This window comes from Dryobates pubescens, chromosome 22, assembly GCF_014839835.1.
Source record: "Dryobates pubescens isolate bDryPub1 chromosome 22, bDryPub1.pri, whole genome shotgun sequence".
Lineage (NCBI taxonomy): Eukaryota > Metazoa > Chordata > Aves > Piciformes > Picidae > Dryobates > Dryobates pubescens.
In genome coordinates this window covers 14,761,520-14,870,314 of record NC_071633.1, presented here as the reverse complement: position 1 = coordinate 14,870,314, position 108,795 = coordinate 14,761,520, and the positions used below count along the sequence as shown (strand labels likewise).

The window sequence follows — 108,795 nt, the reverse complement described above, 5'->3', positions numbered from 1 at the left end:
GAGGTTGGAGCCAGGTGGGGGTTGGTCTCTACTCCCAGGCAAGCAGCCCCAGAACAAGGGGACACAGTCTCAAGCTGTGCCAGGGGAGGTTCATGCTGGATGTTAGGAAGAAGTTCTTCCCAGCAAGAGAGACTGGCCTTTGGGATGTGCTGCCCAGGGAGGTGGTGGAGTCTCCATCCCTGGAGGTGTTTAGGAAGAGGCTGGATGAGGCCCTTGGTGCCATGGTTTAGTTGATTAGATGGTGCTGGGTGATAGGTTGGGCTTGGTGATCTCAAAGGTCTTTTCCAACCTGGTCCATTCCATTCCATTCCATTCCATTCCATTCCATTCCATTCCATTCCATTCCATTCCATTCCACCCTACCCTACCCTACCCTACCCTACCCTACCCTACCCTACCCTATTGTAGTGGTCCTGGAGGAGTTAGGTAGAAGGTTTGGACTCAATAACCTCAGAGGCTTTCTCCAGCCTTAGTGATTCTGTGACACCTTTGAGGTCTTTGGTGCTGTGGTTGGTGAGGTTCCACATCTCTGTCCAGAGGGGGGTGTCTGTGGGTCTGACACTGTGAGATCCAATGCCCAGTGTCTGATCTGTTTGTCTATGTTAAAGGTGTTGCCAACACCTGCCTGATCTCTTCAGTCCTCCATAATGCCTGCAGGAGCAGGAACCTCCTCATGAAACCTCCTCAAGGTCTTCTGCTGGACCAACTCTTTCCACAGAGGGAGAGAGCTTCAGGAATTAAGAGCCAATAAATAATGGTCAATAAATTGTTTCTCAAGATGTTTGGGTTTGGTTTCCTCAACCAGGAGGCTCCAAATCCTGTGCTAATGTCAGACACAGCATCCCAGCATGGAGGGGCTTGGAAGGGAGCTCTGGAGCTCAGCCAGCCCCAGCCCCCTGCCCCAGCAGGGCACCCCCAGCAGCTTGCCCAGCAGCACAGTGCCCAGGGGGGGTTGCCAGCTCTCCACACCAGGACACTCCACAACCTCTCTGGGCAGCCTGCTCCAGGCCTCCAGCACCCTCACCCCAAACAACTTTCTCCTCAGCTTCAGAGGCAACCTCCTGCCTGCCACTTTGTGTCCTCTGCCCCTTGGCCTGGCCCTGGGCACCACTCAGCAGAGTCTGGCCCCAGCCTCTTGCCCCCCCCAGCTCCTTTAGCTCTTGCTGAGCATTGCTCAGCTGCCCTCTGGGGCTGCTCTTCTGCAGGCTCCACAGCCCAGGGCTCTCAGAGCTGCTCCAGGTCCCTCAGCATCTCCAGAGCTTCCCCTGGACCCTCTCCAGCAGTTCCCAGGCTCTCTGGAGCTGGGGGAGCCCAGCACTGTTGGTGTTTTAACAATGCTCCCAGCAGTTTGACTTCTCAAAAGCCATCCCAAGTCCACCCAGCTCTGTGCAAGGAAGGAGAAGTTCCACCCAGCCTGTAGCATGGCTTAGTTAGTCCGGAGGTGTTGGCTGACAGGTTGGACTTGATGATCTCTGAGGCCTTTTCCAGCCTTACTGGTTCTGTGATTCTATGTTATTGGCTGGTGAGGGTCTTGCCCCTGGCTCTGGGGTGGGTGCAAGAATGGTGGTGGTGGAGCAGGAGCTGTTCAGTCAGGTGATGTGATGCTAATTGCAATGAGGTCTTCCCTTAGCCTCCTCTTCTCCAGGCTCAACAGGACTCATGGACTGGGGTGAGGAGGCATCTCCTCTGAAGGCTCTTCCTAGGAAGGATGGAAACCCAAGATCTAAAGGGATGAAGGTTTAGGTTTTAATGCAGTTGAGGGGAGGGCTGGGGGGGCATTGTGCATGAACCAGGTGAACAAAATCTCAGGGCTGTCTTTGGAACCAGGCTGCTTGGTTAAACTGCAGGCTTAGGTTGAACCTTCTCACTTCTTCCTTGTTTTTTCAGACAGCCCCACGCTTTGGTCCTTCCATTTCTCACCCTCCCTCTCCCAGTCCCTGCCTTTGAGGCAAAACTCCTCTCAGGAGTCCTTTAATTGATGCCCAGGGTGGTTTGTTAAGAGCAAAGCCAAGGGTGGCATCAGTGGAGTTTGCAGCTGGAGATTTGCACTTGGAGGCAGTGGGGGGAGGAGGGGGGGAAAGAATTGAAACCAAACAGGCAACAACACTGAAACAATCCCCCAAATGAAGAGTAATAAAGACACATCCCCCCAAAATAAAGAGTAGAGTAGAGTAGAATAGGATAGGATAGGATAGGATAGGATAGGATAGGATAAACCAGGTTGGAAGAGACCTTCAAGAACTCTTCATTTCTCATGCACCAAGGAGCTCTTGCCAGAAATTGAAGCTCTTCCCTGCTCTGGGGAGATCTTTGTGGTTGATGTGAGAACATGATGACACCAGGACAATGCAAATCACAATGGTCCCCTCCCCACCCCCCCAAAGGAAACCCCAAACTGCTCAATCTCTTGAGCACTTCATCCCTGTAAGGCCAGAGCTGTCCCCAGTCACCACAACAAGCTCCTCTGGGAGGGGATTTGGTGATGCTCAGCTGGGATGAGGTTCAGGTGGGTCCTGGAGGAAGGTTTTCCACTGCAGCTGAGCTGTGCTGGGGTTCACAGCAACATCTACCTTGGTTTGAAGCTAAAAGGAGGAGATTCAGACTGGAGAGAAGGAAGAAATCCTTGACCCTGGCCAGGTTGCCCAGGGAGAAGCCCCAGCCCTGGCACCACTGCAGCTCAGGTTGGTTGGGGCTCTGAGCAACCTGCTCTAGCTGACTGCAGGGGGTTTGACCTAGATGAGCTGTCAAGGTCCCTTCCCACCCAAACCAGTCTGGGATCACAAACCCCACAGAACCCTTTCAGCTGGAAAAGCTCTTCAGGATCATCAAGTCCAACCATCAGCTGGCTCTCCACGAAGCTGCTGGCTGTCTGCAGTCAGGAGGAGTGGGGCTGAGGCTCAGTTAATTGTGAAATCCAGGTCAATTCTCCAGTGTCCACATCCAGCCAGGCGGCTGCTGCCTGCAGGGGGGGAACTCAGCCACGCCGCTCGATTTTCATTACATCCAGCGGCGCTGCCAGCACCTCGTTGACACCTCAGATGCTGTTTTGCCTCCGGAGGTGGAGAACAAAAACCCAGCTCCAAATCCCCTTTAATAACACCGGGAGAGCAGACAGGCTGCTGATGGGACAGCTGAAATGAGACGTCTGGAGCTGGGGGTTGAGCCTCCCCCCCTTCAAAGAGGGTCGTCGAGCCGCAGTGGCTCTGCAGTGGGGGATCTGTGACTCTGTCAAGCCATGATTAATGTCACCCAGGAACAGAACAAAATCAATGGCTGCTTTGGCTCTCTGGAGTGGAGCATGATTTCAGGAGCTGCTGCCTTCTCCGTGCTGAGCAGAGGAACCAAGCCTCAGCTGACCTTTCGGCTCCACATCCGCCGGCAGGGCGAAATCGAAGCGAGGTGAGACAGATCCTGGCTCTTATTGCCCTGCATGAGGGAGAGCTGTGTGCAAGGAAACCACGTTTCTCCAATGCTTTCACCCAGAGAAGGTCTCCCTGGGGCACAGGGAAGAGAGATTTGTTCCTCACACTGGGCTGGGAGCACTCAAAAGATGAGGAATTCTTCCATCTCCCCAGCGTTTGCCTGTGACAGTCAGGGGCTTGGGTGGGGGAAGGGCTTGAGAGGAGCTATGAGGAAGGCCTGAAGTTTGTCTGGGCATGGTTTGGGATTGTTCTGCTTCCTTGCCTGGAGATAGGCACCTAAGGGTGCTGCTGCTGACTGCATCCCTTTAGTTAAGGCTGAATGAGGAGATTGGCCTTGGGAAGCTGAGGTCTTCCAAAGAGAATAGAACAGAGTAGAATAGAATAGAATAGAGTAGAACAGAGTAGAATAGAACAGAGTGGAATAGAATAGAGTAGAATAGAATAGAGTAGAGTAGAGTAGAATAGAATAGAATAGAATAGAATAGAATAGAATAGAATAGAATAGAATAGAATAGAATAGAACATAGTGGAATAGAATGGAATGGAATGGAATGGAATGGAATGGAATTCAGCAGGTTGGAAAAGACCTAGAAGTTAGCTTCTATTGACTTCAAGTGGTGCTGGGTGACTGAAAAGGGGCATCCTTGACAGATTTGGGTCTATTTAAGCATTTCCATGTGAAAGAATCATAGAATGGCTTGAGCTGGAAGGCACCTTGGAGATCACCTAGATCCAAGCCCTTTGCCAAGGGCAGGGACATCTCCCACTAGCCCAGGCTGCTCGGAGCCTCACCCAGCCTGGCCTTGAACACCTCTCTGGGCAAGCCATTCCAAGAAAGACCTAAAGCAGGTGAGCTGCTTCTGCCTTCAGCATGGCTGATGATAATGGCACCTCTGATTTTGTCCTCCTGGGCTTCCCAGCCCGGGAGGACCTGCAGGGGGCATGCTTCGTCCTGTTCCTTGCCATCTACGTGGTGACTCTGGCAGGAAATCTGGGGGTGCTCCTCCTGATCCGGATCGACCCGTGCCTGCACACCCCCATGTACTTCTTCCTGAGCCACCTGTCTCTGCTGGACCTCTGCTACTCCTCCACCGTCATCCCTCGGGCCCTGCTGAACTCTCTGGTGGAGCAGAAGGTGGTTTCTTTCGCCGGCTGTGCCGCCCAGCTCTTCTTCTTCGCCGCCTGCGCCACCAGCGAGTGCTACCTGCTGGCCGCCATGGCTTACGATCGCTACGTGGCCGTTTGCCACCCCCTGGCTTACTCCCTGATCATGTCCCAGAAGCTCTGTGTTGGGCTGCTGGTTGGTGCCTACTCAGCCGGTGCGATCAGCTCCACCATCCACACGCTGTGCATAGCCCGCCTCCCCTTCTGCCGGCCCAGGAGGATCGACCACTTCTTCTGCGACGGGCCGCCGCTGCTAGCCCTCTCCTGCTCTGACACTCACCTCGCTGAGGTGACCATCGCTGCTGTGGTGGGCTTCAACGTGCTGAGCACCGCAGCCTTCATCTTGGCCTCCTACTCCTCGGTCCTCTCCGCTGTCCTGAGGACGCGCTCCGCGCCCGGGCGGCGCAAAGCCTTCTCCACCTGCGCTTCCCACTTGCTCTCCGTCGCTCTCTACTACGGCAGCTCCCTCGTCACGTACCTGCACCTCAGCCCCAGCCACTCCTTGGAGCAGGATAAGGTGCTCTCCCTGCTGTACTCTGTTGCAATCCCCATGCTGAACCCCTTCATCTACAGCCTGAGGAACGCAGACATGAGGAACTCCATGAGGAAAGCAAAAGACAGAGTCCTCTCCTCCGTGCTCACCCCTGGTTCCTGGTCAGCTGGAAGGAGAAGGCTACCCTGGTGTGGGGAGGAGGGTTAGGTACTGCACCTTCAGGAAGGAGGGTTAGATATGGCATCTTGAAGGATGGCTAAACATCACAGCTTGAAGGAGGAGGGTTGGGATGCTGCAGCTCGAGGAGGGAGGGTGGGATGCTGCACCTCGAGGAGGGAGGGTTGGGATGCTGCACCTCGAGGAGGGAGGGTTGGGATGCTGAACCTCGAGGAGGGAAGGTTGGGATGCTGCACCTCGAGGAGGGAGGGTTGGGATGCTGCACCTCGAGGAGGGAGGGTTGGGATGCTGCACCTCGAGGAGGGAGGGGTGGGATGCTGCACCTCGAGGAGGGAGGGTTGGGATGCTGCACCTCGAAGAGGGAAGGTGGGATGCTGCACCTCGAGGAGGGAGGGTGGGATGCTGCACCTCGAGGAGGGAGGGTTGGGATGCTGCACCTCGAGGAGGGAGGGTGGGATGCTGCACCTCGAGGAGGGAGGGTGGGATGCTGCACCTCGAGGAGGGAGGGTTGGGATGCTGCACCTCGAGGAGGGAGGGGTGGGATGCTGCACCACGAGGAGGGAGGGTTGGGATGCTGCACCTCGAGGAGGGAGGGCTGGATCTCACACCTGTAAAGCATGTTTCTCCTTGAAGCAAGGCTCCGTGGTGCCCTAGGAGGGATGAGACTTTCTCCAGCTGTTGGTGGCTTCCTCAGGGCAAGACTGAAACAGAGATGTTGATAGTTGGATAAATAAAAGCCAGCTGCCCTGGGCTTGTCTGTCATAGAGAATGGTGGGGGGCTGGAAGGGAGCTCTGGAGCTCAGCCAGCCCCAGCCCCCTGCCCCAGCAGGGCACCCCCAGCAGCTTGCCTAGCAGCACAGTGCCCAGGGGGGGTTGCCAGCTCTCCTCACCAGGACACTCCACAACCTCTCTGGGCAGCCTGCTCCAGGCCTCCAGCACCCTCCCCCCAAACAACTTTCTCCTCAGCTTCAGAGGCAACCTCCTGCCTGCCACTTTGTGCCCTCTGCCCCTTGGCCTGGCCCTGGGCACCACTCAGCAGAGTCTGGCCCCAGCCTCTTGCCCCCCCCCAGCTCCTTTAGCTCTTGCTGAGCATTGCTCAGCTGCCCTCTGGGGCTGCTCTTCTGCAGGCTCCACAGCCCCAGGGCTCTCAGCCTTTGCTCCTCCTCTTGTCCTTTCTCTTTTCCTTCCTTTCATTTCCTTTCTAAAGGCCAGCTGGTGGTGTGGACAGCCTGGAGAGGTCTCCATGGGAGAAATGCTCTTGGTGCAGCCAGAAAGGTTTGGGGTTAGGGATCAAAAGGGGACTCTGTTGAGCCGGTGAAAATGATCATCATGATCATTGCCACAATGACTTGAGAAGGCCAAAACAATGATCAGCTGGAGGAGGGTCCTGAGGGAGAGCAGAGTGCACAAACAGCTGAGGTCACACTTGATCACAGATAAAACCTCTGTGCCAAGCAGCCTGCCTGATCTTCTGGGCAGCTTCTGCTGGGGCTTCAATCCCTCAGATGGGCTTCTCAAGGAGCTGCAGGCACCACTTCTACCAACATCTCCTTGTAGAGCAGGTAAAGAAGGGGTTGGTTTTTGCAGCTGGTGGCTCTCCTGCATCCTTGAAAGAGGTTTTAGTACAAGTGGAGTGAGAAGACTGAGCCCAGTGCTCTGCTGGGCTCTGCCATCCCTCACCCCCTAGCACACTTCAGAACGCTTTGTTCCCACTGGGGTTTGATTGCTTTACCTCTTTGCTTCTTTGTGTGCTTCAAATCATCAAATTCCAGCACGGAGGGGGTTGGAATGGAGCTCTGGAGCTCAGCCAGCCCCAGCCCCCTGCCCCAGCAGGGCACCCCCAGCAGCTTGCCCAGCAGCACAGTGCCCAGGGAGGGTTGCAAGCTCTCCACACAAGGACACTCCACAACCTCTCTGGGCAGCCTGCTCCAGGCCTCCAGCACCCTCACCCCAAACAACTTTCTCCTCAGCTTCAGAGGCAACCTCCTGCCTGCCACTTTGTGCCCTCTGCCCCTTGGCCTGGCCCTGGGCACCACTCAGCAGAGTCTGGCCCCAGCCTCTTGCCCCCCACAGCTCCTTTAGCTCTTGCTGAGCATTGCTCAGCTGCCCTCTGGGGCTGCTCTTCTGCAGGCTCCACAGCCCCAGGGCTCTCAGCCTTTGCTCCTCACGGAGCTGCTTGAAGCCCCTCAGCATCTTCAGAGCCTGCCCTGGGCTCTGTCCAGCAGTTCCCAGGCTCTCTTGAGCTTGGGAGCTCAGAACTGGACTCGGGACTCCAGCTGTGGCCTGAGTGGGACAGAGTAGATGGGCAGGATAGCTTCCTCAACCTGCTGGTCACACTACTCTTCATGCTGTCCAGGAGACCATTGACCTTCTTGGCCATGAGGGCATGTTGCCTGCCTCAGGGCTCCAGAATCCTCACAGCACAGAAGTCTCTCCTCATGGCCAGGTGGTCTTCTCCAACCCAAATGATTCTGTGATTCATGCTTCTGGTTTGTTCCTGAGGCTGAAGCCTCCTACGTCCCTGCTGAGCTGAGAAGACAACTCAGAACAGAAGCTTCTGCTCTGGGAAGGCTGTGGTCAGGGGTGGCTCTGCCTGTGCTTGGCAAGGGTGCAAATGCTTCTCTTGTGATAATCATTCATTTCCTAATATTGAGCCTGTTCTCAACCTTGAAGCTAAGGTGTGATGGGCTCATGGAGCTCTTCAAGATACAGAATCAACCAGGCTGGAAAAGACCTCAGAGATCATCAAGTCCAACCTAACACCCAACACCTCCTGACAACTAAACCATGGCTCCAAGGGTCACATGCAATCCTTTCCTGAACATCTCCTGGGCAGCACATTCCCATGGCCAATCTCTCTTGCTGGGAAGAACTTTCTCCTCACCTCCAGGCTAAACCTCCCCTGGCACAGCTTGAGACTTTGTCCTCTTGTTCTGGTGCTGGGTGCCTGGGAGAAAAGCCCAACCCCCACCTGGCTACAGCTTCCCTTCAGGGAGTTGTAGAGAGCAAGAAGGTCTCCCCTGAGCCTCCTCTGCTCCAGTCTAAGCAACCTCAGCTCCCTCAGCCTCTCCTCAGAGGACTTGTGCTGCAGACCCATCCCCAGCCCTGTGCTCCAGACCCCTCCCCAGCTTTGTTGCCCTTCTCTGGACACCTTCCAGCATCTCAACATCTTTCTTCAACTGAGGAGCCCAGAACTGGACACAGGACTCAAGGTGTGGCCTAACCAGTGCTGAGCACAGGGGCAGGATGACTTCCCTGCTCCTGCTGGCCACACTATTCCTGATGCAGGCCAGGATGGCTTCTTGGCCACCTGGGCACACTGCTGGCTCATGTTCAGCTGCTGTCAACCACTACCCCCAGGTGCCTCTCTGCCTGGCTGCTCTCCAACCACTCTGTCCCCAGCCTGTAGCACTGCCTGGGGTTGCTGTGGCCAATGTGTAGAACCCAGCCCTTAGCTGTGTCAAATCTGATGCCCTTGCCCTCTGCCCATCTCTCCAGCCTGGCAGGGTCCCTCTGCAGAGCCCTCCTACCTTCTAACAGATGCACACCTGGCCCCAGCTTGGTGTCATCTGCAAGCTTGCTGATGATGGACTTTGCCTTGGAGGTGTTTAAGATGTGATTGCCCTTGAAGCTGTTTAAGATGTGATGGTCCTTGGAGGTGTTTAGGATGTGATGGTCCTTGAAGCTGTTTAAGATGTGATTGCCCTTGAAGCTGTTTAAATGTGATGGTCCTTGGAGGTGTTTAGGATGTGATGGTCCTTGGAGGTGTTTAGGATGTGATGGTCCTTGGAGGTGTTTAGGATGTGACAGCCCTTGGAGGTGTACAGTGCAGTGTAGATAAACCACAGCAGGATTATTGCCTGTGAACACCTGGGGGTGTTTTGAACCCCTTCACCTTGCTGACTCCCAACCTTGGGCTAAAAGCAGGAATGTTGTATAATTTCCTCCCTCTCCCCCCCAGATTCCACCCCTGAGGGGTGAACCCTTGATGTTTCCACTGGGTTTCTCTCCCAGGGCTTTACCTCACTGCTCTGTTGCTCTTCCACGCCGCTTCGCCTCGGAGAATGGCCCCAGAGGCTGGAGGGAACCTGACTCTTTCGCCTGGCTTTATCCTCCTGGGTTTCTCTGAAGTCCCAGAGCTCCAACCCACCATCTTCACCCTTTTCTTCTCTCTCTATGCTTTCGTGGTGCTGGGCAACCTGAGCATGCTGCTGCTGATCAAGGCTGACCCCCAGCTCCACTCCCCCATGTACTTCTTCTTGACCCACTTAGCTCTCATCGACATCTGCCTTTCCTCTGCCATCAGCCCCAAAGCTCTGGAGACCTTCCTGCTGGGGAGAAGCCACATCTCTTTCTTGGGTTGCTTTGCCCAGATGTATTTGCACCTTGCTCTGATCATCTCAGAGTGCCTCCTCCTGGGGGTGATGGCTTACGACCGCTACGTGGCCGTGTGCCAGCCGCTGCTGTACGCCGCCACCGTGTCCAAGGCACGCTGCTGCAGCCTGATGGTGCTGGTGTACACCCTGGGCTTCCTCAGCTCCCTGCTGCACTGTGCCCTGGCAGGGAGGTTGTCCTTCTGCCGAGCCAGGAGCATCAACCACTTCTTCTGCGAGCTGCCCACCCTCCTGCGGCTCTCCTGCTCCGACAGCCGCCCGAACGAGACCTTCCAGGCTGTCCAGGCTGGGCTTTACATCATGAGCTCCCTCCTGATGATCCTCTTTTCCTACACCTCCATCCTCCACGCCATCCTGCAGATCCCTGGGGCCAGGGGGAGGCTTAAAGCCTTCTCCACCTGCACTTCCCACCTGATTGCTGTCGCCGGCTTCTACGCCCCGGGGGTGATTGCCTACCTTCAGCCTGGCCAGGGGCGCCGGTGGCAGGGGACAAAGCTGGTTTCAGCCTGGTACACCATCCTGACTCCCAGCCTCAACCCCCTCATCTACAGCCTGAGGAACGAGGAGGTGAAGGGGGCCCTGAGGAGGATGTGGGTGAGGAAGCTGGGGCCACATCTAGCCAGGTTTGGAAAAGGTATTTCAGCACCCTGGAGGGAATGAAGGGATGGGCTCGGTGCTCAGTCACTGCTGGCCTTCAAGACAAGGAGATCACACACCGAGCACAGGGTGTGGAGGACTCAGGGAGGTGGTGGAAGCCTCCTGCCTGGAGGTGTTTGCAGCCAGGCTGGAGGTGGCTGTGAGCAACCTGCTGCAGTGTGAGGTGTCCCTGGCCACGGCAGGGAGGGGTTGGAACCAGCTGAGCCTTGAGGTCCCTTCCAACCCTGACAGGTCTGCGATGCTGTGACTCATGAATAGTTCTCCTCAAACTGCTTTGAGCACAGTGGATTGTCCACTTCAAACAGCTTCAGTTCATTTCCAACCTTGTGGGAGCCTTCAACAGTGAATCAGAATAATTAAGACCCACCCCCATCTGCTGTGCCCACTCAAGAGGAGCCTTAGAGAAGTTTGGACGTGGGTCCTGTCCCCCTCAGGTAAGCACAGGAGCCTCATGGACCTTGCTTTGCTCCAGTGGTGGTGTGGAGTGGGAGGGAAACCTCCATCTGGGCTGAGCTGCAGGTGGGAGAAGCTGCAGGAGGGGCTGGTGGGCTGCGGGGGCTTGGGGTTTATTCTGCTGGCTGGGCAAATGTAGAGCTTCTCCAGAAGGTTTGAGGTGGTTTATGTCTGAGGGCTGTGGCCATAAGTCAATTTTTCTCCCTGTGTAAGAGAGTTTTCTTTATGGCTCAGACTTGGAAGTGATATCAAACATCTTCAGTTCTTTAATTCTTGGGGAGCATCCATTCTGGAGCCTCTGCTACAGAAAGGATCTGGAAGGTGTGCAGAGGAAGGGCCACAAGGATGAGCAGAGGGCTGGAGCTGCTCTGCTGTGAGGACAGACTGAGGGAGTTGGGGCTGTTCAGTCTGGAGAAGGCTTCAAGGAGACCTAATTGTGGCCTTCAAGGATCTGCAAGGGGCTACAGGAAAGCTGGGGAGGGACTTCTGAGGGTGTCAGGGAGGGATAGGACTGGGGGGGATGGAGCAAAACTAGACGTGGGGAGATTGAGATTGGCTGTGAGGAAGAAGTTCCCCAGGAGGGTGGTGAGAGCCTGGCACAGGCTGCCCAGGGAGGTGGTGGAAGCCTCCTGCCTGGAGGTGTTTGCAGCCAGGCTGGAGGTGGCTGTGAGCAACCTGCCGCAGTGTGAGGTGTCCCTGGCCATGGCAGGGGGGTTTGAGCTGGCTGAGCCTTGAGGTCCCTTCCAGCCCTGACAATTCTATGGCTCTGTGAGGCCATGACACAATGGCAGGCAGCAAGCATCAGCCTTGTACCTGCAGGTAAATGAAAGGAGCCTACAAGACAGACAGGAGGGGAATTCTGCAGAGGTCTTCTGGAGAGCTCCCAACCCCCCCTGGGCATTGTGCTGCTGGGCAAGCTGCTGTGGGTGCCCAGCTTTCACTGGGGGCTTGGGCTGGATGATCTCCAGAGGTCCCTTCCAGCCCCCACCATGCTGGGATTGTGTGACTCTAAAGCAAGCCAGGAGAGCCAAGCTTGCAAACAAACCTGGGCCTGAAAGCCTCTGAGGAAGGCTTTAGTCTGGGCTCCACTCCTGCATTAGAAGACAAACCAGGTCCAGTTTGCAGCCACTCTGCTGCCAGCCTGAAGCCTTTGTGGGGTTGCTGTGAGCCAAGTGCAGGACCCAGCACTTGGCCTTGGTGCACCTAAGAATGTTCCAGAGGTGGCTTTAAAATCAGCATTATTTTAGTGCTGGTAATGGACCTCCCCTGTGAAACTAGCCCAGCTTCTTATGATAGCTTCCCAGGGCTGACCCTCTCTGATCTTTGATGTCCTGGGTTGGACTTGATGCTCTCTGAGGTCTTTTCCAACCTGGCTGGTTCTGTCCACAAAGCCTCTACACCCCTCAAGCTTCTTGTGCTCAGGCCCACGCTTGATTTGTTGGCTGGTGTCAGTCAAGCTTCCTTCTAAAACCAGGATTTACTGTTTCCCCTGTGGAGCCTTCCAAGCAGCAAGGTTTCAACCACCTTCTCCCAGAGAATGAGGGGACCATCACCTTGGTTTAGAGGCTTTTATTCCCAACCACAACAATATGGCTTTGACCAGGCAAAAACTATACAAAACAAAGAATAAAACAGGGGGAGGGGGGAAAAAAACACCCAAAGGGGGTGGTGGTCCTTAGCCTAGGACCTGTCTCTGTGTCAACATTGTCAACAATGTCAACATTGAAGGATGCCTCAGGGAGTGTAGAGGCCTCCATTCAACACTTGCTGACCTTTTGCCTTTTGAAACAGAATTTAGAGGGGGGGGAGGGAAGGAAATCTGAGGCTTGGAGAGTTGCAGTTCTGAGCTCAGCTGGTGCTGGGTTTAACCAGTTCAAGAGTAAGGCAGAACTTGGCTGGAGTTGGGGGTTCAGAGCAAAGAAAGGGAAGGAAGAGCCCACAGCAAATCCTTGTTAAAGGGAAGAGTTTACCTCAAGCCTACTTCCTGCCTCCAGCTTGCCTTCCACCCACCCCTCCCTGACTCCCCTCTCTGCTGCTTGTGCTACCTCTTTGTGGAGGGATGAGGCAAAAATCACCTGGGCCCCATTTCTAATGCTCTCCCCCACCCCATCTGTATCCACTTTGCTCCCCAGCCATTCACCTTCTCTCTTTGATCAGAGGTTGCTTGTGAGCTGCTCCCTTTAACTCACAGCCTGGATGCTGCCTCGGGTTGCTGGTGGCCTCCTTCCTGGCCTGAAACTGACGAGAGCAGCCGCTGAGCTCTCCCCTGCTCCTCACCCCTCTAACCTGCCACTCACTCTCGTCTCTCCCAGCCTCACACATCACTACTGCTGCGCAGGGTCTCCTACGGATTGCCTAACCTAGCCTTGTAGGAAGCTCTTTAGCAGCATCCTTCTGAGCACTAACACACAGGGAAGGAAGGAAAGGACCTTTTATTAGCCTAGAATTCCTGTTTGAGCACAGAACCCAAGCACAGAGGGGAGGAGGAGGCAGGGGGGGCGCTGGGGTTGCTCAGTCTACTTCCCCTTCTTGGCCTTGGCGGCCGCGGCGCTGCTGGTCTTGGCTTTCTTCTTTGCCGAGCCCTTGGTCTCCGGCTCCTTGCGCTTGGCTGAGGTGATGGAGCCTGTCACCTTGAAGAAGTCATCCAGCCTGCCCTGAGTGCTGCCCTGCCTGCTCTTGAGCAGCCTCTTGGCCCCGTTGCGGACCCGCTCCTCGCTGAACTGCTTCTCCCCGCACATGAACCGGACGAGCTGCTCCTCGTCGGGCTCGCCCCACTTCAGCTCCACGGCCTCGGGGTCGACCACGTCGGGCTCCAGAAAGAGCTTCTGGGCCTCCCTGTGCAGCCAGTTCTCAGGCAGGGGGTACTTCTTGGTGTCTATCTGCTGGACGATCCTCTCGATGGTCTTGTGCTCCCTGATGAGCTCCACGGCGCGCTTGGGCCCGATGCCGCGGATGCTCTCGCAGTAGTCGCAGCCCAGCAGGATGCAGAGGTCCACAAACTGCTCCCAGGTCAGGCCCAGGTCCTGCAGGACGCGGTTGAGGTGGAACTCCTGGATGGGCAGCTTCTTGGTCTCGCTGGCCGTCAGGTGCCTCATCAGGACGGGGCTGCCGAAGGTCAGGCAATCCATGTCCTCCGTGGCGGCGGCGTAGACCTTCCCGGCCTTCACCAGGGCGGCGCAGCTGGCCTCGGCCTCCCCCGGCGCCTCCACGTAGGGGATGCCCATCAGGCTCAGCAGCTTCTTGCACTCGTCGGTGTGCTGCTTGGTCACCTTGACCAGCCTCTTGCTGTACTTCTCGATGCCTTCCTCCTCCCCGGCCTCCTGGGCTTCCTGCAGGTGCTTCTCGGCCTCGGCCCGCCGCTCCGTCCTCTTGGCCAGCTCCCCGGACTTGAGCTGCGGGGGTTTGCCGTCGAAGACGTAGACGGGCTTGATGCCGCTCTCCACCATGCGGATGGTCCTGTAGAACATGCCCACCAGGTGGCTGGTGGTCTCCCCCTCCTCGTTCTGCAGCGCCTCGGCCCCCTGCCGCACGGCGATCAGGAACTGGTAGATGCTCATGGAGGCGTCGACGGCGACCTTGCGGCCGAAGTAGGCCTTGATGTCGTTCTCCCGGATGGCGCCGGGGGCCACGTCGGCGATCAGCTTGGCCAGGCCGTGGATCCCCATCCTGGGGGAAGGAGGCACAAGGGGAGGCTGGGATGGGCCCCCGCCCGCGGCGCCGGGGGGCTCGCAGCCGGGCTCCAGGGACGGGGGAAGCAGGGAAAGGGGGGAGCAAAGGGAGCTGCCTGCACATCCCCACCCCCCTCACGCTCCTGTGGCATGGCATGGAATGGAATAAACCAGGTTGAAAGAGACCTTTGAGATCACCAAGTCCAACCTATCACCCAACACCATCCAATCAACTAAACCATGGCACCAAGCACCCCATCCAGTCTCCTCCTAAACACCTCCAGGGATGGTGACTCCACCACCGCCCCGGGCAGCACCAACCTCTCTTTCTGGGAAGGATTATCTCTCCCCTTGAGCCCGTGCCAGCTTCCCCCAGCGACCGTTATCCCTCCATAGCTCTCTTCAGCCTCTCCAGACGCCGTCATCCCCACTCCGAGCCCCCCTCAGTCTCCCCCAGCCATCATATCCTCCCCCATGGCTCTCCCCAGCCTCTCTAGCTGCCATTATCCCTCTCCAGGCCCGCTTCAGCCTCCCCCAGCTGCCACTGTCCTCCTCCCGGGCCCGACTCGGCCTCCCCTCGCCGCTATTTCCCCCTTTCCAAGCCCTCTCCAGCCCCTCCGTCCGCCAATTGCCCCCCTCCAGGCCCTCCCCGGCCCCCAGCGGTCCCCATTACCCTGCAGCTCGCTCCCGCCACCGCACAGCGCGCCGGGAGTCGGCTGAGCCAATAGCGAGCGGCTCCCGCTGTCCCCGCCCACTCTCCCGGCATGCTCCGCCCCGGGGGCGTCACTTCCGCTTCCGGGAAGGGCGGGTGGCAGGGGCGACGTGTCGGAGCGGAGCGGGAACCGGCGCCTGGGCGACATGGTGAGGGCTGGGAGCAGGCACTGGGGACCGGGAACTGGCTGTCGGAGTAGGGCAGCCCGGGCCGGGGAGCTGCGGCCAGGCTCTGGCAGCCAGGACTGGGAACCGGGAAGCCGCAGTTAGAAACCGAGGTGCTAGCGGCTGGGAGCCCAGAATGGGAACTGCGAAGCAGTGGTTAGGGAGCGGGCAGCCCCTGCAAAGCCGCTGTCAGGGGCCGGCGAGCCACAGCTCGGGGCCAAGGAGTCGCTGTTAGAAGCTGGGGGGTCAGGACTCGGGGCTGAGAAGTTGCGATCAGGGATCGGGAGCCGGATCTGGGGATCGGAAAGCCGCGGTCAGGGTCTGGGGCCAGAAGCCGGGACTGGGGGAAGCCGCAGTTTAAGGAGCCAGGACCTGGGAAGCTGTGGTCAGGAGTCGGATGCCGAGACTCGGGGCCAGGAAGCAGCTGAGAAGCCCTGATGAGAGGCCGGGAAGCCGCAGTCGGGGGCGGGAGCTGGGCCAAGGGGCTGCGAGCCGGTCCCAAGCCCGTCCCGTAGCCCGGCGGCGCCGCTCACCTGCGCGCTGGCCCCGCAGGAGCTGGAGGCGATGAGCAGATACACCAGCCCGGTGAACCCGGCCGTGTTCCCTCACCTCACCGTGGTGCTCTTGGCCATCGGCATGTTCTTCACCGCCTGGTTCTTCGTGTATCCCCGGCCTGGAGGCGGGAGGGGGCGACAGGGAGGCGGGAAGGGAGAGTGGGGGGGAGGTGGGAGGTTCCCTCCCCTTCCTCTGCCTCTGTTATCACCTTGACCCCTGGGCTGCAGCTACGAGGTGACTTCGACCAAGTACACAAGAGACATCTACAAGGAGCTGCTGATCTCGTTGGTGGCCTCACTCTTCATGGGCTTTGGTGTCCTTTTCCTGCTGCTGTGGGTTGGTATCTACGTCTGAAGCACCACTACCACCTCCTCAATCCCAGTGGCTGGAAGCTCCTGGAGTTCTTCACACTCTGCAAGGGGTCAGGGGTGGGGGTGGGGGCTGTCCTGTGACTTCAGTAGCAGCAGAGCTTTGCCCTGGGGAATGCTCTCACTGAGCTCCTCCATCTCTAGGCCAGTTCTAGATGGGAGGCCTCACACAGAAGCTCTTTTTTCTATTCCTTTTATACTTCAACCCCAAAGCCCTTCCCAGGTGTGGGCTGTGCTCAGCCAAGGGACTTCTGCCAGCACCAAACCCTGAATAAAAGTGGCTCTGTCCCCTGCCTGCCTTTGAATTCATGCTTTGGCTTCCACCTGCACCTTCTCCCACCTGGCATTTCCACATCACCTGAATACTGGCAGCAGATCCCTGTGCCTTGGGCTGGAGCTGGTGGTCAGCAGGGATCTCCTCAGCTCTCTGGCCTCTCTGGCAGGATGTGGCCCTTCCTGTGTCTGAAAGGGGCTGCAAGAAAGCTGGGGAGGGACTTTTGAGGGTGTCAGGGAGTGATGGGGCTGGGGGGTGGAATGGAGGAAAAGAAGTGGGGAGGTTGAGATTGGCTGTGAGGAAGAAGTTGTTCCCCAGGAGGGTGGTGAGAGCCTGGCACAGGCTGCCCAGGGAGGTGGTGGAAGCCTCCTGCCTGGAGGTGTTTGCAGCCAGGCTGGAGGTGGCTGTGAGCAACCTGCTGTGGTGTGAGGTGTCCCTGGCCATGGCAGGGGGTTGGAGCTGGCTGAGCCTTGAGCTCCCTTCCAACCCTGACCTGATGTGGCACTTTGGGACATGGTCTGCTGGTTGTGGAGGTGTTGGGTAGAAGGTTGGACTTGCTCTTGGAGGTCTCTTCCAACCCCCATGACGTAGCCAAGAGGCAGCAGCAGGCTGGGACTTTGCTGACCTTGCCCTGGACGGGAGTTCATGCCCCAGGGCAGGGCTTTTCCTGCTTCCTTTTGGAGGCCTCTTTGGAGCTCCTGAACCAACCCCCCTGGATCTTTAGGGAGGAACACACCAGGAGCCATCCTTGGATACAAAGCAGTATTCATGTATTTATTTAGGAGGGGCTAATGGGGAGGGGGAGGGAGGGCAGGGGAGGGGAGAGGGAAGGGAAGAAGGGAAGGAGGAAAGGGAGGAAGGGAAGGAGGAAAGGGAGGGAGGGAAGGGAAATCTTTTACCTCCAGCAGAAAACAAAAGTCTAAAATAAGCCAAACAAAACTCAGCCAACCATAAAAAATGAAACCAACAAACAGGGAGGGGGGAAAAAAAAAACCACCAAAGACATCCAGCAAAATATAAATAGAAAGGAAGAAAAGAGGGAGGGGGGGAAGGGAAGGGAGAACTACTTTGTACCCCCCTCCCTCCCCCAGAAAATAAACAACGACCAATCATGAGGGAATGCCTAAGGGCACAACTCCACACAAGGGCTCGCTGGCAATGTACAGTGATTAAAGCTGTGACAGCAACACTTCCAACCAAACCAATTAGTGCTTTACTTGTTTCTGGGGTTCTTTAGGTGTCTCTCTCAGCCTCCTCCCTCTGCTCTGCTTCCCCCCCCCCCCCCAGGAGCTCTGCTTTTTAGTTGGCAGCCTTCTTGTGGTTGCAAAACCCCCAGCTGCAAAGCAGCCAGACTTTGGCTTCCTTTGCCAGGCTCTGTCCTGCCACCTGTGTGTGAAACAAACCCCCCAAAGAGATGAAACATCTCATTGCCAGCCCCCAAAAAATAAGGAGAGGGGGGTTGGGGCTTTCTTTTCCCTGCCCTCACCCCCTCCCCTCCCAGCTCCCTCTGATTGTGAACACTCCTGTGGGTGATTGGGGATGGAGACACCACCCCCACACTACCCTCCCCCTCTAAGGACCTTGTTTTGGGGGTGCAGACAGCTGTTGGGGTGGGTTCTGAAGCCATCCTGTGAGCCTCTCATCGTGGCAAACCCCTCTGTGAGCTCCCCTGCCTTGCTGGTGGATCTGCCCTCTGCTCCCTGGGGCTCTGAGCTACCTGATCCAGGTGGGGATCTCCCTGCTGGCTGCAGGGGGTGGGTTGGGCTAGGTGGCCCTGAAAGGTCCCTTCAGCCCAAAGCAGGGGGAGATGCTTCAGTCAGCAGGTAAATATGGCTGGCTGGCAAGTTCTCTCGCTCCACAGACTGGAGACCTCAGCACTCAGGAGCTGCCCTGGAGCAGGGACCTCTCCCAAGGTTACTCCTCGAGGTTGAGAGAGTCCTTGCCATGAAATGGTTTAGACTGGAAGAGACCTTACAGCTCATGGGAGTCCTGCTCTTCACCCAGCACTGCCAAACCCTGGCCCTCAGCACCACAGCTCCAGGGCTTGGAAACCCCTCCAGGGATGGGGACTCCACCACTGCCCTGGGCCAGGCCTTGACAACCCTCAAGGGCAACAAATTGTTCCTCATGGCCAACCTAAAGCTCCCCTGGGGCACCTTGAGGCCATTTCCTCTCCTCCCATTGATGGGGCTCTGAGCAGCCTGATCTGGGGGGGGGAGGTCTCTGCTCTCTGCAGGGCTGGCCTGGGCAAGATGAGCTTGGGAGGTCCATTCCAACCCACTGCCTTCTCTAATCCCATGCTCTGGGACACACTTGGGGATAGCCTTTGGGACTGAGCAGCCTCAAAAGTGCACCCTGGAGCCCTCTTCTCTTGCCACCAGTAGGCTCTTTGCACTTCAGGTGTTGCCTCCCCTCAGCTCTGAAGCTACCTGGCCCCCAGTTTGAGGCAGTCAACGTTTTTAATGCATGGGTGGGGGGAAACCACCCTTCCCTCTTAGCAATAATAACAACAAAAGGCACTGGAGAGGTTCCTGCAGCCCTTAGGCACTTGGCTTGCCCAGAGTCCTCCTCCAAGACCCCATGGCTGAGCATGGGGGGGGGGGGGGGCACCTGAGAGCCTCCAGCTCCCCCTGGGCCACCTCTGCTCAGGCATTTTCTAGTGATTGATTGATTCCTCCCCTCCAGGAGTGGGGTGAGAAGGACTCCTGGCTCTCAGTGGATCCCACTCAGGACCACCAGTGAGGTTTGAAGGGGGGATGGTGGTGGTGCTTGCAGGCAGTGGTGGTCAGCTCTGGCCCTCACACCACCACCTGGTGTCTCTTTGGGGTCTAAGTGTGTGGACATTTAGCCCAGCTGGCCAGCCAAAGGGAAAAGAGCAGGTCCAAGAAGCCTACACCTCAGCTGAGCAGACATGGAAGGGCTGGTGGCATCACTCCCCTCAGCAGGGACACACCAGGCTGGGCCCCTGCTTGCCAAGGGGAGGACAGAAGCTGCCCAGAAAGTAACTTCCCAGTTGAAGGCCAAGCAGGAAAGCTTGGGGGCAGGCAGAGGGAAGAGCATGGAGCAACCTCTCCAGGGCTCTAGCTGAGGGTTTCCTGCCCCCATCAATGGGGAGAGTCCTGCTGAGCCTGGAGCTGCCCTGCTTCTGCTTGCTGCTCCCAAGCCTTGGGACCTCTGGGCTTCTTTCAGGGTAGTTCCCTTGCTTCCCTTCCTTCTGCACTCCCTGCTTCCCTTCTGCACTCCCTGCTTCCCTTCTGCACTCCCTGCTCACACCTCCTGCCCCCTGCTTGTCCCAGCTTCAGCACACTGCTGGAGAGAGCTGAAGCCACCCTACAGAGGAAGAACCTTCGGTGGCTGAGGTGCCAGCTCGTGGGGGATGCCTCAAGGAGGCTGTGGCTGCTCATGGGGGTGCCTCAAGGACTCACAGGGCTGTGGCTGCTCATGGGGATGCCTCAAGGAGGCTGTGGCTGCTCATGGGGGATGCCTCAAGGAGGCTGTGGCTGCTCATGGGGGTGCCTCAAGGACTCACAGGGCTGTGGCTGCTCATGGGGATGCCTCAAGGAGGCTGTGGCTGCTCATGGGGAATGCCTCAAGGAGGCTGTGGCTGCTCATGGGGGTGCCTCAAGGACTCACAGGGCTGTGGCTGCTCATGGGAGTGCCTCAAGGACTCACAGTGCTGTGGCTGCTCATGGGGATGCCTCAAGGACTCCCAGGGCTGTGGCTGCCCTGCTGGGACAAGCTTTGAAACAGGTGGCAGGAGATCAAACTGCTCCTTGGGCAAGAGAGAGAAGGTGGTGAAGGGTCCCACGAGAGCTCCACAGGAAGCCTCTCTCCACCTGGCTTCAAAAAAGAGGTCTTGGCCCACACCTTGGTGCTGGTGCCACCACCCCCCCTGCAGCTGGCAAAGGGAGGGACTGGGGCAGCTGTCCCCACTGAAAGCAACAAACCACAGCAGCCAGAGCCTGGAAACAAAGCAGTTTGGGTCCAGTTGCCTACATCCAGCCCTGGGACTGCAGTGGCCAAGGCCTGCTCTTCCCTACAGCCATCTCCAGGGCTGGGGCTGGGGGCTGTTTCCATCTCCCCACCCACCTCCCAAGCTAACAGAAGCCCCTGGAGGTGCTTTGGCCTCCAGCAAATGTCACCTCCTTCGTTTTCTCTCTTTGCAAGAGGTGCTGGGGCAGGGCAGGGAGGAGGCCCCAGGGTGCTGAGCTCTGCCTGCTGTGTCCCACCAGCTTTGTAGCAGTCAGCTGAAGTGGTGACCACCCCCCTACCCCTCTCCACCCCTCCCCCCAGCTTTGGTTTCCTGCATGAGCCCCCAGTGAGCTCAAGAGGGACAGGCTGAAAAGAGCCTTTTGGGGGACAGCTTAACAATAACAGCAAGAAACAGCAGAAATAAAAGAGAGAGAGGAAGGATTCAGTAGTTTAGCAAGTTAAGAACTTGTAACAGTAAACCACCCCCAAGGCACTCCAGGGAACTGCTTTCTGGGGGGCCTCCCAGGCTGCTGCTGAGCCCCCCCAGCCCCCCCACCCCTTTGAGGGACCAAGAGCCTGGCAGGGAGCTGTGGGGTTGGGGGGGTGAAAGCCATGCCACGTGTCCCCAGCGAGCTGGCCTTGCTCTGCAGGGCACAGCAGGCTTTGCCAGGGGCTGCTTCTCTTCTCCAGGCAGAGGTGGCTTGGCTTGAGGTCAGGGCCCTGCAAAAAGCCACAGGCTGCTGCCAGAGGAGGAGGAGGAGGAGGAGGAAACAGGTCCCACCACGCTCCATGCAGGTGGCTCGGGGTGGGGGGCAGGGGATGGTGGCAAGTGTCCCCACCCAAAGCCTGGCCTGGGCACAGCCTCAGCAGCATCTCTGGTGGGGTTCTGGTGTCCATCCATCCATCCATCCATCCATCCATCCATCAGCTGCTGAGCCAGGCCTGGAGAGGGGGAAGAGTCCAGCGAGGGGGGAGGTGGGGGGAAGCTGCACCTTCTCTTCTTGTCCACAGAGGACAATTCGTTGGTGGGGTCTCCAGGGAGGGGGAGGTTGGGTCCTGTGGAGTGGGGAGCTGTGGGGTCAGCTAGAAGGAACAGCAACTCCAGTGTAGGACTTCCAGTATGTCCAGGCACAGCCTTCCTTTCCAGGCCCAAGTCCAGCGTTCTGCTCGTGGAAAGGGCTCCAGTGCTGAGCAATTCCAGTGTTGTGAAGAACTGATGTGGTCCATCTGGGACCACCGAGCCCAGGAGGGCATGGAGCTGCCCCCTGGCGTGTGGCAGAGCTGCCCACAATGCAGTCCAGTGTAAGGCCTCCAAATCCAGTGTGGCAAGAGGGAGGAGAAGTGATGGAGGACGCCCAAGGTCCCCTGAAAGGATGGAGAGAGATGCTGGGGGGTGGGGGGGGGGTGGTGGGAGGAGTGGGGTGGTGGAAGGTGGTTCAGGGTGAGCCCAGGAGATCCCACAGAGCTGGTTGTGTTCCTGTGGCTTGGGTCCTGCCTTCTGCAGGTGCTTCTCTTCAGTGTCTGCATCACCAGCCAACCAGCTCCACGTAGCAGGTGGGGGTGAGGTGGGGCTGGGGGAGGAGGGTGGTACAGGAGTCTCCCCAGGGTCACCAGTCCCCCTCCTCTCTCCAACCAGAGGGCCACTGGTGCTGCCAGGACTCACTCACAGAGCCAGTAGAACTGGAAATAATAGTCAGTGAAAAGCTGTCCCAGCTGCTGGGGGCTGCTGCTGCAGTTGGCTTGGCCCTGGGAGAGAGCAAGAGAAGGAGCTTGCAGGGAGGGGTGGGAGATGACCTCCAAGGGGGAAACCCTGCCTGAACTACCTGAAGAATCATGGAATCACAGAATGGGTTTGCTGGGAGCCCAGCCCTTCCCCCAGAGCTGCCAGGGCACCGCTGAACCATGGCCCTCAGCACCACGGCTCTGAAAGCCCTGCAGGGATGGGGTCTCCAGCACCGCCCTGGGCAGCCTGGGCCAGGCTTTGGCAACCCTCAAGGGCAAGAAGTTGTTCCTCATGGCCAACTTAAACCTCCCCTGGGGCATCTTGAGGCCATCTCCTCTTGTCCTGTCACTTCCTCTTTGGGAGCAGAGCCCAGCCCCCAGCTGGCTGCAGCCTCCCTGCAGGGAGCTGCGGAGAGCCAGAAGCTCTCCCCTCAGCCTCCTTTGCTCCAGGCTCAGACACCTCAGGTCCTTTGGAAGTTCCTCCTTGGGCTTCACTGCCCTTCTCTGGACCCAATCCAGCCCCTCCATGTCCTCCTTGGCTAGAAAGGCCCAAACCTGACCCCGAGATTCCAGCTGTGGCCTCAGGGAGGACAATCCCTGTCCCGGAAGGCACCAACCGCCCCGGAGAGGGCTGCGGGAGGCTCTTGGTGCAAAGGGAGACCACTGACCCCCCTCCCCCCAGGCTCCTCCTGCTCTCTCTAGGAGGAGAAGGGGGACAGGAGGGAAGACAGAGCAGCTTCTGCTGTCACTCACTGGCTGTGCCACTCGGAAGTGGTAGGTGAACTCCTGGAAGGACATCATCACGAGAGGCCAGCGGTGAGCTGTTTCCTGGGCAAGAAACCACAACAGCCTGGGCTGAGAGCAGGGACCGAGCACCAAGGGCCAGGCTGCTTGCAGAGCCTCCTGGAGGGTGCTGGGTGTGCTTTGTGGCACCCCACACCCCAGGCCACAGCTGGGCTCTGGGAGGTGTCCCCTTCCCCTTCCTCCTTACCCGCGCGGCGGCGGCGGCGGCAGCGGCGCTCAGCTGCGCGGCGTCCTGGCAGGGGGCACCGGAGGCGAGGCCACAGAGGGAGATGGAGACAGCTGAGGAGGAGCTGAGGAGGGACAGGACACGGTGAGAGCACGGCAAAGGAGCAGCCATCCGTCCCCCAGCTCAGGCAGCAGCCGGCAGCCGGCCGGCGCCGGGGGTACCGCAGCGCCTCGGCGCCGAGCCCCGGGCCACTCACTTCATCTCCAGGGTCAGGTTGGTGCCCACTGCTGTCAGCTGGCTGACAGGGATGCGGTAGCTGAAGTTCCCAGGCCTGGGGACAGCAAAAGGCAACATCAGACCTCCCCCCCAGCCTTGCAGGGGGCTGCGAGGTGACCAGCTCAGGACCCCAAAGGCTCTCTCTCTGCCTCTCCTCAAGGAGGAGGAATGCCCAGGCTAGTTCCCAAGGACCAGCTCCTCACCAAACACAGCCCTCCGGCTCCTCCCTGCACAAGGGGCAGTGCCAGCTGCCTGGGGGGGATAGAATGGACTAGAGTGGACTAGAATGGACTAGAATAGCATAGCATAGCATAGAATTATCCAGGTTGGAAAAGACCTTTGAGATCACCAAGTCCAACCTGTCCCAAGGATGAGCTCATCAAACACAGCCTTCCAGCTCCTCCCTGCACAAGGGGCAGTGCCAGCTGCTTGGGGGGGATAGAATGGACTAGAATGGACTAGAATAGCATAGCATAGCATAGCATAGCATAACCAGGTTGGAAAAGACCTTTGAGATCACCAAGTCCAACCTGTCCCAACGATGAGCTCATCAAACACAGCCTTCCAGATCCTCCCTGCACAAGGGGCAGCACCAGCTGCCTGGGGGGGATAGGATAGGATAGGATAGGATAGGATAGGATAGGATAGGATAGGATAGGATAGGATAGGATAGGATAGGATAGGATAGGATAGGATAGAATAGCATAGACCAGGATAGACTAGACTAGACCAGACTAGACCAGACTAGACTAGAATAGAATAGAATTAACCAGGATAGAAAAGACCTTTGAGATCACCCAGTCCAACCTGTCACCCAACACCATCTGATCAACTCAACCATGGCACCAAGCACCCCATCCAGGCTCTTCCTAAACACCTCCAGGGATGGGGACTCCACCACCTCCCTGGGCAGCACATCCCAAGGGCCAATCTCTCTTGCTGGGAAGAATTTCTTCCTCACCTCCAGCCTAAACCTCCCCTGGCACAGCTTGAGACTGTGGCCTCTTGTTCTGGTGCTGGGTGCCTGGGAGAAGAGACCAACCCCCAGCTGGCTACAACCTCCCTTCAGGGAGTTGTAGAGAGCAAGAAGGTCTCCCCTGAGCCTCCTCTTCTGCAGGCTAAGCAACCCCAGCTCCCTCAGCCTCTCCTCCCAGGGCTGTGCTCCAGACCCCTCCCCAGCTTCGTTGCCCTTCTCTGGACACCCTCCAGCAAACACACCAACCAGCCCAAGGCTCCAGGAGCTGCTTCTCCTGGACCTTCCAGAGTGTTGCTTCCACCAAGGTGCTGCCAGCTGGCCCTGCCTTGCTCACCTGCAGGCCTCAGGAGCTGCACAGTGCTGGGCCTGGATGGCCATGTTGATCTCCACGATCCGGATGGAGCGCAGCGCTGGGCTTGGCCCTGCAGGGGGGGAGAAGAGGCTGCTTAGGAACGGGAAAGGGGCTGCCTGCTGGAATACCCTGGGTGAGAGGAGCTACAAGGGCCACCTGACACTGAGGCCAGCTTTCTTCATCACCCAGTCACCAGAGAGAGGGCCAGATTGCTGCAAGACAGTGAGCCCCTCACTCCCAGAAGGACATTGAGGAGCTGGAGCAGGGCCAGAGCAGGGCAACCAAGCTGGGGAAGGGGCTGGAGAAGAGGGCTGGGGAGGAGCAGCTGAGGGAGCTGGGGGTGTTGAGCCTGGAGCAAAGGAGGCTGAGGGGAGAGCTTCTGGCTCTCTGCACCTCCCTGCAAGGAGGCTGTAGCCAGGTGGGGGTTGGGCTCTTCTCCTAAGGAACAAGTGACAGGACAAGAGGAAACAGCCTCATGCTGCCCCAGGGGAGGTTTAGGTTGGACATGAGGAACAATTTCTTGCCCTTGAGGATTGTCCAAGCCTGACCCAAGCTGCCCAGGGCAGTGGTGGAGTCCTCATCCCTGGAGGGGTTTCAAAGCCCTGGAGATGTGGTGCTGAGGGCCATGGTTTAGGGGTCCCCTGGCAGTGCTGGGTTAAGGGTTGGATTTGATGACCTTAAAGGTCTTCTCCAACCTCAACAATTCCATGATTCCAAGACTGGAGAACCAGCAGAAGAGGTGCCCCAGACTATGCCACAGGGTGGTCATCAACTCTCCTTCCCCTGTGCTGCCAGCATGACTGAGCCTGGGCACTTCTTGCTCTGGATCTGATTTAGAAAGGACTGAAGCAGCTGAGATGGGCTCAGAGCAGAGAGTCCAACCCAAACCATCCTATGACTCCATAGCATCCTCAAAAGGGGAACTAGGAGCTGGCAAACAGGGGCAGATCCTGGGCTGCAACAAGAGAAGCACAGCCAGCAGGGCCAGGGAGGGGATTCTGCCCCTCTGCTCTGCTCTGCTGAGACCACAGCTGGAGCTCTGGGGCCAGTTCTGGAGCCTCTGTGCCAGGAAGGACCTGGAGGTGCTGGAAGGTGTCCAGAGAAGGGCCAGGAGGATGAGCAGAGGGCTGGAGCTGCTCTGCTGTGAGGGCAGGCTGAGGGAGTTGGGGTTGTGCAGGCTGGAGAGGAGAAGGCTCCAAGGAGACCTAATTGTGGCCTTCCAGGATCTGCAGGGGGCTACAGGAAAGCTGGGGAGGGACTTCTGAGGGTGTCAGGGAGGGATAGGACTGGGGGGATGGAGCACAACTAGAAGTGGGGAGATTGAGATTGGATGTTAGATGGAGGCTGGGATGGAAGGCTGGAAATGGAGGGCTGGAGAGATGGAGGGCTGGAGAGATGGAGAGATGGAGATGGAGAGATGGAAGGCTGGAGATGGAGAGATGGAGAGATGAAGAGATGGAGAGATGGAGAGAAGGGGAGCTGCAGAGAGGGCAGGGGAGCTGCAGGGAGGGCAGGGGAGCTGCAGGAAGGGCAGGGGAGCTGCAGGGAGGGCAGAGGTGCTGCAGAGAGGTCAGTGGTGCTGCAGGGAGGGCAGGGGAGCTGCAGGGAGGGCAGGGGAGCTGCAGGGAGGGCAGGGGTGCTGCAGGGAGGTCAGGGGAGCTGCAGAGAGGTCAGGGGAGCTGCAGGGAGGGCAGAGGTGCTGCAGGGAGGGCAGAGGTGCTGCAGAGAGGTCAGTGGTGCTGCAGGGAGGGCAGGGGTGCTGCAGGGAGGGCAGGGGTGCTGCAGGAAGGGCAGGGGAGCTGCAGGAAGGGCAGGGGTGCTGCAGAGAGGTCAGTGGTGCTGCAGGGAGGGCAGGGGTGCTGCAGGGAGGGCAGGGGAGCTGCAGGGAGGGCAGGGGTGCTGCAGGGAGGGCAGGGGAGCTGCAGGGAGGGCAGGGGTGCTGCAGAGAGGTCAGTGGTGCTGCAGGGAGGGCAGGGGAGCTGCAGGGAGGGCAGGGGAGCTGCAGAGAGGTCAGTGGTGCTGCAGGGAGGGCAGGGGTGCTGCAGGGAGGGCAGGGGAGCTGCAGGGAGGGCAGGGGAGCTGCAGGGAGGGCAGGGGTGCTGCAGAGAGGTCAGTGGTGCTGCAGGGAGGGCAGGGGAGCTGCAGGGAGGGCAGAGGTGCTGCAGGGAGGGCAGAGGTGCTGCAGAGAGGTCAGTGGTGCTGCAGGGAGGGCAGGGGTGCTGCAGGGAGGGCAGGGGAGCTGCAGGAAGGGCAGGGGAGCTGCAGGAAGGGCAGGGGTGCTGCAGAGAGGTCAGTGGTGCTGCAGGGAGGGCAGGGGTGCTGCAGGGAGGGCAGGGGAGCTGCAGGGAGGGCAGGGGTGCTGCAGGGAGGGCAGGGGAGCTGCAGGGAGGGCAGGGGAGCTGCAGAGAGGTCAGTGGTGCTGCAGGGAGGGCAGGGGAGCTGCAGGGAGGGCAGGGGTGCTGCAGAGAGGTCAGTGGTGCTGCAGGGAGGGCAGGGGAGCTGCAGGGAGGGCAGGGGTGCTGCAGGGAGGGCAGGGGTGCTGCAGGGAGGTCAGTGGTGCTGCAGGGAGGGCAGGGGAGCTGCATGGAGGGCAGGGGAGCTGCAGGGAGGTCAGTGGTGCTGCAGGGAGGGCAGGGGAGCTGCAGGGAGGGCAGGGGAGCTGCAGGGAGGGCAGGGGAGCTGCAGGGAGGGCAGGGGTGCTGCAGGGAGGGCAGGGGAGCTGCAGGGAGGGCAGGGGAGCTGCAGGAAGGTCAGTGGTGCTGCAGGGAGGGCAGGGGAGCTGCAGGGAGGGCAGGGGAGCTGCAGAGAGGTCAGTGGTGCTGCAGGGAGGGCAGGGGTGCTGCAGGGAGGGCAGGGGAGCTGCAGGGAGGGCAGGGGTGCTGCAGGGAGGGCAGGGGTGCTGCAGAGAGGTCAGTGGTGCTGCAGGGAGGGCAGGGGTGCTGCAGGGAGGGCAGGGGAGCTGCAGGGAGGGCAGAGGAGCTGCAGGGAGGGCAGGGGAGCTGCAGGGAGGGCAGGAGAGCTGCAGGGAGGTCAGGGGAGCTGCAGGAAGGTCAGTGGTGCTGCAGGGAGGGCAGGGGTGCTGCAGGGAGGGCAGGGGAGCTGCAGGGAGGTCAGTGGTGCTGCAGGGAGGGCAGGGGAGCAGGGGACCACCTACCAGCCGTGGCAGGGCGATCGCTGCGGGGCCGCTGGCTCTCCGGCTGCCTGGCGCTGCGCTGCCGCCGGCTCAGCCCCAGCGCCGAGCTGCTGCGGGAGAGCGAGAGGGTGGAGATGGACTTGGATTTGGCCTGGATTTGGTGGGTGAAGGGGGAAGAGGGGCTGGCATTGGGGCTGCTGAAGCTCTGAGACCTGTCAGGAGTCTTTGGCCACTTGGGGTAGGAGCTGCCTTTCCCGCTGACGCCCCTGGATTTGCCTTTGATGTTTGTCGCCGGCAGGAGCGAGGTGTGGCTTTGGTCTGGGGAAAGCAAAGGGGAGAGGAAGGTTGGGCTGAGAGGTGAGGGGAGGAGAGGTTCTGAGCTCCAGAGGGAAGAGCTACCAGCTCTGGGTTCATCTTGTCCCTCCCTCCCCTTCTCCAGTGTCACCCACTCTGAGGCTTCCCAGTGCTTGGAGGGACCGGTGGGATCTGGGCAGGAATGGGAAGCTGGAGAAGGCTGTGGGGGGACAAAGTGGGGACACAAAGCCATGCTCAGGTAGGGCATGGTGTCCAAGGCAAGGTTAAGACATGGCTCCAGGGGTGTTACAGCTCTGCTGTGACTGCCTGAGGTGCAGCAGTGATGATGATGATGGTGATGATGGAGCAAGTGACCTTGCAGAAGCCCTGCTTTGGGCAGCCAAGAGGCAGCAGCTCCTGGCTGGTCAGAACCCTGCTCAAAGCAAACAGAGGAATGAGGTCAGGCTGCTGGGGCCAGCCCAGTGTAGCCTCTCATTATTTTCTGCTGGCAAAGCAGACAGCTCCAAAGTCCTTCCACAGCCCCCAGCTACTCCTCAGCACAGAATCCCAGGCTGGGCTGGGTGGGAAGGGACCTTTGAAGCCCATCCAGTCCAACCCCCTGCAGTCAGCAGGGACACAGCAGGCTGCTCAGAGCCCCCCAACCAACCTGAGCTGCAGTGGTGCCAGGGCTGGGGCAGCTCCCAGCTCTCTCTGAGCACCCTGGGACAGGCTCTCACCACCCTCAGGGGCAGAACTCTCTCCCTTCTCTCCAGGCTGAATCTCTCTCTGTTAGTTCCAAGCCATCAGCCCTTGTGCTGGCACAGCAGGCTCTGCTCTGAAGTCTGTCCCTCAGCCTGAAGCACTGAATGGCCACCAGAAGGTCTCCCTGGAGCCTTCTCTTCTCCAGGCTGCCCAAGCCCCAGCTCTCCCAGCCTGGCCTCCCAGCAGAGGGCTTCCAGCCCTCCCACCACTGCTGTGACCTCCTCTGGCCCTGCTCCAACAGCTCCCTGCCTGTGCTGATGATTCCAGAGCTGCCCCTGCTGCCCACCCTGCTGGGGATCAGCCCAGGCCATGGCTGGCTTCTGAGCCAGCTCACCTCCAGCTTTTCACCCCCCAGCACCCCCAAGGCCTTCTCCACAGGGCTGCTCTCCAGCCCTTCACCCCCAGCCTGGCCTGATCCCAGGCTTTGTGCTCACCCAGGTGCACTTGGCCTGGGTGAACCTCATGAGCTTGACCAGTGAAGACCTGGTTGGCCCTGCAGTTGCCTGCTGGAGGAGATCTCAACCCCTGGCAGCAGGCAGGGAGGAAACCAGGCACACTTTGATGGTAGGGGTGAGAGGAGGCTGGGGGCTGTGAGGGGATGCAAGAGTGAGCCAGGGCCTTGGTGCTGTCCCTGCACCTCCTGGCTGCTTGGGCTGGTACTCACCTGTCCGGTTAGTGGCATGAGTGGGGCTGGTCTCAGCCAGGGCAACAGAGGAGGCATTGGTGGGAGCAGCAGAGCAGCAGATAGAGAAACAGGGTGGGCTGAAGCAGGCTAGAAGGCTGTGACCAGGTGAGCTGAAGACTACCCCATGAGTGTCTTCTGTGGCTGCAGGACAAAGAGCAGGGACATGCAGAGTAAGCCAGGGGGAGAGGCAGCTCAGAGGGGCACCACCAAGGGCCCCCAGCAGCCCTTACAGCTGCTGCATCAATAAGGTTGGAGAAGACCTCCAAGATCATAGAATCATTGAATGGTCCAGGCCCAAGGGACCTCCAAAGCTCATCCAGTCCACTCACAGCCACCTGCAGCCTGGCTGCAAACACCTCCAGGCAGGAGGCTTCCACCACCTCCCTGGGCAGCCTGTGCCAGGCTCTCACCACCCTCATGGGGAACAACTTCTTCCTCACAGCCAATCTGGATCTCCCCATTTCTACTTTTGCTCCATTCCCCCCAGTCCTATCCCTCCCTGACACCCTCAGAAGTCCCTCCCCAGCTTTCCTGTACCCCCTGCAGATCCTGGAAGGCCACAATGAGGTCTCCTGGGAGCCTTCTCCTCTCCAGACTGCACAACCCCAACTCCCTCAGCCTGCCCTCACAGCAGAGCAGCTCCAGCCCTCTGCTCATCCTCCTGACACCTTCCAGCCCCTCCAGATCCTTCCTGGCACAGAGGCTCCAGACCTGGCCCCAGAGCTCCAGCTGTGGGCTCAGCAGAGCAGAGCAGAGGGGCAGAATCCCCTCCCTGGCCCTGCTGGCCACACTTCTCTTGCTGCAGCCCAGGCTCTGCTTGGCTCTCTGGGCTGCAAGAGCTCCCTGCTGGCTCCTGTTGAGCTTCTCCTCCCCCAGCACCCTGGGGGGCAGTCCCTGGGGTGCCCCAGGCAGACCCCCTGCCACCCCCTGACCTACCCTGGTGCGGGGGGGTGCTGCTGGCCCCGGCGGAGGCGGCGGTGGATCTCAGCAGCTGGGTTTTGTCCAGGCTTTGGCTTGACCTGCAAAAAGCAGCAGAAGGTGGTGACAGCCTCTGTCAGGGGGGGGAGGGGACACACACAGTGGTGTCACACATGGAGAAGTGGCTGGAGCAGCCAGTGGGGTTGAGGGGAGCGAGTCTGTGGGGCAGGAGAGGAGGAGGCTGAGGAGGAGCAGGAGCTGCGAGGAGCTGGGCAAGGGAAGGCAGGAGGGGGACACTCAAGCTGTGGAGACAGCAAGGAGAATGTCACAGCTGGCAGGGAAGAGTCCCAGCTGGGCCAGAGAGGGACACCAGCAATGCTCCCTTGGTGCTCACAGGGTGTGCCTGGCTGGATTGCCAGCACTCATCTCCAGGGTGGATTTCTGTGCCCTGGTCCTCAGATGCTGAGCCATAAACAGGCTCCAAGTCCTCAGCATTCCTTAAGGTGCTCCTTATCTCAGAGACATTGTTCCTGGCCTTCCTGTCCAGAAACACACAGGGTCCACCCAGCTCCATCCCAGCTGGTTCACTGAAGCTACCCAGACCTGAGCTTAGGACACCACAAGTAGCTCCTGAGGGTAAGGTAGATATGAAAGGGGAGGAGCTGAGGCCACAGCTGGTGTCCTGAGTCCAGTTCTGGGCTCCCCAGTTCCAGAGAGCCTGGGAACTGCTGGAGAGAGCCCAGGGCAGGCTCTGAAGATGCTGAGGGGCCTGGAGCAGCTCTGTGAGCAGCAAAGGCTGAGAGCCCTGGGGCTGTGGAGCCTGCAGAAGAGCAGCCCCAGAGGGCAGCTGAGCAATGCTCAGCAAGAGCTAAAGCAGCTGTGGGGGGCAAGAGGCTGGGGCCAGACTCTGCTGAGTGGTGCCCAGGGCCAGGCCAAGGGGCAGAGGGCACAAAGTGGCAGGCAGGAGGTTGCCTCTGAAGCTGAGGAGAAAGTTGTTTGGGGTGAGGGTGCTGGAGGCCTGGAGCAGGCTGCCCAGAGAGGTTGTGGAGTGTCCTTGTGTGGAGAGCTGGCAACCCCCCCTGGGCACTGTGCTGCTGGGCAAGCTGCTGGGGGTGCCCTGCTGGGGCAGGGGGCTGGGGCTGGCTGAGCTCCAGAGCTCCCTTCCAAGCTCCACCACCCTGGGATTCTGGGATTCATCCCTCCACTCCTTTCAACCTGTCTCCTCCTGCTCTACCTCTAGCACTCAGCTCCTCCTGTGCTCACCTGGCTCCTCAGCCTCCTAACCCTCATTCCCCCTTCCTGCTGGCCTCCATCACCCTTCTCCCTCCTGGCTCCCACCTGCTGCTGGCCCACTGACATCCCTTTGCTTGTCAGCGCTCCTGGAGATTTCTTGGCCTTCTGGGGTGCAGGTGGGAGGAAGAAGAGGAGCTGGAGAGAAGGTGGAGGAACCAAAGAGGGGCAGAAGGAGAGGTCACGTACCGTGGACACAGAGCAACCGGCACCCCAGGGCCCCTGTGCCGGAATAGGGCCAGGAGACAGGCAGTGGGCACAGCAAAGGAGCTGCAGGGGGGTGAGGAGAGGTGGGCAGGAAGGGTGAGATGGTATAGAGCATGAGGAAGACATGGGGGGGAGGAGGGGAGATGAAGGAGGATGAGGAAGACAGTGGGTATGGACAAAGGAGAAAGGCAGCAGTGAAAGGCCAGGTGGGAAGAGGAATGAGTTGATGGATGAGTGGTGGAGCCAGGCCAGGATGGAAGGGAAGAGGACAGGGAAGGAGAGAGAGAAAAAGAGACTCATCATCTGGTGACATGAGCTCCTGGAGGAGTGAAGGGAAGTGTTTAAGAGCAGGCTGGATGAGGCCTCGAGCAACCTGAGCTAGCAGGAGGTGTCCCTGCCCATGGCAGGGGTTGGAACTGGATGGCCTTTAAGGTTCCTTCCAACCCAAGCCATTCCACCTGCAGGCTGGCCAGGCTAGGACCATCCCCTCCCCCCTTTCTGCACACTAGGCACCCTGCCTGCAGAGCCAAACCCTTGCCTAGACCAGCCTGAGCCAGTCCCACTGCACCCAGAGGGATGCTGCTGGGTTAGTGCAGCTGCAGAGGCACCCAAGGGTCATTCCAACCAGCCAGACCAACACCTCCCTTCCTGTGCCTTCTCTGCTCCTCACTTCCTGCTCCAGGATAGCTGACCTGACCTCAGGGCTGGCCCTGGGGATGGGCTGGGTTTGCAGCTTTACTGGCACCATGTTCAGCAACCTCACAGCAGCTGGGGGTGGGTTTTTTGAGCTCCAGGCTCCCCAGGGCACCACATCCCTCCCCCAGAGCCCAGGGGGCCTCACCCATCGATGTCCACCAGGTCCTCTTCGCTGCGCAAGCTCAGCACGTAGAGCGTGGACATGGACACCACACTGCAGGGGAGCAGAGAGGGGCAGCCTGAGGATGGGCAAGGGGCACACTGGGGGGCATGGAGAAGAGTGTGGCCAGCAGGTTGAGGAAGGCTCTCCTCTTCCTCTACTCTGCCCCACTCAGGCCACAGCTGGAGTCCTGCATCCAGTTCTGGGCTCCCCAGCTCAAGAGAGCCTGGGAGCTGCTGGGGAGAGCCCAGGGCAGGCTCTGAAGGTGCTGAGGGGCCTGGAGCAGCTCTGTGAGCAGCAAAGGCTGAGAGCCCTGGGGCTGTGGAGCCTGCAGAAGAGCAGCCCCAGAGGGCAGCTGAGCAATGCTCAGCAAGAGCTAAAGGAGCTGTGGGGGGCAAGAGGCTGGGGCCAGACTCTGCTGAGTGGTGCCCAGGGCCAGGCCAAGGGGCAGAGGGCACAAAGTGGCAGGCAGGAGGTTGCCTCTGAAGCTGAGGAGAAAGTTGTTTGGGGTGAGGGTGCTGGAGGCCTGGAGCAGGCTGCCCAGAGAGGTTGTGGAGTGTCCTTGTGTGGAGAGCTGGCAACCCCCCCTGGGCACTGTGCTGCTGGGCAAGCTGCTGGGGGTGCCCTGCTGGGGCAGGGGGCTGGGGCTGGCTGCTCTCCAGAGCTCCCTTCCAACCCCCTCCATGCTGGGATTCTGGGGGGTTGGAGGGGGTACTGGATGCCTCCTGGGGTCCATGCCATGGAGGGCAGCCAAGCTGATAAGAGGATTGGATGATCTCCAGAGCTCCCTCCCAGCCTCCCCACGCTGGGCTCTGGCATTTGGTGCCACGTCAGGGTTCTGAGCGGCTCCCAAGGGATTTCAGCCCATGGAAGAAGCTGTAGGCCCACAGCCCCTCAGCACACAGCCCAGGGATGGAGAGAGGCAGTGGAGAAGCAGCAGTGCTGGTCTGTGGTCTCACCTGAAGGCCATGATGATGACCAGGGCAATGATGGTGCCCTGCAGGAAGCGCTGGCTGATGCAGGCCTGTTCCGGGACCACCGAGGGGGACTGCAAGAGAAGGAAGCCAAGATTTGGGGTTCTCCTCAGCTCAGAGCTCCACTGCTCTCTGCTCCTTGCACAGATCCCACCCAGCCCATCCCAAGCAAGCCCTGAAGCCCTTCAGAGCAGAAGGCAGCTTAACACCTTCGCTGGGGATGGAGAAGGAGGACGGAGAGGTGATGGACGTGGGAGCAAGGCTGTGTATGGGAGCAAGGCACGTGCTCTCTAGCACATGAGGGCCGTGGAGGTGACCATCCTTGGACAGATCACCTCCTGCCAGGCACCATTGCCCCTCTGGATGTGGTTCTTTACCTTGCTGGCTACTTTGTGGGGCCTCTTTTTGTGGGGCACGCTTCCTGCCCGGCTGAACTGGCTTCCTGTTTGGCTGCGAGGAGGAAGCAGGAACAAGGTTGAGCAAGGCCAGCACCCACAAGCCATTCCCAAGCCAAGCAAAGATGATCCCATGGTCAGGACAGTCACAGCCCCCTGGTCCCTTCATCTGCTTGGAGGCAGCTGCAGTGCTGCACTGGCAGGGGGGGGTTGGACTCGATGGTCTTCAGGGGTCCCTTCCAAGCCCTAACATCCTGTGAGCCTCTGCCTGTTGCCCAAAGAGCCTGGGTCCTGCCCCAGGAGGTGCCTGAGGTGAGCAGGGTCAAGAAGAGGATGTTGGAAGGAGGAGCTAACTCTTTGCCCTTGAGGAAGCCCAATGTGGAGACCTGCTCATAGCAAGCTGGTTCTGGGGGGGGAGCCTCTTGGCATGGGAATGGCCACGGTGCGGTTGGGTTGAGGGGTGGGTTTGATGGTCTCAGAGCTCTTTCCCAACCCACCCCACGTGTCCAGCAGCCTTCTCCCACCCACCTCAGCTCCTTGGGAGGCACCCCCAGGCCACACAACCCCCCAGCAGTCCTCCCCCACCTCCCCTTTCCCCAGCTCACAGAGGGAGATGCCCCTTGTGCCCTGGAGTACCTGAAGGCCCCCGAGCTGACGGTGGACTTCATGCTGTCCAGCCTCTTGAGCTTGGCCAGCTTGTGGCTCCACCTCTCCAGCTCATCAATTCTGGTCTCCAGGTTGTCTGTCAGCTTGCAGAGCTCCTTCACAGCCCCAACGTTCTCCATGAAGATCCTCTCCTGCCAGGGAACAGCAGGGTGGGTGGCCTGCCACAGGGGGGGGACACACACTCCTGCTCCCACCCTGCCTGCTCCTCCATGCCCTGCCCCCACGGTGGGAAGAAGCTCCACAACACCCAGAGCTGGGGGGAGGGAATCATATTGAGGCCAGTTTGGGGCTCCCCAGTTCAGGAGGGTCAGGGATCTGGGCTGGAGAGAGGCCAAGGGAGGGCTGTGAGGATGCTGAAGGGACTGCAGCACTGCCCTGTGAGGAGAGGCTGAGAGCCCTGTGGCTGTTCAGTCTGCAGAGGAGAAGGCTGAGAGGGATCTGATCAATGCCTATCAATAGCTGAGGGCTGGGGGTCAGGAGGGAGGGGACAGGCTCTGCTCAGCTGGGATAGGACAAGGGGCAATGGGTACAGCACAGGAGGTTCCACCTCAAGGCAGTGCTGGAGCCCCCATCCCTGGAGGGGTTTCAGAGCTGTGGTGCTGAGGGCCATGGTTTGGTGGTGCCCTGGCAGTGGTGGAGTCCCCATCCCTGGAGGGGTTTCAGAGCTGTGGTGCTGAGGGCCATGGTTTGGTGGTGCCCTGGCAGTGCTGGGCTGAGGGTTGGAGACTCCCTGACCTTAAAGGCCTTTTCCAACCTAAGCCATTGTGTGACTCTGTGACAGGGTGACAGAGGGGAGAGCTGGCAGCTGTGGGAGGCTCTCCCCTCAAGGTGTGCTGAGGAAGCTGTCCCCTGAAAGCCCAGAACAGCACAGGTTGACCTGGGTCCCAGGGAGGCCAGGGAGCCAAGTGCTCTGGCTTGTCTTGACATGAGCACCTTGCCTTGTCTAGGAGGGAGAGAGGATGATGAAGAGCCTCCCTGCAGGAGGCTGCCCACAGGGAGCCCTTCCTGAGGGAGGTGCTGCCAACTTTCACCAGCCTCCCAGTGCCTCCCTGCTGCTGGCTGCTGGCCACCCAGGGCTGCTCCTGACATCTGCAAGTCTGAGATGCACTCATAGGGGTGCTGTTGGCCTGGAAGCATCCCCCAGGCCTCACAGTTTCCCCTCTCCCATTTCCAGCTCCACCACTCCCTTGAGCCAGGTTCAACAGCATCCTTGCCCTCCCCTTCCTGGCTGCCACCAACCTTGTTCACCACCAGGAAGTTCTCAAGGGTCTTCCCATTGGCAAAGACCAGGTCCCCAGTGTCCTTCACAGCTTCAGGGAGGATCTCCTTGACCTCCTGAGCAATGACACCTGTGTGGAAACAGCAGAGTGGGGCAGGGTGGGCTGGTGCTTGGAGGAACCTGACTGCAGAAGCTCTTGGGGGAGGTGTCACCTCCTCTGCTGCTCTCTCACGAGGGAAGGGTGAAGGAGTTGGTCTCTTCTCCCAAGGAACAAGCAACAGGACAAGAGGAAATGGCCTCAAGTTTTGCCAGGGAGGGTTTAGGTTGGCCATGAGGAACCAGTGGTTGGCCATGAGGAACCAGCTCTTGCCCTTGAGGGTTGCCAAGGCCTGGCCCAGGCTGCCCAGGGCAGTGGTGGAGTCCCCATCCCTGCAGAGCTGTGGTGCTGAGGGCCATGGTTTGGTGGTGCCCTGGCAGTGCTGGGGGAAGGCTTGGAGACTTCAAGGTCTCTTCCAACCCCAGCAATTCCATGATCCCCTGAATTTCCTTGGATGCCTCAGCTCCAGGTGGTGAGAAGCAGCTCCTCTCCTACCCCACCCCTGAGGGTCTGCCCCACACGAGCTGGGGGGCACAGCTACCCCCACAGGCAGGACACTGCCACCCACCCCCTGCCCTGCTGGGAGGTTGCAGCTCATGAGGTGCAGTGCTGCAGCTGCCCCTGGGGTGGGTCCCAGGCACCTCACCTGTCTCAGAGGTGTTGTCCATGCCCACTGTGGCTGCAAACTCAGGCTTGTAGTTGTAGTGCACCAGCCTCATCCTGGAGATCCTCTTCAGCTGCTCTGTGGTGTCCACCTGGGGCCAAGCAGACACAGGGCAAGCCCTAAGCAAGCTGCTGACTCTAGGTCTCCATGGCTGTGACCCTGGAGCAGCAGAAGCTGCTGTGGTTCATGGTCACACCTCCACTAGGCAGCCCTCAGCCCTGCTCAGCCCAGCCCTGGGGACAATGGTTGCAGTGGGGAAGGTCCTTGGGTTGAGAAGCCAGGGGAAGATCAAGTCCTGCTGCACCAGCAGGCACAGGGCAGGCCTCACAGAGATGAGACTTGGTTGCACCCAGCTTGGCTGGGCAGGCAGGTCCAGCTGAGAGGGCTCCAGGGCAGAGCTGAGCCTCTCACCCAGGCTCTGGCAAGCCCAAGTGATGCCTTCACCTCTCCCCAGGTTTCTAACTTCTGTTTCTGCTGCTTCAGGCCAAGATGTGGTGGGCAGGCTGTGTTTGGGACAGACAGGGGCAGGCAGACTTCTGAGGCACGTCCTGGCTTGGATCAGCAGGAGTGTGGTCATGAATGGAGTGATCCCCCTGGGCTGGGCACTGCTGAGGCCACAGCTGGAATCCTGGGCTCAGTTTTGGGCCTCTCATTCCAAGCAGGACATTGAGGAGCTGGAGCAGGGCCAGAGAAGGGCAACCAAGCTGGGGAAGGGTCTGGAGGACAGGGCTGGGGAGGAGCAGCTGAGGGAGCTGGGGGTGATGAGGCTGGAGCAAAGGAGGCTGAGGGGAGAGCTGCTGGCTCTCTGCAGCTCCCTGCAAGGAGCCTGCAGCCAGCTGGGGGTTGGGCTCTTGTGCCAAGCAACAAGTGCCAGGACAAGAGGCAATGGCCTCAAGCTGCCCCAGGGGAGGTTTAGGTTGGCCATGAGGAACAATTTCTTCTCTGCAAGGCTTGCCCAAGCCTGGCCCAGGGCAGCGCTGCAGTCTCCACCCCTAGAGAGGGGTTTCAAAGCTGTGGTGCTGAGGGCCATGGCTGGGTGGCACCCAGGCACTGCTGGCTGAAGGCTTGGGCTCCACCACCTGCCAGGTCTCTTCCAAGCCAAGCCATTCCCTGGTCCTGTGACTCTCATCTCGCTCAGGCTGCCCCCGCGGCCAAGGCTGGGGCAGGCTCGGGAGGACGCTTCCCAACCTCCCCCCACCAAGGCTCCCCTGGCTCTGACCTCCTGGATGTCCTCCTTGACTCGGAGGTCTGAAGGGTGCATCAGTGAGCCCATGACCTTCACGTTGCCATGGACCACCAGGGCCTCGTCAGGCCGGTCGGTGTTGATGCCCACCCGGCCGTGGTGGAAGACGGTGTCGGGCAGCTGCGCCCGCTGCCACAGCACGTCGCTGTCGCTCTCGAACTGCCCGGGGTTGGAGGCCTGGGGAGAGCAGGGGAAGCAGGGTGAAAAGCAGCAGCAGGCAGAGAAGCCTGGGGGTGGTGCTGGGCAGAAGCAGCCCTGAGGTGAAGACGGAAGGAGGATGGCAGGAGAGGCCTCCAAGCCCGTCCCTGCGCGGAGCGGGGGGACTCGGCAGCAGGAGAAGGCATGGGCAGGGGGCTGGGGCTGCTCTGCTGGGAGGGCAGGCTGAGGCAGCTGGGGCTGATCAGCCTGCAGAGGAGAAGGCTCCCAGGAGACCTCATTGTGGCCTTCCAGGATCTGCAGGGGGCTCCAGGAAAGCTGGGGAGGGACTTTTGAGGGTGTCAAGGAGGGATAGGACTCGGGGGGGATGGAGCACAACTAGAAATGGGGAGATGGAGATTGGATGTGAGGAAGAAGTTGTTCCCCAGGAGGGTGGTGAGAGCCTGGCACAGGCTGCCCAGGGAGGTGGTGGAAGCCTCCTGCCTGGAGGTGTTTGCAGCCAGGCTGGAGGTGGCTGTGAGCAACCTGCTGCAGTGTGAGGTGTCCCTGGCCATGGCAGGGGGGTTGGAGCTGGCTGAGCCTTGAGGTCCCTTCCAACCCTGACAATTCTATGGTTCTATGGAACAGAATGACAGCAGTGAGCTCCCAGGCTGCTGGGTGGTGCTGGCCCCGTTAGGGAGGTGGGAAACAGCCACCAGAGAAAGCCTGGCACAAGCAGAAGTGCCCTGATGGCATCTTGCTCCTCAGAAGGGAAATGGGCACAAGGAAGATCTCAGATGGAACTGGGACATGTTCAGCCAGGCAGGAAGCAGGATGGAGCTTTGGGGATGAAGAGCCCAGGTCATGAGATCCTGGCATAGGTGCCCTTGAAGGCCAACCCCCTGCAGTCAGCAGGGACAGCTCCAACCACAGCAGGCTGCTCAGAGCCCCAACCACCCTGAGCTGCAGTGGTGCCAGGGCTGGGGCAGCTCCCAGTTCTCTCTGGGCAGCCTGGGACAGGCTCTCACCACCCTCAGGGGCAAACATTTCTCCCTCCTCTCCTGCCTGAAGCTCCCTCTGTTAGTTCCAAACCATCCTCCCTCATCCTGGCACAACAGACCCTGCTCAAAATCTGTCCCCAGCCTTCTTCTCAGCCTCTTGAAGCACTCAAAGGCCACCAGAAGGTCTCCCTGGAGTCTTCCTGCCCCTGGAGACCTTGTCCCTGCTGCACAGTCCCCAGACCAGTGTTCCCTCACTCCCAGCAGCTCTACCCTGGACACTGGTCCAACCCTTGAAAGAGTTTGACGCCTTCCTTGTCCTCCAAGAGGTTCTTCCATGCTCTGAGGCTGCTCTGAGCAGATGTGGAAAGGCAGGAGCAGACCCCAGGGCACGGGGGGAGGCAGTGACAGCCAAGGGGGTGATGCTCTGGAGAGGGTGGGAAGGGGCTGGGGGAGGGGAAAGCACCGAGGAGCAGAGTGTGGTGGGCTGAAACTGGCACAGGGAGGAGGGTAGGGAAGGTAGGTGCAGGGGGGTGCAGCTGTGGGGGGCGCTGGGGGAGGCTGAGGGAGCAGCAGGACTCACCCTGACGATGATGCGCTCGGAGATGTGGGCTGCCAGCGTGTAGCTCTGGTTCTGGGCATGGGCCTGCAGGGCCACCACCAGCATGAAGTACCTGCCAGGGGGGCACAGAGGGCTGCCTGTCACCCTGCACTGCCCAGGGCCCGCTGCCCACTGCCCAGGAACCTGCCCTTCTGCGGGCCAAGCACCAACCCAGCAGCCTGGGCTGGGCATCTCCCCTCTGCTTGAGATGTGGAGCACAGACCCCAGGCTGACAGATCCCAGGCTGACAGATCCCAGGTTGACAGGATCCCAGATCCCAGGATCCCAGGCTCACAGATCCCAGGCCAACAGGATCCCAGATCCCAGGCTGACAGGATCCCAGATCCCAGGCTGACAGGATCCCAGGCTCACAGATCCCAGGCCAACAGGATCCCAGGATCCCAGATCCCAGGCTCATAGGATCCCAGGCTCACAGGATCCCAGGCTCACAGATCCCAGGCTCACAGATCCCAGATCCCAGGATCCCAGGCTCACAGGATCTCAGATCCCAGGCTCACAGATCCCAGATCCCAGGATCCCAGGCTCACAGGATCTCAGATCCCAGGCTCCCAGGATCCCATATCCCAGATCATAGGCTCCCAGATCCCAGGCTCCCAGAATGTCAGGGGTTGGAAGGGACCTCTGGAGATCATCCAGTCCAACCCCCCTGCCAGAGCAGGAGCAGAGAAGCCAGCACAGGGCACACAGGAACACATCCAGATGGGGCTGGGAAGGCTCCAGAGCAGGAGACTCCACAACCTCTCTGGGCAGCCTGCTCCAGGGCCCTGGGAGCCTCCCAGGGAAGCAGTTCCTCCTCAGACACTGTCTCCAGCCCCTCCTGGAGCTGGGCAGAGCCTTCCAGTGGCCACAGCAGACATCTCCTTCCCTTTGCACAAAGATGACCAACTTAGGAGCTGTCCCAACCGTCCCTCTCCTTCCAGCCCTGCTCCCCAGCCTGGGCACTGGCACACCTGCAGCCCCTGGGTGTCCAGACTGGCCTGGAGAAGGCAGCTCTGCCCCTCACCTCTGGTCTGGGTTGGGTTTGCCTTTCTTCCTCATGTTGTTGGCTGTGGTCTCACTGAAGTGCAGCCTCCCCACGGTGACCTTGGTGACCTGCTCTGGAGGCAGGTTGACCCTGAGGAAGGCAAACCAGAGGGGGGAGTCAGGACAGCCCTGGAAAGGAGGCTCTGTGGGGGGATGGCCAGCTCCTGGCCTCCTCCACCGAGGTAGGGCTGGGCACAGAGCAGAGTGGGGAGTGCAGGGAGAGCAAAACTTGGCTGTAGGAAACAGGGAAGGTGGAAGAAGACCTCCAGCTCAGCCCCTTTCCCACCCCCCTCCTGCTCTTTCTCATTCCCCAGTGGCCTCTTGAATCACAGAACCCCAGACTGGTTTGGGTGGGGAAAGGACCTCTGGGGCTCCTGGGAAAGGATCTTTGGGGCTCCTGGGAAAGGACCTTGGGGGCTCCTGGGAAAGGACCTTTGGGGCTCCTAGGAAAGGACCTTGGGGGCTCCTGGGAAAGGACCTTGGGGGCTCCTGGGAAAGGACCTTTGGGGCTCCTGGGAAAGGACCTTGGGGGCTCCTGGGAAAGGACCTTTGGGGCTCCAGGGAAAGGACCTTTGGGGCTCCTGGGAAAGGACCTTTGGGGCTCCTAGGAAAGGACCTTGGGGGCTCCTGGGAAAGGACCTTGGGGGCTCCTGGGAAAGGACCTTTGGGGCTCCTGGGAAAGGACCTTGGGGGCTCCTGGAAAAGGACCTTTGGGGCTCCTGGAAAAGGACCTCTGGGGCTCCTGGGGAAGGAGCTTTGGGGCTCCTGGAAAAGGACCTTTGGGGCTCCTGGGAAAGGACCTTTGGGGCTCCTGGGAAAGGACCTCTGGGGCTCCTGGAAAAGGACCTCTGGGGCTCCTGGAAAAGGACCTTGGGGGCTCCTAGGAAAGGACCTTTGGGGCTCCTGGAAAAGGACCTTTGGGGCTCCTGGGAAAGGACCTTTGGGGCTCCAGGGAAAGGACCTTTGAGGCTCCTGGGAAAGGACCTCTGGGGCTCCTGGGAAAGGACCTCTGGGGCTCCTGGGAAAGGACCTTTGGGGCTCCTGGAAAAGGACCTCTGGGGCTCCAGGGAAAGGACCTTTGGGGCTCCTGGAAAAGGACCTCTGGGGCTCCAGGAAAAGGACCTCTGGGGCTCCTGGGAAAGGACCTTTGGGGCTCCTGGGAAAGGACCTCTGGGGCTCCTGGGAAAGGACCTCTGGGGCTCCTGGGGAAAGGACCTCTGGGGATCCTGGGAAAGGACCTTTGGGGCTCCTGGGGAAGGAGCTTTGGGGCTCCTGGGGAAGGAGCTTTGGGGCTCATCCAGTCCAACCCTGATGCAGTCAGCAGGGGCAGCCCCAACCCGAGCAGGTTGCTCAGAGCCCCCAACCAAGCTGACCTGCAGTGGGGCCAGGGCTGGGGCATCTCCCAGCTCTCTGGGCAGCCTGGGCCAGCATCCCAGGCCCCCCAGGCAGCAGTGGCAGTGCCACCACTTGCCCAGCATGGCCAGACTCACGTGACAGGGTTGAAGGGCCGCTTGCTGCGGTCAGACTGGGACTGCTCGATGTTGATGGACTGGTTCAAGGCCTCTAGCTGGAGAAACAAGAGAGTTGGATGTGTGACAGAGAGTAGGCAGCTGAGACCTTCCCCCTTCCCCCCTCCTTGACCCCAGCCCTCCTGTGCCTCAGTGGAGCTGCCCCTGCAGCCTCCCAGCTGTGGTCCCTGTCCCAGCCCGGCTGCCTCCCTTGGTGGGAGGTGGGTGAGGGTGAAAGGATCTTCTCAAAGTGCCTCTGGAATCAGAGATGGACAAGAGGCAGCCCTGGAGACACCCAGGCAGCATCTCCTGATTCAGGATCTGTCTTGTTCTGGCCTTCAGCTCTCTCCTGAATGCTCCTCTATGATGCACCACATGAATATCATACAATGACCAGGTTGGAAAAGACCTCAGAGATCATCAAGTCCAACTTAGTACCCAGCACCCAACACCTCCTGACAGCTAAACCATGGCTCCAAGGGCCACAGCCAAGCCTTCCCTGAACACTGGAGCAGGCTCCCCAGAGAGGTTGTGGAGTCTCCTTCTCTGGAGGCTTCCCAGCCCCATCTGAATGTGTTCCTGTGTGCCCTGTGCTGGCTTCTATGCTCCTGCTCTGGCAGGGGGGTTGGACTCAGTGATCTTCAGAGGTCCCTTCCAACCCCTTAACTCCACCACCTCCCTGGGCAGCACATTCCCATGGCCAATCTCTCTTGCTGGGAAGAACTTTCTCCTCACCCCCTGCCTAAGCCTTCCCTGGCACAGCTTGAGACTGTGTCCTGTTGTTCTGGTGCTGGGTGCCTGGGAGAAGAGACCAACCCCCCCCTGGCTACAACCTCCCTTCAGGGAGTTGTAGAGAGCAAGAAGGTCTCCCCTGAGCCTCCTCTTCTGCAGGCTAAGCAACCCCAGCTCCCTCAGCCTCTCCTCACAGGGCTGTGCTGCAGAGCCCTCCCCAGCCTGGTGCTGCAGACCCCTCCCCAGCCTGGTGCTGCAGACCCCCCCAGCCTGGTGCTGCAGACCCCTCCCCAGCCTGGTGCTGCAGACCCCTCCCCAGCCTGGTGCTGCAGACCTCTCCCCAGCCTGGTGCTGCAGACCTCTCCCCAGCCTGGTGCTGCAGAGCCCTCCCCAGCCTGGTGCTGCAGACCCCTCCCCAGCCTGGTGCTGCAGACCTCTCCCCAGCCTGGTGCTGCAGACCCCTCCCCAGCCTGGTGCTGCAGACCTCTCCCCAGCCTGGTGCTGCAGAGCCCTCCCCAGCCTGGTGCTGCAGAGCCCTCCCCAGCCTGGTGCTGCAGACCCCCCCAGCCTGGTGCTGCAGACCCCCCCAGCCTGGTGCTGCAGACCCCTCCCCAGCCTCACTGCCCTCCTCTGGACCCCCTCCAGCGCCTCAGTGCCCCACAGCTGTGGCGCTGCCCGGCCCCATCCCCACCTCTCCCCGCCGGCCCCTCAGCTCCTGCTTGCCTTCACTCCGTGCAGCTTCAGGTAGAAGCACTCTAAGGGTTTCAGGCCCTCTGGGGTCTTCACATACTTGGGGTCCCCCAGCATGCCAATGTAGACAGTGACCTGGAAGTGGTTCTTCTTCTGGCAGACGAAGGCGTCGTCGCCCACCGAGAAGTTGAAGCCCTTGTCGGCGTCGACGCGGTAGGTCAGCATGGGGCTGGGGGGGAAGGCAGCAGGGGTGAGAAGGCAGCCCCCTGCACACACTGGGCAGGTCACCCCCTCTCTGGCACTGCTGGCTGAAGGCTTGGGCTCCACCACCTGCCAGGTCTCTTCCAAGCCAAGCCATTCCCTGGTCCTGTGACTCTCATCTCGCTCAGGCTGCCCCCGCGGCCAAGGCTGGGGCAGGCTCGGGAGGACGCTTCCCAACCTCCCCCCCCCAAGGCTCCCCTGGCTCTGACCTCCTGGATGTCCTCCTTGACTAGGAGGTCTGAAGGGTGCATCAGTGAGCCCATGACCTTCCTGTTGCCATGAGCCACCAGGGCTTCCTCAGGCTGCTCTGTGTTGATGCCCCCCCGGCCGCAGTGCAACGCAGCCTTCCCCATCACCAGCCAGCCACACACAGCAGGGGGGAGGGATCCTCACCACCCAGCACTTACAGTCACAGAACTGTCAGGGACCTCAAGGCTCAGCCAGCTCCAACCCCCTGCCATGGCCAGGGACACCTCACACCACAGCAGGTTGCCCACAGCCACCTCCAGCCTGGCTGCAAACACCTCCAGGCAGGAGGCTTCCACCACCTCCCTGGGCAGCCTGTGCCAGGCTCTCACCACCCTCATGGGCAACAACTTCTTCCTCACAGCCAATCTCCATCTCCCCACTTCTAGTTTTGCTCCATCCCCCCCAGTCCTATCCCTCCCTGACACCCTCAAAAGTCCCTCCCCAGCTTTCCTGTAGCCCCCTGCAGATCCTGGAAGGCCACAATGAGGTCTCCTGGGAGCCTTCTCCTCTCCAGACTGAGCAGCCCCAACTGCCTCAGTCTGAAAGGGTCCCAGAACACTCTGCTCCTGTGGGAAGGGCTGTTCCCCACGTGGGGGAATTTGTGGATGGAAGCAGTTTGGATCCTTCCCTCAAAACCCATGCTGCTCCCCCGCTTCACATGTCCACCTGGGGGCAGTTTTGGGGGCCCTCCCTCCAAGAAGGACATTGAGGGGCTGGAGCAGGTCTAGAGAAGGACAATGAAGCTGGGGAAGGGCCTGGAGAACAAGAAGGAGGAGGAGGAGGAGAGGAAGGGTAAGGAGAACAAGGGAAAGGGTCTGGAGTATAATGAAGAAAAGAAGAAGTGGGATGGAGAAGGAGAATGAGGAGAAGGTGGTTGTGGAGTACAAGAAAGAAGAGGACAAGAAGAGGGAGGAGAAGGAAAAGGAGAATAAGAGAAAGAGAAGGGTTTGAAGAACTTCTGAGGAGTGCTTGAGGGCCCTGGAGTTGTTCAGCCTGGAGAAAAGGACACTGAAGGGAGACCTTCTGTCTCCCCACAGCTCCCTGCAAGGAGGCTGGAGCCAGCTCTTGGTCTCTTGTGCCAAGGAACAAGTGACCAGGACAAGAGGAAACAGCCTCAGGTTGCCCCAGGGGAGGTTTAGGTTGGCCATGAGGAACAATTTCTTGCCCTTGAGGGTAGTCAAGGCCTGAGCCAGGCTGTCCAGGGTGGAGTCTCCATCTCTGGAGGGGTTTCAGTGGAGCTGTGGTGCTGAGGGCCATGGCTTGGTGGTGCCTTGGCAGTGCTGGGGGAAGGCTTGGGCTCCATCACCTTCAAGGGGTTTTGCAGCTTCAGCAGTGCTCTGCTTCTCAGCTCCCATCCTGCCCAAAGCCTGGGGCAGAGCCCTGAATGCTGCTCACTGGGAGGATGAGCTCAGGCTGACACTGCAGGGGGCTAGGGGGGGGATTGTCCCACACCTCCTCTTCACCCATCCCATCCCTCCACTGGTCCTGCTCCAGCTGGGGCCACCTTCATGGCAGATTCCTGCTGAAATCACAACCACCTGCTTCCCAGGGCAGCTCCAGAGGGGGAGCAGGAGGGGAAGGAGGGGGAGAAGGAGGAGGAGGAGGAGAAGGAGAATGAGGAGGAGGAGAAGGAGGAGTAGGGGGCCCTTGCAGCCCGATGAACACACACCAGCTGGGAAGGTTTAATCTACATCTCCTTAATGGGCTGGTTACCATGGCAACAAGGCAACTATGTGGCCTTTGCATCAAGCCTCCTTTCTCTCACCATCCAAACCCCCTGAGCTGGGCTGGTGGGCCCCCAGGGTGTTGCCTACCCTCTGGGGAGGGGGGTGAGGAGGGAAGGAGATGCTTCTCATCACACCTTCCCACCCAGCACTTGTAGCAGATCATCTGAAGCTCAGTGTCTGTGATGAAAGACCTCTGGCTGAGGTGAAGGGGAGCTCAGCCTCCCCTTGGACATCAGCCTTCAGCCTTCCACCAAAGCAAAGCTTTTGGGGACTTTGGACTTCCATCTTAATAAAGATGGATGGGTGGATGGGTGGATGGATGGATGGATGGATGGATGGATGGATGGATGGATACAGCCCAGAGCAATGGAAAAGGAGGTGGACAGACTTGACAGGGATGGATGAGGCTGACCTCAGCAGACTCTGACAAGCAGGAGACATGGAAGACCTGCAGGAGAGCAGCCCCAGAGGGCAGCTGAGCAATGCTCAGCAAGAGCTAAAGGAGCTGTGGGGGGGCAAGAGGCTGGGGCCAGACTCTGCTGAGTGGTGCCCAGGGCCAGGCCAAGGGGCAGAGGGCACAAAGTGGCAGGCAGGAGGTTGCCTCTGAAGCTGAGGAGAAAGTTGTTTGGGGTGAGGGTGCTGGAGGCCTGGAGCAGGCTGCCCAGAGAGGTTGTGGAGTGTCCTTGTGTGGAGAGCTGGCAACCCCCCCTGGGCACTGTGCTGCTGGGCAAGCTGCTGGGGGTGCCCTGCTGGGGCAGGGGGCTTGGGCTGGGTGGTCTCCAGAGCTCCCTTACAACCCCTCCATGCTGGGGTTGTGTGTGAGTCTGTGGTGTCCTCTCCTTTCTTCTGTGGACAAAGCCATTCTCCTCCCCCACACACTTGAGGCAGACTAACCCCAGTGGGCATTTCCAGGCAGCCATGAACAGTCTGGGGTGGCCAGGAGCACCTCCTCCTGTCTTGCACCCAAGGGACTGGAGCTGCCATGCCATGGCCCAAACACAAACCAGACAGTGGGAGCAGAGCACTACCTTAGCCCAGAGGCATGAGAGGAATTCCCCTCCTCACTCACCCTCCTCCTAACCTCAGCTCTGACCTCCAGCTGAAGCTCTCCTGATGGAAAGCTGTGGCTTGGGCTGGGGCCTGAGCACCCTCCACACTCCCCCCCCCAGGGGTGCTGGAGCCTCACAACTGCTTCCAGAGCCACCTCTGCCTCTGGTCTACTCAGGACCCCCCAAGTCCTCAGCAGTCCCCCCACTGCTTGTTGCCAGGGAAGGCTGAGGAGAGGGAGGGTCTGGCTGAGCTTCCAAACTACAGACACTTCCCAACTGTGCTCTGGTTAATGTCACTCAGAGTGATGGCTGCTAAATGCCTGTGTTGAGAGAGCAGAGACAGCTCCTCCTCCTCCTCCTCTGTCTTCTAGAAATGCCTGGCCCCTCCAGAGTTCTTTTCTCAGAGGTTCCTCTTCTCTGAGTTCTCCTGGTGGCTGTTGTTTGGGCATCCCTCAAAGTGGGATCCCTGAGCTGGGGTAGATGCTGCTCTCTGGGTACCAGAGAGGTCCTGGATCTCCCCTGCCCTCTGCCTGCAGCTCATCACCTCTGTCCAAGCCAAGGAGCTGCTCTCAGAGGACAGAACAGAACAGAATAGAATAAAATAGAATAGAATAGAATAGAACAGAACAGAACAGAATAGAACAGAATAGAACAGAACAGAACAGAACAGAATAGAATAGAATAGAACAGAATAGACTAGACTAGACTAGACTAGAATAGAATTAACCAGGTTGGAGGAGTCCTCAGAGATCACCAAGCCCAACCTATCACCCAACACCACCTAACCAACTAAACCATGGCACCCAGCACCCCATCCAGGCTGGTTTTAAACACCTCCAGGGATGGGGACTCCACCACCTCCCTGGGCAGCACATTCCCATGGCCAATCTCCTTTGCTGGGAAGAATTTCTTCCTCACCTCCAGCCTAAACCTCCCCTGGCACAGCTTGAGACTGTGGCCTCTTGTTCTGGTGCTGCTTGCCTGGGAGAAGAGCCCAACCCCCCCCGGCTACAACCTCCCTTCAGGTAGTTGTAGAGAGCAAGAAGGTCTCCCCTGAGCCTCCTCTTCTGCAGGCTAAGCAACCCCAGCTCCCTCAGCCTCTCCTCCCAGGGCTGTGCTCCAGACCCCTCCCCAGCTTTGTTGCCCTTCTCTGGCCACCTTCCAGCACCTCCACATCTTTCCTACACTGAGCCTACAACCAGAGACTGCTTTGTGTTGAAGGCACTATTCAGGGGCTCCTAGTCCCTTGGGCTGCTCAGAGCCCCCAGACAAGCTGACCTGGCATGGCTGCAGGACTCAGGGGGCTGGGATCAGAGGAGGGTTGGTTTCTCCTCATCCAGAGGTCAGAATCAGTATTCCCCACAGCCACATCTGGCATCTTCATGTGGAGGGGCTGGAGGGAAGGTGTCTCTGCTGCCAGGGAACTAGAGGGGGAGCAGTGGCAAGAGCAGGGCTGTCAGTGGCATCCTCATGCTCCTCAGGTGTTTCTTCTCTGGAAGGAAAATCTGCCCCCCCCCCCCCCCCCCCCTTTTGCCTTCTCCTGCCTTCCAGGTTCCCCAATGTCTCAACCATTCCAAAGACAAACTGTCTGGAGACCTTCTGCTTCAAAGGCTCACTCACCAATCCCATGCAGCCCTCTGCTTGCTTGCTCTTCCAGGACACAACAAGACCAGGAGGGAGGAACCTGCAGGATGCTGCCTGGTCCACAGCAGACTGACACAGCCCCAGCAGTGCTTCCACAGCTCAGCACCGTGGCTGGTCCCCTTCAGCTGCCTGGCACACACTCACAGCATGACAGAGGGAGACCTCAGGGAGCCATCCCCATGGGGCTCAGCCAGCCTGGCCAGCAGGCTGCCTCACTGTGTCACATAACCCAGAGCACACCCAGCAAGGTGTCAGGCTGGTGTGCATCACCCTGGTGAGGTCTGGGATCTGCAGCAAGGTCAGCTTGGGGCAGGACACTGGCAGCTGGGGTTGGCTGGGTGAGAAGAGGAGGGTGACAAAAATGAGCAGAGGCTGGAAGCCCTCTGCTGTGAGGCCAGGCTGAGAGCTGGGGTTGTTCAGCCTGGAGGAGAGAAGGCTCCAGGGAGACCTTCTGGTGGCCTTTGAGGGCTTCAAGGAGCTGAGAAGAAGGCTGGGGACAGAGTTTGGAGCAGAGCCCTTTGTGCCAGGACTAGGGCTGATGGTTTGGAACTAACAGAGGGAGCTTCAGACTCACCCTGAGGGTGGTGAGAGCCTGTCCCAGGCTGCCCAGAGAGAGCTGGGAGCTGCCCCAGCCCTGGCACCACTGCAGCTCAGGTTGGTTGGGGGGCTCTGAGCAGCCTGCTGGGGTTGGAGCTGTCCCTGCAGGGGGGTCTGGCTAGATGGGCTTCAAAGGTCCCTTCCACCCAAAGCCAATCTAGGAGTCTCTAATTGTTTGACACTTCTTGCACCCAGGCTGTGCAGGGCTGAAAGCTTTGGTCCATCCCACAGCCCTCAGCTCCAGAGGAGACCACGTGGAGAGCTTGCTGGGAGGAGAATGGCACCAGCCCAGTTCCTGGGGGTCAGAGCAGAGCAGCTCTGGCCTCATGGCCAGCTCCAGGGAGAGGTTCCCATTGAGGGCTGCTCTGCCCTTCTCCAGCTGCCTTCCCTCAAGCTGTGAGCAGACAGGGAGTGGGAGGAGGCAGCCTGCTGGCATGTGTCAGAAGATGCTGTCAGGAGGAGGAATGGCTCCTGCTGTCAGGAGGAGACCAGGGAACTGCCTGGTTCCAGCCCTCCTTGGCAGCACTGCTGGAAACCAGCAAACACTTCTGAGGCTTCAGTGAACCACAAACCAAGTGCAAGAGGCCAAAAGGAATCTCAGAATGGCTTGAGTTGGAAGCTGGGGGTGGGGGGGGACACCCTAAAGATCATCTAGTTCCATGGGCAGGGAAACCTCTTGCTGGGCTGCTCAAAGCTTCACCCAGCCTGCTCTGAAACACTTCCAGAGATGAGGAGTCTGCAGCTTCTCTGGGCAGTCCACTCCAGTGCCTCACCACACTCATCACCAAGAGCTTCTTCCCAATGTCCAACCCAACTCTGCCCTGCCCTGGTTTCAAACCATCTCCCCTTCTCCTGCCCCCACAGGCCCTGGTAAAAAGCCCCTCTCCAGCTTTCCTATCATCAGTACAACTGATCCATAGGGTCTGGGCTTCCTGTAGCCTAAGATTGCTCAGCAAAGCCTGAGCCACAAGCCCAGCAAGCCAAGACATGGATTTCCAGGCAGCTCTACTCCAGTCCATGGGAGCAACCTCCCTTAATCCAGCCTGGCTTTAGGAAGCCTGGTCCAAAATGCAACCTCTGTAGTTCCCACCATGCTGGAGTTCTGGGATTCAGAGCCAAGCTCTTGACAACCACCTTGAAGTTGTCCAGTTTGGGCCCCCCCAGTTCAGGAGGGACAGGGATCTGCTGGAGAGAGACCAAGGGAGGGCTGTGAGGATGCTGAAGGGACTGCAGCACTGCCCTGTGAGGAGAGGCTGAGAGCCCTGGGGCTGCTCAGTCTGCAGAGGAGAAGACTGAGAGGGATCTGATCAATGCCTATCAATAGCTGAGGGCTGGGGGTCAGGAAGGAGGGGACAGGGACAGGCTCTGTGATAGGAGAAAGGGCAATGGATGGAAACTCCAGCACAGGAGGTTTCACCTCAACAGGAGGAGGAACTTCTTCCCTGAGGGTCCCAGAGCCCTGGAGCAGGCTGCCCAGAGAGGTTGTGGAGTCTCCTGCTCTGGAGCCTTCCAAGCCCCATCTGGATGTGTTCCTGTGTGCCCTGTGCTGGCTTCTCTGCTCCTGCTCTGGCAGGGGGGGGTTGGACTGGATGATCCTCAGAGGTCCCTCCCAACCCCTAGCATCCTGTGTACACCACTAGCTTCCCTTGCTCCTCAACCTACCTTCCTGGTCTCTTCTCTTGAGAACAAGAGTAGGGGAAAAATGAGAGGATTCAGATAATTCCTGGAGCTGTGAAGAGGTTGTGGGCACCTGGACCATCACAGCAGGGCCAGGCAGACACACACCAGGGGAGAGTCCCCAGCAGAAAAGCTGGGGGTGCCTGGGCCTTGAAGAGGCAGAGATGCCTGCCAGCTGGCTGAGCACAACACAGAGGCAGAGAGGGAGGAGAGGACATCTGCCTGCTGAAACATGAGTTAGGCACCCCCAAAAACACCACTGCAGAAGGAGGAGGAGGAGGAGGCAGAGCTTTGGGTGGCTATCACAGGGGTATTCAGTGCTGTGCCAGAAGAGATCTTCCATTGTAGGTGTAGGATCTCCTCACTGAAAGTTCACCTCCTTGCAGGCTCACCTCATTTGGGTCCACCTCACTGTAGGTTCACCTCACTGTAGGTCCACCACACTTAAGTCCACCTCACTGTAGGCTCACCTCACTCCAGGTCCACCACATTTTAGGTCCACCTCACTGCAGGTCCAGCTCACTGGAGGTTCACCTCATTGTAGGTTCACCTCACTGTAGGTCCACCTCATTTTAGGTCCACCTCCCTTAAGTCCACCTCATTGTAAGTCCACCTCATTGTAAGTCCACCTCATTGTAAGTCCACCTCATTGTAAGTCCACCTCACTGTAGGCTCACCTCATTTTAGGTTCACCTCACTGTAGGCCCACCACATTTTAGGTCCATCTCTTTTAGGTCCAGCTCACTTAGGTCCACCTCCTTGTAAGTCCACCTCACTGTAGGTTCAACCTCACTGTAGGTTCACCTCATTTGAGGTCCATCTCTTTGAGATCCACCTCATTTAGGTCCACCTCCTTGTAAGTCCAGCTCACTGTAGGCTCACCTCATTGTAGGTCCACTTCATTTGAGGTTCAACTCATTGTAAGCCCACCTCATTTGGGTTCACCTCACTGTAGCTCCACTTCATTTGAGGTTCAACTCATTGTAAGCCCACCTCATTTGGGTTCACCTCACTGTAGCTCCACTTCATTTGAGGTTCAACTCATTGTAAGCCCACCTCATTTGGGTTCACCTCACTGTAGCTCCACTTCATTTGAGGTTCAACTCATTGTAAGCCCACCTCATTTGGGTTCCCCTCGCTGCAGGCTCCCCTCACTGTAGGTCCACCTCATTTTAGGTCCACCTCATTCTAGGCCCACCTCCTTGCAGGCTCAGCTTGCAGAGGCTCTCCTAGAGCTACCTGCTCTCAGCTCCAGCCCTTGAAGGAGGAAGAATCCCCCAAGGTCAGCGTGGGGCTGCAAACTTAATCCCTCAGCCCTTGACCTCGACCCTTAATCCAGCAGCACAACAAAGTGCACGTGGCTTCCTCCAGGCTCCATGAGGTCAGCTCAAAGGAATTTGGTCATTACACAAGGGGCTGATGACCTACATGCCACAGAAGGAGGTTTGCTCTGCTTTCTGTCTGAAATCCCCAAAGCAGGAATTAGGGAGGTGATCCCCAAGCACAGGACAGGGCAGGGTAGGGCTGGGTGTGCAGAAGTTAGAAGCTGGGGTTTGGAGCCTTTCAGCAACACCTCTGTGTTCCAGCAGAAGATATCCCTGAATCCCAGCATGGGGCAGGTTGGAAGGGAGCTCTGGAGACCAGCCAGCCCCAGCCCCCTGCCCCAGCAGGGCACCCCCAGCAGCTTGCCCAGCAGCACAGTGCCCAGGGGGGGTTGCAAGCTCTCCACACAAGGACACTCCACAACCTCTCTGGGCAGCCTGCTCCAGGCCTCCAGCACCCTCACCCCAAACAACTTTCTCCTCATCCTCAGATGCAACCTCCTGGCTTCTGCCCTCTGCCCCTTGTCCTGTCCCTGGGCACCACTCAGCAGAGTCTGGCCCCAGCCTCTTGCCCCCCCCAGCTCCTTTAGCTCTTGCTGAGCATTGCTCAGCTGCCCTCTGGGGCTGCTCTTCTGCAGGCTCCACAGCCCCAGGGCTCTCAGCCTTTGCTGCTCACAGAGCTGCTCCAGGCCCCTCAGCACCTTCAGAGCCTCCCCTGGGCTCTGTCCAGCATCTCCCAATCTCTGCTGTATTGGAGAGCCCAGAGCTGGACCCAGGACTCCAGCTGTGGCCTGAGTGGGGCAGAGCAGAGGGGAAGGAGAACCTTCCTCAACCTGCTGGCCACACTCTTCTTCATGCCCCACAGGAGACCATTTGTCCTCTTGGCCATGGGGGTCTGTGACCACCAGGTCTGCATTAAAAGTGGTCTTAGGACCAGGGCTGGCCAAGAGGGAGATCTGGCTGCCCTGAGAGGTTGTGGAGTCTGGAGAGCTGGCAACCCCCCCTGGGCACTGTGCTGCTGGGCAAGCTGCTGGGGGTGCCCTGCTGGGGCAGGGGGCTGGGGCTGGCTGAGCTCCAGAGCTCCCTTCCAATCCCTTCCATGCTGGGCTTCTGTGATCTGTGCTCAGGAGGGCTGGGGCTTTTCTGCATGTCACAGATCCTACCTGGCCTCCACCACTGGCCTTGCTCCCACCCTGAGCACCACCCAGCTAAGGTGGGACAGAGCCTTGGGCTGTTCGGTGTTGCAGGCAAGGGAGAAGGCCTTGCTGCATGTCCCCCCAGAGCACCCTCTCCAGCCTCCAGCTGTGCAGGAGGAGGAGGAGGAGGGGAGGAAGGCAGGGTGGTGGTGGAGGGGGGGTGCTGTTGCTCACTGAGCAGTTCCTGGAAGCCAGCCTGCTGCTTGCCAGCTCTCGGTCACCTCCGAGGAATGCAGGGAGGCTCCAGAGCGGTTTCCTCCTGAGCACTCCTCCCTCCCTCAGCAGCTTCTCCATGCCTTGCCCCCACCCTGCCCTGCTCCAGCCTCTCCTTCCAGCCCCATGCAGCCACTCTCTGCTCCACCACCCACCCCAGCTTTCCCCTCCACACAACTCCCCACCCTGTGCCACCTTAATAGAATAGAGTAGAACAGGAGAAGAGAAGAGAAGAGAAGAGAAGAGAAGAGAAGAGAAGAGAAGAGAAGAGAAGAGAAGAGAAGAGAAGAGAAGAGAAGAGAAGAGAAGAGAAGAGAAGAGAAGAGAAGAGAAGAGAAGAGAAGAGAAGAGAAGAGAAGAGAAGAGAAGAGAAGAGAAGAGAAGAGAAGAGAAGAGAGAAGAGAAGAGAAGAAAAGAGACCAGACCTGGTTGGAAAAGACCTTTGAGCTCACCAAGCCCAACCTATCACCCAGCACCATCTAATCAACTCAACCATGGCACCAAGTGCTTCATCCAGGCTCTTCCTAAACACCTCCAGGGATGGGGACTCCACCACCTCCCTGGGCAGCACATTCCCATGGCCAATCTCTCTTTCTATGAAGAACTTCTTCCTAACCTCCAGCCTGAACCTCCCCTGGCACAGCTTGAGACTGTGTCCTCTTGTTCTGGTGCTGGGTGCCTGGGAGAAGAGCCCAACCCCCACCTGGCTCCAACCTCCCTTCAGGGACTTGCAGAGAGCAAGAAGGTCTCCCCTGAGCCGCCTCTTCTGCAGGCTAAGCAACCCCAGCTCCCTCAGCCTCTCCTCCCAGGGCTGTGCTCCAGACCCCTCCCCAGCTTTGTTGCCCTTCTCTGGACACCTTCCAGCATCTCAACATCTTTCCTCAACTGAGGAGCCCAGAACTGGACACAGGACTCAAGGTGTGGCCTAACCAGAGCTGAGCACAGGGCACAATGACCTCCCTGCTCCTGCTGGCCACACTGTTCCTGATGCAGGCCAGGATGCCCTTGGCCTTCTTGGCCCCCTGGGCACACTGCTGGCTCATGTTCATGTTCAATGTCCCTCCTGGCTTCCCAGCTTTCCCCAGCCCCTTCCTTTGTCCTTTCTTTCCCTCCTCCTTTCCTCCTCTGCCCATCAACCACTCCCATTCCTCTTCCTCAGGCTCTTCAGTGTAGCTCTCAGGTGCTGAAGTGGCTCTAGGTCACCTCCAGCCATCCCTGCTATGCACAGCCTGGGAAATCCCAGAATCCCAGCCTGCTAGGGGTTGGAAGAGACCTCTGGAGAGCATCCAGTCCAACCCTCCCCTGCCACAGCTGGGTGACCCAGGGCAGGCCACACAGGGATGTGTCCAGGTGGGTCTGGAAAGTCTCCAGAGATTCTTGCTCATCGTTTCTAGATCCAGGTAAGTCTGGGCAGAAGGAGAGGGTGTTGCTGGTCCAAACCATGCTCAGGACAAGGTTGGATTTGTCAATCAAACCCTTGCATGGCTGCTGAACCACCACCAAATCCACTCCTGCTGCTGGCTCCTGCAGAACCAGCCCCAGCCCTCCACAGGTCACTTTCCCAAGGGCAAAGGCAGAGCAGAGAGGTCATCCCCAGCACAGCCCAGGTGGCATGAGAGGACAAGGGGGAGCCCAGGACAGCCCTTGCCCCCATCTCACGAGGCCCCAAGCCCCATCCCTTGCCACCACCAGACAGAACCACAGAATGGTTTGGGTTGGAGAAGACCTCACAGTCCGACCACCGCCCTCAGGCCACCACGGCCGCTAAAGCCTGGCCCGAAGCGCCCCGTCCAGAGGTGGCCCCAGAGGTGAGAGGGGGCTCTGCCTTTCTCCACAGGTGGGGGATTACTCACAGCTCCTTGTAGTTGGCATCATAGAGAGTTGCCCACTTGTTCTGCTGGTGTGGCTGCCACTTTATAGACTGGTAGTTGGGGTCCAAGTAGGAGCCGTTCAAGCTGTCGTTGTCTTGGATCAAACCTGGGGTGGGGAGAAAAGAGCAATTTCAGCCCCTCCCAACCCTCTCCAGCTGGGGAAGGGCACCAGGAACCAGCTGGCATGGCCCATGGGGCCAGTTTGATGGCTCCCAACTGCCAGGGCACTGCCAAAGGTAGGAGATCTTGGGCCAGGGCCAGCTGGAGGCACTCAAGGTCAGGCTTGATGGGGCTCTGAGCAACCTGCCCTGAGTTGTAGGTGTCCCTGCTGACTGCAGGAGGGTTGGACTCGATGACCCTGAAAGGTCTCTTCCAACCCAAACCCATCTGGGAGTCTCTGAACTCATCACCCTGCTTCCCTCCTGAGCACCCAGCTGGGAGGAACCCCACTGGTGGGCACTTTGTGGTGCCCACACAGCGTCCCTCGCAAGCAGCCCTCGAGCCAGCCAGGTGCCCAGGTGGGCAGCAGAGGTTTGGATGCTGTGCTTGCAGCCCAGAAGGCCAATCACATCCTGGGCTGCATCAAAGGATGCACTGCCAGCAGATCCAGAGAGGTGATTCTGCCACTTGGCTCTGCTCTGGGGAGACCTCACCTGGAGAGCTGTGTGCAGGTCTGGAGCCCTCAACACAGGAAGGACCTGGACCTGATGGAGTGGCTCCAGAGGAGGCCACCAAAAGGATCAGGGGGTTGGAGCAGCTCTGAGGGAGCTAGGGATGTTCAGTCTGGAGAAGGGAAGGCTCTGGGGAGACCTAATAGCAGCCTGCCAGTGCCTGAAGCAGGCTACAGGAAAGATGGAGAGAGACTGCTTGCAAAGGCCTGCAGGGACAGCACCAGGGGCAATGGCTTCAAACTAGAGAAGGGCAGAGTGAGATTGGATAGCAGGAAGGAGTTCTTCACTATGGGGGTGGTGGGACACTGGAACAGGTTGCCCAGGGAGGTGGCTCCTTCCCTGGAGATATTCAAAGAGGCTCTGGGCAGCCTGATCTGGTTGGGGATGTCCCTGCTGACTGTGGGGGGATTGGACTGGATGAGCTTTGGAGGTCCCTTGGGCCTGGACCATTCTGTGATTCAATGATTCCATGATTCAATGATTCCATGATTCAATGAATCTCTGATTCATTGATTCCCTGATTCATTGATTCCCTGATTCAAAGATTCAATGACTCAATGATTCAATGACTCAATGATTCTGTGATTCAATGGATAGGATAGGATAGGATAGGATAGGATAGGATAGGATAGGATAGGATAGGATAGGATAGGATAGGATAGGATAGGATAGGATAGGATAGGATAGGATTAACCAGGTCAGAAAAGACCTTTGAGATCACCAAGTCCAATCAACACCCAGCACCATCTGATCAACTAAACCATGGCACCAAGTGCCTCATCCAGGCTCTTCCTAAACACCTCCAGGGCTGGGGACTCCACCACCTCCCTGGGCAGCACATCCCAATGGCCAATCACTCTTTCTATGAAGAACTTCTTCCTGACATCCAGCCTGAACTTCCCCTGGCACAGCTTGAGACTGTGTCCTCTTGTTCTGGTGCTGGTTGCCTGGAAGAAGAGCCCAACCCCCACCTGGCTCCAGCCTCCCTTCAGGGAGCTGGAGAGAGCAAGAAGGTCTCCCCTGAGCCTCCTCTTCTGCAGGCTAAGCAACCCCAGCTCCCTCAGCCTCTCCTCACAGGGCTGTGCTCCAGACCCCTCCCCAGCCTTGTTGCCCTTCTCTGGATTCTATGACTCAATGATTGAGTCAATGATTCAGTGACGGATGAGTCAATGGTTCTAGGATTGATGAGTCAATGATTCTGTGATTGATGAGCCAATGGTTCTGTGACTGATGAGCCAATGGTTCTGTGACTGATGAGCCAATGGTTCTGTGACTGGTGAGTCAATGATTCTGTGATTGGTGACTCAATGATTCTATGATTGATGAGTCAATGATTCTGTGATTGGTGACTCAATGATTCTGTGATTGATGAGTCAATGGTTCTAGGATTGATGAGTCAATGATTCTGTGATTGATGAGTCAATGATTCTGTGATTGGTGAGTCAATGATTCTGTGATTGGTGACTCAATGATTCTATGATTGATGAGTCAATGATTCTGTGATTGGTGAGTCAATGATTCTGTGATTGATGAGTCAATGATTCTGTGATTGGTGAGTCAATGATTCTGTGATTGGTGACTCAATGATTCTGTGATTGATGAGTCAATGATTCTGTGATTGGTGAGTCAATGATTCTGTGATTGGTGAGTCAATGATTCTGTGATTGGTGACTCAATGATTCTGTGATTGGTGAGTCAATGATTCTATGATTGGTGAGTCAATGATTCTGTGATTGGTGACTCAATGATTCTGTGATTGATGAGTCAATGATTCTGTGATTGATGAGTCAATGATTCTGTGATTGATGAGTCAATGATTCTGTGATTGATGAGTCAATGATTCTGTGACTGATGAGTCAATGATTCTGTGATTGATGAGTCAATGATTCTGTGATTGGTGACTCAATGATTCTGTGATTGGTGACTCAATGATTCTATGATTGATTCAATGATTGATTCAATGATTCCATGACTCAATTCAGTGCTTCAGTGCCCCAGTGCTGGAGGGGGTATTGAGGGGAAGGGGTCAGGGGATGGGGAGGGGTGGTCCAAGACACCACATACCTGGTGAAAGTGCTCCTGGCTGGTGCCAGGGAGGTGTTGGCACTCGGTCAGGGTTGAGGGGCACTGCCCCCATGCCTGGCTCCTGCTTTATCAGCCCGTTGAGCATCTGGGCATTGAGGGTGGTGGGAGGGGACTCGGAGTGCTTCCGCTTCTTGGCTGGGTGCACCGGGAGGCTGCGGAGAGCAGAGAGCTCAGCAGGACAAGGAGAGCTGGGGAGGGAGCTCACCCTCCCACCCCCCAGCACAAGGTGAGGCTGGGGTCTTGCTAAAAGAACCCCCAAACCTTCCTGCAGGGAGCTTCACAGAATCCCAGGGTGGTGGAGCTTGGAAGGGAGCTCTGGAGCTCATCCAGCCCCAGCCCCCTGCCCCAGCAGGGCACCCCCAGCAGCTTGCCCAGCAGCACAGTGCCCAGGGGGGGTTGCCAGCTCTCCACACAAGGACACTCCACAACCTCTCTGGGCAGCCTGCTCCAGGCCTCCAGCACCCTCCCCCCAAACAACTTTCTCCTCAGCTTCAGAGGCAACCTCCTGCCTGCCACTTTGTGCCCTCTGCCCCTTGGCCTGGCCCTGGGCACCACTCAGCAGAGTCTGGCCCCAGCCTCTTGCTCCCCCCCAGCTCCTTTAGCTCTTGGTGAGCATTGCTCAGCTGCCCTCTGGGGCTGCTCTTCTGCAGGCTCCACAGCCCCAGGGCTGTGCTCCTCACAGAGCTCTTCCAGGTCCCTCAGCAGAAGAAGTTTCCCTTCATGTTTAGGTGCAGTTCCTTCAGCACTATCACCACCTTCACTCACCAGGCTCTGCCCACCCACCCTGTGGCTACCAATCTCTGCACCACCCATGCAGAGCCACATCTCTGCTTTCCTCTTCTCCGTGCCCACCACCCAGCTCTGAGCCATGTGCTGCAAACTGTGAAGCCCTGGCACAGGCTGCCCAAGGAGGCTGGAGCCAGGTGGGACTTGGTTTCTTCTCCTGAGGAACAGAGACAGGACAAGGGGAAAGGGCTGCAACTTGCCCCAGGGGAGGTTTACGTGGCACATGAGCAACAATTTCTTCTCCAAGAGGGTTGCCAGCACTTGGCCCTGGCTGCCCTAGGGAGGTGGTGGAGTCCCCATCCCTGGAGGGGTTTCAAAGCCCTGGAGCTGTGGTGCTGAGGGCCAGGGTTTGGTGGTGCCCTGGCAGTGCTGGGTGGTCTCTTTCAACTAAATCAATTCCATGGTTGTATGAAACTGGCTCTGCTCCACCCTGCTGTCTCCCCAGCTCCACCCTGCTGTCTCCCCAGCTCCCTCCCACACAACCAGCACCCAACCCTTAAGCCTAGAACTTTGCTGATCACAGAGTACAGAATTAAGCAGGTTGGGAAAGACCTTGGAGATCACCAAGTCCAACCTGCCACCCAACACCATCCAATCATCTAAACCATGGCACTGAGTGCCTCATCCAGGCTGGTTTTAAACCCCTCCAGTGATGGTGGCTCCACCACCTCCCCGGGCAGCCCCATCCCAGCCTCTCTTGCTGGGAAGGATTTCTTCCTCACGCCCAGGCTCCGGCAGCCTCCAGCTCCCCACCCCTCCCTCCCCCAAAACCCCTCTGAGAAGCCCCCTGCCCCCTGAGGCCTTACTCTGCTCCATGCTGCTGGAGGAGCTGGTGCAACATCTGTGACTGCTGGGCATGGTGGAGCTCAGGGGGTGCCATGCCCTGCCCGAGGCCGTAGGGTGGCATCAGGGGCTCAGCCTTCATGTACAGGTCCCGCTGCAGGCTGGGGTAGTGAGGGGGGTGCTGCTGCTGGTGGGGGTGAGGGGGTGGGGGGGGGACACCTTGAAGGTGTGGGGGTGGGGGGGGGTGGGGGTGGGGGTGGAGGAGGAGGAGGAGGAGGAGGGTGCTCCAGGCGGGAAGGGGGAGTCAGGTGGCACATGTTCTCGGGGGTCATGGTCCGGAGGAGGTGAGGATCTGCAAGGAGAGCAAGAGGGAGAGCTGTTAGAGCAGCAGCATGCACCTGGGGTCCTCAGCCCCAGCTCCAGCCCTGAACCATCCCACTCTGGGGCCTCTTCATGAACCTCTCTGCACAAGCCCTGTGAGGAGAGGCTGAGGGAGCTGGGGTTGCTTAGCCTGGAGAAGAGGAGGCTCAGGGGAGACCTTCTTGCTCTCTACAACTCCCTGAAGGGAGGTTGGAGCCAGGTGGGGGTTGGTCTCTTCTCCCAGGCACCCAGCACCAGAACGAGAGGACACAGTCTCAAGCTGTGCCAGGGGAGGTTTAGGCTGGAGGTGAGGAGAAAGTTCTCCACAGGAAGAGTAATTTGCCCTTGGGATGTGCTGCCCAGGGAGGTGGTGGAGTCCCCATCCCTGGAGGTGTTTAGGAAGAGACTTGATAGGGTGCTTAGTGCCATGGTTGAGTTGATTAGATGGTGTTGGGTGATAGGTTGGACTGGATGATCTTGAAGGTCTTTTCCAACCTGGTCTGGTCTGTTCCTAGTCCTATCCTATTCTATTCCTATCCTATTCTATTCCTATCCTATTCTATTCCTATCCTACTCTATTCCTATCCTATTCTATCCTATTCTATTCTATTCTATTCTATTCTATTCTATTCTATTCTATTCTATTCTATTCTATTCTATTCTATTCCATTCCATTCCATTCTATTCCTATTCCATCCCATCCCATCCCATCCCATCCCATCCCATCCCATCCCATCCCATCCCACTCCACTGCACTCTAACTCCACCTCCCCCTCCTGCAGCTGCTCAGGCCTCCAGCCAAGCTGCAAGCTCCATGCTCAGCTGAGGGCTTCAGCTAGAACCAAAACACTTCTGGAGGCTGTGGTGGGTTGAAGTTTCTCCCCCCTCTAACATTAGCTTTGCCAGACCAGCTCAGGTGGAAGCAAATGAGAGCTGTGTTTACAGGCAGCTGCCACAGAGGCTCGGAGCAAACGTGGAGGACTCCTAGAGCAGAGCTGCATGGTTGGATCTCAGCCAGGGGTGGCTTGAGCAGGGGTAGAAATTGGTGAAATGAGATACAGAATAGAGAATTAACCAGGATGGAAAAGAGCTCAGAGCTCCTCCAGCCCAACCTATCACCCAGCACCATCTGAGCAACTCAACCATGGCACCCAGCACCCCAGCCAGGCTCTTCCTAAACACCTCCAGGGATGGGGACTCCACCACCTCCCTGGGCAGCACATCCCCGTGGCCAATCTCTCTTGCTGGGAAGAACTTCTTCCTAACCTCCAGCCTGAACCTCCCCTGGCACAGCTTGAGACTGTGTCCTCTTGTTCTGGGAGAAGAGCCCAACCCCCACCTGGCTGCAACCTCCCTCCAGGTAGTTGCAGATGGCAGTAAGGTCTCCCCTGAGCCTGGATAATAATCCTGACTGAATAATCCAGCTGGAGGGTTGGTGAGGGAGGTGGTGATGGAAGGCTTGAGCAGGCTCAGTAGGCACCTCAGAGGGAGCAAGACTTCACTTCTTGTCTCCCCCTCAGCTCTGCCCTGTTTGTGTGACACCTCCAGCCCTGCAGGACTGGTCACAGCAACAGTGTGGCCAAGAAAGTGCCCTCCCAGCACTCATTGCACCTCCACAGCACACTGCCATTCCCACCAAGGTCACAGGAGGTTAGGGGTTGGAAGGGACCTTAAAGATCATCCAGTCCAACCCCCCTGCCAGAGCAGGAGCATAGAACCCAGCACAGGGCACACAGGAACACATCCAGATGGGGCTTGGAAGGCTCCAGAGCAGGAGACTCCACAACCTCTCTGGGCAGCCTGCTCCAGGGCTCTGGGACCCTCCCAGGGCAGAAGTTCCTCCTCCTGTTGAGGTGGAACCTCCTGTGCTGGAGTTTCCATCCACTGCCCCTTCTCCCCCAGGGTGCAGCTGACAGGCCAAGATCCCTGCAAGCAGGGCCCACAATTGAACTCCAGGGGGCAAAAAAAAGCAGGTCTGGGAGTCTCATCCTTCCTTCCAGCAGAAGGAGCTGCTTCATGGGTGCTCCCCAGGAGGCTCCTCTCCTCCCCAGGCAGAGGTGCTGCCTCTCTGCCAGCACAGTCCCTCTGGAGAGCAGCCTGGCCCCTTTGGTATATTTAAGGAAGGGCCAGGAGGAATTCCAGGGATTTTTTTTCCCCCCTTTTTTTTTTTCCTTTTCAGCAAGATAAACAGAACTCTTGACCTTTCCCAGCAGCAAAACACCAGAGCAGGCTCTGCTGCCGGGGGGGACCGGCCTGGAGCCTGGCGAAGAAGGTGCTGCTGCTGCCGGGCTGGGGCTAGGGGGGCAAGGGAGATCAGAAGCAGCCAACCAACCTACCTTCCTTTCTCCCTACCTTCCTTCCTTGCTTCCTCCCTCCCTTCCTTCCTTTCTCCCTTCTCACTTCCCCTCCTTTCTTTCTCACTTCCCTCCTCTCTTTCTTCCTTCCCTCCCTCCTTCCCTCCCTTCCTTCCTTTCTTCCTTCCCTCCTCCCTTCCTTCCTCCCTCCCTCCCTTTCTCCCTCCTTCCCTTTCTCCCTCCTCCCCTTCCTCCCTTCCTTCCCTTCCTCCTTCCCTTCCTCCTTCCTCCTTCCCTTCCTCCTTCCTTCTTCCTTCCTCCTTCCCTTCCTCCTTCCTCCTTCCCTTCCTCCTTCCTCCTTCCCTTCCTCCTTCCTCCTTCCCTTCCTCCTTCCTCCTTCCCTTCTTCCTTCCTCCTTCCCTTCTTCCTTCCTCCTTCCCTTCTTCCTTCCTCCTTCCCTTCTTCCTTCCTCCTTCCCTTCTTCCTTCCTCCTTCCCTTCTTCCTTCCTCCTTCCCTTCTTCCTTCCTCCTTCCCTTCTTCCTTCCTCCCTCCCTCCCTTCTCACTTCCCTCCTTTCTTCCTCACTTCCTTCCTTCTTTCCTTCCCTCCTTCATTCCTTCCTTCCTTCTCACTTCCCTCCTTTCTTCCTTCCTCCTTCCCTCCCTTTCTTTCCTCCCTCCCTCCCTTTCCTTCCTCCTTTCCTTCCTTCCTCCCTCCCTCCTTTCTTCCTCCCTCCCTTCCTCCATTCTCACTTCCCTCCCTCCCTCCCTAAGCCATTTCTCCCACCCAAGAGCCCTGGAGGTCACCAGAGGAGCCATCCCAAGCTTGGTGGCTCCCCCAGGAGCAGCCAGGAGAGGCTGGCAGTAAAGGCTGCCCCTGGGCTGGGGGCATGGCCCCAGCTCGCTCTGCTTATCCTGAGGAGCAGACGACCTCCCCCCACCAACCCAAGACCCAGAAAGGGAGGGAAGGGCTGGGAAGGAACTTACTGCTGAAGGCTGGATTCATCTCTGCCTGCCCAGGCTGGGCTCCATGGCATGGCCACACTCACACTCCCTGCCTGGAGCTCCCCCAGGCTGGAGGAGGGCAGGAGGAGGAGGCTGCCGAGCTCCACGTCCTACCTCACCCCAGGGAGGACGATTTGATTTCTTCCCTTGGAAGCAGACTTCCCTCCTTTACCTCCTCTTCTCTTCCCTCTGTGGTTGGTTCTTTCCATCTCCCTCCCCAGCAAAGCCCAGCAGGAGAACAATAGGTGAAAGTCTGGGGCTATTTACCAACCGATAATGTCCCCACGTACCGCGGCCGCCTGCTTCTGCCCCGCTGATAAAGGGCTCCAGAGCCAACCACTTGCAGGGAGCAGAGAGGGGAGGAGGATGGTAGGGCTGAGGGGGGGGCATGGGGATGATTAATGATTATTGTTATTGTTACCATTATGACAGTTTCCTGGAGGAAAAGGACCTAGGAGGGGGCTGGTTGACGGCCAGCCGAAGGGGAGCTGGGGATGTGCCTCAGGTGGCCAAGAAGGCCACCAGCAGCCTGGCTTGGGGCAGCAAGAGTGTGGCCAGCAGCAGCAGGGCAGGGATTGTGGGCACTGGTGAGGCCACAGCTGGGATCCTGGGGTCACTTTAGGCATGGAGGTGAGGAGGAAGTTCTCCACAGAAGGAGGAATTGGCCATGGGAATGTGCTGCCCAGGGAGGTGGTGGAGTCACCACCCCTGGAGGTGCTCAGGAAAGGCTTGGATATGGCACTTGGAGCCATGGGGTAGTTAGTCAGGAGGGGTTAGGGAATAGGTTGGACTTGATGATCTTCTGAGGTCTTTCCCAACCTTATTGAGTCTGTGAGCAGCTGAGGGAGCTGGGGGTGTTGAGCCTGGAGAAAAGGAGGCTGAGGGGAGACCTCATTGCCTTCTACAGCTCCCTGAAAGCAGGTTGGAGTGAGGTGAGGCTTGGACTCAGGTGATAGAAGGGAAGGAAATGGCCTCAAGTTGCCCCAGGGGAGGTGTAGGTTGGAAGTGAGGAACCATTTCTTCCCTGCAAGAGTGGTCAGGCACTGGAAGAGGCTGCCCAGGGAGGTGGTGGAGTCCCCATCCCGGGAGGTGTCCAGGAGTCATGCGGCCAAGGCACCTGGGGCCAGGGTTTAGTGGCCACAGTGGTGCTGGGTTGATGGTTGGACTGGATGACCTCAGAGGGCTTTTCCAACCCAGACAATTCCAGGAGTCTATGACTATTTCCCCCCACCCCCAGCACCTTTCTTCCCTTGGAAGCACTCACCATTCACCTGCTGAGGGGAGTAAGCTTCTGATCCCGAGTCTGGAGGAGAGTCAGGTAAAGTGCTGCAGGGCAACCAAGGGGGGGAAAGAGAAGACAAGGTCATTGAAACCAGCAGAAGCAATGAGCCCAGCTGGATCCTGCCACCCTTCAAGCCCTGCTTGGAAACTCCCAGCTGTGCCCACAACAGATCCCTGTCCCTCCAAGCAAGTCCACTCGATAAGCTCCAGCCTGAGGGGCTGCCCAGGGAGGTGGTGGAGTCCCCAGTCCCTAGAGGTGCTCCAAAAATCCTGGGGCCATGGCACTGGGAGGCATGGTTTGGGGGCCATGGTGGTGGTGGGTTGATGGAGATGGTGGGTTGGTGGAGGTGGTGGGCTGGTGGAGGTGGGGGGCTGATGGTGGTGGTGGGCTGCTGGAGGTGGTGGGCTGCTGGAGGTGGTGGGCTGGTGGAGGTGGTGGGCTGGTGGAGGTGGGGGGATGATGGAGGTGTTGGGTTGCTGGAGGTGGTGGGCTGCTGGAGGTGGTGGGCTGCTGGAGGTGGTGGGCTGCTGGAGGTGCCCTGAGCAGCCTGGGCCAAGAACCTCTCTCCACCTTCCAGGAGGAAGTGTGCGCTGAGGTCATCCCAAGACAGGCAGAGACATGAGGAGCCAAAGGGAATCATCCTGGCAGGACAGGGGCATGGCCCTCAGGGAATCCTGCAGGAAAAGGGCCTGGAATGGCCCCAGAGAGGTTTAGGTTGGCCAGGAGGAACAATTTCTTCGCTGCAGGAGTGGTCAGGCACTGGAGCAGGCTGCCCAGGGAGGTGGTGGAGTCACCATCCTGGGAGGAGCTGCTCAAGAAACCTGTGGCCATGGCACTTGTGGCCATGGCTTAGTGGCCATGGTGGTGTTGGGTTGCTGGTTGGACCTGATGATCTCAGAGGCCTTCTCCAGCCCTCTCCACTCCAAGGCAGGCAGCTCCATGCAGGAGTGGTGCCCAAGCCTCAGCCTCCCTCCCAACCCTTCCTGAGCTGCCTTCTTTCTACTCCCTCCTTCCTTCTGCCCTCTCCACCAACCTCCTTTCACCACCACACTTGTGGCCATGGTTCAGTGGCCATGGTGGTGTTGGGTTGATGGAGATGTTGGGTTGCTGGAGGTGGTGGAGTCCCCATCCCTGGATGGGTTCAAGAAACCTGTGGCCATGGCCCCCTGGGGACATGGTTGAGTGGCCATGGTGATGTTGGGTTGATGGTTGGACTGGGTGATCTTAGAAGGCTCTTCTCTGGTTCTATGGTTGTCACCACCACCCCACAGTGGTTCCCAGGACCTCAAGGAGTGGGGACAGACATTGAAAGGAGCCAGAGAGAAGTTGATCCACTCCCCTGTGCTTTACTGTGGTTAAAGGGGAGGCTCTGGGAAAGCTGGGCTGGGAGCTGGCATCTGATGGACCAAAGCAAAGGTTGGGGAGCCCATGGGATGGATTCTGCCTCATGACCTGTATGAACCTCAGCACCACCACCACAGCTGCTGGCTGTACCACCTTGGCTCTGCTCCCAGGTCACCAGGGACAGGGTTTGCCTCTGACTGCAGAGTGGAACCAAATCAGCTCTCAGCTGTCTCCTCCAGCACACCCACAGCTCAGGGGCCAGCAGGACCAGCTCTGCTGTGTGTGGTGGCAGCAGAGGTGGTTCTCTCCTCCACCCCTCCTTATTTACCTCCAGCCAGCCTAGGCTGGAGGCAGCTGAGCTCTTCAGCCACTTCCAAAGCACCTCCTTGGATTTGAATCAATTTGAATCAATTCTTTGCTCCCCCTGTAGCTCCTCCTCAAACACACATCCCACTGCCCCAGGAGCTTGGCCTTCACATCCTCAAGCCAGGGCAAGATGTCCACCACCCTGGGCCACACATAAAGGACTTCTTCTACTCTGGCAAGGTCCTGGAGATCAAGTGCATGGCAGAAGTTCACAGTATCACAGTATCACAGTAACTAAGGTTGGAAGAGACCCCAAGGATCATCAAGTCCAACCTGTTCCAACAGACCTCACAACTAGATCACAGCACCAAGTGCCACGTCCAATCTCCCCTTGAACACCTCCAGGGACGGCGACTCCACCACCTCCCTGGGCAGCACATTCCAATGACGAATGACTCGCTCAGTGAAGAACTTTCTCCTCACCTCGAGTCTAAACCTCCCCTGACACAACTTGAGACTGTGTCCCCTTGTTCTGGTGCTGGTTGCCTGGGAGAAGAGACCAACCCCCTCCTGTCTACAACCACCTTTCAGGTAGTTGTAGAGGGCAATGAGGTCGCCTCTGATCCTTCTCTTCTCCAGGCTAAGCAACCCCGCTTGGTTTGCAAGCGGATGTGGCAGCGCTTGGCCGCGCACCATCCCCCCTGCCCTGCCCCCTCACCTTCCACACCCACGGGGGAGGGGGGAAGGAACCGCTGGAGCTCAGCCAGCCCCAGCCCCCTGCCCCAGCAGGGCACCCCCAGCAGCTTGCCCAGCAGCACAGTGCCCAGGGGGGGTTGCAAGCTCTCCACACAAGGACACTCCACAACCTCTCTGGGCAGCCTGCTCCAGGCCTCCAGCACCCTCCCCCCAAACAACTTTCTCCTCAGCTTCAGAGGCAACCTCCTGCCTGCCACTTTGTGCCCTCTGCCCCTTGGCCTGGCCCTGGGCACCACTCAGCAGAGTCTGGCCCCAGCCTCTTGCCCCCCACAGCTCCTTTAGCTCTTGCTGAGCATTGCTCAGCTGCCCTCTGGGGCTGCTCTTCTGCAGGCTCCACAGCCCCAGGGCTCTCAGCCTTTGCTGCTCACAGAGCTGCTCCAGGCCCCTCAGCACCTCCAGAGCCTGCCCTGGCCTCTTTCCAGCAGTCCCCAGGCTCTCTTGAGCTGGGGAGCCCAGAGCTGGACTCGGGACTCCAGCTGTGGGCTATGAGTGGGGCAGAGCAGCATGGAGCAGGGAGGTGCATGAGGAGGAGACCTGACACGTTCCTCCCTTTGGCTCTACCAGGCAGCAAAGCTTTAGGTGTGCCACCTCTCAGCCTGCCTTTCCAATGTGCTCTTTCATGACCTCAGCTCCCTCTGGTCCAGCAGCTGCCATGTTGCTGTGCTCCTCCAGCCTGCCAGGGTCCTTCCCTTCTTGTCTTGCTGCAGACAAGGCCATTCCAGAGAGCAGGAAGCATGCCTTTTCTTCTCCAGGACTAACTGTCCAGCTGAGTCCATCAGCAGCACCACAAGCTCATCATCCTCTTCTTCTTCACCAGCTCTGCACTCAGACCCCATGGCAAGGGAGTACCAACCCAGCTCAGATGTCAGCTTTCTCTTCCCTTGAGCGGAGCATCTACAACCTCAGGCCAAGACCAAGCAGACCTCTGCCCAGTTTCAGTTCACCCTTTCCTCTGGGATAAGTCATGGGAACAGCCTGGAGGCTGCCTTTGGTCTTGTCCTCCTTTCCTCTCCCATCACACACCCGGGAGAGGGGCAGCAGCAGCCCCCTCTGCTCACCCAGCGCCGACAGCTCTCTACCATCACCTGCAGAGGCAGGGGGGGAGGTCACTGCTCCTCTCTAACTCGATCTACCACCCAACCTTCCAGAGGCTCATTCCTCCTCCTCCTCCTCCAGGGCCTGCCCTTGTGAACAAAAGTCATCTGAAGCAAAGACCTCCTCCTCCTCCGGGCTGGCTCTGCCAGCCGCTGAGCTGCAACCACCCTCCAAGCCTGGAGCGGCGCCTGTGCCGCCCCCTGCCCTTGTCCTGCCGCCCCCTGCCCTCGTCCTGCCGCCCCAGCCCCACTTACCCGGGTGCATAGGAGGCCTTAGGCTCTGATTTGATTGGAGGGACCACGCTGCTCAGGCAGTGGCCCCCGAGGTAGCCCTTGGGCACCACCAGGCCATTGTTGTTGTTGCAGTTGAGGTGAGCGCCGTAGCCGGGTCCGCAGGAGCCGGCCAGCAGAGGAGCCTGGCGGGCCGGGAGCTGGCTGCCAGGGGGAGCAAGGTGCAGGGGGCCAGCGGAGGTGGGGGTGGTCACACCGGTGAGGGAGCTGGCAGGAGGCACGCTGCCGCTGGCGGAGCTGGAGGGCTGGGGCTGCGCGTAGCTGGCGGGAGCGGGGATGTCGGGGAAGCAGCTGGGAGAGAGAAGGGGACAAGCTCAGCGGAGGGGGGGGGGGCTCGGCCAGGTGGGACCTCCTTGCCCACCCCAGCCCCCTGCCCTCCCCTCCCCAAGCCCTGCAGGCAGCAGGTGGGACAGAGGCCCCCAGGTGCTGTGGGGCACCCGGGAAGCCAGCGGCGCGTGCGGCGGAGTGGTGGCAGCGGCAGGGGCGTCCAGGGGGGCACGGCTGGGCACGGCTGGGCACGGGCCTTGGTGGGGCAAAATCCAACCAGGGAGCTGGAAAAGGGCCAGGGAGGGCTCAGGGCAGCAGCCTCAGAGGTTGTGAAGGCAGCAGGAGACAGCAAGAGCTGAGGCTGAGGGGAGACCTTCTGGCTCTCTCCCCAGCTCCCTGCAAGGAGGTTGGAGCCAGCTGGGGCTTGGTCTCTCCTGCCGAGGAGCAAGTGGCAGGACAAGAGGCAAGGGCCTCAGGCTGCACCAAGAGAGGGTTAGTCTGCACATGAGGAGAAGTGTCCTCACCCAGAAGGGTTGTCAAGGCCTGGCCCAGGCTGCCCAGGGCAGTGGTGGAGTCTCCATCCCTGGAGGGGTTTCCAAGCCCTGGAGCTGTGGTGCTGAGGGCCATGGCTTGGTGGTGCCCTGGCAGTGCTGGGAGAAGCCTTGGACTCCATGACCTTCAAGGGCTCTTCCAACCAAACCCATCTGATGACTCTGCCTGCTCACTGTGCTCCATCCTCCAGACTGGCACAGGGACACTCTGTCACATCACCCCTGAAGACCTTGCCCCAACCCTGCGGCCCTGACGACCCTTTCCTGCTCCCCAAGTCTGCTGCCCCTCTCTTTGCCAGCCACAGGGAGACCTTTCCTTTCCCTTTCCCACACTTGTGCTGACAATGAGCTCCTACTGCTTGCTCCTTCCACTGCTCAAACGAAGGAAAACTCTTTTGTGGTGCCCTCAGGAAGGTGGAGGGGGGAATAAATAGAGAGAAGGGAGAGAAGAGACTCAATCTCAGAGGAGATTCAAAAGTGAGAAGCCAAGAAGAGACCAAGGGAAGAAGGGGAAAGGAGTGCAGGACTTTAGGAGGGACAGGCACACAGCCAGGAGGAACTGCAGGGCTGGAGGTTGCTCCACACCTCCCACAGAGGACCCCAGTGGCCCTGCTGTGGGGCAAGGGAAGCACTTACATATCTGGTGAGTCCTCCTTGCTGATGTACTCCTCCAGGATGCTGGTGTCGATGTTGGATGGCTCCAGGGCTCCGTTGATGTCATGGCCTGGGAGGGGACAGGGGGTGGAGAGCATGAGCCACCAGGAGGATGTAAAAGGGCCTTGCCCTGCAGGTCACAAACACCTGGGGGGAGGTCAGGACATGTGGCAGAGGTGACATCATGGGCTCCCACCCTGAGCTAAGCAAGGCACAGGGCTCCACAGAGCACGGGAGCCAGGTCTTGCCCAGCCACCACCAGCAGCAGCTGGGTGCTGATGTGGCCTCCAAGAGCTTTGTCAGCAACCACAGCATCAACCAGGCTGGAAAATAGCTCAGAGATCAGCAAGTCCAAGCTGTCACCCAACACCTCCTGGCAGCTAACCCATGGCTCCAAGGGCCACAGCCAGTCCTTGTCTGAGCACCTCCAGGGATGGGGACTCCACCACCTCCCTGGGCAGCACATCCCCATGGCCAATCTCTCTGGCTGGGAGGAACTTTGTCCTCACCTCCAGCCTAAACCTCCCCTGGCACAGCTTGAGACTGTGGCCTCTTGTTCTGGTGCTGCCTGCCTGGGAGAAGAGACCAACCCCCACCTGGCTCCAACCTCCCTTCAGGGAGTTGGAGAGAGCAATGAGGTCTCCCCTGAGCCTCCTCTTCTCCAGGCTAAGCAACCCCAGCTCCCTCAGCCTCTCCTCCCAGGGCTGTGCCCCAGACCCCTCCCCAGCCCCATTGCCCTTCTCTGGACACCTTCAAGTCTCTCAATGTCCTTCTGAAACTGAGTGGCCCAGACCTGGACACAGGACTCCAGGTGTGGCCTAACCAGTGCTGCAGGAGGTGCTTGGCTTGGCCAGAGCTGTTGGAGGGCCAATCCCTCTGGAGACAGGGCTGTAGGCAGGGGCTCAGGGGTGCCCTGGGAAGGATGGTTCCTGTCTCTTTGGCTCCTTGCCTCCCCCCTGCAGGACGTGCTGGAATTTCTCCACTGCTGCACAGCAGCTCTGGGTCAGCTCTTGAGCACACAGGAGCCCTTCTCCTTCTCCTTCCCCCTCTTCTCTCCTGCCCCTCCCCTCCTCCTTCTCTTCCTCCACTTATTTCTCCTTTTCCTCCTTCTTGTCTCCTTCTCCACCTCTTCTCCTTCTCCTCCCCTCCTTCTCCTACCCCCTCTACTCCTTCTCATCTCCTTCTCTTCCACCTCCTCTCCTTCTCCTTTTTCTCCTTCCCCTTCTCTTTTCCTCCATTCCTTTCCCTTCTCCTTCTTCTCCTTCCCTCCTTCTCCTTCTCTTCCATCTCCTCCCCTTCTCCTTTTTCTCCTTCCCCTTCTCTTCTCCTCCTCTCCTTTTCCTTCTCTTCTTCTTCTCTTCCACCTCCTCTCCTCCTTTTTCTCCTTCTCCCCTTCCTTCCCCTTCCCCTTCTCCCCTTCCTTCCCTTTCCCCTCCTCCACTTCCTTCCCCTTCCCCTTCTCCTCTCCCTTTCCCTTTCCCCTTCTCCTCTCCCTTTCCCTTTCCCCTTCTCCTCTCCCTTTCCCTTTCCCCTTCTCCTCTCCCTTTCCCTTTCCCCTTCTCCTCTCCCTTTCCCTTTCCCCTTCTCCTCTCCCTTTACCCTTCCCCTTCCCCTTCTCCTCTCCTCCTTTCCCCTTCCCCTTCTCCTCTCCTCCTTTCCCCTTCCCCTTCTCCTCTCCTCCTTTCCCCTTCCCCTTCTCCTCTCCCCCTTTCCCTTTCCCCTTCTCCTCTCCCTTTCCCTTTCCCCTTCTCCTCTCCCTTTCCCTTTCCCCTTCTCCTCTCCCTTTACCCTTCCCCTTCCCCTTCTCCTCTCCTCCTTTCCCCTTCCCCTTCTCCTCTCCTCCTTTCCCCTTCCCCTTCTCCTCTCCTCCTTTCCCCTTCCCCTTCTCCTCTCCCCCTTTCCCCTTCCCCTTCTCCTCTCCCTTTCCCTTTCCCCTTCCCCTTCTCCTCTCCCCCTTTCCCCTTCCCCTTCTCCTCTCCCCCTTTCCCCTTCCCCTTCTCCTCTCCCTTTCCCTTTCCCCTTCCCCTTCTCCTCTCCCCCTTTCCCTTTCCCCTTCCCCTCTCCCCCTTTCCCCTTCCCCTCCTCCTCTCCCCCTTTCCCCTTCCCCTCCTCCTCTCCCTTTCCCCCCTCTCCTCCGTGGGCAAGCAATGGACTTTCCCTCTCCTCTCTCCCGCAGAACTCCTCCTCCGGCTCCTGCTCCGGGGAAGCAGGGCTGGGTCTGTTGACAAAGTGCTTTCTTTATCTGTCTCTCAGAAGTGGGAGACTGCAGCCCTCTGGGGTCGCTGCCAACCCAACCCTGGGTGCCAAAGACACTGCCAAGAGCGTGGAAGAGAAGGTCCAGCTCCCCCCTTCCCCCTCCCCAGCTCCCCGAGCCCGGGGAGCAGCCACAGCCCTGCCTGGAAGCCCTCCTTGGCTCCCCCTCGCAGCACCAGGGCTAGGAGGAGAGCCTGACCTGCCCCTGCCATGCCTCCCCCCCAGCCCAGCCCATGCCTAGGGGAAGAGGTCAGCTGCTGAGCCGGGAGCCCCAGGATGGGAGGCTTGGGGCCACCCCCGGCCAAGCCAGGTCTCCCCTCTGCAAATCCCTTCCCTACCCAGCCCAGCAGATTGGCAGAACACAAATCCAGGCAGGAATTCTGCCAAGAGGACAGAGTGGGGGGAGGGGAGGGGTGGGGGGAGGGAGCTCTCCCTCGGTAACCCTGCCTGCAGGGATAAACCCCCTCCCCCCTCCCCTCCATCCCCCCCAGCCTGGGGGGGTGTTGGTATGGAGAGACCTAAGGCTCTGTGCACCATCAGCCTCCATGGTGGAAGCTTGGTGGGGAGGAGGTGGAGAGCTTCTCCCACACAAACTCTTCCCAGAGTCTTTGGTCACAGCCACCCCAGGCAGTGCTACAGGCTGGGGGCAGAGTGGCTGAGAGCAGCCAGGCAGAGAGGGACCTGGGGGTAGTGGTGGACAGCAGCTGAACAGGAGCCTGCAGTGTGCCCAGGGGGCCAAGAAGGCCAAGGGCATCCTGGCCTGCAGCAGGAACAGTGTGGCCAGCAGAGGCAGGGAGGTCATTGTGCCCTGTGCTCAGCACTGCTTAGGCCACACCTGGAGTCCTGTGGCCAGTTCTGGGCTCCTCAGTTGAGGAAAGATGTTGAGATGCTGGAAGGTGTCCAGAGAAGGGCAACAAAGCTGGGGAGGGGTCTGGAGCACAGCCCTGGGAGGAGAGGCTGAGGGAGCTGGGGTTGCTTAGCCTGGAGAAGAGGAGGCTCAGGGGAGACCTTCTTGCTCTCTGCAACTCCCTGAAGGGAGGCTGGAGCCAGGTGGGGGTTGGTCTCTTCTCCCAGGCAGGCAACCAGCACCAGAACAAGAGGACACAGTCTCAAGCTGTGCCAGGGGAGGTTTAGGCTGGAGGTGAGGAGAAAGCTCTTTCCAGCCAGAGAGATTGGCCATGGGAATGTGCTGCCCAGGGAGGTGGTGGAGTCCCCATCCCTGGAGGTGCTCAGACAAGGACTGGCTGTGGCCCTTGGAGCCATGGGTTAGCTGCCAGGAGGTGTTGGGTGACAGCTTGGACTTGATGACCTCTGTGGTCTTTTCCAACCTTATTGATTCTATGCTCCAGACCCCTCCCCAGCCTTGTGCTCCAGACCCCTCCCCAGCTTTGTTGCCCTTCTCTGGACACCTTCCAGCATCTCAACATCTTTCCTCAACTGAGGAGCCCAGAACTGGACACAGGACTCCAGGTGTGGCCCAACCAGAGCTGAGCACAGGGCACAATGAGCTCCCTGCTCCTGCTGGCCACACTGCTCCTGATGCAGCCCAGGATGTCCTTGGCCTTCCTGGCCCCCTGGGCACACTGCTGGCTCAGATTCCTCAGCTTTGGCCACAGCCTTGCTGCCAGGGCTGAGCTGTCCCCCACTTTCTGCTGCTGCCTTGCTCTTGGCCAAAGGGACCAAGCCCCAGACCACACCATGCCTGGCAAACCTCAACCAGAAGAGCTCTCAGCACCCTCCTCTGCAGCCCCCACTCCCAGGCTGCTGCCCCAGCTTCACAGAAGCCAAAAGAGGCTCTGGCCCCAATTTGATGCCTTTCCACCAGCCTCTCCCAAGTACAGCCTGACCCCAAGGGGAGGCTTCCCTCACGCCTTCAGGAGCTTCTCCACAGAGAAGAGCTGCTCAGGACCCAGCCAGAAAGGCCAGGAGGCCATAGGATCAGGGAGCTGGTTGGGTTGGAAGAGACCTCCAGGGTCATGGAGCCCAACCTTCAACCCAGCCCTGCCAGGGCACCACCAAGCCATGGTCCTCAGCACCACAGCTCCAGGGCTTGGAAACCCCTCCAGGCCTGGGGACTCCACCACTGCCCTGGGCAGCCTGAGAACCCTTTGGGAGAAGAAATTGTTCCTCATGCCCAACCTCAATCTCTCCCTGGGGCCACTTGAGGCCATTTCCTCTTGCCCTGGCCCCTGTTCCTTGGGTGCTCAGCAGGCAGTGGTGTGCTGAGCTCTCCTCTTTCTGGGCTGTCTCAGCTGTGACCTTCAGGAGCCCTCAGCAGAAGGGGGAGATAAGCAGCACCATGATGTGGGAGGTGAGAGGAGATAAGGGCTGTGGTGGGGGTCTGGTTGTGCAGGCACCACGGCCAGGGGCAGCCCCCCAGCCATGGAGGACTTCCCTCTGCCTGGGGCTGGAGACACTTGCCCCAGGCAGGGTGAAATGGGGACAGCAGGGCAGACCTGCACAGGGCATGGCCCACCAGCCAGGGCTCCCACAGGGGGTGTCCCACCACCCACAGGGGGTGTCCCACCACCCAGGGCTTCCCCACAGGCTGGGCTCTTCCCAGCAGGCAGCTCAGGTGCTGACTGCAAAGCTTCTCCCTCGAGTCACAAGCTCCCAGTGGCACTACCAGTGCTCCCTCCCCCCCAGCTCCCAAGTGGGGATTAGGAGGAAGAAACAGCCACCCAGGAGAGGCTTTGGGAAGATCAAGTCCCACACAGGGCAGGCTTCCACATCTCCTCATCCCAGCAAAGGAGAGGAGGAGCCCAGAGAAGCTCTGAGCTCCTTCCTGCCGCCAGCCTTCGCTCTCCCACCGTGGGCCAGCAGCAGCAGTGCCCATGGAGCCCCTCCTGCCTCTGCCCCTCCAGGCCTGGGACCTCTCTTGTCACCCATGGGCCCTCTCTTGTCACCCATGGGCCCTCTCTTGTCACCCATGACCACCTTGCTGTCCCCAAAGCTCAGCAGGATGCAGTCTGCCTTCGAGCCTGGAGCAGCCCAAAGAGCACCACCCTGCAAAGCAGCTTCTGGGTGCCCTCCACACACACCCAGCATCTCAGCTGGGCACCAGGACCAGGTCACTCAGCCAGACCTGACACACTGCCAGCCATGGACCCTCCTCAGGGCCAAGCCTTCCAGGACAACTTCCTCTTTCCCAACTCCTTCAGTTGTTGCTGCTGCAAAGAAGGTCCCAACCCTGCCTGCTCCCTAAGCCCTCTCCTCCTCATGGCCCCTGCACTGCCACCCAGCTCTCACACCACCTCCCAGCTCCATCTGCTCCCCTTGGACCCTCCTCAGGAGCAAATCCTTCCAGGACAACCTTCTCTTTCCCAACTCCTTCAGTTGTTGCTGCTGCAAAGAAGGTCCCAACCCTGCCTGCTCCCTAAGCCCTGTCCTCCTCTTGGCCCCTGCATTGCCACCCAGCTCTCACACCACATCCCAGCTCCCTCTGCTCCCCTTGGACACTCCTTGGAGCAAATCCTTCCAGGACAACCTTCTCTTTCCTAACTCCTTCAGTTGTTGCTGCAGCAAAGAAGGTCCCAAACCTGCCTGCTTAATCCCTAAGCCCTCTCCTCCTCATGGTCCTTACATTGCCACCCAGCTCTCACACCACATCCCAGCTCCCTCTGCTCCCCTTGGACACTCCCTGGGGCAAACCCTTCTCTTTCCCAACTCCTTCAGCCACTGCTGCAGCAAAGAAGGTCCCAACCCTGCCTGCTCCTTAAGTGCTCTCCTCCTCTTGGCCCCTGCACTGCTGCCCAGCTCTCACACCACCTCCCAGCTCCCTCTGCTCCCCTTGGACCCTCCTCAGGAGCAAATCCTTCCAGGACAACCTTCTCTTTCCCAACTCCTTCAATCATTGCTGCTGCAAAGAAGGTCCCAACCCTGCCTGCTCCCTAAGCCCTGTCCTCCTCTTGGCCCCTGCACTGCCACCCAGCTCTCACACCACATCCCAGCTCCCACACCACATCCCAGCTCCCTCTGCTCCCCTTTCTAACCCTTCCCAAGAGGACTGGGGGGGCTCCCTGCCCCCCAGCAGTGCCCTTTGGCTGGAGGAGCAGCCCTGGAGCAGGCAGCAGGCTGCTGGGGGAGCGCAGGCACTACGTGTGGGAATGTCAGGAATCCCAATGTTTGGACTGCTTTGCTCTGCCTTCCCCAAGCCTCCAAACACCCCCAGAGGTGCTTCCCACCCCGGCCTCCCCCTCCTCTGCCAGCCTGGAGCTGCCAGCTGGGCCTTCCTGGGGACATCTCAGCTCCCTGGGCACTTCTGGGGGCTTGTTGAGGTGCTCCCCCCACTCCTGGGGTGGCTCTCCAAGGGTTAATGGTGCCCAGCAGCCCCCCCAGCAGTCATCATATTTACAGGTCTGGGAGATTAGACCCAGAATCTCCCTCCAGTGATAGGCTGAGAAGCTGATGGCATTTCTATTTATAACAGGCCCTCCCCCCCCCCAGCTCTCCTTGCTCTGTTGCTTGTCTCCTAATCACCCCTGAGCCTGCCTGGGTCACCTGGGGGGGGGGGGAGGAAAGGAGAGGGCTGAACAACTTCATCCTGGGCTCTGCTAACAACAACCAGATGTGCAAAGCTGGGGATGACAACGAGGTCAGCTGGGTTGGGGGGGGGAAGGAGGAGGGAGGCTGGGAACCATCAGCAAAAGGGGAGGAGGACCCCAGCCAGGAGGAGGAGGAGGAGAAGGAGAAGAGGCTCCCAGAGGAGGAGAAGCTCCCAGAGGGGGAGAAGAGGCTCCCAGAGGAGGGGGAAGAGGCTCCAAGAGGAAGGGAGAAGAGGCTCCCAGAGGAGGGAGAAGAGTCTCCCAGAGAGGGAGAAGAGGCTCCCAGAGGAGGGGGAAGAGGCTCCAAGAGGAAGGGAGAAGAGGCTCCCAGAGGAGGGAGAAGAGTCTCCCAGAGAGGGAGAAGAGGCTCCCAGAGGAGGGGGAAGAGTCTCCCAGAGAGGGAGAAGAGGCTCCCAGAGGAGGGGGAAGAGGCTCCCAGAGGAGGGAGAAGAGGCTCCCAGAGGAAGGGAGAAGAGGCTCCCAGAGGAAGGGAGAAGAGGCTCCCAGAGGAGGGGGAAGAGGCTCCCAGAGGAAGGGAGAAGAGGCTCCCAGAGGAAGGGAGAAGAGGCTCCCAGAGGAAGGGAGAAGAGGCTCCCAGAGGAAGGGAGAAGAGGCTCCCAGAGGAGGGGGAAGAGGCTCCCAGAGAAGGGGGAAGAGGCTGCCAGAGAAGGGGGAAGAGGCTGCCAGAGGAGGGGGAAGAGGCTGCCAGAGGAGGGGGAAGAGGCTCCCAGAGGAGGGAGAAGAGGCTCCCAGAGGAGGGAGAAGAGGCTCCCAGAGGAAGAGAAGAGGCTCCCAGAGAGGTAGAAGAGGCTCCCAGAGGAAGCTTCAGCCCTGCTTGGCTCCCCAAACACTTACAAGTGCTGGCCTCCCCCAGCTGCCTCTCCCAAACCCTTGCCTGAAGCCTGGCAGATGCCCCTGCTGCCCACCTCAGATGGGACAGGGAGTGTTCCAGCAGCAGCCAGGCCTCCTTGCTGGCCTGCCTGGGCTGGGGCACAAGCCCCTGTGGCCTCAGGGCTTGGAAGGAACACTGCTGCACTGCCTGCAAGGGGAGCAGCAGTGCTGGGCAGTGCCAGCTGTGGGGCACAGCCAGGAGGTGGAGCAGGGGATGGTGGCCCCAGCCCCTCTACTTTGAGGTCCTTGAGCTACAGAGTGCAAGCCTTCACCTGAAGCCTGGTGCAGAGGGCAGCTGGTGATGGTCACTCAGGGCACAGAGCTGTCAGACACCCCAGGCTGGGGAGAAGAGGCTGGTGGAGCTCTGGAGCATGCTGGAGAGCACAGAGCCTCTGGGGGATGGCCCTGCAGCTGCTCACTGTGAGCAGCAGAGCACTTCCAGTGACCTCAGCTTGGTGGCAATGGGGTGGGATAGGGTAGGGTAGGGTAGGATAGGATAGGATAGGGTAGGGGTAGGGTAGGGTAGGGTAGGGTAGGGTAGGGGTAGGGTAGGGTAGGGTAGGGTAGGATAGGATAGGATAGGATAGGATAGGATAGGATAGGATAGGATAGGATAGGATAGAATAGGATAGGATAGGATAGGATAGGATAGGATTAACCAGGTTGGAAAAGACCTCTGAGATCACCAAGCCCAACCTGTCACCCAACACCATCTGATCAACTCAACCATGGCACCAAGTGCCTCAGCCAGGCTCTTTCTAAACACCTCCAGGGATGGGGACTCCACCACCTCCCTGGGCAGCACATCCCAAGGGCAAATCTCCCTTTCTCTGTTGAATTTCTTCCTAACATCCAGCCTGAACCTCCCCTGGCACATCTTGAGACTGTGTTCTGGGGCTGGGTGCCTGGGAGAAGAGCCCAACCCCCACCTGGCTGCAACCTCCCTTCAGGGAGTTGCAGAGAGCAAGAAGGTCTCCCCTGAGCCTCCTCTTCTGCAGGCTAAGCAACCCCAGCTCCCTCAGCCTCTCCTCCCAGGGCTGTGCTCCAGACCCCTCCCCAGCTTGGTTGCCCTTCTCTGGACCCCTTCCAGCAGCTCAACATCTTCCCTGCACCGAGGGGCCCAGAGCTGGGCACACCAAGGCCAGCAGGGCAGGCTGGGGGAAACCGAGGCAGGCTGCTGACAAAGCAACTGCTCCCCACAGCATCAGCAACAGCCAAAGAGGCCCAGGAGGCCACCAGGAGCTGCTGCTCCCACCTGGCAAGGTGCAGCATTGCCTTCCTCCCCCCAGCACTGGAGGAGGTGCTGAGCCCCGGTGAGGAGGGGGAGGCAGAGACAGCCAGGCTCAGCTCATGCTGCTGGGCAGGGAGAGGGGGCAGGCAGCAGCTGGGGGGATGCAGAGCCCCAGCCCGGCCGGCAGCACCTTGCCCTGGCCCTGCTGCAGGGGTTGTGCGATCAGCAGGCTCGGGGCTGCCGCATCGGCACATTCCCAGGGCCCCGGCGCTGCTCCGGTCCCGGCGCTGCTCCGGTCCCGGCTCTGCCCAGGTCCCGGCGCTGCTCCCCCGGCATGGCTCTGCCCCGGCCCCGGCGCTGCTCCGGTCCCGGCGCTGCTCCGGTCCCGGCGCTCCCCCGGCCCCGGCTCTGCCCAGGTCCCGGCGCTGCTCCCCCGGCATGGCTTTGCCCCGGCCCCGGCGCTGCTCCGGTCCCGGCGCTGCCCAGGTCCCGGCGCTGCTCCCCCGGCATGGCTTTGCCCCGGCCCCGGCGCTGCCCAGGTCCCGGCGCTGCTCCCCCGGCATGGCTTTGCCCCGGCCCCGGCGCTGCCCAGGTCCCGGCGCTGCTCCCCCGGCCCCGGCGCTGCTCCCCCGGCCCCGGCGCTGCCCAGGTCCCGGTGCTGCTCCCCTGGCATGGCTCTGCCGCGGCCCCGGCGCTGCTCCCCCGGCCCCGGCGCTGCTCCCCCGGCCCCCGTCGATCCTCCTGGCCCGACCCCGTTGGCCGCTGCCAGCAGGAGGAATCCCTACCGGGGCTGCCTAACCAAACAGCACCCAAGCACACATCCCCCTCCTCCACGAGGTGCTGGAGCAACAGCAGCTTCAGAGCCACTTCCCTGGCAGCAGGAGGTTGGGGATGATGCCTGGAGAGCAGCCCGGGGGCTGTCCCCTCTCCTGTGCCTGTCCTAAGGGCAAGGAAGTTGTCCTAAGGGCAAGAACAGCACTGGGGAGGAGCAGCTGAGGGAGCTGAGGGGTGTTGAGCCTGGAGCAAAGGAGGCTGAGGAGAGACCTTCTGGCTCTCTGCAGCTCCCTGCAAGGAGGCTGAAGTGAGGGCTGGGCTCTTGTGCCCGAGGAGAAGCACCAGGGCAAGAGGGAATGGCCTTCAGCTGCCCCAGGGGAGGTTTAGGTTGGACATGAGGAACAATTTCATGTCAAAGCCTGGCCCCAGGCTGCCCAGGGGCAGTGGTGGAGTCTCCATCCCCAGGGGGTAGGATAGGGTAGGGTAGGATAGGGTAGGGTAGGGTAGGGTAGGGTAGGGTAGGGTAGGATAGGGTAGGGTAGGATAGGGTAGGGTAGGATAGGGTAGGATAGGATAGGATAGGATAGGATAGGATAGGATTAACCAGGATGGAAAAGACCTTTGAGATCACCCAGTCCAACCTATCACCCAGCACCATCTGATCAACTAAACCATGGCACCAAGTGCCCCATCCAGGCTCTCCCTGGAGCTGTGGTGCTGAGGGCCAGGGCTTGGTGGCCAGGGTGGTGCTGGGGAGCAGGTTGGAGCTGATGATCTCAGAGAGCTCGGGAGAGCCCTGCCCCGAGACCTGGGGCTGCCCAGCTGCCAGAAGGGCCGAGGGGATGAGCTGCCCGGGGCTCGGTGCTGGCTGGCTGGGCACATCCCCCCGGGGCGCCCCTGCCCACCCCCCAGCTGCCAGCCCAGCATTCCTGCCTGATGAGTGCTCTTTACGACCTGCCCGGAACGCTGACCAGGCCCTCCCAGGACAAGTGGCTCCTGCAATCCGAGTGCGACCCCCAGCCAGACCACTCCTCCACCCGCCTCCTCCAAAGTGCTTTCGGGACCACCCCAGAGCAAAGCTCCGGTTGGCCGAGGCTCTGAAAGCCCCCTGCCCCTCCTCTGCCTCTCCACACACCCCTCAGCCCGACCCTCCTGAGCTGCAGCTCGGGGTGAGACCCTCCTCACACCAAGCTCTCCAACTTCTACCTTCACACCCACCAGGAGACCCTGCTGGGGGCTGCCCGTGGGGGAAACTTCTGTGTGGTGGCCAGGCTGGACCTCAGGGGCATCCTCATCAGCTGAGGCTGGGGGAGCTACACTGGCTGGTTCCTCACTCCTGGACACTGCCTTGGCTTGGCTCAGCCAAGAGTGTGGCCAGCAGGAGCAGGGCAGGGATTGTCCCCCTGGGCTGGGCACTGCTGAGGTCACATCTCAAGGCTTGGGCTCGGTTTGGAGCCCCTCACTCCAAGATGGACATTGGGAGGCTGGGACTGGTGCAGAGCAGGGCAAGCAAGCAGGGGAAGGGGCTGGGGAAGGGGGCTGGGGAGGAGCAGCACCTTCCAGGGCATCCACAGCCTCCCTGGGCAGCCTGGGCCAGGCTCTCCCCACCCTCACTGGCAAGAAGTTCTTCCTACTCTCTGGTTTCAGTCTCCCCTCTACCAGCTTCAATGCACTCCTCCTCTCCTATCACAGAACCATGGAATGGTCAGGGTTGGAAGGGACCTCAAGGCTCAGCCAGCTCCAAGCCCCCTGCCATGGCCAGGGACACCTCACACCGCAGCAGGTTGCTCACAGCCACCTCCAGCCTGGCTGCAAACACCTCCAGGCAGGAGGCTTCCACCACCTCCCTGGGCAGCCTGTGCCAGGCTCTCACCACTTCTCTCCAGCTTCTGGTTCTTTGGATGTGCTCCAGTTCCAGCTGCACAGAAGGAGCCTGCCCAGAGCTCCCTGCACAGGAGCATAAAATCATGAAGGTTGGAAAAGATCTCTAAGATCATCAAGTCCAACCTCCTGCCCAAGATCTCCATCCTCCAAGGTGGTCCTACCCAAGGAGCTCCCCTGGAGCCTGGGGCTGTGCTTCTCACCCAACATCTCCATCCTCCAAGGAGCTCCCCTGGAGCCTGGGGCTGTGCTTCTCACCCATCTCCATCCTCCAAGGAGCTCCCCTGGAGCCTGGGGCTGTGTTTCTCACCCATCTCCATCCTCCAAGGAGCTCCCCTGGAGCCTGGGGCTGTTTCTCACCCATCTCCATCCTCCAAGGAGCTCCCCTGGAGCCTGGGACTGTGCTTCTCACCCATCTCCATCCTCCAAGGAGCTCCCCTGGAGCCTGGGGCTGTTTCTCACCCATCTCCATCCTCCAAGGAGCTCCCCTGGAACTGGCTGAGCCTTGAGGTCCCTTCCAGCCCTGACACTTCTGTGACTCTCCCCTCTTGCATCTCCCTTCCCCCTTCCAGGAGCCCCTCTTGGGTCTCCCCTCAGCCCTCCAGGAGCTGTCATCCCTCCTGCTCCACCCAACCCTCTCCTCCTTCCGGCTCCTCCACCCTTGCCCCAGCCTCTCCTCCGCCCTTGCCAGCTGTGAACCTTGGCATGGATGGAGCCATTGTCCTCGGGGGCAGGGGGTGGGGGGTGGGCCAGGAGGAGGAGGGGAAGGTGTGAGAGGGGACACAGAGGCTCATTTGTGCCTGTCCCCAGGGCCCTCAATGCCCTTCTTGTCCATTCATGCCCCAGGATGGCAGCCAGAGCAGCGCCCACACAAGCGGCACCATTTGGTGGGGTGCGAGGTGCCCGCCCTGGGGGGCCACATGGCCCTCTTTGTTTGGAGGCCCTCAGGGGCAGGAGGCAAGGCCTGCAGCTCCTCCTCTGCACTGGGGGGCTTGGGGGGCTGCCACAGGGCCACCACAGGACCAGGGGAGGTCACTTCAGTTGGCACCTCCTGAGCTCAGGGGCACAACAGGACCAGGGGAGGTCACTTCAGTTGGCACCTCCTGAGCTCAGGGGCAGCACAGGACCAGGGGAGGTCACTTCAGTTGGCACCTCCTGAGCTCAGGGACACAACAGGACCAGGGGAGGTCACTTCAGTTGGCACCTCCTGAGCTCAGGGGCACAACAGGACCAGGGGAGGTCACTTCAGTTGGCACCTCCTGAGCTCAGGGACACAACAGGACCAGGGGAGGTCACTTCAGTTGGCACCTCCTGAGCTCAGGGGCAGCACAGGACCAGGGGAGGTCACTTCAGTTGGCATCTCTCAAGCTCAGGGACACAACAGGACCGGGGGAGGTCACTTCAGCTGGCATCTCTCAAGCTCAGGGACACAACAGGACCAGAGGAGGTCACTTCAGCTGGCATCTCTCAAGCTCAGGGACACAACAGGACCAGAGGAGGTCACTTCAGCTGGCATCTCTCAAGCTCAGGGACACAACAGGACCGGGGGAGGTCACTTCAGTTGGCATCTCCTGAGCTCAGGGACACAACAGGACCAGAGGAGGTCACTTCAGTTGGCATCTCTCAAGCTCAGGGACACAACAGGACCGGGGGAGGTCACTTCAGTTGGCATCTCTCAAGCTCAGGGACACAACAGGACAGGAGAGGGTCACTTCAGTTGGCATCTCTCAAGCTCAGGGACACAACAGGACAGGAGAGGGTCACTTCAGCTGGCATCTCTCAAGCTCAGGGACACAACAGGACCAGAGGAGGTCACTTCAGCTGGCATCTCTCAAGCTCAGGGACACAACAGGACAGGAGAGGGTCACTTCAGCTGGCATCTCTCAAGCTCAGGGACACAACAGGACCAGAGGAGGTCACTTCAGCTGGCATCTCTCAAGCTCAGGGACACAACAGGACAGGAGAGGGTCACTTCAGCTGGCATCTCTCAAGCTCAGGGACACAACAGGACCAGAGGAGGTCACTTCAGCTGGCATCTCTCAAGCTCAGGGACACAACAGGACTAGAGGAGGTCACTTCAGCTGGCACCTCCCAAGCTGAGGAGGCACAACAGCACCAGTGAAGGCCACTTCAGCTGGTGTCTCCCAAGCTTTGGGCTGCCTGAAGCCAGCACTGTGCCCCTCACACCTCCATTGCCCAGCCTGGGAAGGAGCCAGGAGCTGGGCAGAGGCTTCGCAGCGCAGCTTGCAGATGGCTTCTGCTGAGGCTCCTCCACCCTGCTGGCCTCACCTGGCCTGAGCTGGGCAGATGGCTCAGCAGCATCCCCACTGCCCTGCTGCTGACAGGGAGGGAGCCCAGGGACACAGGGTCCCTGGGCACTGCCCTTGCTGCAGGGCCACCACCACTGCCAGGCTGCTGGCAAGCCTGGAGAGCCTGGAGCCCGCTGCCAACCCGGCCCTGAAGCTGCCCTCACCACTCCCATGGGGGCAGAAACTGGGAGCTGGAGCTGTGCTGGCCTCTCCTGGAAACCCCCAGCCCCAGCAGAAAGCACTCCTTGGGCAGAAGGATTAATAATCAAACAGCCAAGGGCCCAGCAGGCTGGGGGCAGCCAAGCATCCCCTGGAACACCACGTCCAGATCGGGCAGCTCTTTCCTCCTCCCTTCCCACTGGGAGCCAACAAAGTCTCTCCTGTCTGCCCTGGATGGGCTCCAGAGGAGGCTGAGGCTGAGAAAGCAGAGTTGTCTTATCTGGATGGGACCTCTGCCAGGGCCTGGGGAGGGCCATCCCTGCTTTTGTGCAACCACCCCTGGGTCTTTCACAAGCAGGAGGGGCAGGTCAGGAGGCTTTGCCTTCTCAGCCCCAGAGCTCTCAGCCCCCTCTGCTCTGCCCTGCTGAGGCCACAGCTGGGACAGTGCCACCTGGTTTGGGCTCCCCAGGTTCAGGAGGGACAGGGATGTGCTGGAGAGAGGCCAAGGGAGGGCTGTGAGGATGCTGAAGGGACTGCAGCACTGCCCTGTGAGGAGAGGCTGAGAGCCCTGGGGCTGCTCAGTCTGCAGAGGAGAAGGCTGAGAGGGATCTGATCAATGCCTATCAATAGCTGAGGGCTGGGGGTCAGGAGGGAGGGGACAGGCTCTGCTCAGCTGGGATAGGACAAGGGGCAATGGATGGAAACTCCAGCACAGGAGGCTCCACCTCAACAGGAGGAGGAACTTCTGCCCTGGGAGGGTCCCAGAGCCCTGGAGCAGGCTGCCCAGAGAGGCTGTGGAGTCTCCTGCTTTGGAGCCTTCCCAGCCCCATCTGGATGTGTTCCTGTGTGCCCTGTGCTGGCTTCTCTGCTCCTGCTCTGGCAGGGGGGTTGGACTTGATGATCTTTAAGGTCCCTTCCAACCCCTAAACTCCTGGGAGCCTCTGATCCCCTTTAAGCACTGAGAGGCCACCAGGAGCTGCCCCTGGAGCCTTCTCTTCTCCAGGCTGTTCAAGCCCTTAACACCATCTCACTCTGCATGGTCTATCTCCACACCCTTTCACCACCAGGCTGGAGAACCTTCTGCTCCCAGCAAGCTCCTTTCCCACAGGGTGCTGTCAGGACCCTCTCAGGCACCTTCCTGCTTTGCCTTCTCCTGAGCTGAGCTGAGCTCTGGAGGCACCAGATGAAGAACCATCTCAGGCAGGAGCTGAGCTCTGGAGCCAGCAGATGAGGAAGCAGCTCAGGCAGGAGCTGAGCTCTGGAGCCAGCAGATGAAGAAGCAGCTCAGGCAGGAGCTGAGCTCTGGAGCCAGCAGATGAAGCAGCAGCTCAGGCAGGAGCTGAGCTCTGGAGCCAGCAGATGAAGCAGCAGCTCAGGCAGGAGCTGAGCTCTGGAGCCAGCAGATGAAGAAGCAGCTCAGGCAGGAGCTGAGCTCTGGAGCCAGCAGATGAAGCAGCAGCTCAGGCAGGGGCTGAGCTCTGGAGCCAGCAGATGAAGAAGCAGCTCAGGCAGGAGCTGAGCTCTGGAGCCAGCAGATGAAGCAGCAGCTCAGGCAGGAGCTGAGCTCTGGAGCCAGCAGATGAAGCAGCAGCTCAGGCAGGAGCTGAGCTCTGGAGCCAGCAGATGAAGAACCATCTCAGGCAGGAGCTGAGCTCTGGAGCCAGCAGATGAAGCAGCAGCTCAGGCAGGAGCTGAGCTCTGGAGCCAGCAGATGAAGCAGCAGCTCAGGCAGGAGCTGAGCTCTGGAGCCAGCAGATGAAGCAGCAGCTCAGGCAGGGGCTGAGCTCTGGAGCCAGCAGATGAAGAACCATCTCAGTCAGGAGCTGAGCTCTGGAGCCAGCAGATGAAGAAGCAGCTCAGGCAGGGGCTGAGCTCTGGAGCCAGCAGATGAAGCAGCAGCTCAGGCAGGAGCTGAGCTCTGGAGCCAGCAGATGAAGCAGCAGCTCAGGCAGGAGCTGAGCTCTGGAGCCAGCAGATGAAGAAGCAGCTCAGGCAGGGGCTGAGCTCTGGAGCCAGCAGATGAAGCAGCAGCTCAGTCAGGAGCTGAGCTCTGGAGCCAGCAGATGAAGAAGCAGCTCAGGCAGGGGCTGAGCTCTGGAGCCAGCAGATGAAGAAGCAGCTCAGGCAGGAGCTGAGCTCTGGAGCCAGCAGATGAAGCAGCAGCTCAGGCAGGAGCTGAGCTCTGGAGCCAGCAGATGAAGCAGCAGCTCAGGCAGGAGCTGAGCTCTGGAGCCAGCAGATGAAGAAGCAGCTCAGGCAGGAGCTGAGCTCTGGAGCCAGCAGATGAAGAAGCAGCTCAGGCAGGAGCTGAGCTCTGGAGCCAGCAGATGAAGCAGCAGCTCAGGCAGGGGCTGAGCTCTGGAGCCAGCAGATGAAGCAGCAGCTCAGGCAGGAGCTGAGCTCTGGAGCCAGCAGATGAAGAAGCAGCTCAGGCAGGGGCTGAGCTCTGGAGCCAGCAGATGAAGAAGCAGCTCAGGCAGGAGCTGAGCTCTGGAGCCAGCAGATGAAGACGCAGCTCAGGCAGGAGCTGAGCTCTGGAGCCAGCAGATGAAGAAGCAGCTCAGGCAGGGGCTGAGCTCTGGAGCCAGCAGATGAAGAAGCAGCTCAGGCAGGAGCTGAGCTCTGGAGCCAGCAGATGAAGACGCAGCTCAGGCAGGAGCTGAGCTCTGGAGCCAGCAGATGAAGAAGCAGCTCAGGCAGGAGCTGAGCTCTGGAGCCAGCAGATGAAGCAGCAGCTCAGGCAGGAGCTGAGCTCTGGAGCCAGCAGATGAAGAAGCAGCTCAGGCAGGGGCTGAGCTCTGGAGCCAGCAGATGAAGCAGCAGCTCAGGCAGGAGCTGAGCTCTGGAGCCAGCAGATGAAGCAGCAGCTCAGGCAGGGGCTGAGCTCTGGAGCCAGCAGATGAAGAAGCAGCTCAGGCAGGAGCTGAGCTCTGGAGCCAGCAGATGAAGCAGCAGCTCAGGCAGGAGCTGAGCTCTGGAGCCAGCAGATGAAGAAGCAGCTCAGGCAGGGGCTGAGCTCTGGAGCCAGCAGATGAAGAAGCAGCTCAGGCATGACCTAAGTGATGACCTCAGGGAGGGATGGTTGCCCTGCTGGTGTTCTCCATGTGCCTCAGACTGCAGCTGAGCTTTCTTTCCCCCTTCTAGAAGCACTGCTGGCTTGCATCCTCTGCCTGGCTGGGAGCTGTGTCTCCTCCATGAGAAGGCAGCTCCTGCTCCAGGGCCCTTAGCAAACAGTTCCCAGACAATACAAAGCAGATGCCAAAGGTGCTGCTTGGATCCCATCCACCCTGCCCAGCTCCCTGGGTGTTCTGGGGCTCACTTCAAAGCAATGTGGCTGCCTGGGGTAGGCCAGAGCAAGAGGGAAGGAGCCTGGCAGGCTGCTCCAGGAGGCTGTGTAGGGAGGAGAGGATGAGGAGGTCACCCTGGGGAGGAGGGAATCACTGGTTGCACACATTCCCACAGGCAGAAGAGCTGCCTGGGCTTTTCTGTGCATTAGACAAGTGGAGGTGGATATCTGGGCTGAGAGAAGGCTGAGGGCCATCCACAGGGCTCTAGACAAGGTGGGGAAGGGGGACAAGGGCAACCTCATGAGGTTCACCCAGGCCAAGTGCACCTGGGTGAACACAAAGCCTGGGATCAGGCCAGGCTGGGGGTGAAGGGCTGGAGAGCAGCCCTGTGGAGAAGGCCTTGGGGGTGCTGGGGGGTGAAAAGCTGGAGGTGAGCTGGCTCAGAAGCCAGCCATGGCCTGGGCTGATCCCCAGCAGGGTGGGCAGCAGGGGCAGGGAGGGGATTTGCCTCTCTGCTGAGACCAAACTGCAGGGCTGGGGCAGCTCTGGAATCATCAGCACAGGCAGGGAGCTGTTGGAGCAGGGCCAGAGGAGGTCACAGCAGTGCTGGGAGGGTTGGAAGCCCTCTGCTGTGAGGCCAGGCTGGGAGAGTTGGGGCTTGGGCAGCCTGGAGAAGAGAAGGCTGCAGGGAGAGCTGGCTCTAGCTGGGGATGCCCCTGCTGACTGCAGGGGGTGAGCTTTACAGGTCCCTTCCCAGCCACAGCAGGCTGGGACTCCATGACTCTGTGTAGCCAAGGTGAGATGAAGCTCCTGGCAGCACTGCCTGAGCTGGGGGCACACAAGGGATGGCTGACAGCAGGCAAGACCTTCCTCAAGAGAGCCAACGACCCCTGGGGTGGGCTGGGGGGGATGGAGCAGAACTGGAGATGGAGATTGGCTGTGAGGAAGAAGCTCTTCCCCAGGAGGGTGGTGAGAGCCTGGCACAGGCTGCCCAGGGAGGTGGTGGAAGCCTCCTGCCTGGAGGTGTTTGCAGCCAGGCTGGAGGTGGCTGTGAGCAACCTGCTGCAGTGTGAGGTGTCCCTGCCCATGGCAGGAGGGTTGGAGCTGGCTGAGCCTTGAGCTCCCTTCCAACCCTGACCATTCTCTGAGTCTGTGAAACCAAACCAAAAGCCTTCTGCTGCTACCTGAGCTGGGCAGAGGCCTGGGCTCCATCCCTCCTCTTCCTCCCTGCAGCACAGAGGAAGGGAGGCAGGGGCTGGTGCTGGGCTGTGGTGCTGCTCAGCCAGCTGCTTCCAGCAGAGCAGAGATCACACACTGCTGCTGTTGGGGAGCACCTGCTGGGGGGGCAAGAGCAGCCTGCAGGGCCTGAGTGCTGAACAAACCCATCCTGCTGCCAGCCAGAAGTGGGACAAAGAGCTGAGCTGTGCAGGAACCCAAACTGGGTGAGTCATTAGATCAATAGATGAAAAGACCTCTGAGAGCCTTCTGTCCAGGGCCAGCAGAAGGTCATTCATTGCCAGCTTGCTCACTGGGGCTCTGCCCTGTGTGCCTGGACCTCAGGAGAGGATGCTGCAGCCTCACACTCCTCCAAGTCTGGCTGCCCCTCCTCAGAGCCTGACCTGAATGGTCTCTTTCTTAGCTCCACTCCCTGCTGGTGGCCCTGGTGTGGAAGAGCACCAGGGCTGCTCAGCTGGGCCAGGCACTGTCTCCTCAGCTCCTGGGAGCATGGCAGCACACAGCAGCTTGGGCTGCAAAAAGACCTCCAAGGCCTTGGGAGCCCAACCCTTGCCCCAGCACTGCCCAGGGCACCACCAAGCCATGGCCCTCAGCACCACAGCTCAGAAACCCCTCCAGGGATGGGGACTCCACCACTGGCCCTGGGGCAGCCTGGGCCAGGCTTTGCCAACCCTCAGGGGCAACAAATTGCTCCTCATGTCCCAGCTAAACTTCCCTTGCCAAAGTAAGGAGGTAAGAAGGGTGCTGGGAAGGTGCTGCCAGGTCCTCCCTTCCACACTTCAGAGAATCAATAAGGTTGGGAAAGACCTCAGAGATCACCAAGTCCAACCTGTCACCCAGCACCTCCTGACTGCTAAACCATGGCACCAAGGGCCACATCCAGTCCCCTCCTGAACAGCTCACTTGAAGCAGAAAGCCCTCAGAGCAAGGCTGGTCTCCCACAGCCACCCCAAAGAGCTCTGCAGCTGAGCCCTGCAGCCACACAAGCAGCAGTGAGGACACAAAGGCCTTCTGAAGAGCATCAGGCTTCCCAACCATGCCTGGAGACAAAGCCTCTGGAGCAGCCAGCACAAACCAAGCCCAGCCCAGCCCATCACTGCTGCCCGAGGTACCCAGCCCTGGGGGTGCTCAGACAAGGACTGGATGTGGCCCTTGGAGCCATGGCTCAGCTGTCAGGAGGTGCTGGGGGGCAGGTTGGACTTGCTGAGCTCTGAGCTCTTGTCCAGCCTGATGGATTGTGTGCTTCTAGGCCAGGCAGCAGGATGGGGCTTGGGAGGAAGGGGAACCCAGAGAGGTGACCACCAGGGCAGGCTGGGAGGGAGTCAGGCTGGAGAGGTGAGCCCCAGCTGATGGCAGCAGGCACCCTGGGGGCTCAGAGCTGCAGCTGCCTGGGCTGGGGGCAGGGCAAGGGCTGCTCCCTGGGCTGGGGATGGGAGAGGCTGCTCCAGGAGGAGCCTGAGTGCAGTGCTGGGTGGGAAGGGTTGCACTGAATCCAAACATGCTGGAGGCTGGGAGGGAGCTCTGGAGACCACCCAGCCCCCTGCCCCAGCAGGGCACCCCCAGCAGCTTGCCCAGCAGCACAGTGCCCAGGGGGGGTTGCCAGCTCTCCACACAAGGACACTCCACAACCTCTCTGGGCAGCCTGCTCCAGGCCTCCAGCACCCTCCCCCCAAACAACTTTCTCCTCAGCTTCAGAGGCAACCTCCTGCCTGCCACTTTGTGCCCTCTGCCCCTTGCTGCACCCATCACCTCCAGCCACACACCTCCCTGCTGGCACACACATGCAGGGAGAGCCCAGCAGGCTCTTGCCACCTTTCCTGTGTGGACAGCATGCCCCAGAGGCACAGCAAGGCACCAGGAGGCTGGGTTGCATCACCACCTGAGAGGCAGAGTCCTTATCCCACTCTACTCAGCCCTGCTCAGGGACACTCCTGGCATTCTCACCTCAGGTTTGGGCCTTGCTGTGCTGTGCACAGGCTGGGGAAGGGCCAGAGGAGGTTCACAAAGCTCAGGGAATTGGGTTGGTTGGAAGAGACCTTTAAGATCCTGCAGCTTCCAAGCTCCATGGCCAACAAAGCCAACTGAGTGCCCTCAGATCCTGCAGCTTCCAAGCTCCATGGCCAACAAAGCCAACTGAGTGCCCTCAGATCCTGCAGCTTCCAAGCTCCATGGCCAACAAAGCCAACTGTGGCCCTCAGAGCCTGCAGCTTCCAAGCTCCATGGCCAACAAAGCCAACTGAGTGCCCTCAGATCCTGCAGCTTCCAAGCTCCATGGCCAACAAAGCCAACTGAGTGCCCTCAGATCCTGCAGCTTCCAAGCTCCATGGCCAACAAAGCCAACTGTGGCCCTCAGAACCTGCAGCTTCCAAGCTCCATGGCCAACAAAGCCAACTGTGGCCCTCAGAGACTGCAGCTTCCAAGCTCCATGGCCAACAAAGCCAACTGTGGCCCTCAGAACCTGCAGCTTCCAAGCTCCATGGCCAACAAAGCCAACTGTGGCCCTCAGAGCCTGCAGCTTCCAAGCTCCATGGCCAACAAAGCCAACTGAGTGCCCTCAGATCCTGCAGCTTCCAAGCTCCATGGCCAACAAAGCCAACTGTGGCCCTCAGAACCTGCAGCTTCCAAGCTCCATGGCCAACAAAGCCAACTGTGGCCCTCAGAGACTGCAGCTTCCAAGCTCCATGGCCAACAAAGCCAACTGTGGCCCTCAGAACCTGCAGCTTCCAAGCTCCATGGCCAACAAAGCCAACTGAGTGCCCTCAGAGCCTGCAGCTTCCAAGCTCCATGGCCAACAAAGCCAACTGAGTGCCCTCAGAGCCTGCAGCTTCCAAGCTCCATGGCCAACAAAGCCAACTGAGTACCCTCAGAACCTGCAGCTTCCAAGCTCCATGGCCAACAAAGCCAACTGTGGCCCTCAGAGCCTGCAGCTTCCAAGCTCCATGGCCAACAAAGCCAACTGAGTGTCCTCAGAGCCTGCAGCTTCCAAGCTCCATGGCCAACAAAGCCAACTGAGTGCCCTCAGAACCTGCAGCTTCCAAGCTCCATGGCCAACAAAGCCAACTGTGGCCCTCAGAGCCTGCAGCTTCCAAGCTCCATGGCCAACAAAGCCAACTGTGGCCCTCAGAACCTGCAGCTTCCAAGCTCCATGGCCCAATAAAGTCAAAGCTCACTCTGTGGTGCTCTGTGGAACCAATGTCCCTAACCTTTGCCTGTCCTAACAGAGGAGATAAGCCAAGATCAAGCAGGGTGATAAGGTGGTTGGGTTCCTGCCTGATGTGAGACTGCCAGCAGTCATCAGCACAGCAGGTTAGAAGCAGCCATCATCAGTGGGAGCTGGTGGGCAGGCAGTGTGGGCAGAGGCAAGCTGAGGGGATGGGATGGGATGGGATGGGATGGAATAGAATTAACCAGGTTTGAAAAGACCTCAGAGATCATCCAGCCCAACCTACCACCCAGCACCCACCTAATCAACTCAACCATGGCACCAAGTGCCTCATCCAGGCTCTTCCTAAACACCTCCAGGGCTGGGGACTCCACCACCTCCCTGGGCAGCACATTCCCATGGCCAATCTCTCTGTCTGGGAAGAACTTTCTCCTCACCTCCAGCCTGAACCTCCCCTGGCACAGCTTGAGACTGTGGCCTCTTGTTCTGGTGCTGGGTGCCTGGGAGAAGAGACCAACCCCCACCTGGCTACAACCTCCCTTCAGGGAGCTGGAGAGAGCAATGAGGACTCCCCTGAGCCTCCTCTTCTGCAGGCTAAGCAACCCCAGCTCCCTCAGCCTCTCCTCCCAGGGCTGTGCTCCAGACCCCTCCCCAGCTTGGTTGCCCTTCTCTGGCCACCTTCCAGCACCTCAACATCTTTCCTCAACTGAGTAGCCCAGAGCTGGAAGTGAACCTTCAGAGACCAAGGGATGTTGGTTGTGCTCTTGGGGTCCCCTCTGCTCCCCCAGGGTTGCAAGCAGGAAGGAGCAGCTCTGCACTCCCTCTGCCCCTAGCCCCCAGAGCAGACAGGCAGGTTGCAGGAATGAGGTTCCAGCTCTTCTGGGAACCCAGCCTCTGTCTCCATACCCTTCCTACCTGTTCCACACCCATCCTCAGGTCTGCCTCCCTGCCTCCTCCCCACCAGTGTCTGCCTTCTCCTCCTTGGGTAAGAAAAAATCAGACCTGATCTGGCACCCTGAGCCTCCTGAGGTGACAGAGCCATGGAATCATTTGGGCTGGAAAAGCCCTTCAAGGCTCACTGCCAGGGCACCACCAAGCCACAGCCCTCAGCACCACAGCTCCAGGGCTTGGAAACCCCTGCAGGGATGGGGACTCCACCACTGCCCTGGGCCAGGCTTTGCCAACCCTCAAGGGCAAGAAATTGTTCCTCATGGCCAAGCTAAAGCTGCCCTGGGGCAGCTGGAGGCTGGTGCATGGGAGAGGCATCCAGCTCAAGCCCACTGGCCACAAGGCTGCTCCTGTTTGTGTCCCCAGGCACAGGTGCTCCCCTGTCCCCTGGCAAGGCCCAGGCTGGTTAATGATTCCCCAGGCACATTTAGCTCATGGGGCTTCTTATCAGAGAGGCCAAAGTCCAGAGCCAGTCAGCAACACAACTGGGAAGAGGCAAAGGGGTTGCCCAGCAGGCTCTGCCAAGCTCTGCCCAACCAATGCCAGCCCCAGCTGGCAAAGGAGATCCCCAGCAGAGGCTGGAGAGATGCCAAGCCAGGGGCTAGGACCCTCTGTGGGCAGCAGACAAGGAAGGGCAAGGACCTGCAGCACTGCTGTGGGATCACAGGGTCAGAAGCTCCATGGAAGTGTCTTGGTTGGAAGAGACCTTGAAGAGCAACCCTTAACCCAGCTCTGCCAGGGCACCACCAAACCATGGCCCTCAGCACCACATCCAGAGAGCCTGGGGACTGCTGGACAGAGCCCAGGGGAGGCTCTGAAGATGCTGAGGGGCCTGGAGCAGCTCTGTGAGGAGCAAAGGCTGAGAGCCCTGGGGCTGTGGAGCCTGCAGAAGAGCAGCCCCAGAGGGCAGCTGAGCAATGCTCAGCAAGAGCTAAAGGAGCTGTGGGGGGCAAGAGGCTGGGGCCAGACTCTGCTGAGTGGTGCCCAGGGCCAGGCCAAGGGGCAGAGGGCACAAAGTGGCAGGCAGGAGGTTGCCTCTGAAGCTGAGGAGAAAGTTGTTTGGGGGGAGGGTGCTGGAGGCCTGGAGCAGGCTGCCCAGAGAGGTTGTGGAGTGTCCTTGTGTGGAGAGCTGGCAACCCCCCCTGGGCACTGTGCTGCTGGGCAAGCTGCTGGGGGTGCCCTGCTGGGGCAGGGGGCTGGGTGGTCTCCAGAGCTCCCTCCCAACCTCCAGCATGTTTGGATTCAGTGCAACCCTTCCCACCCAGCACTGCACTCAGGCTCCTCCTGGAGCAGCCTCTCCCATCCCCAGCCCAGGGAGCAGCCCTTGCCCTGCCCCAGCCCAGGCAGCTGCAGCTCTGAGCCCCCAGGGTGCCTGCTGCCATCAGCTGGGGCTCACCTCTCCAGCCTGACTCCCTCCCAGCCTGCCCTGGTGGTCACCTCTCTGGGTTCCCCTTCCTCCCAAGCCCCATCCTGCTGCCTGGCCTAGAAGCACACAATCCATCAGGCTGGACAAGAGCTCAGAGCTCAGCAAGTCCAACCTGCCCCCCAGCACCTCCTGACAGCTGAGCCATGGCTCCAAGGGCCACATCCAGTCCTTGTCTGAGCACCCCCAGGGCTGGGGACTCCACCACCTCCCCGGGCAGCACATCCCAAGGGCCACCAACTCTCTCTGGGAAGAACTTTCTCCTGCCCTCCAGCCTGAACTTCCCCTGGCACACTTTCCCCTGCTGCCTGGCCAGGCATTGCTCCCAGGACACCAAGCTGGGGAAGAGCAATCCCCTCCTCCCCCCCTCTCCCAGGCTGTCCATCCCAGCAGAGGCTCTGTGGGGCTGTGCTCACGTCACTGCCTCAGCCACAGCCCTGCCCTTATCAGATGCCTTCAGGGATCCACCCTCCTACCAACAGCCCTCTGGCCTCCCTCCAGCTAGATGGCTCCTGTGCCTCCCCCCCCCCAGGAGAGGCAAGAAAAAGGAGTCTGGGGAAAGTGGGGAGAGAAGGGCAGAGCCCAGGGAAGGAGCAGCACAGGCACAGGATGCTGCTGGGAGCAGCAGGCTGCTCTGAGCTGCCCCTGGCCTCAAGAGCTGACAAAGGGCTCAGGACTCTGGGGACCTCCTGGTGGCATCACAGGATGGAAGCATGGAATGGTTTGGCTTGAAGGCACCGTTGGAGGTCACCCAGTCCAACCCCTCCCCTGCAGTCAGCAACCCCAGCAGGCTGCTCAGAGCCCCCCAACCACCCTGAGCTGCAGTGGTGCCAGGGCTGGGGCAGCTCCCAGCTCTCTCTGGGCAGCCTGGCACAGGCTCTCACCACCCTCAGGGGCAGAACTCTCTCCCTTCTCTCCAGTCCAAACACCTTTCTGTCAGCTCCACACCATCAGCCCTCGTCCTGGCACAAAGGGCCCTGCTCCAAACTCTGTCCCCAGCTTTCTCCTCAGCTCCTTGAAGCACTCAAAGGCCACCAGAAGGTCTCCCTGGAGCCTTCTCCTCTCCAACTCTGCCAGCCTGGCCTCAGAGCAGAGGGCTTCCAGCTCTGCCATCACTGCTGTGCCCTCCTCTGGCCCTGCTCCAACAGCTCCCTGCCTGTGCTGAGGACTCCAGAGCTGCCCCCAGCACTGCAGGGTGAGGGGGCTCAGCACTGCAGGGTGAGGGGGCTCAGCACTGCAGGGTGAGGGGGGCTCAGCACTGCAGGTGAGGGGGCTCAGCACTGCAGGGTGAGGGGGGCTCAGCACTGCAGGGTGAGGGGGCTCAGCACTGCAGGGTGAGGGGGGCTCAGCACTGCAGGGTGAGGGGGGCTCAGCACTGCAGGGTGAGGGGGGCTCAGCACTGCAGGGTGAGGGGGCTCAGCACTGCAGGGTGAGGGGGCTCAGCACTGCAGGGTGAGGGGGGCTCAGCACTGCAGGGTGAGGGGGCTCAGCACTGCAGGGTGAGGGGGCTCAGCACTGCAGGGTGAGGGGGGCTCAGCACTGCAGGGTGAGGGGGGCTCAGCACTGCAGGGTGAGGGGGGCTCAGCACTGCAGGGTGAGGGGGCTCAGCACTGCAGGGTGAGGGGGCTCAGCACTGCAGGGTGAGGGGGCTCAGCACTGCAGGGTGAGGGGGCTCAGCACTGCAGGGTGAGGGGGCTCAGCACTGCAGGGTGAGGGGCTCAGCACTGCAGGTGAGGGGGCTCAGCACTGCAGGGTGAGGGGGCTCAGCACTGCAGGGTGAGGGGGCTCAGCACTGCAGGGTGAGGGGGCTCAGCACTGCAGGTGAGGGGGCTCAGCACTGCAGGGCGGGGGGGGCTCAGGATGGAGATTTCATCTTCTTCCTCACTGCCCCTCAGCCAAGCTCTGCAGACCACTGCTCATGAGCTCAGGGGGACATTTCCCCTCTCTTCCCTCCTTTGCTCAGCACTGCAGGATGGAGCTGGCCTCGCCAGCATCCTCAGCTTGCCAGCTCTCCTTGAGGGCACCTGCTGGCCAGCAGCTGGCACCCAAAGCTGGGTGGCCAGAAGCAGCTTGCAACAGCAGGCAGGGAAGGGAGAAGCAGCTACAACAACCACCTGGGGAAGAGAGCTGAGGAGAAGCAGAGGAGGAAAGGAAGCTGAGCCCTGGGGCAGGGTTGGAGGCTCCTGGCTGTTACCTGCTGGGATCCAGTGCATCCTGAGCATGGTGAGAGCAGCTCTCAGGCTCCTGCTGCGCCCCTGCTCTGCCCTCCCTCTGGCATGGCGCTGCCTGCCTCAGCTTCTCCGGGTCCCAGGGGCTTTGCTGCTGGCTGCTTTTTCTGTTCCCTTTGGGACAGAAGTGGGAGGGCCCAGGAGGAGGCTGGGAGGAGGCTGGGAGGCTGCTGCTCCATGCTGGGATGTGGGGCTGCCAGGGGATTACCAGGAGGGGAGGTCATGCGTTAGGGCTGTACCAGCTTCCCCAGGCCCACTCTGTCACGGGCTAGCCCCAGGCGCCACACAGCTCCACACAAAGCCTCTTACCCTTCCCCACAGCACCAGCTAGGCTCCCTGCAGTGACTGTCACCCCTGCCAAGCCACCCTGTCCCCCAGGCCCTGCTCCTCCCCAGGGCTGTGCCCAGGCGCCGAGCGCCCGCGGCGACCCGCGCCAGGGTCAGGGCTCCGCTTCCCCACGCAGCCCTCCCGCAGCCCCTGCCCTGCTCACTGCCCACAGCAAGCAGCTCCAGTGGGGAAATGCCTCCCTGCAGCAGGGGGGCAGAGCTGGGGGGGCCCCTCTGGGCTGTGAAGGAGCAGGCACTCACTGCCCAGGCAGAGGGTGAAGAGGGAGAGTGAAGCCCAGCTCCAGAGCAGCTGCTCCTGCATCGCCCTGGAAGGAATGAGATGCTCTGACCTGCTCTGCCCTGCTCCACATGGACTGTCGTCTCCAGCTCTGGGCTCCCCAGCTCAAGAGAGACTGGGAGCTGCTGGAGAGAGCCCAGGGCAGGCTCTGAAGGTGCTGAGGGGCCTGGAGCAGCTCTGTGAGCAGCAAAGGCTGAGAGCCCTGGGGCTGTGGAGCCTGCAGAAGAGCAGCCCCAGAGGGCAGCTGAGCAATGCTCAGCAAGAGCTAAAGAAGCTGTGGGGAGCAAGAGGCTGGGGCCAGACTCTGCTGAGTGGTGCCCAGGGCCAGGCCAAGGGGCAGAGGGCACAAAGTGGCAGGCAGGAGGTTGCCTCTGAAGCTGAGGAGAAAGTTGTTTGGGGTGAGGGTGCTGGAGGCCTGGAGCAGGCTGCCCAGAGAGGTTGTGGAGTGTCCTGGTGTGGAGAGCTGGCAACCCCCCCTGGGCACTGTGCTGCTGGGCAAGCTGCTGGGGGTGCCCTGCTGGGGCAGGGGGCTGGGGCTGGCTGAGCTCCAGAGCTCCCTTCCAGCCCCCATGCTGCATCCTGGGATCTGCTGGAGCTGCTTGCCAAGCCCAGGCAGATGCTTGGGGCAGCTGCTCTGTGTGCCACTGCCCAGCAGCCAGCACCACCACAGACACCACAGCCTCTGCTCCACACCTCAGGGCTGCTCTCCAGGATCCACCACTGTCCCTTCCACCCTGCTCAGCAGCTGGGGAGAGCCCAAAGCAGCCTCCTTTTCCTCTGTGCCTCTTTTCCCACCATCCTCCAACCTCCTGCCTGGCAGAACCTGGGACTATCCCCAAGGATCAGCATAAGCCCCAGGCTGGAACTCACAGGAGGGGTCAGCAGCAGCAGCTCCCAGCTCAGGAATGTTTCTCACCACCATTGCTCCTGCTCCTTTAAGCTCATGGCTTCACTCTTTTGCACCACTGATAGTTTCACCAGTGGAGCCCTCCTCTGCTTGTCCCCATCCAGCCCCAAACCCTGCTGTGGACACACACAGAGCCCCACTTGGGGTGGCCAAGGTGCAGCAGGGTGGCCACAGTGCAGAGCCAGGAAGTCCTGGGGCCAGCTCTTTGCCTCAGCCTTTGGCATCTCCTCATGCCAGGGTGAAGGGGGCTTGGCTTGCTGGCCCAGACCCTTCAGGGTGACCCTTTTCAACTGACCTCCAGCAAGTGCTCCATGCCACACCACCACAGAGCCATGGAATTGTTTGGTGTGGCAAAGCCCTTTGAGATCAGCCAGCCCAACCAATCCTCCAGCTCTGCCAAGGCTGGGGCTAAACCCTGGCCCTCAGCACCACAGCTTTGCCTCTTTTAAACCCCTCCAGGGATGGGGATTCAACCACCACCCCCCTCTGGGCAGCCTGTGCCAGGCTTTCAGAACCCTTCCAGGGAGGAAGTTTCTTCTGCTGGCCAACCTAAAGCTCCCCTGGGGCAGCTTAGAATCACAGAACTGTTAGGGTTGGAAGGGAGCTCAAGGCTCAGCCAGCTCCAACCCTGCTGCCATGCCCAGGGACACCTCACACTGCAGCAGGTTGCTCACAGCCACCTCCAGCCTGGCTGCAAACACCTCCAGGGCTGAGGCTTCCACCACCTCCCTGGGCAGCCTGTGCCAGGCTCTCACCACCCTCATGGGGAACAATTTCTTCCTCACATCCAATTTCTAGTTGTGCTCCATCCCCCCTCCAGTCCTATCCCTCCCTGACACCCTCAAAAGTCCCTCTCCAGCTTTCCTGTAGCCCCCTGCAGACCCTGGAAGGCCACAATTAGGTCTCCTGGGAGCCTTCCCTTCTTGAGGCCATGCAGGTCAAGGTGGCCACCACCAGGCAGTTAAGGTGGCTGAGGGGACACAGCCCTGGGTAAAAGGTGCAGAGAGCTTCATGAAGAGGCCCAAGAGTGGGATGGTTCAGGGCTGGACCTGGGGCTGAGGACCCCCAGTGCATGCTGCTGCCTGCTGGTCCAACACAGCTCTTGCTTGAGAGCCTTCCAGTGGAGAAGTTGCACCAAGGAAGCCACCACTGCCATCACCACCTGCCCTGGGCAAAACAATTCACTGCCACAACCACTTCTGCTGCCCTGCTGCTCCAGCTTGGGGGCTCCTGGGACCCCTCCAGCACCATGCCTGCACAGCCAGCCAGCCCTGCTTCCCTGTGCTCCACCTGCCTGTGGCTTGGGGAGAACCTCCAACCTTCTGCCTCCCCTCCTTGAAACCCCCTGCCACAGAGGCACAGAAAGAGACCCTTCAAGACCACCCAGTTCCAACCCTGCCATGCACAGCCAGCCCTGCTTCCCTGTGCTCCACTTGCTTGTGGCTTGGGGAGAACCTCCAACCCTTCTGCCTCCCTTCCTTGCAACCCCCTGCCACAGAGGCACAGAGTGGCTTGGAAGAGACCCTTCAAGATCACCCAGTTCCAACCCAACCCTGCCATGCACAGCCAGCCCTGCTTCCCTGTGCTCCACTTGTGGCTTGGGGAGAACCTCCAACCCTTCTGCCTCCCTTCCTTGAAACCCCCTGCCACAGAGGCACAGAGTGGCTTGAAAGAGACCCTTCAAGATCACCCAATTCCAACCCCCCCCTGCCATGCACCTCCCACCAGCCCAAGCTGCTCAAGGGCCTTGAAGACCTCCAGGCAGGGGACATCCACAACCTGTTCCAGTGCCTCCCCACCCTCCCTGGCAAGAATTTCTTCCTAATTCCCTTCAACCAACTTCCCCAGGGCCCCAAATCCTCTTCCCAGCTCGGGTTATGGTTTCTCCCCCTCCCCTCCCTGCTCCGTTCCTTGCCTTTCCCTCCCTTCAGCCATCAGCCAACCCTGCCCCCATCTCTCCCACCCCTACCCCCCCCTTCCCCAAGCCCTCTCTCTCACATCTTTTCTCCCTGTGCATTCTTGAGCAGCCTCTTATCTCATAAATTAGGCAGCAGAGAGGGATCCCAAATAGCTGAGCCGTGCCGTAAGCGTTTCCCTTACGCCAGGGAGGAAGGTAAAGGTTTCTAGCCAGGATGCCAGCCAAGGGTCAGCCTTCTTCCACTCCCTCCTTTCCCTTTGATACCAAACACAAAGGTTCTGGGTGAAGCACTCCCTCCCCCCCCCCAAAAAAAACACCCCCCAGAGAGGCTCAAGCCAGCTCCCTTTGCCCCCCAGCCCTCCCCTCTCCCCCCGCTCCCAGCCCTGCTCCCTGCCTCCCAGCCCTTCAGCCTCAGCTCATAGCCCTCTGCAGGATGGGGCTGGGCACCAGCAGAGCTCTTTGCCAGCTGTGCTGCCCACAAAGGGAAGAGGGGAATGGAAGAGAAGAGAATAACCAGGTTGGGAAAGGCCTTTGGGATGGGATGGGATGGGATGGGATGGAGTGGGATGGAACAGAATAGAGTAGAGTAGAGCAGAATAGAATAGAACAGAACAGAATTAACCAGGTTGGAAAAGACCTCAGAGATCATCCAGCCCAACCTATCACCCAACACCATCTGAGAAACTCAACCATGGCACCCAGCACCCCATCCAGTCCCTTTCTAAACACCTCCAGGGATGGGGACTCCACCACCTCCCTGGGCAGCACATTCCCATGGCCAATTACTCCTCTCTGAAGAACTTTCTCCTCACCTCCAGCCTAAATCTCCCCTGGCACAGCTTGAGACTGTGGCCTCTTGTTCTGGTGCTGGGTGCCTGGGAGAAGAGACCAACCCCCACCTGGCTACAGCCTCCCTTCAGGGAGTTGTAGAGAGCAAGAAGGTCTCCCCTGAGCCTCCTCTTCTGCAGGCTAAGCAACCCCAGCTCCCTCAGCCTCTCCTCCCAGGGCTGTGCTCCAGACCCCTCCCCAGCTTTGGTGGTGAGCAGTGGTGGTCTTCCTAAGGCTGGTTAGGTCCACCTTGAGGACACTCAGAGGCCATAGTGCCTGCCAGGCTCATGCTGGGCAAGATCCTAGCTGAGCATCAGGTCCCATCCTGGAGTGAGGTCGAGTTGAAGCTGTCCCTGCTGACCACAGGGGAGTTGGACTGCATGGCCTTTGGAGGTGCTTTCAACCCAGTCCTGGGCCCTTCAATTTAAGAAGGACTTTGAGACACTTGGATGTGTCCAGAGAAGGGCAACAAAGCTGGGGAGGGGTCTGGAGCACTGCCCAGGGCAGTGGTGGAGTCTCCATCCTTGGAGGGCTTTCAAAGCCCTGGAGCTGTGCTGCTGTGTGGTGCTGCCCTGGCAGGGCTGGCTTAAGGGTTGGGCTCCACCCAAGATCTGAAAGGTCTTTCCCAACCCAAACAGTTCTGTGATCTGTGATGCCCAAACACATCACTCTGCTGCTCCTTCATCCCCACAGGTCTCACATCTCCAAGAGCAGACAACCACATTCCAGGGAAGCCAGGCTGTGCTGCCCCAGCAAATCCTGAGAGCCCTCTGCATGAAAACAAAGCTCCAGCTCCTGCAGCTGGGAAAGCCAGAGGCAGGCAGTGAGGTCTCAAGCTCTTGCTCCCCAAAGCCAAGCCTGGCTCTGCAGTGAGACCTGAACCCTTGCAAGCTCTTGCTCCCCAGAACCAAGCCTGGCTCTGCAGTGAGATCTGAACCCCTGCAAGCTCTTGCTCCCCAAAGCCAAGCCTGGCTCTGCAGTGAGGTCTCAACCCTTGCAAGCTCTTGCTCCCCAGAACCAAGCCTGGCTCTGCAGTGAGACCTGAACCCTTGCAAGCTCTTGCTCCCCAAAGCCAAGCCTGGCTCTGCAGTGAGATCTGAACCCCTGCAAGCTCTTGCTCCCCAAAGCCAAGCCTGGCTCTGCAGTGAGACCTGAACCCTTGCAAGCTCTTGCTCCCCAAAGCCAAGCCTGGCTCTGCAGTAAGATCTGAACCCCTGCAAGCTCTTGCTCCCCAAAGCCAAGCCTGGCTCTGCAGTGAGACCTGAACCCTTGCAAGCTCTTGCTCCCCAAAGCCAAGCCTGGCTCTGCAGTGAGATCTGAACCCCTGCAAGCTCTTGCTCCCCAAAGCCAAGCCTGGCTCTGCAGTGAGATCTGAACCCCTGCAAGCTCTTGCTCCCCAGAACCAAGCCTGGCTCTGCAGTGAGATCTGAACCCTTGCAAGCTCTTGCTCCCCAAAGCCAAGCCTGGCTCTGCAGTGAGATCTGAACCCTTGCAAGCTCTTGCTCCCCAGAACCAAGCCTGGCTCTGCAGTGAGATCTGAACCCTTGCAAGCTCTTGCTCCCCAGAACCAAGCCTGGCTCTGCAGTGAGGTCTCAACCCTTGCAAGCTCTTGCTCCCCAGAACCAAGCCTGGCTCTGCAGCACTGCTGCTGGGGCCAACCCAATGCCAGGATTTGAGAAGCAGCAGAGCCAGCAGCCCCCTCCTGAGCCCAGCACAGCCCCCACTCCCCAAAAGTCTGTGAGAAGAGGCCAGCTAATCCTCCTCTGACACTTTGAACTACTGAGTGGTGCACAGGCCCCAAGGGATTTACTCTGCAGGGCAGGGGCTGCAGGGCAGGCTCAGGCCCTGGGCAGAGCTGAGGCAAGGGAAAGGGAATCCCCAACTTATTCAGAGGTTTCAAGTGGAGATAGGAGGGAAGAAACCCAACCAAATTCTTTGGTGTAAAGTCTCCACTTGGTGAGGAGATGATCTATGAGCTGCTCAAAGAGGTGAGCTGAGATCCTGGGCAAGCTTGCTCCAGCAAGGGGGATGGAGGGGATGATTTCCAGGTCCCTTTCCAACCCCAACCATGCAGGGGTTTGGTGAGAAGAACAAAATCAGAAGGGCTTAGGTTGGAAGGGTCCTCAGAGGTCACCTACACCAATGTGGTTTGAATGTGTCCCCCTCCAAGAAGGGAATCAGCTCCAGAAGGCTCTCAAAGAGGTGATGGGGTGGTGGGGAAAGCCTTCTATGAATCAACTTGAACAGAGCTCCTGCTCCCCACCAGGTCACACCCCCACAGCCCATTGATTCTTCAGGTCAGGAAGGTTCCAGGGCAAGTCCAGCTCCCTGCTGCAAGCTGAAGGCACCAAACCCTTCACTCCCAAACAGCAGAGGATGAGTCTGGCCACCTCCTCCTTCAGAGCACCACCCTTCAAGGGAGCTCAGAAGCAAAGCAGCTGTGAAGAAGTTCTTCACAAGGAGGCTGGGGAGCCACTGGAGCAGCTTGCCCAGAGCTCCCCATCCCTGCCACCCTGGCAAGGTCAAACTTGCTGGAGCCCTCAGCAACCTGCTCTAGCTGCTGAGGGCAGGGGGGTTGGACAGGATGACCCTCCAGGGTTCCTTCCAACCCAACCCATTCTGTGACTCCCTGATCCTGGGGAGTGAATTGAGCAAGAGCCTTTCCTGCTGGAACTTCCTCCTCTTGCTCCCAACATGCTGCACTGTAAGAGATGCTCCTCAATGCCACCCCCAAGGCACCTCACAGCCCATGCTGGGCTCCACAACAGCAATGAGGCTGAGCCAGGGCTGCAACAGAAGTGATCCAGGGCAGCAACCAGCAGAGGCTGAGAAATGTCCTTCACCTCAGGTTCCCTCTTGGATTGTGCTGGGACAAGGTGGTTGTAATGGAAAAGAAGGGGGGAGAAGGGGGAAGAGAGGAGGAGAAGAAGGGGGAAGAGAGGAGGAGAAGAAGGGGGAAGAGAGGAGGAGAAGAAGGGGGAAGAGAGGAGGAGAAGAAGGGGGAAGAGAGGAGGAGAAGAAGGGGGAAGAGAGGAGGAGAAGAAGGGGGAAGAGAGGAGGAGAAGAAGGGGGAAGAGAGGAGGAGAAGAAGGGGGAAGAGAGGAGGAGAAGAAGGGGGAAGAGAGGAGGAGAAGAAGGGGGAAGAGAGGAGGAGAAGAAGGGGGAAGAGAGGAGGAGAAGAAGGGGGAAGAGAGGAGGAGAAGAAGGGGGAAGAGAGGAGGAGAAGAAGGGGGAAGAGAGGAGGAGAAGAAGGGGGAAGAGAGGAGGAGAAGGGGGAAGAGAGGAGGAGAAGGGGGAAGACAGGAAGGAAGAAAGGAAGACAAAGACAAGAAGATAAAAAAGGGAAGAAGGAAAAAGACTCCCAGAGCAGTTGAGGTTGTCAGGGGCCTTGAGGTCATCTTGTCCAACCCCCTGCTCCAGCAGGCTCACCCCACAGCACCCAGGAGGACTGTCAGAAGAAGACAGAAACCTTCTACCCTCTGACAAGATGCTCTGGGGAGAGAAGTTCCACTTCTCCAAGCGGAGAGCCAGAGAGCTGAAGCCTGTGCATAAGGTCAGGGTGCTGGGCAGGAGGTGCTTGGTGCCCTGAGGACAGGAGGTGCTTGGTGCCCTGAGGACAGGAGGTGCTTGGTGCCCTGAGGACAGGAGGTGCTTGGTGCCCTGAGGACAGGAGGTGGCTGGACAGGACTTTAGGAGATCGAGCCAAGTGAAAGCCTAAAACCAAACCCAACCCCCTGGAGGCTGAGGGGAAGCCAGGAGGCTGGGAGCATGTGCTGAGGGGGCTGTGTGGGGAGGCTTCCCATCCTCACTAATCCTGCTGCTCCTGGGAATCCAGGCTCACCGCTGGAGCAAGCAGGGGATGCTCTTCCCTTTGAAGATCAGGAGATGCTTTACTGAGGCACCCCAGGGCTGCCGGGAGAGGGGAAAGTGAGAAGAGAGCAGCCTGAGCCTCTGTTTACTGTCAACAGCATCCTCTGTTTGTGGTGCCCCTTTGCTTTCCTCCCCGGGGGGAAGTCCTTCCACCGAGCCGAAGCCACGGCAGCCACACTGCCCTGCCACCCCAGCCAGCCCCGGGCCGGCAGCTGGCTGCCCAGTGGCACCACGGAGAGGCTGGAAGGGGTCTGAGCTCCTGAGCTGACCCCTCCGCCCCACCAGAGCCCAGCTCTGCCACCCCCCAGCCGCGGGAGCCGGCGGCACAAGGGAGCCCGGCAGGGCGAGTCCTGACACTTCTGCGTGCCCGCACCGAGGGGCACAGCCAAGCCCACCGGAGAACCGGGGGGACGTGGGCTGGGGGTGCAGCCCCAGCAAGGGAGGAACAAAGACCATGAGGAGAAAAGAGAAGCGAGGATCTGGTCAAGGAGGAAGGGCAAAGAGCCTCAACAAAGCCAGCCCCGGGACAAGCAACACCCGGCCGGGGAGGGACAACAAAGGCTACGGGGGGGTCCCAACACCTCCCCAGCCGCACGGTCCGGCCCCGCCGAGCCCTCAGCTGCCGCCAGCAGCCCTGGAGAGGCCAAATGCCGTTTGCAAACCTCTTGTCCACCTTGGCTGTGCAGCGGTGGGAAGGGAGACTCCGTCCACGGACACGTGGTGCCCGAAGGGGTCCAGGCTGTGGCTGGCCAGCACCGGCCCTCCAGACACTGCCCCGAGGGGCGGCTTGGGGTCTGCTGCTGCCCACCACCGCTGGAGGATCTTCCAGAGGCGAGAGGGAAGGTTGCCCAGCGGGGCACCCCGCCTGCTGCCAGCGCACCGGTGCCCAGCGGCCGGGGCTCACGGGACAGGCACAGAGGGCGGCCAGGAGCGCTGACATCTGCGACCCACACGCCGCAGGGCCGGCGAGGGCCACCCCGGGGTGCTGGCTGGGGTGGCGGCAGGTGAGGGCACAAGGCACCGCGCAGCTGCCGGCAGCTCCAAGCCTGGCACCCGTGGGTGCAGCAGGGCATGCAGACCTGCAGCCGTCGGGCAAGCTGCTGCCAGCCCGCCGCTGGACAAGGTGCCTGCTGTGCCCTGGGGGTCGGGGGACGGGGGGCTCAGAGGCCACCCGGGGGACGGCGCTGGGAGACGACTGGGCTAGAACGAGGGACCCCTCCGCTCCTCCCCCCTCCCCCCCATCCCCTTCCCCCTTACCTTCAAAGAAGCGCTGCAGAGCCTCCGTCTCGTCCACCACCTCCATAGCTGGGCCATGCACCAGGTTGCCGGACTAGTCCCCTTGCTTGCCACGGGGCATCCCTCCGGGCTGGCCCAGGGGGGAGCCGTTCCACCGCCGTCCCCTTCAGCACCCCCAAGCTTTGCCGCACCCCCGGCGGGGTCCCGGAGCCGCTCCCGGCGCCGAGCGCAGCCGCCCGCTGCCCATCGGCCTCCGCCGAGCACCTCCGAGCGCTACCCCCAAACTTGGGCTGCTGCCCGCTGCTCCTCCCTCCCTCCCTCCCTGCCCGCCCTCCACTTTCCAGCTCCTCCTCCTCCCAGGCCTCCTCCTCCTCCCATTCCTCCTCCTCATCCTCCTTCCACCAGCAGGGAGAGCCAGCCCCAATATCCCCCCCCCCCAAAAAGCCCCTAAAACTGACTTTTGCCACCAGCAAGACGCCCTTGGAGGTGACCTTTGCTCTCCCAACCAACCATAAATCATTTTCCCTGCTCAGACCCCCACTAGTTCCCCCCTAAAATAGACTTTTCCCCCCCAGCAGGGAGAACCAGCCCCAATATCCCCCCAAACCCCCCCACTGGTTACCCCCAAAGTCGACTTTTGCCACCAGCAGGACACCCTCAGAGGTGATCTTTGCTCCCCAAACCAACCATAAAGCATCACTCTCCCCAACACCTCACTGTCTGCCCCCCTAAAATGGACTTTTGCCACCAGCATGAAGCTCTCAGAGTTGACTCTCACTCTCCAAACCCAGCAGAAATCATCACAACCCCCCAAACCCCGCTGGTTCTCCCCTAAAATGGGCTTTTCCCAACCAAACCCCCACTGGTTCTCACTTGAAATTGACTTTTTCCCCCCACAACACCCTTAGAGTTGACCCTCACCCTCCAAACCCAGGATAAATCACCTCCCCTCCCCAAACACCCAGTGGTTCCCCCCTAAAATGGACTTTTTTCCACCCCAAACTCCACTGGTTCCCTCTTAAAATGGACTTTTCCCACCCAAACTCCACTGGTTCCCCCCTAAAATAGACTTTTTTTCACCCAAAAGCCCACAAGTTCCTCCTAAAATGGACTTTTTCTACCCCAAACCCCACTGGTTCCCCCTTTGAAAGGACTTTTTTCCACCTAAAACTCCACTGATCCCCCCTAAAATGGGCTTTTTCCACCCAAACCCCCACTGGTTCTCCCCTAAAAAGGACTTTTTCCACCCAAAACTCCACTGGTTCCCCCTAGAATGGACTTTTTCCACCCAACCCCCATTGGTTCCCCCTTAAAGTGGACTTTTTCATCCAGATACCCACTGGTTCTCCCCTAAAAAGGACTTCCTTTCACCCCAAACCCCACCAGTTCCTCCTAAAATAGACCTTTTCCACCCCAAACCTCGTGGGTTCTCCCCCAGACCCCATTGGTTCTCCCTTGAAAAGGACTTTTCCCATCCAAACTCCACTGGTTCTCCCCTAAAATGGACTTTTGCCACCCCAAACCCCATTGCTTCTCCCCCCAACCTCATTGGTTCTCCCCTAAAAAGGACTTTTTCCACCCAAACTCCCACTGCTCCCCCCTAAAAAGGACTTTTTCCACCCCAAGCCCCATTGGTTCCCCCCTAAAAAGGACTTTTTCCACCCAAACCCCCACTGGTTCTCCCTAAAATGGCCTTTTTCCACCCAAACCCCATTGCTTCTCCCCCCATCCTCATTGGTTCTCCCCTAAAATGGACATTTTCCACCCCAAGCCCCATTGGTTCCCCCCTAAAATGGACTTTTTCCACCCCAAACCCCGTTGCTTCTCCCCCCAACCCCATTGGTTCCCCCCTAGAAAGGACTTTTCCCACCTAAAACTCCCCTGATCCCCCCTAAAGTGGACTTTTTCCACCCAAACCCCATTGCTTCTCCCCCCAACCTCATTGGTTCCCCCCTAAAAAGGACTTTTTCCACCCAAACTCCCACTGGTTCCCCCCTAAAAAGGACTTTTTCCACCCCAAGCCCCACTGCTTCCCCCCTAGAAAGGACTTTTCCCACCCAATACTCCCCTGAGCCCCCCCTACAAAGGACTTTTTCCCCCCAATACTCCCCTGAGCCCCCCTACAAAGGACTTTTCCCCCCCAATACTCCCCTGAGCCCCCCTACAAAGGACTTTTCCCCCCCAATACTCCCCTGAGCCCCCCTACAAAGGACCTTTTCCCCCTCCCTGAACTCGACTTTTCCCCACCCCCTTCCACTCAACCCTCACCCTCCAACCCACCCACCCCCCAACCCTCTCCCCTCCCCAGCTGCCCCCTCCAAGCCTTCCAGCCCTGGGAGGTGTGGTGGTGGTGCTGGGGGTGGGAAGGATCCAGTTGTGTTTTCCTCTCCAGATGTGGCCACAAACCCTCACAATGTCCCTAAGGGGGGGGGGGGGGTTGGGGGTGGAGAGGAGGAGAGGGAGAGGGAGAGGGAGGAGGAGGGGGATGGGGGGGAAGAAGACAACCAAAGGGACAGTATCTAAATGAAGTTACAGTGATGTGAGCACAGTTCACCATCCACCCAGCTCCTGCCAGGGCCGCACTGTGGGCCCATTCTCTGCGGGGCAGATAAAGGACACAATGAGGTTTTGTCCAAGCCCACAAGCCCAACTCAGAAGGGCAGCTTCTCTTGGGGAATAGAATATATATTTTTCTCCCTCACACAGCTGTGGCAGTGACCAATTCTTCTCAGGGGGTGGGGAAAGGGAAGGGGAGGGAGAGCAGGAGGAGGGGGGAACGAGGTTTGGGGACAGTAATAGGTCTATTATTTAGGGGGAGGGAGAGAAAGAGCTCAACAGCCTGTGGGGTGTTTTTTTTTTTGCCTCCTCCTC

The 108,795-nt window shown here is 59.6% G+C and overlaps 5 protein-coding genes across 5 annotated transcripts; 3 read left to right on the top strand and 2 right to left on the bottom strand.

Annotated features, from left to right (window-relative positions):
• Positions 1-4,293: 4,293 nt before the first annotated feature.
• LOC104299800 (olfactory receptor 1038) lies at positions 4,294-5,286 on the top strand. The gene has a single exon (XM_009899994.2). It carries the CDS (start codon positions 4,294-4,296, stop codon positions 5,284-5,286), a length of 993 nt encoding a protein of 330 aa, XP_009898296.2.
• Positions 5,287-9,320: 4,034 nt separating this feature from the next.
• Positions 9,321-10,310, top strand: LOC104299799 (olfactory receptor 8I2). The gene has a single exon (XM_009899993.2). The coding sequence runs from the start codon at positions 9,321-9,323 to the stop codon at positions 10,308-10,310; it is 990 nt and encodes a 329-aa protein (XP_009898295.2).
• A 2,960-nt stretch (positions 10,311-13,270) lies between these two features.
• FEN1 (flap structure-specific endonuclease 1) lies at positions 13,271-14,425 on the bottom strand. The gene has a single exon (XM_009899949.2). It carries the CDS (start codon positions 14,423-14,425, stop codon positions 13,277-13,279), a length of 1,149 nt encoding a protein of 382 aa, XP_009898251.2. The 3' UTR covers positions 13,271-13,276.
• Positions 14,426-15,213: 788 nt separating this feature from the next.
• On the top strand, positions 15,214-16,519 carry TMEM258 (transmembrane protein 258). Its single transcript, XM_054171961.1, has 3 exons — positions 15,214-15,289; positions 15,857-15,966; positions 16,087-16,519. Exons 1-3 carry the CDS (start codon positions 15,287-15,289, stop codon positions 16,211-16,213), a joined length of 240 nt encoding a protein of 79 aa, XP_054027936.1. The 5' UTR covers positions 15,214-15,286; the 3' UTR covers positions 16,214-16,519.
• Positions 16,520-22,046: 5,527 nt separating this feature from the next.
• On the bottom strand, positions 22,047-106,198 carry MYRF (myelin regulatory factor). Its single transcript, XM_054171968.1, is given in 28 exon segments — positions 22,047-22,219; positions 22,949-23,023; positions 23,187-23,289; positions 23,422-23,496; positions 24,752-24,839; positions 27,924-28,220; positions 29,623-29,784; positions 30,580-30,662; positions 32,041-32,121; positions 32,900-32,968; positions 33,874-33,962; positions 34,266-34,338; positions 34,920-35,080; positions 36,189-36,298; positions 36,912-37,020; positions 38,149-38,349; positions 39,889-39,979; positions 40,931-41,041; positions 42,441-42,517; positions 43,914-44,109; positions 55,669-55,792; positions 58,422-58,594; positions 60,035-60,259; positions 60,261-60,363; positions 64,934-64,995; positions 68,707-69,033; positions 70,197-70,284; positions 105,946-106,198. Coding segments are annotated over 28 exon segments (3,486 nt in total). The 5' UTR covers positions 105,992-106,198; the 3' UTR covers positions 22,047-22,132.
• Positions 106,199-108,795: the final 2,597 nt, after the last annotated feature.

Excerpts from the sequence above, each read along its gene's own strand:
- LOC104299799 (XM_009899993.2), top strand. The coding sequence starts at position 9,321 with ATGGCCCCAGAGGCTGGAGGGAACCTGACTCTTTCGCCTGGCTTTATC.
- LOC104299800 (XM_009899994.2), top strand. The coding sequence starts at position 4,294 with ATGGCTGATGATAATGGCACCTCTGATTTTGTCCTCCTGGGCTTCCCA.
- TMEM258 (XM_054171961.1), top strand. Across the intron at positions 15,967-16,086 it reads TTCACCGCCTGGTTCTTCGT|CTACGAGGTGACTTCGACCA; the intron begins GTATCCCCGGCC and ends CCTGGGCTGCAG.
- FEN1 (XM_009899949.2), bottom strand. The coding sequence starts at position 14,425 with ATGGGGATCCACGGCCTGGCCAAGCTGATCGCCGACGTGGCCCCCGGC.